At 44.5% G+C, this 142,734-nt stretch overlaps 6 protein-coding genes and 1 pseudogene across 15 annotated transcripts; 6 read left to right on the top strand and 1 right to left on the bottom strand.

Moving 5' to 3' along the window:
• The first annotated feature begins 4,427 nt into the window (after nucleotides 1-4,427).
• Zscan18 (zinc finger and SCAN domain containing 18) lies at nucleotides 4,428-14,197 on the top strand. The gene is made up of 8 exons (XM_035449374.1): nucleotides 4,428-5,011; nucleotides 6,176-6,314; nucleotides 6,384-7,172; nucleotides 7,723-7,872; nucleotides 10,138-10,241; nucleotides 10,507-10,585; nucleotides 11,381-11,479; nucleotides 12,547-14,197. Exons 1-8 carry the CDS (start codon nucleotides 4,514-4,516, stop codon nucleotides 13,080-13,082), a joined length of 2,394 nt encoding a protein of 797 aa, XP_035305265.1. The 5' UTR covers nucleotides 4,428-4,513; the 3' UTR covers nucleotides 13,083-14,197.
• A 9,237-nt stretch (nucleotides 14,198-23,434) lies between these two features.
• On the top strand, nucleotides 23,435-56,321 carry LOC103163658 (vomeronasal type-2 receptor 26). Its single transcript, XM_027431175.1, has 7 exons — nucleotides 23,435-23,498; nucleotides 24,854-25,028; nucleotides 43,367-43,658; nucleotides 45,141-45,938; nucleotides 49,512-49,721; nucleotides 52,666-52,789; nucleotides 55,345-56,321. The coding sequence occupies exons 1-7, from the start codon at nucleotides 23,435-23,437 to the stop codon at nucleotides 56,319-56,321; spliced, it is 2,640 nt and encodes an 879-aa protein (XP_027286976.1).
• Nucleotides 56,322-59,683: 3,362 nt separating this feature from the next.
• On the top strand, nucleotides 59,684-74,478 carry LOC103163660 (extracellular calcium-sensing receptor). The gene is made up of 7 exons (XM_035449186.1): nucleotides 59,684-59,699; nucleotides 60,784-60,958; nucleotides 61,883-62,174; nucleotides 64,835-65,623; nucleotides 67,636-67,845; nucleotides 71,110-71,233; nucleotides 73,508-74,478. Exons 1-7 carry the CDS (start codon nucleotides 59,684-59,686, stop codon nucleotides 74,476-74,478), a joined length of 2,577 nt encoding a protein of 858 aa, XP_035305077.1.
• On the bottom strand, nucleotides 63,004-63,640 carry LOC113837355 (annotated as a pseudogene).
• Nucleotides 74,479-80,012: 5,534 nt separating the features above from the next.
• On the top strand, nucleotides 80,013-101,450 carry LOC103163650 (zinc finger protein 606). Of its 10 annotated transcripts, none has more exons than XM_035449370.1 (7): nucleotides 80,013-80,102; nucleotides 82,232-82,311; nucleotides 83,301-83,357; nucleotides 83,811-83,902; nucleotides 95,862-95,988; nucleotides 96,258-96,353; nucleotides 98,190-101,450. In XM_035449370.1, the coding sequence occupies exons 2-7, from the start codon at nucleotides 82,281-82,283 to the stop codon at nucleotides 100,184-100,186; spliced, it is 2,400 nt and encodes a 799-aa protein (XP_035305261.1). In that variant the 5' UTR covers nucleotides 80,013-80,102; nucleotides 82,232-82,280; the 3' UTR covers nucleotides 100,187-101,450. The 10 variants fall into 10 exon arrangements, with proteins under 10 accessions (XP_035305261.1, XP_027286983.1, XP_035305263.1 ...); XM_027431182.2 differs by having other exon boundaries at nucleotides 80,017-80,437; XM_035449372.1 differs by lacking the exons at nucleotides 96,258-96,353; nucleotides 98,190-101,450 and adding exons at nucleotides 84,008-84,058; nucleotides 84,208-84,323 and having other exon boundaries at nucleotides 80,017-80,437; nucleotides 95,862-95,877.
• A 7,630-nt stretch (nucleotides 101,451-109,080) lies between these two features.
• On the top strand, nucleotides 109,081-128,470 carry CUNH19orf18 (chromosome unknown C19orf18 homolog). The gene is made up of 5 exons (XM_027431173.1): nucleotides 109,081-109,198; nucleotides 109,305-109,382; nucleotides 117,743-117,845; nucleotides 126,909-127,069; nucleotides 128,313-128,470. The coding sequence occupies exons 1-5, from the start codon at nucleotides 109,081-109,083 to the stop codon at nucleotides 128,468-128,470; spliced, it is 618 nt and encodes a 205-aa protein (XP_027286974.1).
• Nucleotides 128,471-139,451: 10,981 nt separating this feature from the next.
• LOC100769026 (vomeronasal type-1 receptor 1-like) lies at nucleotides 139,452-140,432 on the top strand. Its single transcript, XM_027431172.1, has one exon. It carries the CDS (start codon nucleotides 139,452-139,454, stop codon nucleotides 140,430-140,432), a length of 981 nt encoding a protein of 326 aa, XP_027286973.1.
• Nucleotides 140,433-142,734: the final 2,302 nt, after the last annotated feature.

Below are 142,734 nucleotides of genomic sequence, written 5' to 3'. Positions count from 1 at the left end.
GAGAGAGGGTCTGGAGGAGGGATGATGCCTGCCTTGTGCTGGGCTGGGCCGGAACGACCTTGGGGTCCCAGCTTGGGAGTGGGGTCCCAGGGGCTGTGTCCTGGAGGGGATTGAAGCGCCAAGGCCCTTGCGTGGGGGATGTGACCTCGGGCTAGTGTGCTTGAATTTGGGGGCCCGGACGGTGGGACTGGTGGGGGGGGGGAGGAGGAGGAGGCGGAGGAGGAGGAGGAGGCGGAGGAGGAGAGGAGGAGGAGGAGGAGGAGGAGGAGGAGGAGGAGGAGGAGGAGGAGGAGGAGGAGGAGGAGATGGCCTTAAGGCTTTTGGGTGGGGGTGTGGCCCCAGAACGCTGTAGCGTGAGGCTGGCGTGGGATGGAGCAGCATCGGGGGGTGTGGTTCTCATGTGTGGCATTGGGGGTGCCACTTGCGGGAATGCGGCGTGCTAGTGTTGTGTCCGGAAGGGCTTATCCGGGGGACACGTGGGCTGGGCTGGGCTCTTGGGGTGTGATTTTTATGGAGGCGGCGGACAGAGGGCGGAGTGCCACTGATTCTTAGATGTAGATTGGGGTAGAGTCCATGGGACCCTTCAGGATGAGAGACTCCAGCCGAGGAAGAGAGCAGGGCATTAGGAGAGTGGGTGGAGGCCGCCACTAAGCGCAGGTTCTGACGGGGGTGGGAAGTTCACAGGGGGGAAAGATGAGTATGTATAAAGGCCCGGGTAGGGCTTGGGGGACCCCTGTTTTTGTGTCCTCCTGGAGAGGCAGGGTTGAAGGTATCTGTAGGTACATGGGGCAGGAGGAGTAGGGAAAGTGTGTGTGTGTGTGTGTGTGTGTGTGTGTGTGTGTGTGTGTGTGTGTGTAGGGGAAGGTTCTGGGAGAGAGTCTGCAAGACTGAGGGGTAGCTAGGGGCTTTAGAGTGGGGGGGTCCTCTAGGTTACAGGGGCAGAGGATACTTTTGGGCCTCTTCTGTCTAGGGACCCCACTCCCAGCAGAGAGGTGTCTCAGGTGCTGTCTTGACCTGGAGGGTTTCCCGAGGAATAGAAAACATTAGTTTTCCTAGAGCTGCCTATGAAGGGGCAGGTAAGGGGTGCTGAGGGTTGGCTTTTTACACAGAACAGTTCCAAGGTCATAGAAATCCTTCCTACCCCGTGTCCACAGTCTACCTGTTAGTGTTTTGTCGCCTTTCCTTGCCTCTTCCATGCCCAATCCTCTCCTCTTAGACCTGTCTTCCTTAGGTTGGTTTTAATTGCTTTTGGGGGGCCACACTGAATGGTATAAGATCATCCTACCACATTCTAGTAATGTCCCGGGGAAGTTCCCTTTCCTGCTCTGGAACCAGAAGAGGGCCCCGTATTTCAGTGAACCCAGAGGCTTTTTTTTTTTTTTTTTTTTTAACAAAACAACAACAACAACAAAAACCAGGCCAGTTTGCTTAGGACATTTGTTTGATGCTGTGTGACCTTATTTGAACATACAGACTATATTCTTGGCAGGGGTCACAGAAAGCAACTATTTTAATAATGATCTCTTGTGTGCACTGTTGCATTCTTTTAAAGGTACATTTGCACGTTTTGTAATTATGTTAATATGTGTCTGGGTACAGGGGAGGCCTTGTGACTAGTTCCTGCTGTCCCTGTGAGATTAGTGTTCCTGGTTGTCATCACATCTAGTGGTCAGAAAAGATGGTGTTTTGTTGACAGGGCCTGAGAAGGATTTGTTTTCAGCTAAGGCAAGAAGCCGGGTGTTGGTGGCTCACACCTTTAATCCCAGCACTCGGGAGGCAGAGGCAGGCGGATCTCTGTGAGTTGGAGACCAGCCTGGTCTCCAGAGCGAGTGCCAGGATAGGCTCCAAAGCTACACAGAGAAACCCTGTCTCGAAAAATCACAAAAAAAGTGAAGGGTCAGCTAAGGCAAGAGCCTGCAACGAGGATTCCTTAGATGCTTAAAGCCAGCCTTGGGATTCGCCTAGCTCAGCCATCCACCCATCCACTAGTTTCCTTTTTTTTTTTTTTTTTTTCTCAGCTTCAGTATTTCATGCCCAGAATATAACTCTTGACACCTTGCTTGAGCCATACTTCTGTCTTCTTAAGCCTGTGTGCTGGACTCCAGGAAAAGCCCCAAAGCGGCCATAAAGTGCTAGTGTCATGGTATGTCACAATCCCTGACTTATTTGTATTGGGAGTATGGCCTCATTCAGGCCATTTGGTCCCACTGAGTCTTCTGCCTTATAAGTCCTTGTAGCAGTGTAACCAGGTCTAGGGTCAGGTAAAGTATGCTTAGGACTTAGTCTCTCTCTGTCTCTCTCTCTCTCTGTGTGTGTGTGTGTCAGACATTAGTTGTTTTAGCCTTTATCTCCTATCCCCAGGGAGGATATCACAGATTCATGCACAAAAAGTAAAGGTCTAGGATTTTCCACTCTTTTTACACTCCTAGTTATTATCAATATTTCATCCTGAAGTTTAAAATTATGCTAAATTCATGCACTAATCCCTAACGTGGGACTACCATATGCTACCAAGTACTACTGCTTACAAAACTATACACATCTCAAACTGGAAGACATTGGTGATTTTGTTACAAGTTCTTAAGCAACTTGTAACACTTGTCCGCAAGTATTAAAACACACACACACACACACACACACACACACACACACACACACACACACACACATATATTGCACAGATCCCATTTTTGTTTAGTAACTTCAAAAGAAAAACTGCCAGCTCCCATGGAGAAGGGAGGAGACAGGGCCACATGTGGAAGCCCAGCCCTAAAATGGTAGTTTTTGCTGATATTAAGAAGAAAACCAGGGCTGGAGAGATGGCTCAGTGGTTAAGAGTGCTGCCTGCTCTTCCAAAAGTCCTGAGTTCAATTCCCAGCAACCACAAGGTGGCTCACAACCATCTGTAGTGAAATCTGGTGCCCTCTTCTCGCCTGCAGACATACATGCAGGCAGAACACTGTGCATATAATAAATAAATAAATCTTTAAAAAAAAAAAAGAAGAAAACCCAAGCAAGACTATAAAATGAAAATGTACCCTACACCAGGCAACTACAGCTGGAACATCCCCAGGCTATGAAATGCCATCTGGTGCTAACAATGCAGGGCACAGGTGTAGGGAGACACCATAACCACGCCTCCCAAGGGCTGGCTACAGGTGTGCCTGACCAGGCCTGTCAGGGCGTGGTCAAGGTGAGGTCAGGATGACGCGGGATAGGTTTTTAAGGGGCTGCAAGGCACATGGGACCCCTTCTCCCTGGCCTGTCTGCTGTGCTGCCCCTGGCACTCTCTGGCTTGCTTTTGGCTGGTGTTTATTTGAATTAAGATATCTTAACCTTACAGACTACGGATTGGTTTTCAGCTCTATTAATACACAGGAGCATCTTTGACAAAGGGAACTCAACACTCAAGGTTTAAGCTACAAACGTGACGCATTTGGAGCAAAAGGTGACACCTCCTTGGTGGTGACAGCCCTGCCCAAAGTCCTTACCCCATAAAATTGCCCAATGTAAGGTGCAGGAACAGTCACCAGCTGGCTTCCATTGTCTTCTAAATGAAAATATAAGTGGCTGGGGTACTTAAAGAGAAAAATTTGGGTTATATTTTTGTTGCATTTTGAGACAAGTCTGTCATTCAGCCTGGCTTTGATCTTGTGGCCAATGCTCCTGCCTCAGACTCCAAAATGCAGTGGTTTCAGGTGTGGGGTATCAAGCCCAGCAATTTAGGTTAAATTTAACCCTTATTTCTCTAGTGTTGTATCATTATTTGCTCCCATTAAAAGGTTATTTATAATAAGTACTTAAGTAAAAACCTTCAAGTATAAAGTCAGATTTGTTGCCCAATCTGACCAAACCATTAAAATATTCAAATTTCCTAATTTTGATCCTTTCTATGACTCAAATTCACAGCACTGGGAAATGGTTCCAGAAATCAGCTCCAACAGCACCTGTTCCTAACTCATCCAGCAAGCTTAAAATTCCTTCTCTACTGGCAACCATCTCTCTTTTTTAAAATTAAGGTTTATTTATCATGTAGATAGTGTTCTGCTTGCGTATATGCCTACATATGAGAAGAGGGCACCAGATCTCATTATGGATGGCTGTGAGCCACCATGTGGTTGCTGGGAACCGAACTCAGGACCTCTGGAAGAGCAGTCGGTGCTCTTAACCTCTGAGCCATCTCTCCAGCCCCTCCCTTCCTGATTTTTATTTTAGTTTTTATGTCTATAAGTAAAAATCTAGAATTCTATTGACAGTGGTGAGCAGATTGCTTAGAAATAGTTCTGCACGAGACCTGGGTATTGTGGGTACATGGTTGTACTCAGACAGCCTCCTTTATTCTCCTGTGCCTGAGTGCACCATGTCTGGGGTCTCACTATGTGGACATCTGTTTTGTTGATGTCCTCTACTTTTCCTCAGGTATTACTGTCCTCTTCTGGGTACCTTGTTATTCTTGCCGTCTCTGCTGAGTTCTTGGCTAGACACAGTTGCATTTCTGTGAAGGCCTGGGAAGATGCTACCTTTGGAGAGGGCACTGGCCTCCCCTAGAGGCTCTCCACCTCACCCAGAACTACCTACTTTGCGGCTGGAAGATAGATTCCAACAGGAAGAGCCTAGCCAGCAGGAGGAACCCAACCAGGGGGAAATACTCATTAAACAACAAGAACCTAGCCAGCAGGATGAATCCATACAGGAAGAAGAACCCATCCAGCTGCTAGAACCTACTCAGAGGGATGAGCCCAACCAGGGAGAAGAATCCAGTCAGCAGGATAATCTTCCCAACCTGAGGGAAGAACTCAGTGAGCAGCAAGAACCCAGCCAGTGGGAAGGACCTGGCCAGGAGGATGTACCCATGGAGCAGGAAGAATCAATGCAGCAGGATGAGCCTTGCCTGTGGGAAGAACCCATGCAGCAAGATGAACCCATGCAGCAAGATGAACCCATGCAGCAGGAAGAGCCCATGCAGCAGGACAAACCCATCCAACAGGAAGAACTCATCCAGCAGGAGCCAGTTCCGCAGGATAAGCCTACCCAACAAGAAGAACTCATCCAGCAGGAGGAATCCATTCAGCAAGATAAGTCCATCTGCCAGGAAGAATTCATCCAGCAGGAGGAACTCATCCACCAGGAGGAACCTATCCAACAAGAAGAACCCATCCACCATGAGGAATCTATCCAACAGGAAGAACCCATCCACCAGGAGGAACCAATCCAACAAGAAGAACCCATCCACCAGGAGGAACCAATCCAACAAGAAAAACCCATCCACCATGAGGAACCTATCCAACAGGAAGAACCCAGCCACCAGGAGGAACCTATCCAACAAGCAAAACCCATCCACCATGAGGAACCTATCCAACAAGAAAAACCCATCCACCAGGAGGAACCTATCGAACAAGAAGAACCCATCCACCATGAGGAACCTATCCAACAGGAAGAACCCATCCACCAGGAGGAACCAATCCAACAAGAAGAACCCATCCACCAGGAGGAACCAATCCAACAAGAAAAACCCATCCACCAAGAGGAACCTATCCAACAGGAAGAACCCAGCCACCAGGAGGAACCTATCCAACAAGCAAAACCCATCCACCATGAGGAACCTATCCAACAAGCAAAACCCATCCACCATGAGGAACCTATCCAACAGGAAGAACCCAGCCACCAGGAGGAACCTATCCAACAAGCAAAACCCATCCACCAGGAGGAACCTATCCAACAAGAAGAACCCATCTACCAGGAGGAACCTATCCAACAAGAAAAACCCATCCACCATGAGGAACCTATCCAACAAGAAGAACCCATCCACCATGAGGAACCAATTCAACAAGAAGGACCCATCCACCATGAGGAACCTATCCAACAAGAAAAACCCATCCACCATGAGGAACCTATCCAACAAGAAAAACCCATCCACCATGAGGAACCAATTCAACAAGAAGGACCCATCCACCATGAGGAACCAATCCATCAAGAAGAACCCATCCACCAGGAAGAACCAATCCAACAGGAAGAACCCATCCACCAGGAAGAACCAATCCAACAGGAAGAACCCATCCACCAGGAGGAACCAATCCATCAAGAAGAACCCATCCACCATGAGGAACCTATCCAACAAGAAGAACCCATCCACCAGGAGGAACCTATCCAACAAGAAGAACCTATGCAGGAGGAGCCCATTCAGCAGGATGCTTCCATCCAACAGGAACTCATCCAGCCCAAAGAGTCAATTCAGCAAGAGCTGACCCTGCAGGAGGATGCCATTCAGCAGAATAAGTCCATCCAAAAGGAAGAATTTATCCAGCAGGAGGAGCTCATTCATCAGGATTCTTCCATTCACCAGGAACTCATTCAGCAAGAGGAGTCCATTCAGCAGGATATGTCCATCCAAAAGATAGATTTCATTCAGCAAGAGAAGCCCAGCCAGCAGGAGGAAGCCAGCCAGCAGGAGGAAGCCAACCAACAGAAAGATCCTACTCAAAAGGATCAACCCAGCCAACAAGAAGAGCCCAGCTATCAGAAAGAACCTAACCAGCAGGAAGAACCCAGTCAACAGGAAGAGCCTAGCCAACAGGAAGAGCCTAGCCAACAGGAAGAGCCTAGCCAACAAGAATTGCCTAGCCAACAGAAAGAGCCTAGCCAACAGGAAGAACCTAGCCAGCAGGAAGAACCTAGCCAACAGGAAGAGCCTAGCCAGCAGGAGGAACCCAGCCAACAGGAAGAGCCTAGCCAACAGGAAGAACTCAGCCAACAGGAAGAGCCTAGCCAACAGGAAGAACTCAGCCAACAGGAAGAGACTAGCCAAAATGATCAACCCAACCAACAGGACAAATCCAGCCAACAGGAAGAACCTAGCCAGCTGAAGGAAACAGAAACTATCACTGAGAGATCTGCTGCTGACCTTGAGTTTTCCCGCCTGCGCTTTCGGGAGTTTGTCTACCAGGAGACAGCTGGGCCTCACCAGACTCTGGCCAGGCTTCATGAGCTATGCTGCCAGTGGCTGCGGCCTGAGGCTCACTCCAAAGAGCAGATCCTGGAGCTGCTGGTTCTGGAGCAGTTCCTGGGCATCCTGCCAGACAGGGTTCGTCCCTGGGTGGTAGCCCAGTATCCTGAAAACTGCAAGAAGGCTGCCTCCCTGGTGGAGGGTCTCTCTGACATCCTGGAGGAGCCAGGTGAGGCCACCACCCCAGAAGAAAGCATGCCTTAGAGGAGACGGGCAGGAGGTCCTGGAAGGATTGGAATCTGAACATAGAGTTCAGACCCCAGCCGTGGCTTTCCTGAGAGTGTAGTCACCCCATGTGTTAAGGGGCACAGAAAAAAAAAATCCCTGAGCTGGTAAGGGAGCTCCTCAGGCACCAGGGAGCCGAGCCCCCACCTCTCTGCCCAGTGGCATCTCCGTCAGGCTTATCTCATGGACTAGGACCGCTGCCTTGGGTTCCTGCCCTCACATTTGCTTTCCAGATCTTAGGAAGGAGGAATGGAGGGTAGTCAAAGGCAGGTACCAGGCTCTTAAAAACTAGGTAACTATTCTGGGTGCATTGGTAGCTGGAGTTTTCCTCCAGGTAAAAGGGTGGGGCCTGAGAGGTGATGGTGTCTGGGAGCTCAGGGGCTTGGGTCATGAACCTTGGGTTCATACCTGGCCCATTGCGGATTTGCTGTGTGGTGAGGCTGTTAGCGTGTGTCTCAACCTATTGGAGACACTGTTGCCTCGATTGTACACAGGGATTATGCTGTGTTCCCTGGGTGGATCATCGTCTTCATTCAGCGAGGGCGACAATGAGAGGTGTCCTGAGCCCCTGCTGCTACCAAGTGGGTTGTTGAGTCCCAGCAGAAACCTAAGACCTAGGGACACCCTTGTACGCCATGATACTTGTAAGTAGCAGCAGTCCTGTAGCCTTGGCTGGCCTCCACTGAGCAGACGGACAGAGTCTGTGGTTGGGAAAGGGAGGGTCTGGTAGAGGCAGGTGGAGAGCCACAGGAGGCCAGGTAGCAAGGCAATGATGTCTACTGTACTTGGGACTTACTTCTGTAGATCATTGTGTATGCTAGACGTGTTATCATTTTTTTTTTTTTTTGTGCTCAATTTGTCTTGCAAATGAGAAATACTTTCATTGTAGATATAATTCAGTGCCGGTATAGGACGGTGCCCATTAGCAGCCTGAGGCTCGGAGTTAAAATCTTAGTACTGCCCCCAATTTTTTTTTCTCCTTACCCCATCCTGGAGGGTGTCTTTTCTTGTCTTTTTCTCCATCACATCTGTAAGACTATGGTGTACTTGTGCCCTCTCATTTTCTTTTTTTTTTTTTTACTTAAATGGGGCAGCTGTGGTGAAAAGTTTTGGCTCCTCAGCTGCTCAGCATTCCCTATCTCAGCCTTTCCATTTTGCTTTTTCAAAATGGGCTACAGTGCATTGGTGGCGCACGCCTTTAATCTCAGCACTCGGGAGGCAGAGGCAGGTGGATGTCTGTGAGTTCCAGGCCAGCCTGGTCTCCAGAGCAAGTGCCAGGATAGGCTCCAAAGCTACACAGAGAAACCCTGTCTCGAAAAATCAAAAAAAAAAAAAAAGGGCTATGTTATGATAAATCTTTCTGCCAAAAGCCGCCTGAGCCCCACCGCCATGTGTGAGCTTTACGCCAGCCGCCAGCCCGAGTTAGGCCCAAATGAATACACAGAGACTTGTATTAGGTTCAAAGCTGCTTGGCCAATGACTAGGATTCCTCATCTGTTAGCTCAGTCTTAATTATCATAAATCTATATATTTTATAAGACTTATCTTATCGGACGCCTTATTGGCGTCCCTCCTTGCCGGTGGCTCACATCCTGCCGCTGGAGGAGGAAGAGGAAAAAGGGACACTTCCTGTTTCTCCTTCGCTTAAATATGAGTCTCCTTGCTATGTCACTTCCTGCCTGGATCAGCACTTCTCTACTACATTTCCCAGAATCCTCTTTGATTCCTAGTTCCATCTAACTTGCTGTCTCATTGGCCAAACAGTATTTTATTTAACAATCAATAAGATAAACATACACAGTACATTCCCCATCAGGGCTACAGTATCATGGCCTTATTGCGGTTACTCTAGCGTGCATGGCATGGTTTTCTAACAACCACTGAATGCAGGGCACACACACTTTACATTCATGTAATTGTCCAAAACCTTTGTGATACATTTAAAGCTAGCCTAGTAGGGTGCCTGCTTGCCCTGTTTTTTTTTTTTTAATTTAGAGAATACTTTATTAGTTTTTGTAATCAAACCCACGTAGATAAGACCTTACATATTTAATACAGTGCGTTACCCTGTACAAATGGAAAAAAATTGAGTTCAATATTTCTAGACCAATATGGTTGTTAAGTTCTGTACAATGCCAACTCGACACAGTAAACTGGGATACTTTTTTCCAAAGTTAACAGCTCAGCTAAAATTTCCAAAAATTCAAATTATATATGTGTGTATATATATATATATATGTATATATATATATGTATATATATATATGTATATATACCAATAATGGCAGTATGTTATGCATCAATAGCAGCAACAGCTTTTCCTGGTTCTGCAGTCATTTGAACAAAATTGTAGAGACATCCAGCACTCTCCATTTAAAAAAACAAAAAACAAAAAAAGTAAAAAACAAAACAAAATCCCAGAAAACAGCACAGTTCTGTTACTCGTGTGGTACCTGGCACCCTGTGTGTTGTTTAACATTTCTCCCAGTCTAGTTGGCATAAAAAAGGAGTCCCTCCTTCGTGATCTAAATTGGCATTTCTAGGGTCACTCTTGAGCTTCAGTGTCTTTGTTTGTTTTTTGGTCTTCAAGACAGAGTTTCTCTGTGTAGCCCTGGCCACCCTGGCATTCACTTTGTAGGCAGAGCTGGCCTCAAACTCAAGAGATCTTCCTGCCTTGGCCTCCCAAATGCTGGGATTAAAGGCGTGCACCACCACCCGGCTGTCTTTATGTGTTTTATTGTGTCCTCCTTGCCTTGTCAATTGGGGATGAATGCTGTGTTCATTAAACTTTGGGACCCGTGACATGTACAGGAGGAAGCCTTTCTATATTTGTCCCAGGGTGGAGTGTGGGAGGCAGTGGGAGATGCTTATTTTGGAGATCCACAGCCACTGGAAACTTGTCTCCTCAGCTCCCATCCTTCCAGCCTGGCCTACTCTGGAATCTGTACATCTGGATGAAGAACATCCAGGAGCAAAGATTGAAGAGGCTAACTCTGCCACAGCTGAGCCAGAGGTAGGTAAAGGAGTCACTGCCGGCCCTGGGAGGCTGATCTTGTCCTGCCACTCACATGGTCTTTGCCTTCTGATTGTTGTTCTTCTCTCAGTATTAATACCCTGTCACAGCAAAGTATGTATGAACCCAAACATCTTTAATGCCGTGGCTAAGAATTGCTGCCCTTGTGGAAACTCGAGGGTTGAACCTAAGGAAGGGCATTGCTTCAGTGTCACTTGGGGTAGGGTCAGAGCTGCTGTTTCAGAAACCATTGCTATTTCCACAGGAGCCTCTACAGTCAGAATGGGAACAGCTGGACCCCACAGAAGATAACCTGACCAGTTACAGCAAGCTGCTCCTGGGGGGTGAGGCCCACCTCCCACTGGCTCACGTTCCACCCCGCGTCCTCTTTCAGAACTGTTGGCATGGAAGATTCTGAGCCTGTCCCACGAGCTGTAGTTGGGGCACCAAGGGTGATTTAAGTGTTTGGAGCTGAACACGTTTTAAGAGTCTTCGAACTAGGATTTGTTTGCCAAGGTTACCACTTGTCCCGGTCTACACTTTTGAGTTTGTCTCAGCTCTGGGGCTTTGTTTGCAGCCTTGGCCTGTGAGAACTGGAGTATCTGGATTTGGAAAGGCCTCCTGGCTCCAACCTTCTAACACCCTCACCTTGGTACAGAGCTGGGCCTGGGAATGATCTGGAACTTTGTAGCGAGGCTCATATCTAGCTAGACTCCTGAAGTCTTTTCTGAGTCCTAACCCTGAATTTTAGTTTTGTTGGTACCGGGGATTGATCCAAGATCTCACAAATGCTTGGCGTGTGCCCTGCTACTGAGCCCATTTTAATGCTATGTCTTTATCTTTGCACCCCCCCCCCCCCAACACATTCCCCATTTCCTACCTGCTCATAGCAGCCTCCAGCCTCACATAAGATCGTCCTCTTTGCCTCTGCTGCCTTTGTTAGAAATCTCAGCTTTCTAGGGGCTCTGACTAGAGGGCAGCTTTGGTGGTGGTGACAGGGGGTGGGGGTGGGGGAACAGGAATTGCCTCTGTGCAGAGAAAAAAGGTAGTTGCAATCTGGGTCCCAGAGACCTAACAGGACACAAAGCGTCTAGCTTTCTTTGTGCTTCCTTTGCTTTTTTTTCCTCTCTAAACCTCAGGGTGTCAGTTGTTCCAGGCTGGTTCATCCTCCACGCTGGATACAGAGGAACCAGAGGGACCCTGTGTGGCCGAAGAACGGCCAGGAGGCAGCCTCTCAGGTGAGATTGAGTTAGGTGGTGACCGAAAGGGACCTGGTTGGGGCATAAAGGGAACACAAAACTTGGGATGGCACTCCTCACACTTTCGTTAGCCTCAGCAGAGACTCTAGCTTTGACTTTATTCATTTTGTTACTTCTTGCTGCATAATGAACGCCTCTAAAACATGTCACCCAAAAGGTTACACATTTGTGATCTGTCAACTGACTGAATTCAACTCTGTAGCTCTTCTCCGCCTTTTTTTGTGGTTCTGAGGGCCACACATAAAACCCACCGTCGTCCAGGGGCCTGTCTAGGGCTCAAATGTCCCAGCGGTCCTCCACACACTGCCTGGATGACACTGGCTCTCAGTGGAGCTGAGTTGAAGCAGTGGCCATCAGTTTTTCTTGTCTTTGGCCGGCTTTGGCTTTCTCACAGATGCCGCTGGGTTTCCTGGGGAGAATCCCAGAGGGTTAGCACATACCATACTTCTCCATGTTTCCTGTTCATGCTACTGTTTCATTGGCCACGGTTGATTCCAGGGCCAAGCCAGAGACTAATGATGGTTCACTGAGGGCCGTGGGTAAACTGAATGACTTACCAAGGCTCATTTGGTCCTTACCGGTGACAGACATGTCCCCTGAATCCTCATAGTTCTTTGCACCCTCCACTGCCAAGTTGAAAGACTGATTCATATCCGAATGCATCGAAGCAGGTAGGAGCCTCCTCCTCACCATTGGGATCTCTGCCCAGAGTAGAGTCACATGGTCACCTTAACCTCCAAACACCCTTCCAGTGATGGTCAGCAGTGAGCTCAGCAGACATTCAGGCTTCAAGAAGAGCGTGCACATTGGGAGGGGCCAGGAACAGATACTGGGTCTTGTGAGGCTTGAGATAACTGCACTCAGCTGCTGCTCGATGTCTGAGTTGTAAGGCGGGTTAGGCTGTACGTGTCAGCGTCCTTATCTGACGCCCCTTCCCCTGTGCTCAGCCCTTTGGGCCTCACGCTTTATTTTCTTGAGTTCTGCTCGCCAGGTTCTGTCTCAGCCTGGGAGGTAGGACTGCTCACATCATTTTGGCTTTGTTCCAGGCAGCACCGGGCAGCGGGAAAGCAAAGGAAATGTGTGTGAGGAGGTCTCCATGGGGGACGCACTGATGGAGAGACTTTCGGGGGATGTCCCTGTCGATACTGCCGAGGAGGAGGAGGAGCGGCTACCCCAGAAGGCTCTGGATGCTGAGGATGAGGATTCAAAGCCTGCCGGTCCCCAGAGGCAACCAGTTATCCCGCAATCAGCCCGGGACGAGGATACCACGCATCAAGGCACTGGGACAAAGAGGCCCCATCCGGATGATGAGGATGAAGAGGAGGACCCCGAGTGTCCTTCCAGCGCCAGCAGCTATAAGCTGCCGTTTGAGGCTGGGAAGGTGCTTCGCGTGGATGGGCATGACTCTGGGAAGGACCCGGGAACTTCTGCGGGATGCCCCGCAGCTGATGAGTGTGATACGTCCCAAGGGAAGCCCTACAGGTGTAGCGAATGTGGGGAGACCTTTGCGTGGATCTCGAACCTTATGGAGCATCACGAGAGCCACAGCACTGAGACGTGCCCTGTGAGCCAGGACTGCTAGGAATCCTTTCAGTTCAGCCTGGCTGTGGGTCAAGCCTAAGAGGCATATACAAAAAACAAACAAACAAAACAAAACAAAAAACAAAAAGCCACGCCCAGAGCCCCTCTGCCACAAGCAAAGCTCACAGGCGAGAGGATTGACAGCTCCTAGTGTGTGGGTGGTTTTCCCTGTTCAACCGGAGGGGTAAGGATGAGCAGCTCTGCTGTGAGTATCCCGTGGCGTGACAGTTGTAGCATGAGCGATCCTTGAGGCTCACGTGTGGTGGCAGCTTCCTGTGGTGTCTACGGGCACATCTGGGTTTACTTTCTGGATGCCAATGTGCTGAAAGCAACTGGAAGTGGGCATGGCCCATAGGAAGCCCTCATCTTGGAAACACACCTCCCGTTAACGTCCTGTCCTGTAAGCCATCGGATGGAAGGGAAAACTCCTTTTACGTAGTGTTTTAATACAACACATACTCTGGTCATTTGACATTGTACAAAGTGTGGAGTTGCCTTCAAGCATGCGATCCGTTGGCGCTTTCTTGAGCTTTTCTCGCCTCAGTTGCTTCTCCTGGAGATCCCTGTTCACACATAATTCCCGCCATCTATTTGGCCTTTTTTTTTTGTAAATATGCGATGTCAGGTTTTACTTCTGAGTCCTCAAGAGCAAAAGCTCCTGAGTTCAAGTCCCATGTCTTTTAATGTATGCAGTCGTTTGCAAAGATCACAAGCAATGTTTATTTCAGACTGGGTTTCAACCCATTAGTGTGGATTGTGAAATCCAGACAGCGGATGGCCACTGGCATGACAAAGCAGAATAAAGTAGTAAAGGCAAGTATTGTCTTGTGAAACTTCTCAGCCGTGTATCTAATATGAGAGCTGGCTACCATGTTAAATGTATTTACTAGGGGGTGTGATCAAACCGGCTTTAGAAATACTAACAAAGGTCAAAGAAAAGTTCTGTATCTGAGCTAAGAGAGCCAAACGTGGCCTACATAGGTGATCTCATGGTTTTGCTTTAACTTCGGATTACAGCATTGTTTCTGTTGCCTTACCATACATTTAATTGCCCTGCAGATACAGACAGGTGTCTCTTTCTAAAGTTTTGAAGAGGCAATTTATGTAGCCCCCCAATCAGAGGCTTACCCTAATAAAGGATTTATTTCTTCATTCGTATTATAGCTTATTGTTTTGGGATTGTGCAGCGGCTTCTTGGGGTGTTAGTGACAGGGACATTCTTCTCTCTGCAGTGAGTCTGAGATTCAGATACCATCCCTGCTGTGGCTTTCTTTCCTATGGGACTCGTAGAACATGTGAAGTCTGTTCCCTTTACCTGGGAGACAACTCAAATCTCTCTCCCTCACCAAGCCTTAGAACAGTGGTTCTCAGTCCGTGGGTTATAACCCCTTTGGGGGGTCACATACCAGATACCCTATCCATATATTTATATGACAATTCATCACACTAGGAAAATTACAGCTAGGAACTAGCAACAAAATAATTTTATGGTTGGAGGTCACCACAACCATGGCCTTAAAGGGTCACCTCAGTGTTAGGAAGGTTGAGAACCACGTCCTCAGAGAGAACGATCAGATGGCGTCATCACATATAAGGATCCTGGCGCTGCCTGTTTCACTCTGCTAAGCTGAGCTAAACTTTGCTGTGGTGAAAAAGCCTAAATGTGTTTTCCTAACGCCATTGCAGGTACAGACCTGCTGTCATTGAGAGATTTTCCGGTGCTATATCCTGGTACTCAATCTCTTCCGTTTCTTTTGTGTAAGTGAGCCAGAGGGAGGTCTGTGTTTCTATTCTAAAGTTGAACTTCCAGGAAAAGAACAAAAATAATGACTACAAAGGCTATCTGTGCACATCTTACCCCAGACCTGCTGTGACTAACAGTCTACCCAGTGTGCCCTGCTTTGCGTGTGTACATACTTCCTCCTCTATCTGGAGAGTGTTTAATGCCCGTGTGCCTCCGCTTGTGATAACTGATTTGCTTACCTGTTTAGAGTGTTTAGCAATATGTGATAATGTAAGTATCCTACTCTTTTGTTTTGGTTTTTTTTCGAGACAGGGTCTCTGTGGCTTTGAAGCCTATTCTGGCACTCGCTCTGTAGACCAGTCTGGCCTTGAACTCCCAGAGATCCACCTGCCTCTGCCTCCCGAGTGCTGGGATTAAAGGTGGCGTGCGCCACCAATGCCTGGCAAGTATCCTATTCTTAATCAAAATTCTAGCCCCGTGTTCATCATTGATTGACAACTGCCTAAATCAAGTCCTTACCATGAAATTTGTGAAGTGATTCTCTCTTCATGTTTATCGGGGGTTCCCAGCATTCTATAAGCTCACTCTCTTTTTGTTACCTGGACCATGGATTCCTGAAGCCCTGTGTGTGTGTGTGTGTGTGTGTGTGTGTGTGTGTGTGTGTGTGCATATATATATATATATATATATATATATATATATATATATATTTAAGTAGATTTAGGTCCTAGAGCCCGTTAAGGTACGTAAGCTGATATTTTCTACACAACTATCTGTGGTCACCCAGGGAAGAAGCAGGGGAAGGATGAGTCAGGAAACAAAGGCGGCTGAAGAGTTGGACAAAGGACCAGCAATTGAACTGCTGTGTCTGGTAAGGTGGGTACGTGCATCCAGTCAGTACCTCAAATATAGCTCCAAAGAATTGATGTGCTGCAAGTGACTGGCACATTGGATTTCAAAGACCGCCTACGCGTTAAGTTTTGTATGTCAGAATGGTAATATGGAGCATACAGGGGTCAGTACAGGGGTATATATTAAACTAATTGCACCTGCCAAGTAACTGCAGCTGATCCTCCTGTCTCTGGTCCTGTCTCTTCTGCTCCTCCTGTCTTGGTCTCCCAAGTGCTGGGATTATAGGCCACCCACTAGGCTAGCTGTGACATTTAAGTTAAATTTTATATTTTTTTTGAGGCAGTCTCTTGCTATATATATAGCCCATGCTGGCCTTGAGTGTGTGTTCCTGCCTCTGCTTGCATAGTGCTGGGATTATAGATGTTCATCAAATGTAAGCCCTTGAGACAGTATTACGTGTGTGTGTGTGTGTGTGTGTGTGTGTGTGTGTGTGTGTGTGTGTGTATGTGTAGTTACATTTAGAACAACTTTTAGGCTACCATACATGTATCATACATGTGTAGCTCAGTTTTGTCTTTTCCCATTTGGGGGTCAAATCCTGGGCCATGTGGTACTTGCTAGGCAAGCACCCATGCACACCACTGAGCTCCATTTCCAACTTTTACAGTTTTTGAGACAGGGTTTCACTGTATAACCCAAGCTGGTCTTGAACTTGGCAGTGCTCTAGTCTCAGCTTCCCTAATGCAGATATTTGCCACCACATCCCACATTTAAAACTCTGAATTCCAAAAAGGCATCCCGCAGGTATACCAAAGAACAGCGTCGGAAGACTTAAACATGCCCCATTCTAAGAGAAACTTCAGAATAGTTCATTTATATGTTAGCACTGTGATTATTAAATAAAACTGTCATATGTAAACACTACTGATGAGAAACTTCAGAACAGTTAGAAATTTATACCCTAGCACCATGATTAACAAAATAATATCATTGGATTCAAACACTATTGATAGCTTAGTACCCAAACCAGCCAATATTCTTTCTAATAAATATGACAAGTCACCATTTATAGGTTGTGGTTTTTTAGAAAACTGTGGATTTGGTGTTCAACAAAATATTGTGGACTTTCAAGTTTAATATAAAAACAAAATGTTGAAGCTAAATACTAAAATGAGCTTTCAGCCAGGTGGTGGTGGCACACACCTTTAGATCCAGCACTTGGGAGGCAGAGCAGGTAGAATTCAGTGAGTTCACGAGTGAGTTCCAGGACAGGCTCTAAAGCTACACAGAGAAACCCTGTCTCGAAAAATCAAAACAACAGCAAAAAAGCAAAAGCAAAAACCAAACCAACCAAACAAAAAAACCCAACCCAAACCAAACCCCCCACCCCCTGGGGGAAAAAAAACCAACTCAGGAGCTTTCAAGTTGAATATAAAAGCAAAAGTTTGCCACTTGTAGTGATGTACTCCCAGAAGTTAGGAGACAGAAACGGGCACCAAGAGTTCAAGGCCAACCTAGGCTACACAGCCAAGTTCAAGGCTACTCTGGGCTACCTGAGACCCTGTCTGAAAAATAAATGCCAAACTAGTAACAAAAACAAAAGGTTACTGGACACTGAGATAAACAACCAATGAAAAACTGCTTCAGGAAGGAATTAGTTTGCACATTTTTCAAAAAAGGAAATCTTAAGAGAACACAGGATTCCAACGTGAGGGACTATTGTTCATGAGGTGGTAGCTTAGCAACTGAATAAATCTTCCCCTTTACGTAAAACAGCAATATCTGCATTTCTAATACCACGCTTTTTCTAGTAAAATTTGAGAGCAGAGTGAAGTCACCTAAGAATCTGTGAGGCTCCATTTAAGTAGTTCTATGTCTGAAATTTTCTCAGACAAAGCGTTTAAATCTTATTGCACCTTAGTTAATTTATGGTACTATTACGATACCTGGCTTAGTTTCTGTTTTTAGTAGGCTGATGTTTTGGAATATGGAGCTGAACTCTGTGGCACTGTCTGATGAGGGTATAACTCTTACCAATTTATTTAAAAAAATCAGCTGTGTGCTGGGACAGTGAAGTGTTAGCAGAAATTCTGTGAAGATGCCGTTTATTTTGGAAACACTTTGCGGTTGTATTTTCCTAGGACTATCGGAGTCAACCTGAACTGTTCCTACGCACGACTTCAAGAGTAGGATGTGCTGGAGAGGTGGCTCGGAGGTTAAGAGCACTGACTGCTCTTCCAGAGGTCCTGAGTTCAATTCCCAGCAACCACATGGTGGCTCACAACCATCTGTAATGAGTTCTGGTGTCTCTTCTGGTGTGTAGATATATATGGAAGTAGAATGCTATATACATAATAAATAAATAAATAAAATCTTTAAAAAAAGAGTAGGATTGCAGGAATAAATTCTAACTTCATTTAGTGCAAGTTTCTAATCACTTTGAACAGCTCTGATGAGAAATATAGTGAATCCTTGAACACAAATGAAGACAAAAACCATCAATAGACCTGGACTTGTTCAATTTCTTATTTAGAACATATTAATGAGCATTTTCAAAGTTGATGGACCTCAGTGTTGATGGTGTCCACATTTTTCTTACTGTGTAGATCCAGGGACGACTTTAAGCTTGATGGTCACTGTCATTTCTGAGACCTCTGAGGAGAGTGTGGTACCTGACAGCTTCTGTATATTTGTGTTCTCATAAGGATGACAATGGTGAGTCTAGTACCGGGTGGGCTGGCTTAAGGCTTGCCCATGTGGAGTAGGTATGAGTTCTCTTGGTGTTTGGTAAGAGAAGAGCTGTGTGTGGAGGTTTTGCCACAGTGCCTGCACGCATGTAGTTTCTCTCCCGTGGATCCTCTGGTGCTGACTAAGATCAGAGCTCTGACTGAAGGCCTTGCTACAATGCTGACACTCACAGGGCATTTCCCAAGTGTGAGTCCTTTCCCACTGGCTGAGTGATGAGCTGTGGCTGAAGGGTTTCCTATATTTCCTTGGTTGTGAGTCTTCTGGTGTTCCATAGGAAGGGAACTCGGGCTGAAGGCTCTGCACTCACTACATTCAAGGAGCTTCTCTCCTGTGTGTCTCCTCTGATGGTGAATGAAGGGCGCGAGCTGGCTGAAAGCTCCGCCCCATTCATTGCATTCATGGGTTTTTTCTCCCCCCCCCCCCCCATGAATTTGCTGATGTTTTGTTAGAGCTCAGCTGTGGCTGAAGGCCTTGCCACAGTCACTGCATTCATAGGTTTTCTCCCCTGTGCTATTCTCTGATGCTGAAGTAAAGTGTTCTACCTAAAGGCCTTCCCACATTGGCTACACCGACAGCTTCTCTTCTGTGTCTGTTCATGCTGGCTGAGAGGGGAGCTATGACTGAAAGGTTTTCCACACTTTTGGCATTTGTAGATTTTTCTCTCCACTATGAATCCTCCGGTGCTCAGTCAGGAGGGTGCGCTAACAGAAGGCCTTCCCATGCGCACTGCATTCAGAGGGCCTTCCTTGTGTGTGGGTTCTCCGATGCTGACTCAGTGGTGTGATCTGGGTGAAGACTCTACCTCATTCATAGCATCCATAGGGCTTCTCTCCAGTGTGGATTTGATGGTGTTGGGTCAGGGATGAGCGATGGTTCAAGGCCTTGTCACCTTCCTAATGACAGGGCTTCTCTCCATCGTGGATTCATAGGTGCTGCACCCAGCACCTATGTGGATAATTGCTGAAAAGCCTTCCCACATTCACGACACCCAGGGCTTCTCAGCTGTGTGAGTCTGCTTATGCTGGTTGAAGGGCATCTGAAGGTGAAGGATTTCCTACATTGGCTACATTCATATGGCCGCTCACCTTTGTGAGTTCCCTGGTGCTGGATTGGTGGGGCAATCGGGTTGAAGGTCTTTCCACACTGAGAAGAACGTTTATATATATATGGTTTCGCACCGGTGGGGATTATTTAGTGTTTGGTTAGTGCCGAACTGTTTGGGAAACATTTCACATTCATGACATGAAAGGGGTCTTTTTCCTTCTCCTGTGTGTATTTGGTGTTGTCCAATGAGTGTTAAACCGTGACTAAAGGCCGTTAGACATTTCTAGCGTTTGTAGAGTTTCTTCTTCTTCTCCCACCCGGTCCCCCTCTCCCTCTCCTCCTCCTCCTCTTCCTCCTCCTCCTCCTCCTCCTCCTCCTCCTCCTCCTCTTCTTCTTCTTCTTTCAGTTTCTGATTGATCATTTGAGCCCAGCTTCTCCCTTCCCATGTGTCCCCACACGTAGTTTTGTTTTTCAAAAGTCATTGGTTGAGCCGAGAGATCAGTCCCCAGACTCAAGTTTTCCCCAGCCCCATTCTTTTCTGTTTTCTAAGTGGGTATTTTCTCAGGAATGAAAATCACCTGCCTCACTTACCTCTCTCACCTGCATTGTCAGGGACCCCAGTTTTCCTGACCGAAAAAATACTATTGGATAATTTTCCAGAGATGCTTTGTTTGGGATCTGAAAATCTGTTTTATCTGATTTCTAAATCCGAAAGAAACAAGAAATAGAAATATCCCTTAAAACCCTTTCCAGGGCTGGAGAGATGGCTCAGCAGTTAAGAGCACTGACTGTTCTTCCAGAGGTCCTGAGTTCAGTTCCCAGCAACCACATGGTGGCTCACAACCACCTTGAATGAGATCTGGTGCCCTCTGCTGGCATGTAGGCAGAAGATTGTATACATAATAAATAAATAAAATCTAAAAAATAAAAAACCCTTTCCAAGAGAAATGAGTTTGTGTGAGTTTGTGTATATATGTGTGTGAAACCTGGAATGGCTTGGTGGTTAAAAATACTTATTCTTGCAGAGGACGTAGGTTTAATTTCCATTACCCACTCACGTGATCAGTCCACAACCATGTATAACTACAGTTCCAGGGAATCCAATGCCCTCTTCTGACCTCTGTAGGCACCATGCATGCACATGGGACACATACATACTTGGAAGCACAACACTTATACATAAAATAAAATTGAAATTTACATATTTATATAGATTTTAGCCAGAATGGAGGCACATACTTGTCTTCCTAATATGCAAGGAGCTGAAGCCGTAGGATTGAAAGTATTGAAAGTCTTTGGGTAGTGGCATACCCCTTTAATACCATTGTTCAGGAGGCAGAGGCAGGTGAATCTCTCAGTTTGAGGCTAGCGAGTTCCAGGATGTCCAGGGCTACAACGAGAAACCCTGCCTAAAAAACAAAACAAAACAAAAAACAAAGCAAATATTGAAGTCTGAGGGGCTGGAGAGATGGCTCAGAGGTTAAGAGCACCGACTGCTCTTCCAGAGGTCCTGAGTTCAATTCCCAGCAACCACATGGTGGCTCACAACGATCCGTTATGAGATCTGGTGCCCTCTTCTGGTGTGCAGATAGACATGGAAGCAGAATGTTGTATACATAATAGATAAATAAAATCTTAAAAAAAAGTCTGAGGCCAGCTTAGATTATATAGAATATACTTCAAAATAACAGAAAAATTGAACTGTCTTATGAACTAAGAAAGAAACAGGATCCCTACAGGGTAGAGATTCTGTCCATCTGGGTAGACATACTATATGGACTGATAAAGGATCACTGCTCAACCTATGAAACTACTACTCATTTTCTTAGCACTTGTCAAAGTCTATAATTTTACATCATTCTTTATGTATTGTGTGACCTCCCTGACCAAGCATTAATTCTGCAAAGATGGTAACTCAGCTTCACTCATATCAAGTTCCCAGAAGCCCGAGACACAGTGCAGGCATTTGCTTTTTTTTTGTTGTTTGTTTGTTTGTTTTCGAGACAGGGTTTCTCTGTGGCTTTGGAGGCTGGAACTAGCTCTTGTAGATCAGGCTGGCCTCGAACTCACAGAGATCTGCCTGCCTCTGCCTCCCAGGTGCTGGGACTAAAGGTGTGCGCCACCAATGCCTGGTCTGAAAAATCTTCTCAAAGTTTGCTTTTAATTATGTAGATGTTCGTGAATTGGTGTGTGTGTGTGCTTGTGTGTGTGTGTTCCACCATGGTGGATGGATGAAAGACCCAAGCTAACATGGGGTTAGCTCATTAAACAACTGCAATAAAGCCCCGTGCAGTTTGCATCAAGCTTTCGCCTCTGCCTGGTGATTGGGGTGGCTGCGGTCCTGGACTGAGATCCTGGGGGCCTGAGCCTCCGGGAGTCTTTCAGTGCCCCCCCCCCACGATCGATATTCTCCCCTTAGAGGCGGCTTGGAGCGTTGGCTTTGCTTTCTTATTGGAAGTATTTATTCAGTATAATAAAATCAACATTTGTGTGAGCTTTGTAACGTAATTATTGAAATTGTGCCAATGAACCGGAGCACACTATTCCAAGATAATGTGCTTCCATTCACTGAATTGGTGCTTTCTGAAAATTCATTGTGGACAACAGGCACTGGGCCCACAGTGTAGCAGCAAACACAATAGGTGTGACATTCACTGTCACCAAAGACAGTTCACATCTTGACCAGTGCAGAGTCCTTTGGCTTTTGCTGAAACATACAGCCAAGAAAAAATGTGGACAAAGATTTATTACCTGTAGCAGCTAAGCAGAGAAAGGTTGATGGTGTTTAGAGAGGCAGCAGAGGGTTCATTTTTTTTCTGTCCAAGAAAAGGTGAAACAGTGCGGTGGGACAGCACCTTTAATCCTAGCAATGAGGCAGGTAGGTCTCTGAGTTCCAGGTCAGTCTGGTTTACATAGAGTGTTCAAGGACAGTTCGGGATATGTAGAGAGACTTTATTCACATTCCCCGCCCCTCCCCCCCAAAAGGTGAAAGAATCGTTAACTGGAAATCTTGGGGAGTCTCAGCAGAGCCATCATATGCCTAGGAAATCAGGGTTCCCTCTTGAGGTTCTTAGTTTTGTTGTGCCCAAATTCTGAAACCCCCAAATCACCAAGAGACCCATTTTGATGCAAAAGCCAAGAGTCTTTTATTGTTGTTTGATGAGCTAACCCTATTATCTCCGGCCCTTCAAATCTTCATTGAGGTGGATGCTAATGAAGGGACCAGCTCCCCATTTCCACAGCCATAACAGCCTAACACATGCTTGTCTGACCTTGCCTTGGTCACTAGGTCAGATGCCTGCCCATTTCGGCAGCCATATCAGCCTAACACATGTTTGTCTGACCTTGCCTTGGTCACTAGGAGGTCAGATGCCTGCCTCATGGCAAGGAACCAATCAGAAGTTAGCTGGTGGTGCTATGCTTTAAGGCTCTGGGTGTGCTTTATGGACAAGTGCATAGCAATGACACACTGAGCATAGCAACCACCCTGGGAGGGCCTATGGGCCATAACAACCAGTTGACCAGTCAACACAGGGCAAGCCCTCCAAGCCTGGAGGCACACCAATCCTGAGCCTGTGCGTATCCCTAGACACTCCCCTTACGCTGCCCTATAAGATCTTTATGCTGTGGCTTCGTGGTGTCTTTCCTAGCCATCAGCCATGGTGGATGGATGAAAGGCCCAAGCTAACATGGGGTTAGCTCGTTAAACAACTTCAATAAAGCCTCTTGCTGTTTGCATCAAGTTTTCGCTTCCAACTAGTGATTGGGGGTGGCTTCGGTCCTGGGCTGAGATCGTGGGGGGCTGAGCCTCCGGGGGCCTTTCACTTGGAGAAGGACCCCAAGAAACGAGGCAGGGAATACATTGGGTAGAGCAAGGGGAGTCTCTAGGAGTATGCAACAGTCTAAAGATTGGTGCACTTCTGGGTTTGGTGACCTGCCCTGTGTTGATTGGTAAACTGGTTGCTATGGCCCATAGGCCCACCCAGGGCAGTCGCTATGCTCTGTTTGTCACTGCTGTGCACTTGTGCGGTAAAGCACACTCAGAACCATAAAGCACAGCCCTACCAGTCAACTTCTGATTGGTTCCTTGTCACTAGGAGGGTATCTGACCTCCTAGTGACTGGGGCAGGAGGGGCAAGGTCAGCCAAGCACGAGTTAAGTCTTTCCTGCAGCCTATCAAGGCTGCTAAATCAGGGAGCTGGTCCCTTCAGTTTGATTAATAAGAAAATTTAGGAAGAGACTCAAACAGAAGCTGGAAGATGCTGTGCCCAAGTCTCAAAGATCTTCAAAGACCACCAGGGAGACAGACCCACTGAACTGTAAAAGTAAGGTTTTATTGTTCATCTACCCACAAGCTGATAGGAACAGGAAGCAATGGGTGGGGCAACAGGAAACTCCTCTGTGGTGGTGACTTCAGGTTGAGGAAAGAGCTCAGGGATGCAGTTGTCATGAGCTTTCACCCATGCTAAGGTGGGGTTTTCAGTGATGCAACTGGTCAAGTGTTTCCCATGCTTCTATAAGTGAAGTCAATCAATGCACTGTTTCCAAGCTATACTTGGATGCCTTTGATCTGTCATCAGTGCTCTGTGTTGGGTAAGTAGTTATATATTCTACCTCCCCAGGAAGAATCACCTGGCACTAGAGTCACATGGTTTGAATCTAAATGACCTTGACCTTGCTGACAGGGATGGTTGGACACTTTCCTTCAGTCACAGAGAGCTACTGAACTTTTTCTATGCCAGGGAGCTGCTCACAACTCAGCTTCCCTCTCCTGCATGGACCCATTGCCCTGACCACAGAGATGCACGGCCCCATCAAGCATTGCTCTATGGGGTTGAAGAGGCTCCATCCTGCCTGAGACCCGCTGCTTGGTAGCTAGAAGCAAGAGGACTAGCCCAGGGCCTGGTGAAGCTTTGGGGACACCTATCTCTAGATGCTGCCAGTGAGGCTCAAGAGGGTCATGGGATGTTTGCTTCTTGTACCCACCTGGGGCCTCTCTCTAAAACAGTGCCCTGAGCACCATGGGAACAACTGCTCCTGGGCTGGTAAGTCCCTCAGGAGACAGTCAGACCCATTGGCGCCTTTCCTGTAATCTGCAGATGATGCCCAGAGCTGTGACCTTGGACGCAGAGAGGTTAGGAAGCCTCAAGAGAAGGGGATAAAACTTTTAATGGCTCTGGGATGCATCTTATGATCGATGTTCTCCCCTTAGATTGCTCGCCTAGTTTTCCCAGTGTAGTCTTAGCCTCAGGTTCTTGATCGAGGGTAGTTAGTTGCTAGATAAAAGCCCCCTTCCCTGCAAGCCACTGCCCCATATGGGGCTGTCCTGTCACTGGCTGTGTGTCCAGGCATGTGGCTGTGTCCTCTCCTTCTTGTTCTCTTAGGCTGTCTCTCCGGGTCTGCTTTTTCTGGACCAAGAGCCTGGCTGTTGCCCAGGCAGAGGCCTCGCTTTGACCGTCCTGGCGATATAATGGTGGGTGGCAGCTTCTCCATCTTTGAACTGTCTCATGGTACCCTGCCTGACTTCACTGCCCCACCAGCTGGACTGCAGGCTTCAGAGTAAGTTCCGGATGTGGGATCAGAGTCTCTGAAATCTGAGAGCAGCTTGACCAAGATGTGTGAAGCCTTGAACAAGGGTTGATTCTCAGAATCCCAGCTAGATGGCTATCACTTTCATTGTATACAAGCAGTGTCTCTGTTGCTCTCCGTTTCCATCACCTCTGTCTGTCTGTCTGTCTGTCTGCTTGCCTGTCTTGTTTGTAGGCTGCTCATGTACTGGCTGGAGTGTATGTGTTCAACTGGTCAGGTTGGGATTGTGGGGTCTTTTGTGTATCCTTGGTTCTTAACATCGTATCTAGACAGGTGTGTTTGTTAAACGAATTCATGTGTAAATAATAGATTTTTTTCATCGGTTATCAGCCTCCACGATTCGTCTGTACTGTATTCCTTTTGCTTGTTATTTTTCTGAGACTCGTGGAGCCTCCAATTTACTAGGTAGTCAAAGATGACATTGCGTTTCCTATCCACCTTCTGAGTGCTGAGCTAATCGGACTGGATCACCACACTGAGCTTAGGAAGATGCTGGAGATCAAGCTGAGGAACTGAGGCCCATCCACAATCCCACTTTTGGATATTTTAATTCCTGCTCCTCAACAGGCTGTTGCATGCAGGAGTTCCCCACACAAGCTTTTTGATTACTGTATTTTATTCGAAATGTTTATGGTTAGTTTTTATTGCTTTTTCTTTTTACCTCGTGAAAGAGCTGTTGGTTTTTATTGTTTTTATATGGTCATTGACCTGCTAGCTTTTATTTATTTATTTATTTATATTTTATTTATTACATTCCAATCCCTGTTCCCCCTCCCTCCTTCCCTCCCACTGACTCTACTCCCCCTCCTCCTGTCTGCTCTACAGTGAGGGTGAGGCTTCCCATTGGAAGTCTACTAAGTCTGTCCCATCATCTTGCTGAGACAGGACCGAGGCAACTCTCCACACCCACACCCCTGTGTCTAGGCTGGGCAAGGTATCTCTCCATATAGAATGGGCTCCACTAAGTCAGTTTGTGCATTAGTGTTAGGTCTTGGACCCACTGCCAGTGGCCTCATATATTGTCCCAGTCACACCATTGTCACCTATATTAAGGGAGTCTAGTTCGGCCTTATACAGATTCCCCGTTTGTCAGACTTGAGTCAGTGATCACTTACTAGCTCAGGTCAGCCTGTTCTGTGGGTTTCCCCATCATGGTCTTGACTCATTTTTACTGCCCCCTCACTTCAATTGTCCTCCAGGAGCTTGGCCCATTGGTTAGTGGTGGATTTCTGCATCTGCTTCCATCTGTTTCTGGAAGAGGGTTCTAGCTTCTCTGGGGTTATGGATTGTAGGATAGGTATCTTTTGCTTTATTTCTGGTGTCCAGTTATGAGTGAGAACATACTATATTTGTCTTTCTGGTTTTGGTTTACCTCACTTAGGATGTTTTTTTCTAGTTCTGTCCATTTGCCTGCGAATTTTAGGATGTCATTGTTTTTTTACTACTGAGTAGTACTCCATTTCCTTTGGTTGAGGGGCATGTAGGCTGTTTCCAAGATTTGGCTATTACAAATAATGTGGCTACGAACATAGTTGATCAAATGTCCTTGTGGTGTGAATGTGCCTCCTTCGGGTATATGCCCAACAGTGGTATTGTAGAGTCTTGATGTAGGTTGGTCCCTAATTTTCTGAGAAATAGCCATACTGATTTCCACAGCGGCTGTACAAGTTTGCACTCCCACCAGCAATGGAGGAGTGTTCCCCTTTCTCCACATCTTCTCCAGCATAAGCTGTCATTGGTGTTTTTGATTTTAGCCATTCTGATCAGTGTAAGCTGGAATCTCACAGTGGTTTTGATTCGCATTTCCCTGATGACTGTTGAGCATTTCTTTAAGTGTCTTTCTGCCATTTGAGATTGTTCTGTGGAGAATTCCCTATTTAGATATGTACCCCATTTTTTTTTAAATTGGATTATTTGGTAGTTTGATTTCTAGTTTCTTGAGTTCTTTGTATATTTTGGAGATCAGCCTTCTGTCAGATGTGGGGTTGGTGAAGATCTTTTCCCATTCTATAGGGAGCCATTTTGTCTTGTTGACTGTGTTCTTTGCTTTACAGATGAATCTCAGTTTCAAGAGGTCCCATTTATTAATTGTTGCTCTCAGTGTCTGTGCTACTGATGTTCTATTTAGGGCGTGGTCTTCTGTGCCTATGCATTCAAGGGTACTTCCCACTTTCTCTTCTTTGAGGTTCAGTGTAGGTCCTTGATTATATTGAGGTCCTTGATCCATTTGGATTTGAATTTTGTGATGGTGATAGATATGGATGTATTTGCATTCTTCTACATGTTGACAGCACCATTTGTTGAATATTTTCTTTTTTCCACTTTTTATTCTTAGCTTCTTTGTCAAAAATTGGGTGTTCATAGATGTGTGGGTTGATATTGGGGTCTTCCATTCAATTCCATTGGTCCACCTGTCTGTTTTTATGCCAATACTGAGCTGTTTTCATCACTATTGCTCTATAGTACAGCTTGAAGTCTGGGACAGGGATGCCCCCAGGTGGTCCTTTATTGTACAGGATAGTTTTTACTATCCTGGGTTTTTTGTTTAATCCATATGAAGTTAATTATTGCTCTTTCAAGGTCTGTGAAGAATTGTGCTGGGATTTTGATGGGGATTGCATTGAACCTGTAGATTACTTTTGGTAGGACTGCCATTTTTAGTATGTTGATCCTACCTATCCAAGAGGATGGGAGATCCTTCCATTTTCTGATACCTTCTTTGATTTCTTTCTTTAAAGACTCGAACTTCTTGTCATACAGGTGTTTCGTTTGTTTGGTTAGAGTTACCCCAAGATATTTTGTGTTATTTGTGACTATTGTGAAGGGTGATGTTTCTCTGATTTCCTTCTCAGCCCGTTTGTCATCTGTATAGAGGAGGGCTACTGAATTTTTTGAGTTAATCTTTTTTTTAAAAGTTTTATTTATTTACTTATCATGTTTACAATGCGTGCCAGAAGACATACGATCACATTACAGATGGTTGTGAGCCACCATGTGGTTGCTGGGAATTGAACTCAGAAACTCTGGAAGAACAGTCAGTGCTCTTAATCCCTGATCCATCTCTCCAGCCCCTTGCGTTAATCCTGTATTCTGCTATATTACTGAAGGTGTTTATCAGTTGTAGGAGTTCTTTGGTAGAATTTTTCAGGTCACTTATATATACTATAGTATCATATAATCAATAGCTTAATTGCTTTTTAATTGCTGCAATGACCAAGCATAGGCTATATGGCTATCCTCCTAGCACTCAGGAAGCTGAGGCAGGAGTATTACTAGTTTCAGGCGAGCTTGGGGTACATATGAGATACGAGTCGAAAAGAAAGAGTTGTTAATAGTGTTTTGTAGGGAGACACTAACCACGCCTCCTAAGGGCTGGCTACAGGTGTGCTTGACCACACCTGTCAAGGCGTGGTCAAGGTGAGGTCAGGATGACACGAAAGGGACTCTTAAGGAACTTCGAGCCCATGGAGCGCCCTCTTCCCCTTCGGCTGCCCCTTCTCTCTGGCCTCTCTGCCTTGCTGCCCCTGGGCACACTCTGGCTTGCGTTTGGCTGGTATTTATCTGAATAAAGGTATCTTGAATCTACAAGCATTTTTCTTCAGTGTTTTCTAAAGTAACTACCCTCATTTTGTATTGAGCCACAAGTGCAAGAGATTTTTCCCTCCTCATTTTTCACATTTAGCATCACTTATGTTATGTTTTTGGAGACACTATCCCACTTGGTGTTCAGACTAGTCTAGGACTCTTTGTGTAGTTCAGGCTACACAGGATTACAGGCATGAGACATTACTTTGGCCACACTGGCTTCTCCTTGAGATTTCTTTCTTTTTTTAAGGGATGGTATTACTGTTAGGAATAAAGCACATGGTGAACCTTGGCGGACTCCATGGCAGGGAAGGTTGACCTTGGCAGAGGGACAAACATGCTAGGCAGACAGAGCTTAGTGAGAAGTCTTATTAGAGGTGAAGAGACATGGAGCACAGAGACACAGAGACAGAGAGAGGACAGAAGAGAAGAGGGAGACAGGAAAAGTCCTGTCTGCTTAGGGGAACAGCAGGAAAGAGAGCAGCGAAGACAGAGGGAAAGATATAAGTGGGCAGGGAGTCTGTTTTTTATTTTTGTTTATTTTTATTTTATTTTGGTTTTTCGAGACAGAGTTTCTCTGTGTCTTTGGAGGTTGTCCTGGAACTAGCTCTTGTAGACCAGGCTGGTCTCAAACTCACAGAGATCCACCTGCCTCTGCCTCCCAAGTGCTGGGATTAAAGGTGTGCGCCACCAATGAATGCCCTGCAGGAGTCTGTTTTTTAAAGGGGTCCTTTGCACCTTCTAGCAGACTAGTCATGGAATCCTGGGCTGACCAGGGTACTGCCTGAGTGCATTCTTCCAGGTGACAGGGTCAGGCCAGCATAATGACGGAGTCCTTATAGTTACTGTGTAGATGAGGCTAGCCTAGAAATCAGTATCTTCCTGCTTCCACAACCTGAGTGCTGGAATCACAAGTATGTGCCCCCATATCTGTATCCCATATTATATTGTAAGCCAATGAGTAATAATTGTATGAATGTAATAGGGCCAAAGATGCATTTTACTATACACAGACATTATACAATGACTAATCAAGCTCACCAACAAACCCACCAACCTTTACCCTCCAAGGGAAAACACCCATCATACAAATACAACACCTCCCTCCCCACACCCCTCCCCTGCACACACAAGGATGCTTGAAGACAATACTAGAAGTCAACTTCAGGCTTATCACTGCATGCATACCCACACATTAAAGAAATTCATCATCATTCTAGGGTATAGATGAGTGTGAGGTCGGGCTCAGTAATATGTAGAATCTGCCTCAAAAGAAAACAAACCTATTTTCAACTTTAAACTTTGGAAAAATTTAATGAACATAAACAGCATCAGCCGCATGGGGTAGCACTTTCCTTTAATCCCAGCACTCAAGAAGCACAGGCAGGTGGATCTCTGTGAGTTCCAGGCCAGCCAGGACTACAAAGAGATTCTTTGTCTGAACAGTACCATATGTATGTATGTATGTATGTATGTATGTATGCATGTATGTATGTATGTATGTATGCATGTATGTATTAAAAATTAACAGTCATAAAGGTGAAATACAAGAAGATACAATAATTTGCTATTGCACATCCTAACTATGTCTATTCCAGCTAAGCCCTAAAGTCATCTGAAAGGGTGTCCAACCTGAACACCTCCTTCCAATCCCAACTCTAAACAATAGGAAAGTTATTCCTAACTAGGCTTACACTACCCTAATAGACAATAATGGGGGATAGGGGCGTAGCATCCTTCAAGTTACTTCCTGCTGAAATGGGACGATGGTAGCCTTGTGGGGTCCCGTGGGAAGAAAATGTTAGTATAGTGAAAGTCTCTAACGGATTATATCCAGTCCATGTTAGATGGGATTTGCTTGATTGAAGATCTAGGTTGAAATCCTCAACTTGATTGAAGTCAGTACTCGAAGCCCTGTCTTGAAAAAACAAACAAAAAACCAAAACAGCAACAACAACAAAAAGAGAGCGAGGAATTTCAGTGTTCGATAGGGATGTCTTTGGTAAAATTTCTTATTTTCATTTTCTGTGTAGGAGTGGTTCGTCTAAATGTAAGTATACACTGTATGTTTGTTTAGTAGTGTGGAGGGCACTGGATCCCCTAGGATCTGGGGTTGACAGTTGTGAGCCATCAAGTGGGTGCTGGGAACAGAACTCCATGCTCTATTCACTTATTTATTGAACTTCCTGAGATAGGGTTTCTGTGTGTAGCCTTGGTTTTCCTGGAATCCCTGGAACTCAAGCTCTAGACTAGGCTGGCCTCGAACTCGTAAAGATCCTCCTGCTTCTGCCTTCCAGATGCTGGGATTAAAGGCGTGGGGCACCAATTCTGTGCTCTTAACTGCTGAGCTACCCCTCCAGCGCCTGTTAGGAAGTTTAAAAGCATCGTTAGGTTCCGGCCGGCATCGAAAAGAAAAAGAAACCTATACTTTTTGACGGTGGGTAGACTAAGTTGCAGCTCGTGGTGGCGCAGCTCCTTGGGACTGCACTGGAGGTGGGGATTCTGGAAAGAGAAAGCGGCTATCAAAGAGTGAGCCTCACCTTCCTTGGGGTGGTCCAAGCCAAGTCCTTGACTCGCTCCATTGGATTAACTCTTAAGGGAACAGAGAATATAAAATTTCTGTTCTTTACAAAAGGAGATATTTTCAAACCAATACCTCCCAGAAACAAAGAAAGCATGGGAATTTATTCTGGGCATCGACTTCTATTTGTCAGCATGGATGGGACAAACGCACTCCTCACTGCCACTTTCAGTAGCCTGAGCAGTTTCCATGAATTTTTAGGGATCTCCTCTTAGGCCAAACTAGAATTCATGGCTTCCTTAAAAGATTTCAGGTGTAGCAGATTAATGAAATAGAGTTGGAGATTTTTTTTAAGATTTATTTAGTTATTATCTATACAGTGTTCTGCCTGCATGTATGCCTGCATACCAGAAGAGGGCGCCAGATCTCATTATAAATGGTTGTCAACCACCATGCAGTTGCTGTGACCTGAACTCAGGACCTCTGGAAGAGCAGCCAGTGCTCTTAACCTCTGAGCAATTGCTCCAGCCCCAAGTTGGAGTTGTTTTTTTTTTTTAACATTAATTTTATTTTATGTTCATTAGTGTTTTGCCATGGGTGTCAGGTCCTCAGAACTGGATCCACAGACAGTTGTGAGCTGCCGTGTGGGTGCTGGGAACTGAACCTGGGGCCTTGGGAAGAGCAGTCAGCTCTGTTAACCACGGAGCCATCTCTGTAGCCCTGAAGTTGGAGATTTTTTAGGAAGGATAAATTAAAAAAAAAAAAAGATGTGTGTGAGTGTTTTGCCTGCGTATATACGCGTACACCATCGAGAGTGTGCCTGTTGCCTGTGGAGACCAGTACATGGTCTGAGTTCCCTGGAACTGGAGTTACAGATGGTTTCAAGGTGGTTTTGGGGAACCGAATCTGGATTCTCTGCAAGGTCAACATGTGCTTTTTTATCAATGAGCCAGGTCTCCAGCCCTGAAAGATATGTTAACACAGGCTAAAGTATGGGATTTCAGAGAAAAGGGCAGTCAGAATAAAGACACATTCAATTAGGGGTATATGCTTCTCAAGGCAGAGCATCGAAAAGACGCAAGGGGGAGCAAGCAGCTGACGTGGGTGTTAGTCATGCGTGCCATTTCGGTGGTTCTCATCTTACATCTCAATAGGCAGCTAAGAAATCCCATATCGCTCTTTCTGTTTTAGATGAGAGGAAAGAGAGGCGGCTGCCGAGACGCTGTGCGTGGAATTGTAACCTGAGAAGGTAAAACCAGAAGCTTCTAGGGACCCTACACGAAGTTTGTTCTTTCCCTCTGAATGGGGTTTCTGGTAAAATCCTGAGAAAACTGCAGTTTGAGGAGGACCTTAAACAGTTGCTCATTGTGCTGGAATTCTTGCTTCTCTGTTGACAAGAGGCTCTAGCCAGAATCTGGAGTGAGGGGCTCCCTTCCCATGTCCCCAAGATTTTCTTTGACTTTGGTTCCCACTTGAGTATAGAAGAGCGCACTCTATGCTCATACCTCCTCAGGAATAGTGCCACAAAGCAAAGGGTGTGAGTTTGAGGAAGGCAGTGAGGACTTTTCTCCTGGGGTTGGAGTTGTCACCGTTGGTTAGATGGTTAACAAATGCCTGTGTTCTAGGCACTGAGGCTGGGTGCTTCCTCACAGTGGCTGTGCTTCAAACTACTAGCATCAGACTACCGAGGAATTCTGTTCTCCCAGTCAATGGCTCTCTGTTGCTGCCACCAAAGGCAGCCTTAACAACATCTCTGTTGTTCTAAGAAAACTCGAGATTCATAGGCTGGGGTGAAAAACCTGCAAGCTCAGAGAGTAGCACCTGGCTAACTTCCTCTCTGAGCTGGCGTCCTGGAATCCACTCCCCTTCCACATTGCCCCAATTAAAAGACCCAAGCTAAGCTCCTCCCTGCTACTCCCTGTCAACTGGTTGCTAACCCTGCCTCTCGCAGCCCAGATTAAGTTTATTTAATGAATGCAAAAGCAACACATCTTTACGTAGTTAAACAAATCCAGCATAGGCAAATGTAACCCAGCTTTGCCTAGTTAAACAAACATTACACAACACTGGGAGAACATGTGAGCGGACTGCTGACTTGGCTTTGGCTCATCAGAAGCCCTCAGTTGTGTGGGTGTAAACCAGCAAACAGAGCAGTAGCTCCAGGAAGTGTAAATGCCTAGAAATAGAAGGCCCCTGGAAGATAGGAAGGGCCACTTTAGGAGGACAGTCAGGGCTGTGTCGTGCTGCCTGCTGGTCTCAATGGGAGTGTTGCACGCAAAGTGGCTCAGGAGGGAAAACGAAATGAGAGTGCAGAGGGCTTGTTATTCCCTGTACCGTAAATTAGGGCACAGGCAATGCCCTGGATCATCAGCTTAATTTTCTTGGTAGTTAAAATTGATTTGACCCTGTAGGGCAGGGATGGCTCATTTATGCATTTATGACTACCTGGGAAATGTCGCGTGAGAAAATTGACTTTGTAGAGTCAGGATGATCACCCACACACATTCCAGGACACCGCATATCTAGATCCACTGGGAGGCAGCCTGGAGCCAGGAAGATGTTTCATATATAATATATAATATATTATATATATATATAAATAATATGTGTGTATGTATGCATATATATATGAGACATTTATACACATATAAATATGTATTTATATATTTCAAATAGCTATATCCATATACCTGACAGAATCTCACTATGTAGTCCTGGCTGTCCTGGAACTCTGTGGAGATCATGCTGGCATCAAACTCAGAGATCTGCTTCTCTCTGTGTCCCAAGTGCTGGGATTGAAGATATGCCACCACAACCCTGTCACCCCCAGCTCTGAACTTTTTATAAGCAAAACCTATCCTAAGTGAAATCGAATGTAAAAATCCCCACTTTAAAATCAAGGCATCTGAAATTAGACCTACCGTAGCTAACCAGGATTGAGGATACAGGGAACAGGGTCCTATTGGAAGTCTAGAGAATATTCTGGAACCCGGTTGTAGTGGTGGTTGTGCCATGCTGGACATTTTCTAAAATCTGTGGAACTTCTAAGAGACAGCTGACATTCAATCATTAGCTCATGGATGTCTGATGGGGTCCTACCCCGGGGTACAGGATCTTCTGAATTGCAAGAGAAACCAGTGGTTCAGATTCTCCACTGCACTGGTTCTAGGTTGGGGTGAGTTCTTTCCTTCATCCCCACAGGACATTTGGCAGTGTCTGGATGCTTTCAGTTGGAGTAAGGGGTGTTACGTGTCACCTAGCGGAAAGGTGTTTACCTCATGGTGTACAGAAAGCAGAAAGAGAAAGAAACAGGGAGGAGAAGTTTCCATGGACAAGATACACTTTTCAAAACCACATTACCAGTGGTCTTTTGCCTTCCTTGAGACCCTAGATCCTAAAAGCCCATTGAACTATGTCATCACCATGGATTTAATGATGAAGCTAGTGCTCTCATCACATCTTGATAATACCACTAACCAAGGACCAAGCCTTCAACACCCAAGATAACAATATCCTCACATTCTTCCCTTGGCCTCCAAATGCTCATGCTCATCTTTTTGTTAAGCTCATCTCCAAGAGTCTCAACAATTCCGTGTTTCTCAAAAGTCCAAGTCTAGAGTATCTTCTGAGACTTGAGGCAAACTTTTAGCTGTGAGCCCCTAAAAAAAAAGCAAAGAATAAACTTCATACTTACAAAGTATAATAACACAACAAACATTCCCATTCCAAAAGGAGGAAATGGAGACATAGAAAGGAGAGATGGGGCCTCGATGGTGGGGCACACCTTTAATCCCAGCACTTGGGAGACAGAGGCAGGTGGATGCTTGTGAGTTTTAGCCTAGCTAGGTCTATGTTAGTAGCCAAGGCTACTTAGTTAGACCCTTTTAGGATGGAGGAATAGAGAGAGGAAGAGAGAAAGAGGGGGGAGGAGGGGAAGGAGAGAGAGAGAGAGAGAGAGAGAGAGAGAGAGAGAGAGAGAGAGAGAGAGAGAGACAGACAGACACACACACAGAGACAGACCTAGGGATGACTGAACCTCAGAAGGTCAAACATTAAGTCCTATATCTTTGTCCTACATCTGAATATGTGGTTACATGATGTTATAGTAACCTTGATCAGGCCTCTGTGGTGACATTAGGGAAGCTATTTCTCTGGCATGGGTGGAGAATTTAATATTTCAAGTTATCCCAAACACAGAAGAGTTTATCCTGATGTGTAGTTGTGTTAGTCAATCACCTAGCCACAGGACCAGGCTAGTTCACCTTAAGCCAAGCCAAAAAGACAGTAGGAATACTTATGCCTTTTTTATTTAAATTTTATTTATTTATTTATTTATTATGTATACAACATTCTGCTTCCATGTATATATGCACACCAGAAGAGGGCACCAGATCTCATAACAGATGGTTGTGAGCCACCATCTGGTTGCTGGGAATTGAACTCAGAACCTCTGGAAGATCAGTCAGTGCTCTTAACCCCTAAGCCATCTCTCCAGCCCTACTTATGCCTTTAGTGAGCTAAATGTATAACTTTGCTCCCCACCCCCTCAAATTCCCAACCCATAGGACAGCCAGTACAGAGCCTTCAGAACTCAGAAAAGCATAACTTTCCATTTTCTTATTTCTGTCTCTCTTCTAAGATGCTCTCCCTAACATTCTGGGCTTCTCTTGGTCTCTAAAGCTCCTTTTTCCCATCCTGTGGGGGATTGTTTGTCATTGTGGCTGACCCCGTGCGTAATATAACAAATAGCATGGTGAGGCTCACAGTTGGTCTGCTTTGGAGTTTTTCTTTTAAACTTTCATAATTCCGTTCTCAAGTTTCTTTTTTGAGTCTGTTCTTCAATTATTTTAATAAGAAGACTAAGGAAGAACCCTTAAGAGTAACCCTGACGACTCTGGTAGGATTTCCCCAAATTTACTGGGAACAATGTGAGCTCCAAAAGGGCTTTGACAATTCTGTCTTTATGGCTTTTCTGGCTGCCGCCTACACAGCCTTTTTTCCTGGGCTGGCTCTGCGTGTTGCCTGTGACACTGTAGACATCCATACTCCTGGCATCTTGGACTTTCTGGTGTCTCTAGTGCCTTTAGCGTCATTCCTGTAGATACACACATTGTTGTCTCGGGGAATCCTATCATCATACAAATGGTCTGACTTCCCAAGCTTTCATTTAAAATTAGAGTGGAGGCTGGAGAGGTGGTTCAGAGTACTTGCTATTCTTCTAGAGGACCTGGCTTCGATTTTTAGCACCTGCATGGTGGCTCCCAACCATCTGTAACTCCAGTCCAAGGAGATCTGACACCCATGTTTTGCCCTCTGAGATCACTTTGTTTTTTTTCATCCAGGCCAAAAAAAAAATCCAAAACCCAAAGCAGACAAACAAAGAAACCTCAATTAAACCCATATACATAAAACAAACAAATGAATAAATGTATTGTGGAAACCCTCCGTGACCCACACCTCATGCCTTCTGGATGTCTTGCAAAAATCAGCATTGTGTAAATGATAGTCTGCTTGCTGTTGGAGCAAGCAGAAACCAGACAGGCACTGCAGCAGCTTCTGTGTAGATGGCTGAACATGGGACGATGCTTTCCTAGCCAGCCTGTGCATGCAGGGAGCCCTGGATCTCTCTCTTTGTCATTGGAAAGCAGTCTTACAAATGAGTTTATAACTGTATTACCTTTGGCTCTATAATGGATGAAGTTCCATCATGGTCTAATCACCCTTGTGATACCAGTAGCTGAGGACCAAGCCTGCGACACATGGACCTTCTTGGGGAGGGGGTTATTGCATAGTCACACTAGAATGCATATGTTGTTATGCATTCTACAATGCACGGGACTGCCCCTAACCACAAAGAATCACGTGATACAAAATGCTAGTTGTTCCCAAGTCAGGACATCCTGATCTCATGTAAATAACACCCTTTTGGGTCAAAGAAAGCACCTTGGGTTGTGTTTGCTCAGACATCTGGGTCAGCTGTCTGTGTTCTCATATATTAGTGAAGAAGCAGAGGTTAGCGAGCCTCAGAGTTGCCCCCTTATTGCGATTTCCACTTGAATTAGAATTTCTCCGAAGTGTTATATGGTGATATATTATTTGTGTTTTATTAAAGCTTGCCTGGGGATTCGGAAAGCAAAGTCAACCTCAAGCTATAGAGAACAGGCAGTGGTGGTGCACCCTTTTAATCCCAAGACTCAGGAGACAAAGACAGATGGAGCTCTCTGAGTTCAAGGCAACCCAGGGTTACTTACATAAGACTGAATAAGTCTAAAAGAGGAACAGAGCTCATGTCTTTAATCCCAGCACCAGAGAGAGATAAAAGATAGGAGCAGGGTCTCCAGTAGTCAGTCTCTGGAGTCTCTAGCCACAGTGAGGAGAACATAGCTGTCGGAGTGAATCTGAGGAGCAGTGAAGTCAGGAGCAGTTTGAGGATCACCCCTTTGATCTGAGCTAAAGTAGAGGTGAGAGCTAGTGGCTGGCTGCTTTGCTTTTCTGGTCTTCAGTTTGAAGCTTGAACCCCAACCTCAGTCTCTGGGTCTTTTATTTGTTGTGTTACACTGTTAAGTTCTAGAATGTTTCCCATAAGTGTAAGATAAGTACATATGGGCATTATTGAGATGAAATACACCTGCCATTTAATTATTAAATTATTTTCCTCTTTTATTAAGAAAATTGACATTTATTTATGCACTTAGTGTGTGTGTGTGTGTGTGTGTGTGTGTGTGTGTGTGTGTGTGTGTGTGTATGCAGCTCAGAAGACAACTTTTAGGAATCTGTTCTCTTTCTACCATGTGAGTTCTGGGGATGTACCCAGGTTGTCAGGCTTGGTGGTAAGCACCTTTACCCACTGAACCATCTTGTTGGCCCCAGTAAATGCTTGTGCCAGATACAATTCAGTGTTTAGGTATACAGTTGTCCCTTGAGCAACATGTGTTTGAACAGTGTTTATTAAATATCTCATTGATAATTGTCAGGATGCACCCTGTAGTTCAGGTCCGTAACGGAAAGTAGACATTCCAAGGTAAAATTTTAAGGCCTATGTGACAGCAGGTAAGTCCAGCCTCTCTGATGGACTGAACTGTGACCAGCCATACAAAGATGTATTTATTGATTGTTACATAAAGTATTTCCTCATGCCAAGGTCCCTAATCTAATTTACATGTCTTACTAAAGGAGAGCATCCCATGCCCCCATGATTTCAGTTCTGTCTAATGTACTGTTTGCAACACACAATCATACAAGAGACTCGGGTGCCTGAAACATCTTGTGACCAAAGTCACGGGTTGGCTACAATGCCCCTTCAGTAAAAGAATTCTACAAATCATGGAAAACAATCACTGTTCTCCACAAGGTTTCTTCAAGGTCAAAGTACTTCTAAAAAAAAACAGCTTTCATTTTTATGTCTACCCAGATACAGTGATTCTGCTAAATTCCTACAACAGATAATATCTTTTTGTTTGTTTGTTTTTCAAGACAGGGTTTCTCTGTAGCTTTGGAGCCTGTCCTGGAACTCTCTCGGTAGACCACGATGGCCCCGAACTCACAGAGATCCTCCTGTCTCTGCCTCCTGAGTCCTGGGATTGAAGGTGTGTGCCACCACCTCCCAGCAGATAATGGCTTTAAAAAATCATTTACATACATATAAATCTGTTAGAAAACCAAAATTAGGTGGCCATGGTATCACATGAATGTAATCCTAGTGTTAAGGAGGCTGGGTAGGAGCATCGTGAATTCAGGGCTAGCATGGGCTACACTGTGAGACTCTGTCTCAAGAAAACATTCAAGGGCGAATTTCACCACATCATATTTTGGGGTCTTATGTCCTTTTCATGTATAGGTGTCTGTGGGCGCACATGTGTGTGGGTGTGTGTAGTGGCATCTTGCTTTGCCAGTGAACTTGTGGTGGTAGCCACCTCCTAGGGGCATGGCTTCAGATGTGCAGACCTGACCCCCTTATAAGGAAGAGGAAGGGCTGGCTCACTGTCTTGGGTTGTGATCAGAACATTGGAAGGGTAGAGACTGCATTTTAAGGAGTAGGAAGACCACAGTGGTTCTTTACTATTATTTGTGTAACTGCTTCCTTAATAAATACTTGCTTATCATTTATCTTGGGTCTTGAGGACTCATTTAAATGCTGCCTTCAATCGGCGCCCAAGCTAGATGCCACTACAGGTGTGCCTGCAGGTATGCATGCAGGGGGAACCAAGGTTGATGTCAGGAGTCTTTCTGGGTCTCTCCTTGGATTGCTTGTCCTTCCTATTCATCATGGTGGGCTCTGTCAATCAAACCCAGAGTTCACTGATATGGCAAGTCTTACCTAGCCAGCTTGCTCTGCAGATCTCCTGCCTCCTTCTGAGGCTGGGATTACAGGCGGGCCACCACACCCACCTGGCATTTACTTGGGATCTGAGTGCAGGCCCTCATGCTTGCATCACTCCAACTGTGGTGGCATCTCTTCTTCACATCCTCACTGAGACTCATTTTTAGTTAAAAAAAAGTTTTCCTATTGGGCCTCAACAGGTTTCTCTGTGTTGTGTCGCTATTTCCTGTGCATTACAGCATTCTCTCCTGGAGTACAGTGGGAGGCTCCTAAAACTCAGGAAGCTAACTGAAAAAGTGCAGGAAGTTCTGCACTTGGGATTCAAGAAGTTCAGAAAGTTGTAAGATTCATAAGGCTCCTCCAGCAAGCAATGGGTGGGGCAACAGGAAACTCCTCTGTGGCGGTGACTTCAGGTTGAGGGAAGAGCTCAGGGATGCAGTTGTCATGAGCCCCATGCTTAGGTGGGGTTTTCAGTGATGCAACTGGTCAAGTGTTTCCCATGCTTCTGTAAGTGAAGTCGGTCAATGCACTGTTTCCAAGCTATACTTGGATGTCTTTGACCTGTCATCAGTGCTCTGTGTTGGGTAAGTAGTTATATGCTCTACCTCCCCAGGAAGAGTCACATGAGACTAACTCACAATGATTTGAATCTAAATGACCTTGACCTTGCTGACAGGGATGGTTGGACACCTTCTTTCAGGCACAGAGGGCTGCTGAACTTTTTCCATGCTGGGGAGCTGCTCACAACTCAGCTTCCCTCTCCTGCATGGACCCATTGCCCTGACCACAGAGATGCATGGCCCCATCAAGCATTGCTCTCTGGGGTTGAAGAGGCTCCATCCTGCCTGAGACCCGCTGCTTGGTAGCTAGAAGCAAGAGGACTAGCCCAGGGCCTGGTGAAGCCTTGGGAACACCTATCTCTAGATGCTGCCAGTGAGGCTCAAGAGGGTCATGGGATGTTTGCTTCTTGTACCCACCTGGGGCCTCTCTCTAAAACAGTGCCCTGAGCACCATGGGAACAACTGCTCCTGGGCTGGTTAAGTCCCTCAGGAGACAGTCAGACCCATTGTCGCCCTTCCTGTAGTCTGCAGATGATGCCCAGAGTTGTGATTTTGGACGCAGAGAGGTTAGGAAGCCTCAAGAGAAAGGGATAAAACTTTTAATGGTTCTGGGATGTAGTGGCCACCCCCCACCCACCTCATGATCCATATTCTTCCCTTAGACTCCTCGCCTAGTTTTCCCAGTGCGGTCTTAGCCTCAGGTCCTTGTTTAAGGGTAGTTCCTAGATAAAAGCCCCCTTCACTGCAAGCCACCGCCCCATATGGGGGCTGTCCTGTCACTGGCTGTCTGGTCTCCAGCAGACATGTGGCTGTGTCCCTTCATTCCTCTTCTCTTAGGCTGTCTGTGTGGGTCTGCCCTTTCTCAACCAAGAGCCTGGCTGTTGCCAAGGCAGAGGCCTCACTTTGACCGTCCTGGAGATGTTATGGTGGGTGGCAGCTTCTCCGTCTTTCGATTCTCTAATAGTGCCCCGCCTGACTTCACTGTCCCACCAGCTCCACTGCTGGCTTCAGAGTAAGTGCTGGATGTGGGGTAGGTGTCCAAAATCCTCAAGGAGCTTTACAAGTTTTCTTGTTTGTAGCAAACTGAAATATAGGCTGCTCATGTCCTGGCTGCAATGTATGCATTCCACAGGTCAAGTGGGTATTCTTGACTCTTTTTTGTATCCTTGGTTCTTAAAATAGTGTATAGACAGATGTGTCTATTGAAAGAATTAAGTGTAAATAATAGATTTTTAATCAGTTTTCAGCCCCACAATTCCTCTCTAATGTATTCCTTTTTTTTGGTTTTGTTTTGTTTTTCGAGACAGGGTTTCTCTGCACACCCCTGACTGGCTGTCCTGGTACTCTCTCTTTAGATATGGCTGCCCTCAAACTTAGATAGATCCACCTGCCTCTCCCTCTGGAGCACAGGGAATAAAGGTGTGCACCTCCACAGTCAGCTATTGTATTCCTTTTGCTTGCAATTTTTTCTAAGAGTCTCATGTAGCCTCTAATTCGTTAGGTAGTCAAAGATGACCTTGAGTTTCTGAAAAGCTTCCAACTCCACCTGTCTCTACCTCCTGGGTGCTGGGATTATAGGACAGTAACCACACTCAATTTAGGAGGTGCTGCAGGTGCAACTTAGGAACTGAGCCATAAACACAATCCCTCCTTTGCTCATATTTGTCCAGGCCTTTCCAACTTACTGTTGCACACAGTAGTTCCAACAATGGCCTCTTTGGTTATTACTATTTTTAAATGATTGTATTTAGCTTTATTTTTTAATTTGCTGAGTATAGGGTATATGACTCTGCTTTTAGCCCCCAGGTAGCAGAAACAGGAGTATTAATGGTTTCAAGCCAGATTGGGGTACAGAATGTGACTTGAGTCAAAAACAGTTGTTAGGAGTATTTTCTAAAGTAACTATGATCATTTCGTACTCAAGCAAAAATGCGAGAGATTTTCCCTTCTGCATTTCCATATTTGACATCACTGCAAATGACTAGTTTTTTGAGACAGTATCTCACTTTGTGCTCCGACTACCCTGTAACTCCTTGTGTAATTCATGCTTGTCTTAAACAAACATGAGATTACAGGCATGGGTCGGTATACTGGCTTGAGTTTCTTTCTTTCTTTCTTTCTTTCTTTCTTTCTTTCTTTCTTTCTTTTTTTTTTTTTGAGACAGGGTCTTGCCCTGTAGACATGGCTATCATAAACTCACTATTTTTTCAGATTTTTAAATTTTAATTAGAAACAAGCTTGTTTTACATGTAAATCCCAGTTCCCTCTTCCTCCTCTTCTCCCTTGGCCTTCCCATATCCTATCCCCTTTCTGCTGCCCAGGGAGGGTGAGGTCTTCCTCGGGGATCTTCAAAGTCTGTCATATCATTTGGAGCAGTGCCTAGGCCCTCTTCCATGTGTGTAGGCTGAGACAGTATCCCTCTATGTGTAGAGGGCTCCCAAAGTCCATTCGTATACTAGGGAAAAATACTGCTCCACTGCCAGAGGCCCCATGGATTGCCCAGGCCTCCTAACTGACACCCAGGATCAAGGGGGTCTGGGTTGTTCCTATGCTGGTTTCCCAGCTATCAGTCTGGGGGTCCATGAGCTCCCCCTTGTTCAGGTCAGCTGCATGTGTGGGTTTCTCCAGCCGGGTCTTGACCCCTTTGCTTATCACTGCTCCCTCTCTGCAACTGGATTCCAGGAATTCAGTTCAGTGTTTAGCTGTGGGTGTCTGCTTCTGCTTCCATCAGCTACTGGAGGAAGGCTCTAGGATGGCATATAAGGTAGTCATCAATCTCCTTATCAGGGGAGGTCACTTAAGGTAGCCTCTCCTCTGTTGCTTAGATTGTTAGTTGGTGCCATCCTTGTAGATCTCTGGACATTTCCCTAGTGCCAGATTTCTTTTTAAACCTTTAATGGCTCCCTCTATTACGGTATCTCTTTTCTTGCTCTCCTCTATTCTTCTCCCGACTCAACCTTCCTGCTCCCTCATGCCCTCCTCACCCCTCCTCTTCTCCCCTCTCTTTCTCCTAACCTCCACTCCCCTCCCCCCATGCTTCCAATTTGCTCAGGAGTGCTGGTATTAAACAAGTGCACTACCACAACTAGCTTATTCACTATGTCTTCAGTTATTTCTCCTGCCTTCTGAAACTTTCCCATCTGATTACCGTCTCCGTATTTCCTCTGGCTCCCTTTGGAGTATTCTGAACTGCGCTCCTGTGCACTCTGTGTACCAGCATTTGTGGAGACCATGTTTCTCCTCGTGTCCCTTGAGTCACTGTGTTCATTCTTGTTCCATTTACCCCATCATGAGTAATAATGTGGGCTTGTCTCTCCCTCAGAGTTTCCCAGTGGGGCTACCGGGTGGCCCAGAGTTTCGTCTTTGCCATCGAGGAGATTAATAGGAGTGCTCACTTGCTGCCCAATCTGACCCTGGGCTTCTCCATTCGAAACTCTGGAGATTCAGTGCATGGAGCCGTCTATGAGACTCTGAGTTTTCTCACGAGGCAGGAGGAGCCCGTCCCCAACTACACCTGCCAGCATGGCTCTCCTCAGGCTGCCCTGGTTGGGGATACGCGGTCAGCCCTGTCTGTAGCCATGGCCAGACTTCTGGGGCTGTACAGGTTTCCTCAGGTGAGTTGCTGAAAGCTTTCTTCCTTCATGAATGTAGTGTAGTTCCTTACTGTTGACAGTGAAAATGACGCTGATGGTCACATTAGTTAGAAGCTCAACTGTAGAGCCAGGATCCCTGCAAATAGTCTCCATGTCCAATATTGTTTTCCTGAATGTATGGATAGTGTAGAGAGAAGCATTATCCCTATCCATTGAGGAAGAGACTGAGACTTTTTAAAAATTAAGATGTATTTTTAATGATATTGTTCTTTTGAAAGAAAATGGCTCCCAAACACAATGGCACTATTGGGAGATGTGACTTTGTTGGAGTAGGTTTGATCTTGTTGAAGGAGGTATGTCACCATGAAGGTGGCCTTTGATGTCTTCTATGGTAAGTTACTCCTAGAGTTGATAGTTCTCTTCCCATGGCATGCATTTCAAGATGTAGAATGCTCAGCTCATATTCGAGGAATATGTATACCTATAGTCTGCCATGTCTTGGCACAATGATAATGGGCTAAACCTCTGAATTGTAAGCCATCCCATTAAATATTTTCCTTCATAAGAGTTGCAGTGGTCATGGTTTCTCTTCACAGCAAAAGAAACACTAAGACAAAGAATTGCTTTTTTTTTTCAAAAATGAATGAATATTTTACCTTCTTGAATAAACATGTACCACATGTGTGCCTGTGTTCCAAAGAAGTCAGAAGTGGGCATTGGATTCCCTAGAACTGGAATTGCAGATTGTTTTCAGCTACCATGGTGGTGCTGGGAATTGAACCCAGGTCCTCTAAAATAGTAGCAATACTGTTAATCACTGAGCTATTTCTCCAGCCTATTACTTTTATTATTATTACTATTATTAATTATATTTCTCTCTCTCTCTCTCACATACACACACACACTCACACACACACTCACACACACACACAGACACAGACACACTAGAATTTTCAAAAGAGCAGCACAACAACTGTGTGCAAAGCAGAGAATCACACCAATCCTACCTGAGGTGCAGGGATAGAACATTGGGGGACAGGTGAAGGACAGATGTTGAGAGGAGAACAGGTGAAGCTATGGTTCTGGGCTTCATTCCGGAAGCCACAGGGCTGTGTCTGGGATGATTGGCAGCGACGGGCACAGAGCTGCTTCTAGAACCAGCCCAGTTCTCAAAGTAGGATGCTCACATTCTTTTCTGAAAAATTATTCATGTTTTAAAATTAATACTCATTTAGGTGCATATGTCTGTGTTAGTCTATGCCACACATGCAGGAGGAAGCCAGGGAAGGGTATCTGATTTCCTGGAGCTGCAGTTCCAGCAGATGTGAGCTAGCTGATGTGGGTGCTGGGAATTGAACTTGGGTCCTCCGTAAGACCAACAAGGGCTTTTAACTGCAGAGCCATGTCTCCACTCCCCTCTTTACCACATTTATTCCAGACCTTCAGCCCACTCCTAAGTCCTGATTTCATGCACTCTCTTATTTCCTGGCTCTTCCTTGACAGGTCAGTTACTCATCCTCACTACCCAGTCTCAGTGACAAGATCCAGTTCCCATCTTTCCTGCGGACCCTGACCAGTGACCTCAGATCATCTTTTGCAGTGACCCAGCTGATAATTCATTTTCGGTGGTCCTGGGTGATCATTCTGGCCCATGATGATGACTTTGGACAGCAGGCCAGCTCTCTGGCCAATCAGGAGCTAAGGTCAGCTCACGTGTGTATTGAGGACACTCTCCATGTCCCTTCCCATGAGTCCTCGGGGAAGATTGAAGAAATTGTCCAGAAGATGCAGAAATGCACAGCCAGGGCTGTTCTGGTTTTCCTAAGCAATGCCAATTTCCAAATAATCCTGTATGGCTTACTGGGCACCACTGTGTCGGGCCAGGTCTGGGTCAGCAAGGGAACTCTGCACATGGCGCTCGCCCTGAGCATTCCAGGCATTTCCCAGGTACTGCATGGCACATTTGGCCTTCTGTATCACAGCAGCAGGGCAATTGGCTTCCCTGAGTTCCTTGCTGACCTGCGCCCCAGCCAGACCCCAGAGGACACGTTCATAAAGAAGTTCTGGGAGTCCACCTTTGATTGTACATGGCCCCACCAGAGCGGCACAGTGAGAGAGGGTGTCCAGATGTGCTCAGGCAATGAGAGTCTGAAAAACAAGCGGTACCCTTTCCAGGAAGTGAGTAAGATGGATGCTGCTTACACAGCTGTCTACAGCATTGCCCATGCCCTGCAAGACGTGATAGACCGTGGGCACCAGGATGGGAAAGGTACTGACTCTCAGCACTTCCATCCCTGGCAGGTGAGAGAGGCATGTTTGTAGTGTGTGATTCAGGGACGCTTGGGGAAGAGGACTTTGCATCTTACTAAACTATAGAGGTGAAGCTGACTATATGCTTCAGCATGGATGTCTCATACTTGTAACTGAGAGGCATCTTAGAAGGAAAAATGGACAAGGATTCCAAGGTATGTGTGTGATTACTTAACAAATAGAGGATGCCTAGTAAAAATTATTATTTCAGATGACAGTAAAGACATCTATGAATATTCCAGATTTAAGCTTTGATAAAGAGTTGATGTGTTTTAGTACACTAGTGCTGCAAATCAGGATTTCAAACAGATATCAAATGCCATTTTTAAATTTTTCCTTCTTTTGGTGCAGGGTACACGTGTCTGGGCACAAGTTTGTGTGTGCATGCAGGGACATGAGGTGGGGGTTCACACTTATATAGACATGCATGTGGGAAGGTCTGAGGGTGATGAGGAGTCACCTTTCAATCACCCATCTGTGTTATTATTTGTGGTAGGGTCTCTTACTAAAATCCAGAAACTGTTGACATGTCTAGTTTTGGTAGCCAGCTTGTTCTCGGCATCGCCACTCTCCAGCTGGTTTTCCTCCTCCTCCTCCTCCTCCTCCTCCTCCTCCTCCTCCTCCTCCTTCTCTTAGTATTTTTATTGAGTTATGTATTTTTCCTCACTCTCTACCCTCCTGCCCTCCCCTTTTTGACCCCCCATTCCTGATTTACTCAGAGCATCTTGTCTTTTTCCCCATTCCTAGGTGGTTCCATGTATGTCTCTTAGGGTCCTCTTTGTTACCTAGGTTCTCTGGAGTTGTGGCTTCTAGGCTGGTTGTCCTTTGGTTTATGTCTAATATCCACTTCTGGGTGAGTACATATTATATTTGTCTTTCTGGGTCTGGGTTATCTCACTCAGCATGGCTTTTTCCAGTTGCAACCATTTGCCTCCAGTTTTCAAGATGGCATTTTTTTCAGCTGAGTAGTACTCCATTGTGCAAATGTACCACGTTTTCCTTTATCCATTCTTTGGTTGAGGGGTATGTAGGTTGTTTCAAGGTTCTGGCTATTATGAATAATGCAGTCTTGAACATTGTTGAGCAAATGCTCTTGTAGCATGAATCAACATCCTAGGGAATATGGCCATGAATGGTATTGCTTGGTCTTGAGGTAGATTGATTCCTAATTTTCTTAGAAACTTCTATACAGGTTTCCAAAGTGGTTGTACAAGTTTGCACTCCCACTAGCAATGGAGGAGTGTTCCCTTTTCTCCACATCCTCTCCAGCTTAAGCTTTCAGCAGGTCTTTGTTTTTAGTTATTCTGATCAGTGTAAGATGGTGTCTCAGAAAATTGTTTTGATATGCATTTCTCTGGTGACTAAGGATGTTCAGGTTTTCCTTAATTGTCTTTTGGCCACTTGAGTTCTCTTTTTAGATATGCATCCCAGTTTTTATGGTATTATTTGTTTTTTTAATGTAGTTTTTTTTCAGTTCTTTGTATGTTTTGGAGATCAGCCCTCTGTTAGATGTTGGATGGGTAAGATCTTTTCCCATTCTGTAGGGAATAATTTTGTCTTGTTGATCATATCCTTTGCTTTACTGAAGCTTCTTATTTTCAGGAGATCCCATTTATTCATTGTAGCTCTCAGAGTCTGTGTTACAGGTGTTTTATTTAGGAAGTGGTCCCCTATGCCAACACATTCAAAGCTACTATCCACTTTCTCTTCTATGAGATTGGTGTGTTTGCTTTTATATTGAAGTCTTTGATCTATTTGGACTGGAGTTTTGTGCATGGTGATAGATATGGATCTATTTCCATTCTTCTACATGTCAGCATCCAGTTATGCCAGCACTGTTTGTTGAAGATCCTTTCTTTGTTCCATTGTATAATTTTAGCTTCTTTGTCCAAAATCAGGTGTTCATAGGTGTGTGGATTGATATCAGGGGTGATGCTTCAAAGCCTCTTGCTCACACTGTGTCTCCTAGCTACAGGGTGTCTCACTCAGTTGTTCTCTCTCTCTCTCTCTCTCTCTCTCTCTCTCTCTCTCTCTCTCTCTCTCTCTCCATGCTTCTGGGTCTCTGGCTCAGCTGCTGACACTGTCTCCACCTCCTTGTGTTGGAATTAGAGATGGGCTGCTACATCCCCCTGACATTTAGGTGGGTTCAGAAGTTCGAATTCTCATCATCAAGGTTGTATGGCAAGTGTTTTAATCACAGAGCTATCTCTGAAGCCCTCACCGATTTTTATATTTTAAAAATAGTATCGATAATTAAATGCATGTGCAGAATACATGTTGGTCATTTTGCTCCCTGCCTTTATCTATCTATGTATCTATGTATCTATCTCTCTATCTTCTCTAAGTAACTCAGGAGTAGCATAGGTTCAGGTTTTTAAGAGGACCCCTGGAAGATATGGTGCTCACTGATGAAGTCAACCGTGAGAGTGGTGGACAAGGAGGGGGTATGTTTTCGTTACCATTGTTAGGATGACCTGAATTTCTACTATGTGCCTGGTGAAGATACACATGGTTGTAAAGCTGATGGACAGTGATTGGTGTTGGCGTTTTGACTGATGGTGACAGGTTAAAATTTACAGCACTCTTGGTGGACCATATCTGTCATGTAGCATACTGGATGTTGAGGCCAACCTGGTGTACACAGCAACATCCTGTCACAAAAAAATACGTGGGTGTCGAGATGTCTGTGTGTACTCTATGATGAAGATATAAAGTAGATGGGATGAGGAGTAAGTGAACGGAAGGGACAGGCCAGAGAAGTTATTTCTGGAGGAAATTTGAGTTCCAAGCAAGAGAATGAGAAATCTCATCATGGGAAGAAGTGATATTATTGCAGAAGGCAGGGACAGCGTGTGTCAAGACCCTAAAATGGAGACAAATCGAAGACCCACATGTGTGGCACTGATGAATTGTGGGAGACTGGATAGAGTAATTGGGTGGTGTAGGTGGGCTGGGACCAGTCTATGGAGGTCTTGCTCTGGTTTGGAGTCTACTGAATGCGATGGGAAGGCTGAAGACAGTAGAGGAAGGCCCAAGGCGACCCTGGAGCAGGCACTACATTGTCACATTTGTGGGTTTAATTTAAGGCTGTTGAGAAGTCTCAGTGGGCAAAGACATTTTTTCCCCAAGCCTAAGTTGGATTCCTGAGTACCACTTGACAGCAGAAGGAGAGAACATTTCCTGAGAGTTGTTCTCTGGATTCCACAACATGCATGAGCTGTTCTCTCTCTCTCTCTCTCTCTCTCTCTCTCTCTCTCTCTCTCTCTCTCTCTCTCTCATACACACACACACACACACACACACACACACAGAGAGAGAGAGAGAGAGAGAGAGAATAGGTTTAAAATGACATGGATTAAGTTTTATGAATAATTACTTTCTGAAAGATAACATATGCTCCCGAGTTCCTGAAAATAGCACAGATGCTTGATCTCCCTCATGCCTAACGGGGCCAATCCATGGTTGAAGTGACTCTATCATTGCATAGGTGAATGGCATGTGATATTTTAGACAAGACTCCAGACTGGTCCTGGTTGGTCTATAACGTCTCCCTTCCTTCTTCAGCTTCTTCATGCCCTCAGGAAGGTGCATTTCAAAACTCCTGATGGAAGTGAAATTATGTTTGATGCTAATGGAGATTTGGTGACAATATTTGACATTTTCCAAGGGCAGAAGACCCCCGAGGGTGTATTTCACTTGGCCCATGTAGGAATGATAGACCCTCAAGTCTTTTCGGAGAACAAAATGATGGTCCATTTGAAGGAGGATCTTCAAGTGAGTTGCCTGAGTGCGGAGATGACTATTTTCCTAGTGTGATAAAGTCTTAGGGAAATTCCAATTCTAGGAGTCCTCACTGCTATACGTGCATGAAGATGATGCAGTTCTGGATTGGGTCAGTCAGTTATACCTGGCGATGCTGTTTTCCTCATGAAAGTTCTTTCTCTGAATGATACTGATTCACAAGCCCAAAATTGAAAACATAGAAGCCGGGTATGGGGAAATGGCACAGTGGTTAAAGTATTTGGTCTGCAAATACAAGGAGCAGACTCTGGGTCTCTTGAGTCCTGAGGGGGCAGTGTGGCCCACCTGTGGTTTCATCCTTGGTAGGTGGAGACAAGGAGATGCCCATAGCAAGCTGGCTAGTAAGACTAACCCTATCAGTGACTTTGAGCTTTACTTTGATCCCCCGCCTCAGTGAACACAGTGAACAGCCCATTGTTCGTGATTCTCAACATTATCCTTGGGCCTCAACAGCACTTGTCCATACATCAACACGAGCCCCCAAGCAAATACACAGCCATGTATTTAAACCATTCCCACATACAAAAATGGGCAAAAAGTATACCAGACTCCCAAATCCAATGAGAATCTGCAGCTGTTGCTCCCTTGGGAGTATTTTCAGTATCTGAGTTCAGGACCTGCTTTGAAAAGAGGAAGATAATGACACACTGTGTTAAACACATTTCCAGGGACCACGCGGGGAATGGATGCAACAGACACCCAGTTTATTTGCTAAGTTAGTTTGTTTCAGCACCCGTAACAAGAACGTGAGAAACAGTTTGAAGTGAGGGAAAGTTTTAATTGCCTAATGGTCTGAGAAATCCATGGTCAGATGCATCCATTGTGTGTGTGTGTGTGTTTGATGCAGTATGATATGCATGTATGGGGGAAGAGTTTGCTGGGCTTATGGGACACAGGATGTGTGGAGGTGGGGAGATTGAATGACTAGTTATCTTACCAGTGTATAGTCCCAGCAACTCACTCCCACCAACTAGGTCCATGTTCTGTTTCCTGTATATACATAATTCATCAAATGATACATCCATTGTTGAATTAATGCATTGATTTTATGAGAGTTGTTGTCTCAGTTAGGGTTTCTGTTGCTGTGAAGAGACACCATAGCCATGGCAACTCTTTTTCTAAATTGTTTTTTTTATTTTTTATATATTTGAATTAAAACAAGATTGAATTACAGGACAATTCCAGTTCCCTTCTCCCTCCCTTCCTCCCCTACCACCCCCAACTAAAACCCTACCTATCATATGTCCTTTCTTCTAATCTACACCTGACTCAACCTTTCTCCTCCCTCATGACCTCTGCATCCTTCCTTTTCTTCCCTTCTCATTCTCCTAGCTCCCTCCCCCTCTTCCCATGTTCTCAATTTCATGGCAACTCTTCTTTTTTTTTTTTGAGTGAGTGTAGCTTTATTAATTGATTAATTAAAATTAATTAATTAAAATTCCTTTTCAGAATTTTAAAGGGATGTTTCCATTGTTTTCTGTATTTTATTCCCTTCTTTCTTTTTGTATTTTATTCTTTTATTAGTTCAAATTAGGAACAGGCTTGCATCACATGTCAATCCCTCCTCCCTCTCCCTCCCCTCCCCCCAGCATCCCAGCTGCCCCTGCCCATCCCCCCTCCACTCCCCAGGCAGTGTAAGGCCCTCAAAAGGGGCGCCCCAAAGTCTACCACATCATCCCAGGCCACGCCTAGGCCCTTCCCTCATGGCAACTCTTATAAAGGAAAACAGTTCATTAGGTGGCTTACATTTTCAGACTTTTAGTTAGTTCATTATCATCCTGGTGGGACATTGTGGCATACATGCTAGAGAAGGAGCTTAGACTCCTACAACGTGACCTGTAGGTAACAAGAAGTCAACTGGACCACTGGGCGTGTCTTGAGCATATATGAGACCCCCAAACCCATTTCCACAGTGACACACTTCCACCAACCAGGCCACACCTACTCCAACAAAGCCACATCTCCTAATAGTGCCACTCTCTATGAGCTTATGGAGGCCAGCTACATTCAAACCAATACATTCTATTCCACAGTCCTCTAAGCTTGTAGCAATATCATCATCCTTGCCTGGAGTTAGAGCTATGCTAAGAGAAACTGAGTCATCCTTGGTAGGTCCAAGGTAAATGAGAGGACTGAGTATGCTGTGAAAGTTGTGGGTTTTTTTTTTTTTGTGTGTGTGGTGTCTGTGTCAAGCGAGTTAGTACATACAATTTGTCTCTTACTGAAGCTGGATGCTACTTTATTATTGGAATCAAAATGTAAACCTCAGTAGCTTCATGGAGAGAGACTGAGAAAAGGAATAGCAACAGCCATGTCTTCTGAGTAGACATGAGTCCATTATGTAGCCACCAGGCAGTCGGAAGCTTCAGAGAAGCAGAAATCTAAAGGCATCAGAAAATTATGTCCAGGCTGTGGACTTTTGTAATACCTTCAGATACTTTCAGTTCTTTTTTAAGTTTTATTTTGCATTCATGGTATTTTCCCAGCATGTATACTTTTATAGTATGTGCATGCCTGCTGCCTGTACAGGCCAGCAGAGGGCACTGGATCCCCTGGAACAGGAGTTACAGTGTGAGCTGCTATATGAGTGCCGGGGATTATGAACAACTGAGCCTTCTCTCCTGACTCCATACCTTCCATTGGTGATGCCGCTGCCACAGAGAGACTGGAGAGACAATTCATCAAACTGTTGTTCTATGTTTCTAAATCCCTTTGTCAAGAGAGCCAGATGTAGTTCCCTCCCTCCCTCCTATTACACTCAAAGGTCCCTCTCCTTTCTGCCATCTGCTGGGATAGACATGGTTTCTGTAAGGCCTCTCTCGTCTAGTGGACTGTCAGGAAACTCCTGTTTGGTTCTCAGGGTCAAGCAGACCTCTCCCTGGAGAGTCACTAGTGACCTTATGCTCACTGTTACTAGGTGCCCAGCTCTGTCTGCAGTGAAAGCTGCCTTCCGGGATCCAGCCAAGTGCCTAGGGTGGGAGCCCCCCAGTGCTGTTTTGACTGCAGTCGTTGCCCCGAGGGACACTTTGCAGGCCAAAAAGGTAAGGGCATGTGGATCTGGATCTGAGGTGTCAACAAGACACTGTGAGCATCCTGTATTTGTCCATTGTCTGAGTTACTGTTCTCCTGCTGTGAAGAGACACCATGACCAAGGCAGCTTCTGACAGAAAAGCATGTACCTGGGCCTTCCTTATAGTTCCAGAGGGTGAGTCCCTGACCAATATGGCAGGAAGCCTGTCATCAGGCATGACACTACAGAAGTTCCAGCGATTTTACATTCTGATCCACAGGCAGCAGGCAGGTAGAGAGATGGAGCGTGGGCCTGTGTGGGAGTTTGAACTTTCAAAGGCCAACCCCATTGACACTCCTCATCCAACAATGCTACACCTCCCAATCCATTCCCAGTAATTCACTAACTAGGAACTAAACATTCAAGTAGAGATCCTATTGGGTCAATCTCAGTGAAAGTGCCACACCCACCCATCTACTGATGCTGCCAAGTCTTTGCTTTTCTGTGGAGCACCATCCCAGAATGTTAGTCTTAGAGTAGTTCTTCGGTAGATGGTTTATTGACACAGAAAAAGAATGAACTCTAACTGTGCTGCATAAATAATTCTCCTCTGGCAAACACTGCAATCCTTGACCCCTGGTCAAGAAACCGACATAAGCTATTTCCATATGCTTTAGTGGTCCCTTAATACATCTGTGACTGCTGCTGACACTGATGAATTTCACTTGCACTTAAAACCTCCTATGAGGAGAATTTCTTGGTGCTTGTCCTTTTGTGAAGATCTTCTTCCTATGTATTTCTGGAGTTCATCTAAGATGTTGAATGGCGACACTCCACCACATTCACAGCTGTTTGAGTTACACAACTTATTCCATTATTACTCCTAGAGCTGGAAATGAAAATGATAGTTATCATCTGGGTTGGTTTTGTGTGAGTTCTCCCTCTTGCCCTGGCACAGTCTACTCACTGTATGCTCTCTGTTTGTCATGTGTCTGTCTCTGTTTGTGTGTGTACCTTGTATCTTTTTTGGGCTTGTTGTTTGGTTTTGAGACACTGTCTCATGTAGGGAGACACCATAACCATGCCTCCTAAGGGCTGGCTACAGGTGTGCCTGACCACGCCTGTCAGGGCATGGTCAAGGTGAGGTCAGGATGTCAAGTGATGGGTTTCTAAGGGGCTTCAAGGAACATGGGAGCCCCCTTCTCTCTGTTCTGCCTGCCTTGCGGTCCCTGGCACGCTCTGGCTTGCATTTGGGTGGTGTTTATCTGAATAAAGATATCTTAACCTTACGTTCTATGGATCTGCTCTCATCATAGTCTCACCATAGAGCCTTGGCTGGCTTGTAATTCTTGATGTTGACTGGTCTGCCACAAAACTAATGGAAGTGTATCTGCATTTACCCCTCAAGTGCTGAGATTAAAGTCATGTTCTCCCAGCTCCAACTTCCTCTTTTAATTAGGGTAGCCACCTGTTGGAATTGGTGTTTACACTGGTGATGTTGTTACATCATCTCAAGTTTACTCATGAGAAAATATATCCCATTTCAATGTGCTTAGGACAGGACTTCCACACATGTATTTTGAGGGGGCATGCCATTCTAAAATCTTTGTTAATGTGACCAGTGTCTTATACTACTGGAAAGAAATGAACTGTTACTAACTCACAAATGAGACCGGGCCTAGTGGCATTTTCCTTCAGTCCCAGCACTCAGGAGGCAGAGACAGGAAGATCTGTGGGGATTGTGGTCTGCTAGTGTAATCAATTCAGTGATCTCCAGTTTCAATGAGAGATCCTGTCTCAATAAGTAAGGTGAAAGGGGGCTGGATATGTTGCTGAACAGTTACAAACACACGCATGGTAGCTCCCATCCCAGGGTAACTATAGTGACAGGGGAAATGATGACATCTTCTGATATCACAGGAACCAGGCTTGCACAGGATTTCCATAAAAATGTCCAAAAAAAAACCACTCAGCAAGCAAAATAAAGTAAGTAATTACAAAAGAATAAGCTATGGATTCTGGTTAACGGGACCAAGAGTTAAAGCAGTCACCGAGAACCCTGATAGCACAAGTTCAGCGACGGGGATCCACGTGGTGTTACACACACCATAACATCAAACAAGCTTATTAGAGAAATAAGGTCAGGGAAAAGATTGAGAAATAATATGATATGATAATCTTTGTGTCCACGAGCATGTGCGTCCCCTTTCATGTGTATACAGAAAAGCCCTGCACTCGCAGAAACACGTATTTAGGTATCCTGGTGCAGAGCTATAATCACAGAACTTAGAGTTTGTGGAAGGAGGATGAGGAATTCATGGTTTACGCAGCCTCAGTTGCATGAGACCCTGTTTGAAGACAGAAACAAAAACCTTCACATAAAACAGTGTAGCCTGTGCAGTTTTTCCTTTGTACCTGTGTTGTGTTTCTAAGATCACCCATTCCAGCCCTGGTCACCAAGACTTAATTCATAAATCCATGAACTGTCAGAAAGGCTGTAAGAGCAGTTAGTACCTGGGATGCCTTCTTTCAGAGCTGCTGTAGTTGGTCTACTATTGCAGAAATGTGTCTGTGTGTCTCCCTTAGACATGAAGAGATGTCTTCAGTGCCCCAAGGAGCAGTACTCAAGCCACAGCAGAGACCACTGCCTGCCCAGGACAGAGAGCTTCCTGGCTTTTGAGGAACCTCTGGGATTCATGCTGGCTTTGGTGGCACTCTTCCTGTCTGGTCTTGCTGTCCTGGTTCTGGGAGTGTTTGTGAAGCACAGAGACACCCCTGTGGTCAGGGCCAACAACAGAACCCTCAGCTACTTACTCCTGATGTCTCTTTCCCTCTGTTCCCTGTGTGCCTTGCTATTCCTTGGCCGGCCCAGTGTGGTCACATGCCTCCTCCGTCAGACCACCTTTGCTGTGGTGTTCACGGTGGCCATCTCCTCTGTTCTGGCCAAGACTCTCACAGTGGTCGTGGCCTTCCGGGCCACCCAACCTGGGGGCAAGATCAGGCTTTGCCTGAGCCCCAGAGCTCCTACCTCTGTGGTCCTCATTGCTTCCTTCATGCAGCTTGTTCTTTGTGGGGTCTGGTTGGCCACTTCTCCCCCTTTTCCAGACAGGGATATGGTCTCGGAGCCCCAGCACATCGTCATCCAGTGCCAGGAGGGTTCTGGCACCCTCTTCCTCTGTGTGCTGGGCTACTTGGGGATCCTGGCAGGGGGCACCTTCTCTGTGGCTTTCCTGGCCAGGGGTCTACCAGATGTCTTCAATGAGACTAAGTTCCTGACCTTCAGCATGCTGCTCTTCTGCAGTGTCTGGACAGCCTTCCTGCCCCTGTACCACAGTGCCCGAGGTAAGTCCACTGTGGCTGTGGAGATCTTCTCCATCCTGGCCTCCACTGCTGGGCTTCTGGGTGGCATCTTCATCCCAAAGTGCTACATCATCTTGCTGAAACCAGAGAGGAACACCCCTGCCTGGCTAAGGCAAGGCCACCAGGCACAGCCGGATAGGCAGAGTGAGACGCTGCATAGAAGGTGTCTTCCCAGGTCCACACCACACAAGTTTGTCATATAATCCTAGGAGGGAGTCACCAGGACCAACCATGTGTTTATGCCTCACTGTTTCAGTGTGCATTGATGCCATTTAAAAGACAGATGAAGATAAAAGTGAGATACTTTGAACAATACACTCATGCTTCTCAGTTGATAGTGCACACATAGATGGTTATTTGCTTTTTCTCTGTATTGATAAAGTTCATCACAGTTAAGTAAGTTTGAAAAGGCAATCTACCAAGATGCCTCAATGTGTAGAAACACTCACCACAGAGCTTGGCAAGTTGAGTTTTATTCTGAGGACCAAAGTGTTGGAAGGATCGGACTGATATTTTGTGAGCTTTGTTGGTTAAATGAAGCCCACACTCCCCCATATGTAAACACACAAAATATAAATGCCATAGTGTGAAAAAGTTGACGAGGTGATGATGATGATGATGATGATGATGATGATATCACGGTTTTATAGGGTGTGAAGAATTGACAGGGTGATCATTGATTTTTTATTTTGAGAACACCAGTACTGGAGACAGAACCTGTTACTAACGGTTCCTTCACAGACTCACCATGTAGTTTAGAGGGTCACTCTCATCGATATATATCTTCTCACAAAATAAAGACGCGTGTGCAAGGCTGTAAATGGATCTCCTGAGAACTATTATTTATGTAGGAAAATTCCAAGGACCTCAGTGTTTGTAGTGAATGAATATTTGGTATTGCTTTCTCATCACCAGGATATCATTTGGCAATAAAATAAATACAAAACAACTAATACTGTTTAGTATGTGGGTGAACATTGAGTATGTTACACTGACTTAAGCTAGGTAGAGAAAGAAAATAATATATTTTAAGATTCTGATCTAACCCTGAAACTGAGAAGCTTCTGAAAAGCAAAGGACACAGTCAGTAAGACAAATCAACACCCCACAGAATGGGAAAAGATCTTCACCAACCCTGCATCTGACAGAGGGCTGATCTCCAAAATATACAATCAACTCAAGAAGCTAGCCACCAAAACACCAAACAATCCAATTAAAAGTGGGGTTCAGAATTAAATAGAGAATTCTCAACAGAGGAATCTGAAATGGCTGAAAGACACTTAAGAAAGTGCTCAAAAATCCTTGGCCATCAGAGAAATGCAACTCAAAACAACTCTGAGATACCATCTTACACTGGCCAGAATGGCTAAAATCAAAAGCACCAATGACAATCTATGCTGGAGAGAATGTGGAGAAAAGGGAACACTCCTCCATTGCTGGTGGGAGTGCAAACTTGTAAGACCACTCTGGAAATCAGTATGGCGGTTGCTCAAAAAAATGGGAATCAGTCTATCTCAAGATCCAGCAACTCCTCTCTTGGGCATATAACCAAAGAACGTACATTCACACGACAAGGACACATGTTCAACCATGTTCATAGCAGCATTGTTTGTAATATCCAGAACCTGGAAGCAACCTAGATGTCCCTCAATTGAAGAATGGATAGAGAAAATGTAGTACATTTATACAATGGAGTACTTCTCAGCAGAAAAAGCAATGGAATCTTGAAATTCACAGGCAAATGTATGGAACTAGAAGAAAGCATCCTGAGTGAGGTAACTTAGTCACAAAAAGACAAACATGGTACGTACTCACTCATAAATGAATTTTAGACATAGAGCAAAGGATTACCAGCCTACAATTCTCTTCACCAAAGAAACTAGGAAACAAGAAGGACTCTAAGGGAGAAATGCATGGACCCTTGAGAATGGGAAGGGGCAGAAACTCCTGAGCTAGTTGGGAGCATGAGGGTAGAGGAGAGGGAGCTGCCAGAATGAGAGGAGAAGAGGAGGGGAGAGGGGGAAATGGAGCAGCAGCAATGTTGAGCTGGGGGACGAATAGAGGAGAGGAGGATGAGAGATACCATATCAGAGGGAGCCATTATAGGCCTGAGGAGAGATCTGGCACTAAGGAGATTTCCAGAGACCTACAAGGATGACACGAACTGACAATCCAGGCAATGGCGGAGAGGCTTGCCTAAATACTCTTCCCCTATGATGAGACTGATGACTACTTTTTATGCCATCCTAGAGCCCTCACCCAGTGGCTGAAAAAAGCAGAGGCAGACACCCACAGATATACAGTGAACTGAACTCTGGAACTTAGTTGCAGAGAGGGAGGAATGAAGATCAAAGGGGTTGGTACCAGGCTGGTGAAACCCACAGAAACAGCTGGCCTGAACAAGGGGGAGCACATGGACCCCAGACTGCTGTCTGGGAGGCCAGCCCGGGACTGATCCAGACTCCTGAACATGGATGTCAATGAGGAGGCCTCTGCACTCTAGGGGGCCCCTGGTAGTGGATTAGTATTTTTCCCTGGTGTAAGAAGGGACTTTGGGAGCCCATCCCACGTCTCGGCCTGGATACATGGGGGAGGTCCTAGGCTCAGCCCAGGATGATGTGGTGGACTTTGGGGAGCCCCCATCGAGGGCCCTACCCAGTCTGGGGTGTGGAGGGTGTATGGGGTGGGGCAGGTGGGCGGTTGGGGGGGAGGGGAAGGCAAAGGAGAAGGGATTGATACGCGAAGCAAGCTTGTTCCTAATTTGAACTAATAAAAAAGTTACAAAAAAGATTCTGACCTATGAAGAAGCAAACTCATAAAGACTTATATCAGACTAGAGGTTCCTTAAGGTTTGTGGAGGGGTGATTGGAGGTGGGGCGGGGGAGACTAAGGGCTGCAGCATTTCTTTCTGAGCTGTTGAATTCTAAAATATTTCTAGAGGCTGTAGAGATGGCTCAGTGGTACAGAGCACTCCACCTCCTCCGGGGGATCCAGTCTGATGGACAGAACCCATTTCAGGTGGCTCATAGCCAACTGCCAATCCAGATTCCCAGGATCCCACACCCTGGCCTCTGTGTGCATCTGCACTCATGTACTCCTTCTGCACCCGTGCTTAATTAAACATGATTGGGTGATGGTTGTAAGACTCCAGAAACATGCTACTGACCACTACATTGTCACCTCCTTTTATTTATTCGGGACGAGCTCTTTGCACAGCAACCAGGCTGGCTTCGAACTTGTAGCAATCTTCCTGCTTCAGCCTCTTGAGTGCTGGGATCTTAGTCTTGCCACCACACCTGCAAAGTTGTTTGCTGTAAACGGATGATTTGTACACTATGTGCATATGTCTCAATAAAGGCAGTGTTAAAAAATAGTGATCCATCAATTATGGAGTGTGAACTTCCATTATATTCTGATTTCTAAGAAGAGAGCAAAGTGTTGTCACGACATTTAAATAAGTATTGGCCGAAATATCAGCACACTAGAGTATTGTTGATTTTTACATTATACACTGGTGTGTGCTTGTGTCTGTCCATTTTTATGGATACACAAGTGCCAAAGCACGATGTGGATGTCAGCGGGTACGTTTGAGAAGTCAGTACTGATGAGAGTCATCAGGGTGCATTTACTCTCTAAGGTGCTAAGCCATTCTTTTGACTCTATTTTTGACTTTAATATAGGGACCATGATTGTGTTGGAAAATTATACTCATTTGTTGAAATAACAGACTTGGTTGTTTGTCTTACTTGACTATATTTATTTTATATGTGTTAAGTGTGTGTGTGTGTGTGTGTGTGTGTGTGTGTGTGTGTGTGTGTGTGTGATCTTACATGTGGTATCAGAGGACATCCGTGCAGAGTTAGTTTTTTTCTTCTACCTTTATGTTTGTTCTGGGATCACACACAGGTTATCAGCCTTGTGTCTCAAGGGAATTTACCTGAAAACCTCCTTTGCTTCCCTCGGGATCTCTTTTTAAATGGTAGAAAAAGGCACAGTGGCTTGGAATGATTGCTTATAAATTTACAAAGACATGGGTATTCATTGTTTTCTCTTGTTGGTCATGTGTTTGTTCAAAAACTCCATGATAAATTCTTCTGAATTTCCTGAAGAAGCAGCAAAGAGCAACAAGGACACTGTTAGATGGGTATGACAACACAGTACAAAACATTTAGGTTCCATGATGGGGTTATAGCGTATGAAAGATGTGTTTAGAGTATTTCATTTTAATTAGTGTGCTATTAGCCTCTTGTACTTACCTGGGTTCTCTCAACAAAACAGTGCTATGAGTACAGCTGCTCCTGGGCTTGCAAATCCCTCAGGTGACAATCAGACATAGCGTCACCCTTCCCGTAGTCGGCAGATAATACCTAGAGTTGTGACCTTGGATGCAGAGAGGCTAGAAATCCTCAGGAGAAAGGGATAAAACTTTTAATGGTTCTGGGATGTAGTGGCCACCCCCACCCACCTCATGATCCATATTCTTCCCTTAGACTCCTCGCCTAGTTTTCCCAGTGCGGTCTTAGCCTCAGGTCCTTGTTCAAGGGTAGTTCCTAGATAAAAGCCCCCTTCACTGCAAGCCACCGCCCCATATGGGGGCTGTCCTGTCATTGGCTGTCTGGTCTCCAGCAGACATGTGGCTGTGTCCCTTCATTCCTCTTCTCTTAGGCTGTCTGTGTGGGTCTGCCCTTTCTCAACCAAGAGCCTGTCTGTTGCCAAGGCAGAGGCCTCACTTTGACCGTCCTGGAGATGTTATGGTGGGTGGCAGCTTCTCCATCTTTCGATTCTCTAATAGTGCCCCACCTGACTTCGCTGTCCCACCGGCTCCACTGCTGCCTTCAGAGTAAGTGCTGGATGTGGGGTAGGTGTCCAAAATCCCAGAGGAGCTTTACAAGGTGGCGGGAAGCCTCGGGCAAGGGTTGATTCTCAGAATCCCAGCTAGATGGCCATCACCTTTGTGTGAACATGCTGTGTCTCTCTTGCTGTCCTTCCCCATCACCTCTGTCCGTCTGTCTGTCTTATCTGTAGCAAACTGAAATATAGGCTGCTCATGTACTGGCTGCAATGTATGTGCTCCACAGGTCAAGTGGGTATTCCTGATTCTTTTTTGTGTCCTTGGTTCTTAAAATAGCGTATAGATAAACCAAAAAACCCCCCCAAAAACAAAAAAATCCAGGCGCTGGTGGCACATGCCTTTAATCCCAGCACTCGGGAGGCAGAGGCAGGCGGATCTCTGTCAGTTTGAGGCCAGCCTGGTCTACAGAGCAAGTGCCAGGATAGGCTCCAAAGCTACACAGAGAAACCGTGTCTCGAAAAACCAAAAAAAAAAAAAAAATCTGAAATAGATGTTAGTTACTAAAAAGTGTAAGCAACCAATCTATGGAATATTTCTTTTTCTGTTTCCCTGAGAAAGGGTCTCTCTATCTAGTTCTGGCTGCCTGGGACTGGCTATGTAGACCATGCTGGTCTCCAACTCATGAAGATCTACCTGCCTTTGCTTCCTGAGTGTTAAACAAGAGTGCCACTACACCTCCCTTATTCAATGTATCTTCAGTTATTTCTCCTGTCTTTCGAAAGTGTCTCATTTGATTACTGTCTCCATATTTTCTCTGTGCCCTCTTGGGGTATTCTGAACTGCGCTCCTGTGCACGGTGTGTACCAGCATTTGTGGAGACCATGTTTCTCCTCGTGTCCCTTGAGTCACTGTGTTCATTCTTGTTCCATTTATCCCATCATGAGTAATAATGTGGGCTTGTCTCTCCCTCAGAGTTTCCCAGTGGGGCTACCGGGTGGCCCAGAGTTTCGTCTTTGCCATCGAGGAGATTAATAGGAGCGCTCACTTGCTGCCCAATCTGACCCTGGGCTTCTCCATTCGAAACTCTGGCGATTCAGTGCATGGAGCCGTCTATGAGACTCTGAGTTTTCTCACGAGGCAGGAGGAGCCCGTCCCCAACTACACCTGCCAGCATGGCTCTCCTCAGGCTGCCCTGGTTGGGGATACGCGGTCAGCCCTGTCTGTAGCCATGGCCAGAGTTCTGGGGCTGTACAGGTTTCCTCAGGTGAGTTGCTCAGAGCTGTCTTCCTTCATGAATGGAGTGTGTGTATATATATATATATATATATATATATATATATATATATATATATATATGTGTGTGTGTGTGTGTGTGTGTGTGTGTGTGTGTGTGTGTGTGTGTGCGTGCACGTGCGTGCGTGTGCGTGTGTGTGTGTGTGTGTGTGTGTGTGTGTGTGTGTGTCTATTTGTGTTATTACTTATCACCAGTGCAATGGTGTCCATGTTGACATCAGATGACATCATTGGGTTGTTAGTTCTTTTCTTCCACTATGTTGAATTTAGGGATTTTACTCGTGTTTTTAGGTTTGGTGGCAAACACCTTTACCAGAAGAGACTGTCAGTCAGGAGGGTCAACTCAACTAACACAGCTGTCACAATATAGCAAGAGTCTTAAACAAAAACCTAACAATGTGTACGATTTTGTTGGGGTGGCAATAGCCAGGCTTGTTGGTGGATTACCAAGGTGCTAAATGGAGGGAGGTGCAATGTCTTGGGAACTATCCTTTGGCTCTTTGCGTGAGGGTGTCCTGGGGCTTGTATCACAGCTACCTTTTTTTTTTTTTTTTGGTTTTTCGAGACAGGGTTTCTCTGTGGCTTTGGAGGCTATCCTGGCACTCGCTCTGGAGAGCAGGCTGGACTCGAACTCACAGAGATCCCCCTGCCTCTGCCTCCCGAGTGCTGGGATTAAAGGCGTGCGCCACCAACGCCCGGCTAACAGTTACCTTTTTTAAAACAGCGAAGAAATCCATGAGCAGTCCAACCAATACTCAACAGTTCTGTTTCTTGCAGATTCTTTCGGGGCCTTAATCATCTTACCCGTCATCATCTGTTTCTCTCTCTCTTTTCACCTTTTCCACTGTCTTCCTTCTCTTCATGCTCATCTTCTTCATCTTCTCCATCCTCTTCCTCTTTGTCCACACCATCCACCTTGGCATAAGAGCTGGCGGCTTCCTCTACACCGTCCACCTCCTTATTCCTGTCAGATGCTTCCTGGTCCTCTTAGTCACAGCCATCCAGACAGGACAGCTGGGGCAGCACCTTGAAGACAGTCTCTCGGTACTCATTCACATGCGTGACTTCACAGCCAAACAGATGCAGGCTTTTCAGGCAATCCAACACATTCAAAGGCTTCATGGTGCGGATCTCTTTCAGCTGATTTCCACATAGGTTCAGATGTGTGAGGCTTGGAAGTTCTTCTGCTAGTGTGTCCAGACCTCCAAAGATTCTATTATTGCTGAGCTCAAGTTTTTTCAATTTACGTAGCTTGGGGAGATCTGAGACTGAACATCAGCCTACAGTTATTAAAGCGAGGAACTCTAGGTTCACAAATTCATCTGTTAACCCCTCAACTTTTTCATCATTTGCTTCGCAGTTGTCCAAGACAAGTTCTCCAACAGCTGCCGGGGTCCAGTTCCTCAGCTCCAGGTGGATCGTCTTCTTCATGTCCATGTTCATTTTGTCCCCCTTTTCAAACTTAACTTTGCACGGCGGGGGCGGAGGGTGGAGAGGCGACCCGGCCTGCACAGCTAGGGCCTTTGGAAGGAGGCCACTGGTGGGGGGGCATGGTCCCCAGTAGGATGCTGCATGTGGGCTTGCAGGCAAACTGAGCCCAGGGAGCTGTGTTATTCACAGGAGCCGAGAGAAACCACGGAGGGAGAACGGGGCTGAGACATTTTTACCCTCCTGCAAAAAGATGTTCCCCTGAAGCCCTTTGGTACCACATCCCAGCATTCCTACCTGAAGAAGACATCCAGCAATTTGTCTTCTGGTACACACACGCACACAAGCACACATGCATGCACGCACGCGTACACACACACACACACACACACACACACACACACACACACACACTTTAAAAGTAACAACCTAAGAGCTGTTTGCAAAGCAGATAGTCAGACCAAGTCTAGTGTAGGTGCAGGAATGAAATACTAGGGGGCAGGTGAAGGACATATGTGTGTGGTGTATGTCTATGGGCACATGTGTGTGGACTTGCAGTCACGTGTGTGTGGACTTGCAGTCACGTGTGTGTGGGCTTGCAGTCACGTGCATGTGGACTTGCAGTCATATGTGGTGGGGCGTGCAATAGAGTGTATATATTTGGGAAGGTCTCAGGATTATGGGAGAAATCTTTCTTTTACTCTGCTACCTTCACCTTTGGGGGCAGGGTCTTTCACTCCATCCCAGGTGCTGAGAGGACAGCCGGTAACTATATGGATCTTGGTTTTATTCCAGAAGCCATAGGGCTGTGTCTGGGATGATTGTCCTTGAGGGCCACAGAGTGGCTTACAGAACCAGCACAATCCTAAAGCAGCATGCTCAAAGATTTTCCTGAACATTACTTATGTTTTAAAATTTAGTATACATTTATATATGTTTGTATATGTCTGTTAGTCTATGCCAGAGATGCCAGGAAAAGCCAGGAAAGGGCATCCGATTTCCTGGAGCTGGAGTTACAGGCAGATGTCAACATCAGGGTGTGGGTGTTGTGTTTGGAACTTGGGTCTTCTACAAGACCAAGAAGGGCTTTTTAACTGCAGAGCCATGTCTCCACTCCCCTCCTTCCCACATTTAAACAAACCATCGGCCCACGTCTAAGTCCTGATTTCATCCACTCTTCTATTGCCTGGGTTTCCTTGACAGGTCAGTTATGGATCCTCACTCCCCAGCCTCAGTGACAAGATCCAGTTCCCATCTTTCCTGAGGACCGTGACCAGTGACCTCACGTCCTGCCGTGCAGTGACCCAGCTGATAATTCATTTTCGGTGGTCCTGGGTGATCATTCTGGCCCATGATGATGACTTTGGGCAGCAGGCCAGCTCTCTGGCCAGTCGGGAGCTCAGCCCGGCTGGTGTGTGTATTGAGGACACCCTCCATGTCCCTTCCCATGAGTCCTCGGGGAAGATTGAATTGATTGTCCAGAAGATGCAGAAATGCACAGCCAGGGTTGTTCTGGTTTTCCTAAGCAATGCCAATTTCCAAATAATCCTGCACAGCTTACTGGGTATCCGTCCCTCAGGCCAGGTCTGGGTCAGCATGGACACTATGCACATGGCGCTCGCCCTGAGCATTCCAGGCATTTCCCAGGTACTGCATGGCACATTTGGCCTTCTGTATCACAGCAGCAGGGCAATTGGCTTCCCTGAGTTCCTTGCTGACCTGCGCCCCAGCCAGACCCCAGAGGACATGTTCATAAAGAAGTTCTGGGAGTCCACCTTTGATTGTACATGGCCCCACCAGAGCGGCAGAGTGAGAGACGGTGTCCAGATGTGCTCAGGCAATGAGAGTCTGAAAAACAAGCTGTACCCTTTCCAAGAAGTGAGCAATATTGATGCTACTTACACAGCTGTCTACAGCATTGCCCAGGCCCTGCAAGACGTGATAGACCAGGATGGGAAAGGTATAGACTCTCAGCACTTCCATTCCTGGCAGGTGAGAGAGACGTCTGTGCAAAGCGTGATTCAGGGATGCTTGGGGAAGAGGACTGTCTTTCTGACTAAGCTATAGAGGTGAAGCTGACCATATGCTCCGGCAAGGATGTCTCATATTTGTAACTGGCATGCATCTTAGAACACAAAGTGGACAAGGAGTCCATGGTATGCATGTTTTCACATGAGTCCAGTCCCTGCTCATTGCCTGAGTTGAGAAATAAAGGATGCCTAGTAAAATCGATATTTCACCTAACAGCATATTCATTTATTTTAATGTCCTACAATTGAGAGTTGATAAACAGTGGTTGCTTTTAAACATAGGGATGCTGCATTTTTCCTTTTCTGGGAGTGTGGTGCATATCTACAGGACGGCACATGTGGTGGGGTGTGCACTCATGTGTGTATATATTTGGGAGGGTCTGAGGATGAAGTGAGAAATCTTTCCTTCACAGTTCTACCTTTTCCTTTGGGCCAGGGTCTCTCATCCATCCCAGATCTTGATGATATGGCCAATCTTGCGAGTCAGCCTACTCTGGGCACCTCTTGTTTCCAGCTGTTTAGGCTGTAATTACAGATGTGCTGCAGCATTCACCTAAATTTAGGTGGGGTCAGGGTATTTCATGTCTAATCCTCAAACTCTTATGGCAATCCTTATTTGTACTTTAAAATAGAACAATTCCTGATAAATTCATATACATACCTAATATATTTTGTTCTTCTTTCCAACAGCCTGTCTATCATCAATCAATATCTGTCTGACTATCTATCTATCTATCTATCTATCTATCTATCTATCTATCTATCTATCTGTGTTCTCAGATCTATTCAGGCTAGCATAGTCCCATATACCTAAGGGGACCCTTGTAAGAAATGCTGTTCACTGATGAGGTAACTAGTGAGACTTGTGACCAAGAAAGGGGTTTGTTTTCATCACCTTCACTGAGATGACCTGAGTCTCTACTGTGTGCCTGGTGGATGTACACGTGTTTGTGAACCAGATGCACACTGATGGTTTTTGGCTTTTTTTTGCTGAGAGGGGCAGGTTACAAATTATATGTGCCCTATGTCCCTCATGCTAGCACACAATAAGAGGTTGAGGCCATTGAATCCTGAATTCAAGGCCAACCAGGACTATACAGCACAAAAAGATATGATTGTGGTGATAACTGTGTGTGTGTATTCTATGAAGAAAATAAAAAGTAGATGAGTGATTGAAGGGAAGTGAAGGGCTGTAAAAGCTCTACGTGTGTGGAAATATCTGAGTTCTAGACATGGGGATGATAAATCTCATTATGGGAAGAAGAGATAGCATATTGGATGACAGGGGCAACGTGTGTCCAGACCATAGAATGGAGACAAGTAGAAGAGCCTCAGGGGTGCTCCTGATGAATTGTGGAAGACTGGTTGGAGTCCACGTGGGCTAGGACCAGTCTATGGAAGTCTTGCTAGGGTTTGGAGTCTACAAAGTGTTATGGGAAGACTGAAGACAGTAGTGCAAGGCCAATGTGATCCTGGGGCAGGAATCACACAGTCATGTTTTTGAGTTTAATTTTAAGGCCGTTGAGAAGTCTCAATGGGTAAGGCACTTGTCCCCAAGAAGAAATTGGATTGCTGAGTCCCACATGGCAGCACAATCCTGAGAGTTGAGTTGTTCCCCGGTTTCTACAACATGAATGAGCTGGACACACACACACACACACACACACACACACACACACACACACACACACACACACACAGAGAGAGAGAGAGAGAGAGAGAGAGAGAGAGAGAGAGAGAGAGAGAGAATCAGGTTTAAAACTATCTCAATTAAGTATTATGAATTACTAATTCATCAAAGCCAATTACATTTGTGAGACTCTAACATAACACAGTTCCTTTATTTCTCTTATGCCTTATGGTGCCAGTCCTTGGTTGAAATTTCCACGTATCATTGCATAGTCAAATGGTATGTTTCATTGTAGACCCTGAATTGTTCCTTGCCTATATATAATTTCTCTTTTCCTTTCTCAGCTTCTTCATGCTGTCAGAAATGTACACTTCAAGACTCCTGATGGAATCAAGATTATGTTTGATGCCAATGGAGATGTGGTGTTAAAATTTGATATTTACCAAGGGCATAAGACCCCAGAGGGTATATTCAACTTGGTCCCTGTAGGCATGGTAGACCCGCAAGCCTATGTGGGCAACAAAATGATGGTCCATTTGAAGGAGGATCTTCAAGTGAGCTGCCTGAATGCAGAGATGACTTTTGTCTTAGTGTGTTAAAGTGACAGGAGAATTCCAAATCCAGGGGTCCCCATTGCAACATGTCCATGATGTTGATGCTTTGTGGATTCGGCTAGTCAGTTATAACTTGTGATGCTGTTTACGTAATAAGAGTTCTTTCTCTTAATATTATTGTTTTACCAGAAAAAAATGAAAATCTAAAAGCTGGGTATTAAGAGATGACTCAGTGGTTAAAGTGTTTGGTCTGTAAATAAAAGGTCCAGACTCTGGATCTCCAGAATAGTTGTCTATGCTGTGTGTGCAGTGTGGCCCCCTTGTAATGTCACTCTTTAAGGTGGAGGCGAGATGCCCATAGCAAGCAGGCTAGCAAGACTAGCTGTATTAGTGACTCTGGATTTTACTTTGAGCCCCTGCTTCAATGAACACAATGAAAAAGCTTTTTCTCATGATTCTCAACATTAACCTTAGGCTTCCTCGTGCACTTATCCATACACCAACATGAGCCTACATAGATTTACAAATGCACATACATGTATTTCCTCCATACCCACATACAAAATTGGGGGAAAGTATGTACCAGACTCATCCATAGAATGAGAATCTTCAGCTGATGCTTCTTGGGAGCATTTTCAGTTTCTGTATTCAGGGTACTTCTGAGAAGAAGATAGAGACACTCTTACCCAAACACCTTCCCTCCTTGGAAGCAGACTCAACAGAAACTCAGTTTACTTGCTGTGTCAGTTTATTTTACCCTCCATGACAAATAACCTGAGTACATTTTGAAACGAGGAAAGGTTTTAATTTCCTCATGTTTTGAGAGATGCAAGTCAGATGCATCCATTGCTTTGAGTGGGTGTGGTGGAGGCGGTGTCTCACGCATGGCGTCAGGCTTGTCTGGTGGGAGAGGTTGCTCGGTTCACGGAGCACAGTAAGTGGGGAGGTGTGAAACCAGATTGATTACATAGGTAAACAAGTTACATCACAGCAGGGCTCACCCTCCAGACACACTCCTCATAACTAGGTACCCAGTCCTGTTTCCAGTATCCACAATAATTCATCACATCAGGAGTCCAATGAGGAATCGTTCCATTGATTAGGTCAGAGGCATCAATATCCAATCATTCTTCAAAAACCCTACTGTCTGCTAACTTGTGGTCCCATGCTTGAGACTTTGGGCAACATTTGAGAGTCAAACCCTGAGCTTTATAAACCATGTTATAAGCAATGGTGAGATAGGTATGTCTATGGGTAGAGTCTGGTGCTTAGAAATAGCTCAGCTTCCTGTCCTGTGCGAGTGAAGAAAGTGTTGCCTCCTCTGCCAGTTTGTGTAAGTTTGTTTTTCTGGTGGCATCTCCATCAATAGTGGCCTTAATGTTTCCCACATGAGAATGAGGTTCCCATTCTTGGCTATCTCAATCATAAAGGACACATGCTAAGTGTTTAGAGGGTTTTTGGACAACTTTTCAATGGCTTTGTCTGGGGAGGATTTTCTGCTCTCATCCATTGTGGGAGATATCTCAGCACCCTACACCTCCATCTTCATAATCCTTGCCTAGAAATAGACCAATGAAGTTATCCTTGGCAGTTCCATGCTAAAGCAGAAGACCACTGTGTGTGACATGAAAGTAAGTGTGTGTGTGTGTGTGTGTGTGTGTGTGTGTGTGTGTGAGAGAGAGAGAGAGAGAGAGAGAGAGAGAGAGAGTGTGTGTGTGTGAGAGAGAGAGAGAGAGAGAGTGTGTGTGTGTGTGTGTGTGAGAGAGAGAGAGAGAGAGTGTGTGTGTGTGTGTGAGAGAGAGAGAGAGTGTGTGTGTGTGTGTGAGAGAGAGAGTGTGTGTGTGTGTGAGAGAGAGAGAGAGAGAGAGAGAGAGAGAGAGAGAGAGAGAGAGTGTGTGTGTGTGTGTGTGTGAGAGAGAGAGAGAGAGAGAGAGTGTGTGTGTGTGTGTGTGTGTGTGTGTGTGTGTGTTTAATGAATAATTACCTTTGATTTTTCTCCTAATGAAGCTCAAGTGCAATGGTAAGTCTTTACTCCATCTGCCCCAGTCTCACCGCCACGTGGGCGCCCTGAATAACACTCAGAGTCTTATATTAGTTTACAATGCTGCTGGCCAATTGACTAGGATTTCTTATATGCTAGCTCAGTCTTAATTATCACAAATCTATATATTTTATAAGACTCATCGAAGAAGCCTTCCAAAGGCGTCCTCTTTCTGGGATCACTGGCGGCTCCAGAGCAGAGAGCAGGAGGAAGATGTAGAGCATGAGAACGATTTCCTTCTTGTCCCTGCTTATATTCTGAGTCTGCCTGTTATGTCACTTCCTGCCAGGATCTCTTTACTACATTTCTCAGAATCCTCCTTGACTTAGGAGTCAAGTCCCACATATCTTGCTTTCCTATTGGCTAACAGTACTTTATTAATCAACCAATAAGAGTAACATACACATAAGGACCTCCCTCATCATCTCCCCTTTTATCCCTAAATAAAAAGAAGGGTTTTCATTACCATTATCGTTACACTAAAGGATGCTTTATTATTAGAGTTTAATTGAAAACACCTGGGGAGTTCAATTGTAAATTTCAACATCTTCACGGAGAAAGATGGAGAGAAGGAACAGAGACAGCCATGTCTTCTGAGCCAGGCATGGACGTCAGTAATCATCCACAGGCTGCTGGGAGCTTCTGAGAAAAAGAGAAAGCCAGGAACATGAAGGAAATCTTGCCCAGGCTAGAGACTTGTGTAATGTCTGCCTATACTTATAAGCCCGTTTCCTCTAGTTTGCATATATGGATGTTTCCCTGCATATGTGTTTGTGTACTATGTGAGTGTCTGGTGCTTGTGCAAGCTGGGAGAGGCCATTTGGTTCTCTGGAACTGGAGTTACAGTGTGAGCTGCTATATGGATCTGTGAATTGAACCCTGTTCATGTGGAAGAGCAGCTTGTATTTTTAAACACTGAGCCATCTGTCCCGTCCCCATGAAAATACTTGTTGATGTAGGAGCCCCAGAGAGACTGGAAAGTCAACACGTCAAACTGTTTATTCATGTTTTTGCATCTATTTGTCAAGTAATTCAGATGTATCCCTTCCTGTATTACACTCAAAGTACCTCTCCAGTCTGCCATCTGTTGGGATAGACATGGTTTCTGTAAGGCCTCTCATCTAGGGGGCTGACAGGAAACTGTCCTGTTCTGGTTCTCAGGGGGAGGTCAAGCAACTCTATCCCTGGAGAGGCACTAGTGATACTATGCTCACTGTTACTAGGTGCCCAGCTCTGTCTGCAGTGAAAGCTGCCTTCCAGGATCCAGCCAAGTGCCCAGGGTGGGAGCCCCCCAGTGCTGTTTTGACTGCAGTCGTTGCCCCAAGGGACAGTTTGCAGACAAAAAAGGTAAGGGCATTTGGAGCTGGATCTGAGGTGTCAACAGGACACTGTGAGCATCCTGTATTTGTCCATTGTCTGAGTTACTGTTCTCCTGCTGTGAAGAGACACCATGACCAAGGCGGTTTCCAACAGAAAAGCATGTACCTGGGGCTTCCTTTGAGTTCCAGAGGGTGAGTCAATGACCATTATGTCAAGAAGCATGACGTTCGGTTAGCAGGCATGACACTACAGAAGTTACTGAGATGTTGCATTCTGACCCACAGGCAGTAGGCAGGCAGAGAGGTGGAGAGTTGGCTTATTTGGGAGTGTGAACTTTCCAGGCCACACCTAATGTCAACCCTCATCCAATAATTCTATACATCCCAAGAATTTACCAACTTACAAGTAATCAATCACATGTGTGAGATTATAGGGTCCATTCTCGTCAAACCACCACAACCATCCACTGAGATTTTACTGTCTTTGCTTTCCTGTGGATCTCCAGCCAGAACACTAGTCTCAAGGTTGTTCTTAAATAAATGCTGTGTTGTGACAGATATGTGCAGGAACCTGTCCCTGTCCCTTCTCCTGAGCAATGGGACCTTCTTTCTTCTTCTGTATATGTGCTATTCATCATAGAGAATGAATGGAAACAGACCTCCCCATTCACGGCGTTGAGCTATAGAACTCAGTCCTCTATTATTCTGAAAGGTGAAATTACAAAGCCAAAATTTCATCAGGGTTGGTTTTGTCTGAAGCCTCACTGTTGCACTGGCAGAGTCATTCTGCTTTCCTGGATTCTCATTTTGACCTGAGTGTGTGTGCTTATATGTTTGTTTATGTTATTAATTCAGAGACTGATTGATGGTTCGTTATTTGGCTTTGTAAACGTATCCCACTGTGCAGTGCTGGCTGGCTTGGAACTCACTACATTGAGTAGTCTGACCCTGAATTTATGGAAATCATCTCCCTGCCTCTGCCTCTCTAGTGCTGACATTAAAGTCATGAGCAGCCATACCCAGCTCCAACTTCCTCTTGTTATTAGGGCAGCAGCTCTGTTGGAATTAGTGTCTAGCCTTTATTACATCATCTCCAGTTCACTTATGGCAGAATACAGTTCCATTTAGAGGGACAGGACTTCAGAAAATGAATTTTGGTTTCACAACTCATCTAATACATTCCCTAGTACGATTGGTTCCTGATAGTATTGGGAAGAAATGAAGCATTATAAAGTCACAGAGGAGACCAGGTATGTTACCACATTCCTTTAGTCCAGCACTCAGGAGGCAGGGACTGGAAGATGATTTGGGATTGTGACTGGTCACTGTAGTCACCTCAGTGATCCCCAGTTTCACTGGGAGATCCTGACTTAAAAACTAAGTTTGAGATGGCAGGGACAGGTGACTCCTCAGTGAGGAGCACCTATTTGGTGGCTCACAAGAACCCGACACCCAGTTTTAGGGGATCTGATGGCATATCCTGACCTCTGTGGGCACCTGCCATGCACAGGATGTCCTTGAAAATGTCCAGAAAAACTTCAACAACTAAAGTAAAGTAAACAACAACAACAAGAATCACTTGAACACAAAACAGTAAATTGTTGAGGCTTGCGAAATGGCTCATCAGTTAAAGCCCTCCTTGCCAAGCCTGTGAACCTGAGTTCAACTCCTGACACAACGTGGAAGGTGAGCCCCACATTCTGGACAGTTGTAGTGACTACAACTTGCACACCTGAGACCATCACACACACACACACACACACACACACACACACACACACACACACCAACATATACAAACACCTTTGTTTAGAAAATAAGGTGTGAGAAATGAGTGACAAACCATATGTGATAATCTCTGACTTCTACTACTGGGCATGTATATCCACTTACAAACATGTGTGCACACATAAACCTGCATATACACCAACTCACATAACTTAGGTATTGCTGTGCAGGCATATAATCACAGTACTTAAGAGGTTCGGTATAGAGGCTAAGGCATTCACTGCCAACCCTGTGACTCAGCCTGAGCTATATGAGACACTGTTTCTAGACAGAACTCCCCCACCCTCATCCCCTGGCTCACACACTTAAAACAGCTACCAACTGTTTTTTTTTTTTTTTTGCATTGTTCCTATGCTGCATGTCTCTCTTATCCCAGCACTGGTCACCAAGATTAATTAATAAATACATGAACTGACAGCAAGGTTGTAAGTGCAATCAATTCTTGGAACACCTTCTTTCAGAGCTGCTGTAGTTGGTCTACTATTGCAGAAATGTGTCTGTGTGTCTCCCTTAGACATGAAGAGATGTCTTCAGTGCCCCAAGGAGCAGTACTCAAGCCACAGCAGAGACCGCTGCCTGCCCAGGACAGAGATCTTCCTGGCTTTTGAGGAACCTCTGGGATTCATGCTGGCTTTGGTGGCACTCTTCCTGTCTGGTCTTGCTGTCCTGGTTCTGGGAGTGTTTGTGAAGCACAGAGACACCCCTGTGGTCAGGGCCAACAACAGAACCCTCAGCTACTTACTCCTGATGTCTCTTTCCCTCTGTTCCCTGTGTGCCTTGCTGTTCCTTGGCCGGCCCAGTGTGACCACATGCCTCCTCCGTCAGACCACCTTTGCTGTGGTGTTCACGGTGGCCATCTCCTCTGTTCTGGCCAAGACTCTCACAGTGGTCCTGGCCTTCAGGGCCACCAAGCCTGGGGGCAAGATCAGGCTTTGGCTGAGCCCCAGAGCTTCTACCTCTGTGGTCCTCATTGCTTCCTTCATGCAGCTTGTTCTTTGTGGGGTCTGGTTGGCCATCTCTCCCCCATTCCCAGACAGGGATATGGTCTCGGAGCCCCAGCACATTGTCATCCAGTGCCAGGAGGGTTCTGGCACCCTCTTCCTCTGTGTGCTGGGCTACTTGGGGATCCTGGCAGGGGGTACCTTCTTTGTGGCTTTCCTGGCCAGGGGTCTACCAGATGTCTTCAATGAGACTAAGTTCCTGACCTTCAGCACGCTGCTCTTCTGCAGTGTCTGGACAGCCTTCCTGCCCCTGTACCACAGTGCCCGGGGCAAGTCCACTGTGGCTGTGGAGATCTTCTCCATCCTGGCCTCCACTGCTGGGCTTCTGGGTGGCATCTTCATCCCCAAGTGCTACATCATCTTGCTGAAACCAGAGAGGAACACCCCTGCCTGGCTAAGGCAAGGCCACCAGGCCCTGAGGATAGGCAGTATGAGATGCTCCATAGAAGATGTCTCCTCGGGTCCACAGCACAAACCTTCATGACATAGTTCTGGAAGGGATCAACACAACCAATGACCAACCTCATGATTTTGTTTCACTGTTTCTATGTGGATCCAGACATATCAAGATGGAAGTGAGACATTTTGAACAAGACACTCATTGACTATCAGTTGATAGTAGACGCATAGATGGTTAATGTCAGTATTCTCTGTGTATTACAAAAGTTCATCACAACCATGGTCATTTGAAAAGGGGAGCTGGCAAGATGGCCCCATGGGTTTACCATTAAGCATGGTAACCTGAGTTTGATACTCAAGACCCACTGTTTCCAGGGAGATCATTGATCTATTTTATTTTGAGAGAACCAGTACTGGGGACTGAACCTTTACACTAACAGTTCCACACAGATGTAAACTTGTGATTTAGCAAACCCACTCTTAGATAGATATCTACGAAAAATGAAAACATGTCTGCCAAGAGTGCACATCAATTCTCAGAGAAGCATTATTTATGCACTAAAAGTTGAAACAATTGTAATGTGTAGCATGGATAATGAAAACCAAGAGACAGGTATTGTAGTTCAAGGTGAAACTCAGAAAAGCAAAGCAGCCAAGAGACCAGAGAGCTCTTACCTCTGCCAAGGTTGGGGCAATATTATCCTTAACATGGCTGGAGACTAACTGGGCGGTCTGAGACTCTGCTCCTGTCTTATATACATCTCTAGTGCTGGGATTTTAGGCGTTTTCCACCGCTGCCCAGCTCTATGGCTAACAAACGTGTCGGCTGGGATTAAAGGCATATGCCACCACTGCCTGTTCTCTATGGCTGTGGCTAGCTTTATTATTCTGATCTTCAGGCAAGCTTTATTAGTCATAAATAGTATATCATCACATAAATATTTTTCAGTTGCTGAATATTTGGTATGACTCACTCATCACTAGGAAATTATTTGCCAATAAGAAATAAATATACAGCCAGGTGGTGGTGGTGGTGCATGCCTCTAATCCCAGCACTTGGGAGGCAGAGACAGGTGGCTCTCTGTGAGCTTGAGGCCTACCTCGTCTACTGAGTGAGTTCCAGGACATCCTCCAAAGCTATAGAGGAAACCCTGCTCAAAAACAACAACAACAAAAAGAAATAAATATAAAAAGAAACAGAATACTGTGTGACGTATGTTTAAACACTGAGATTGTTTCACTGGGATAAGAGATACAGACAATAAAAAGAATGGATTTTAATATTCCATTTTATGAAATATCCTGAAGAATTAAGTTTATAAAGACGTATATTAGAGTAATGTTTTTCTTGAGGTTTGTGGAGGGGGGGGACTGGAGCCAAGGAGTGTAGACTAAAGTGTGCAGCATTTCTCTTGGGGGTGATGTAGGTCCACTATGTTTTTTTGTTGAGGCTGCAGAGGTGACTCAATAGTTTGGAGCTCTCACTCCTCCTCCTGAGGACCCAGGTGGTTGTGAGAACCATGTCGGGCAGCCAACTGTCAATCCAGCTCCAAGGTTCCAACACCCTGGCCTCTGTGTGCATCTGCACTTATATGCTTGTACTGCACCCATGGTTAACTGAAAATGGTTTGATCATGCTTGCAAGACCCCACAAATATGCTATCCACCGCTACATTGTCATCTCCTTTTACTTATTTATTTGGGACAGGTTCTTTCCCCATCATCCAGGCTGGCTTTAAATTTGTAGTGGTCCTCCTGCTTCAGCTTCCTGAGTGCTGGGATTTTTGGGTCTTCTCCCTCATCTGGAATTTTGCGTAATGTAAATGGACGAATTGTACTGTATGTGGGTTATGTCTCAATAAAGCTAGCATTAAAAATAGTTATCCATCAATTACAAACTGTCCAACTTTCATTATTTTCTTAATTCCAAGAGAAGATCAAACTTTTTAAAGTGAAAGTTAAGTAACTATAGGCTGCAATAATATTGGAGTCATTGCTGTTTTATTTCTTTTAAATTGTATATATTGATTGACAGATTGGTGTGCATGTGTTTGTCCATATTTTTGGACATGCAATTGCCAAACCAGTATGTGGAGACCAGAGCGTAAGTCTCAGAAGTCATTTTTCTCCTCCTAGCATGTGGGAACTGGAGATTTAATGAGGGTTGTCAGACTGCCTTTACTCGTTAAGGTGCTGAGCCATCATTTTGGCTCTATTTTTTACCTCAATATGGGGATTATGGTCATTTTTGAAAATTATACCTATCTGTTGAAGTAACAGACTTTGGCATATGTCTTCTTTCTTGAATATACCTATTTTGTATACATTAAACTCGTGTGTGTGTGTGTGTGTGTGTGTGTGTGTGTGTGTGTGTGTGTAGGGATGTATACCATGGCTTGCATGTGGAGTCAGAAGACAACTTGTCCAGTTGGTTCTTTCCTTTTACCTTTATGTGTGTTCTTCCGATCACACGCAGGTCATCAGGCTTGTGTATCAAGTGAATTTACTCAAAAACCATCTTCTGAATTGTTTCTCTGATCATTAGAGGTGTGGCTTATGCTTTATCACCCTTACATTGTTGTTTTGTTCAGTTCTGTATTCCTGCCCAAGCTCACATTCCTGTCCACCCAGGGTCTATATCAGTACCTTGGTCCTTTTATTCCACCTAGTAGGCTTCTTAGTTTATCTGCACTTGGTAGGAGGTTTACTCCTTTCTTGCCTTCCCTTTGAGTGCCAATCTTACCCTTACAAACCCAACCACAGACCTTTTTTTTTTTAAATAAATGCTCTCCCATCTTCTTTGGAACTGTCTCTGAGGTTTGCCATGCTCATTGAGGTCCAGAATTCTAAATGACCCCTGAAGGGACCAGCTTCCCATTTCGGCAGCCATAACAGCCGAACACGTGCTTGTCTGACCTTGTCTTAGTCACTAAGAGGTCAGACGCCTGCCTCGTGGCAAGGAACCAATCAGAAGTTAGCTGGTGGCGCTATGCTTTACGGCTCCGGGTGTGCTTTACAGACAAGTGCACAGCAATGACTCGAAGAGCATAGCAACCACCCTGGGAGGGCCTATGGGCCATAACAACCAGTTGACCAATCAACACAGGGCAAACCCTCCAAGCCTGGAGGCACACCAATCCTGAGTCTGTGTGTACCCCTAGACACTCCCCTTATGCTGCCCTATAAGATCTCTATGCAGACTCTTCGAGCTGTCTTTTCTAGCCATCCACCATGGTGGGTAGATGAAAGACCCGAGCTAACATGGGGTTAGCTCGTTAAACTATAATAAAGCCTTGTGCAGTTTACATCAAGTTTCTGCCTCCGAATGGTGATTGGGGTGACCGTGGTCCTGGGCTGAGATCCTGGAGGCTTGAGCTTCTGTGGGTCTTACAACCCCCATACCTTATGCCCTGAACTCCCTTCTCTCTATAGCAACTAACTAATGTGTATTCATTAAATACTCATACTATGTTACCACTTCCCCACCTAAACTTTCCAGTGCTTCCCTCTTAACTCACAACAAAGAAGCTGGATTTCTCAGCTAGAGATACAATTCAGTTGGTATAGTGTTTGCCTAGCACGACTATCTTGAGTTAAGATTCCCCAGTATTGCATAAAACTAGCCATGCCTGTAACCCCTGTACTTTTGAATTGGAGGCAGTGGGATTAGAAGCTCAAGGTCATTTCCTCTTCCTGCCAATCTGTAGTCTCACAACTTCAAGCCATTCATCTTACAACTCGATCTTGAGCTTCTCCACAGTCTCTCCTCTTAACAGAGAGAACCATTCTAAGCACCTTTTGCTGGTTGATGTGTTTTCTGGGACCACCATTGCTTCTCTGCCATCCATAACTTCATGTTGCTAGTGCATGCCTAAACCACTTTTACTTGCATTTCTTGAATGCGATCCTTCCTTCCACATATGCAGTGCACGTGCCATAAACAGGTCTGACTTGGCAGAGGTTTCCTGGACTGTTTTCTGTTCTAACTTCGATCCCTGCTCAATAAATGCCAACTCAGGGAAATACCACAAAGTAATTTGATAATGTAGACTCCCGTAAGGTTTTGCCACCTTGAAAGAGATTCGGGAGACAGCTTCTGATGCTCTGAAAGGGGAAAATTAATAAAAGTCTAAAACCCAGACTCCAAAGCCCAAAGAGAAAACTCTGAGTTCCCAAAAGGCAGCTCAGCAGATCAGGTTAAATAAAGGTCCATAGGACTCAAGCCCTTAGACCAGACATCACACCCTAGAATGGTGTCCACATTCCTCTGCTCCAAAGAGGATCAGATATCAGTTGTAGACATCCCCAGCCCAGGAGACAATTAACAAACTCATTTCCACTGCAGCATCCTGCTTAATTGTACCCTGCCTGAAACATACAATCTTTGTCCTGTCCTGTGTAACCACGCAAGTTTTGTAATCTTGGGGCTTCCAGCCCTACAATTTTCCCTTATAAAAACACCCCTCAGTCGAAAGTGGGGACTCCATTTATTCCTGAACGAATGGGGTCCTGGTTGCAGCTCGTATCCTTGAGTCAATAAAGAAACCTAACATTTCTTCCCACAGGTCCCCACGTCCTCCTCCCAGTTCAGCAGGAAGTAGCACGGAGAATATCACCCCCCCTTTCCCCACTGTTGACACCGAGTTAGGGCTAGTTTCCTATTGTTTAAGGTTGGGTTTGGATGGAGGTGCTCCAGCTTAGACATCTCTTTCAGATGACTTGAGGGTTTAGTTGGAATAGTTAGAGTTAAGATGTGACATTAGTAGATTATTATAACTTCTTGTAATTCGCCCTTATGATTGTTAATGACAGATAATTTACACCGTTAAGTTTCAATCCTCTTTTAGACGAAAAGGGGAATTATAGGGGAAATGCTAGCCAAGCCCACTTGGAGGCTGGCACAGGTGACGCAGACCATGCATACCTGGGTGTGGTCAGAGTGACGTCGTAGCAAGACTTTATATATGAGGGTCGCACGTATGCAGCTCTCTCTGTTCTCTGGTCTGAATGGTTGTACAGGACTGACTGGTTGTGTGAGCACTTTCCTATTAAACATCTGCTCATCAAAAAAAAGAAAAAAGAAAAAAGAAAAAAAGAAACCATTGTCCTTGCGTTCAGAGAGTTGTCTCCTTGTTGGCGGGTTCTTTTGGGGTTCAGAAATCTGGGCACAAGAGTTCTTCATGGGCAAGTGGGACTTCACAGGCAGGGGCCACTCAGATTAGGTTCTACATCTAAAAAAAAAAAAAAGGTATAATAACAACTACGTTCTCAATATCAAGAGAGGAAGAAGTGCTTCCTAGAGATCCTTCACCGTCACCAGGCTCCGACTTGCAAAGTGGCTACCTTGAAATGCCATTTTACTGAGAGGCCAGCCTGAGCTTCCCAGCGGGCCAGCCTGTTGAGGCTCTCAGGGAGGGAGAGAACCACCTCAGGGAGGTTAGATGCCAAGTGAGGGGGAGCCACCACCCTTTTCGGCTGGGCACAGCCGAGGAACCGAAGACACCGGCTGCTGCACAGGCCGGGTTTTGGGAAAAGTGGCCTCGGCGGGCTTCCGTTAGAAGAACGGAGCGCGCCTCCTTGAAACTACAACTCCCAGTAGCCCCCGCGTCGCGCCCCGGTTTGCTTCGGGGGGCGCGGCCGCCATTGTCCGCGCCTGGCGCTCGTTCCCGGACCTCCGTGCTACCGATATAGTCGTCGCCGAGACACTGTGTGTGTGTGGGGGGGTCTTGGGGAACCGTCAAGGAGAAGCGGCGCCCGCGGTCAGGGCTGGCTCGGTGCCGGGGCGGGGTGGGGGGGAGGAAACATCGGGCGCCTTCTCGTTCCCCCGCCGACTCGGTGCCCCCGTTGCCCTCGACCCTCGGGTTCCGGGGTCTGGGTGCCGGGTTCCTGGAGCTGGGCAAGGCCGGCCCGGGCGGGCCGAGGCGGCCAGGCCTGGATCGTTGTCCCTCTCGGTGCAGGACGGACGCCAGACGCCCCGTTAACCGCAGCAGCTCGGCCGCAGAGCAGCGCAGGGCAGCGCCGCGGGGCCGCCGGCTGCGAGCCAGGTAGGGCGGGCAGCTGGCTGAAAGCAGCGCCTGGAGCGAGCCGGTTTGCAGGCAGGGCCAGCAGGCTCTCCTCCCGTCCCTTCCGAGCCGAGATGCACGAAACGGGCGTGCAAGCTGACCCGGGAAGGGCCCGGGCTCCTTTCAACTCGATGCGACACGGAGGTGTGCGTGGGGCGTGCGAGTTGCCCTCAAGGGTTCTTGCAGCTGGCTCGCCCGGAGTTTTCCCGAGTGTGTGTGTGTGTGTGTGTGTGTGTGTGTGTGTGTGTGCATGTATAGGTGTGTGTGTGTGTGTGTGTGTGTGCGTGCGTGCGTGCGTGCGTGTGTGTGTGTGTGTGTGTGTTGTGTGTGTGTGTGTGTGTGTGTGTGTGCATGTATAGGTGTGTGTGTGTGTGTGTGTGCGTGTGTGTGTGTGTGCATGTATAGGTGTGTGTGTGTGTGTGTGTGTGTGTGTGTGTGTGTGTGTGTGTCTGTCAGCGGTGAGAGTCCTGCAACTTGCTGGCCTGGGATATCTGAGCCTCTGTGAGCGTGCAACTGCTTGCTTAGTGCCAAACGTTCAGAGACAGGGACAGGGACAGGGACAGGGACAGGGACAGAGACAGAGAGGATTGATTACCTGTCTCATAGAAAGACCCGGCATCCGTGCATCTGTGGAGTCTGACTCTGGACAGGGTTCTTGCAACTTGCCTGCCTGGAGTTTCCCTAATGTGTGTGGGTCTGTGGTGAGAGTCTTGCAACTTGCTGGCCTGGGATATCTGAGTCTCTGTGAGCGTGCAACTGCTTGCTTAGTGCCAAACGTTCTGAGAGAGACAGAGACACAGAGAGAGACAGAGACAGAGACAGAGACAGAGAGGATTGATTACCTGTCTCACAGAAAGACCCGGCATCCGTGCATCTGTGGGGTCCGACTCTGCACTTTTGTCTCTGATGCGACTCCAGGAGGGGAGTCTGGAAGGCTGGGGTCTGGAAGGCCTTGCAGGTGGTTTTTGTTGTTGCGTGGCTCTAACGTTTGCATAGCGATCGCACTCTATCCTGAAGTGTGGGTGGCATTCAGCGGATTTGCTGTTTATGCAGTGTGCGGCTGTAACCCCTTCCATCCCAGAACTTTTCATTACCCCCCCCCCCCCCACACACACACACCACTACACACACAGCTAAAACCCTTCTGGCACACTGGAGCCTCTCCGTTTGCCCCTTCCTCCAATTTTAAATCATTAATGTATGAGCATTGTATGCAAGTTTTACAACTTTTTTTTTTTTTGGTTACATAAACCGAAGAGTTCCATCTAAGTGGAATGGCTGCCTTGGAAAAGAGTGACATACACATTTTCACCCTTAATCAGGATTGGTCAACCCCACCCCCAGCCCCAACCCCCACTGTATTTATTTTAATCCGGTTTTGTCATTTTTTCTTTTTCTTGTGTGTGTCGGCGTTGACTGTGGGATTGGTGTTGGGTCTCCATCTTGGCTTTTGAGACAGGCTCTCTCCTACTGAACCGCTCCGATTCCACCCTATTGACTGGTCAGAAATCCCCGGGGATCCTCCTGTCTCTGCCTTCCCAGTGTGGGGATTGCTTGCTTCGCCACTCACTGCACCAGACACACAGATAACGTGGAACTCAGATCTTCTTGCTTATGACAAGCTAACTCCACTATCGCGTTTGAAATGCATATTACATTTGTGAAAAATCAGGCTTCTCAGGGGACTTCTGTTACCTTTGTGCATGGGTTCTCTTTGTTCTCAACGGCTCTTTTTCGAGAAAGGGGCAATTTTAGCTTTTTTCACTTTGTCTCTAGGTTGGCACTTGCAGTGCTGCTCAGGACGCTGGCTGATTAACCCTCAGGGATGGCAGCCATCAACCCGTGGCCCTCCTGGGGTGAGTCCAAATCGTGATCTTTCTGCACCATCCCTACAGGACACTTACTGTCACTATAAATCAGGGCTGGGAAGGGACAGCTGGTTTGGGGACATAATAGGAGGCCTAGTTGGCTTAGCACAAAATTAGAACTGATTAGTGGCTAAGGGGAAATTTATTCATACAAGACAACATAAATTTTGTATATATGGTGGTCAGCTTCTGAAAAGGGCCTCTAGGAGATAGTTGAGTAATTTATGGGACTCTTTTATTTCTCCCGTGGTTTTCCACCTTTATTATTGTATCTCACTTATATATTATTGGTGTGTTTTTTTTGTAAAACAATTATTAGCAGTGCTATTTGATCATTTTATCTTTTAAATTTTCACCACTGTAGACATCAAGGCAGTATCTACGCTCATAAAAAATAGGTGATGTTGCATCTTATCAGAAACCTACCCAGCCATTTCAATCGTTCTGTTTTTGATCATCTTCCTGTACAGATCCAGGTTCCGTTGCATTTGTCAGATGCCCTTGGGTTATGGAATAATCTTTTATGTCTTTGCCAAGGCACCTTCTGATTGGTTTAATAAAAAAGGCGGAACTCTGTGAGTTCAAGGCCAGCCTGGTCTACAGAGTGAGTTCCCAGACAGCCAGGGCTACACAGAGAAACTCCATCTTGAAATAAAAAAAAGCTGACTGACTGTTAGCCAGGCATGAGGTATAGGCGGGACAGTCAGACCGGACCCTGGGAGGAAAAAGGGTGGCGTCTCTGGAGTCAGAAGAGACACCCTGAGAGGCAGGATGAGAAGTGTGTACATGAGGTAAATGAACCTCAGGGCAGCACATAGATTGATAGAAATGGGTTAGGTTATAAGAGCCTATGAGGCACAGAGAAACGTCACGGACACCTTTGGACTCCGTGTAGGCCTCTGCCATGCTCCAGTTTTCTTTTGTTACCTTTAGTCACTGGGCTTTTGTCGAAGTCATAACCTGATCCTTCTCTGCAGGTACCCTCATGGAGCAGTCTTGGGGGATGGCAGCCGCTGACCCTTCTGCTTCCTGGGGTGAGTCAACAACCTGCACCCTCAACTGTGCTGTCTGCCGTGTGATACCCTCTTCCTTCAGTGATCTGTCAGAGCCGGTGACCCAGGAGTTCTTTTGAACAGGAGCTTGTAGAGCAGCTCCCACTCTACAGAGTTAGAATAAGGAGGGGTCAGAAAACTGTAGGGGTAAAGGTGATGACGACATCTCTAGGACAGGTAACATGAGAATGAGCGTCTAGATGCTCGGGGCTCAGACCCAGAAAGCCTGTGACCGTGCTTCTCAGAGATGGTGCCTCCCTCCCAGCATGGGTCAGTGAGGAGTCCCATTTCCCTCCTCTGTGGGGTGAAGAAGTAAGCTTTCTTCCTTACCTGGAGGGTAGGAGCAGGGGCAGGGCCTCGCCTTCCTCATGTCCGTAGCATCCATGAACTTGTAGCAGGAAGGGGTGCCTCCGTGACTTCTTTTGTCTTTCCTAGCTCTGTGGTCTCAGGAGCCAGCACGGTACATAGAGGGGAGCCCCGTGGAGGAGGGAAGAAGGGCAGCTGGGCTCCCAGCAGCCCAAGTCCAGGTGAGATGGAACTTCTGCTTTTTCTTGAAAGGTCACTGTGTTCCCAAAGGGTGAGGGTCCAGTTTTCCTTGGCCACCCGAGTTCATGTGGCTCCTTAATTTCCAGCAGCAAGAGCCTAGATCGAGGAGGCCACCAGTTAGCAATTCCTGAATGCAGGTAGGGGATCCAGTCAGTTCTCCATGATACCCAGAGCCTTGCTGTCACTCTGCCTGTGTGTCATCACTTGTTTCGGGAGAGATGACGATACCCATTTTGGCCGGCAGCCCCTGCCCCCTTCCCCCCCCATTCTTAATTCCTGTGTTCAGAACCAGGCTCAGGCTGATGCCGGGTAGTGTACTCCGTGCTTGCTGTGAGAACAAGAACAGATGGGAGCCTTTACCCTGAGGACCTAACAGGCCACTTTCCAACGTGGTTCACTCAGGTAATGACACTACTTCACAGCTCCCATGGGGCCACACACGCTCTGTAGGGTCCAAGGAGCCCGAGACATGGAGGGAATCCCCAAGTCGTGTTGCAGCCCAGTCCACTGATGCCTTGGGCGATGAGACTAGAGAGTGTGTGTAGACGTCAGTAGGGGTACGGAATTGGCGGAGGTGGAGGTTACCTTGAATACACCAAGAGGCAGAAGGAAGGCACCAGATGGGTGCTTTCTGGTAAGCAGGGGACATGTCTGGCCTGCCCTGCTGCGCAGGTGTGTTGGAGAGCTGGGGTGTACTGTAGGACTGGTGTCTGCAGGTAGACGCATTTTAGCTAGGAGAGGCTAGGAAGAACCCAGGTGGGTCTGCGTGCCTGCTGCCGAGCCAGGAGCCTCAGGGTTGTTGGTGGCAGGAGGCACTGGGAGCCAGAATGTGGCTGGAAGGGTGTACACAGTGGAGAGGCTGTGAGAGGCAGGCTGCTCGCAGAGGCGGTCTGAGCAGGGCCTGGAAGCTGGAGAGGAAGGGGGTAAGATCAGAGAGATAGATGCAAGGGATTCCAGCAGGGGCTTTGGGACTATGAGAGCACCTGGGCTAGCTCCTCAGAGGCCAGGAGGACAGTGTTGATGTGGTGTAGCTGGAGTTTTCCCATCTGGGGAGCTGCTTCCAAAGACCGCTTTACCTTGGTGGCTATCTGGCGTCTCCCCAGACGATGCCCTTTTTCTTTCTCCCAGTGTCCTTCGTTTGGTGGCCCATCAGCTTTTATTAGCCGATGAGAGTAAGACATAGTCACAGTGTCCAGAAGGGTTATTCCACACCATTGTGGCAATAGTGTCACTGCGTTCTCTTCTTGTCTAGGCTCTTCATCAGAAGCCCCCTCTTGCCTTTTTTTTTCTTTTAATAATTGAGATAATACCTACAAACTAGAAAGTTGACTAACGTACTTACAACGTTGTACAGTTTTTTTCATTGGTTTTCAATCCAGTCACAGAATGGCATTTCCAATCTCTAATTCTAGAGCCTGTTTATCACCCCAAGAAGAAATCTTGTGTCTGTCAGTAGTCACTCCCTTTCTCCCGACTTGCAGTCCCTGGGAACCACTCATCAGTTTCCCAATTTTATGGATTTGCCCATTCTGCATATTTAACCTAATTTAAACAGAATCCTAACATATGACTTTTTGAATCTGGCTTCCTTCATTTTGCATGTTTTAGGAGTTATTAATTTAAAAAGCTTTTTAAAAATTACATGTATTTTTGTATGTGTGTGGGTGTACTCGTGGAGGTGTGCGTGGGGGTCTGAGGACAGCTTTGAAGAGTTGATGGTCTCCTTCCGTTATAAGGGTCCCCAAGATTGAATTTCGGTTTTCAGGTTGGTCACCAAGGGCCTCTACTCACTGAGCTATCTTGCCCCCATCTCCCCCCCCTAAAAGATTTATTTATTAATAAAAACTGTTTTTTATTTTTGTGTTTGGTTGTATGTCTGTGCACTCTGGTCCACTAGTAGAGTAGACAGTGCTCTTAACTGCTGGGCTATTTCCTCAGCCTTTTAAAAATTATTTTTAGTGCATGCATGTGAATGGTATTTGTGAGCTGCCTGATGTGGGTGCTGGGATCAGAACCTTGGTCCTCATGATAGAACAATTGTGTTTAAACGCTAAGCTGTCTTGCCAGCCTCCATGGGGTAGTTCACATTTCAGAATGCCCTAGAGTTTCTTTTTGTGATTCAGCCAGTTTTTTTTCCCCCAGTTTATTAAATCTTGATGTTTCTAAATGTTAATTTTTAGAAGTTTATTTTTCAAAACTTAAATTTGCAATTAATTCTCTTCACTCCATGATAAGAAAGGTAGGAAAAAGTAGTTTGAATATTTAGACCTTTTATCTATAAGTTACAATAACAAAGCAAGCAAATTTGAGCTACTAAGACAGAAAATGTTGTAAAGTAACATCTCTATTTAGCGTTATGCCTTCCCTCAAGTTAAAAAGAAAATAATAAAACTTCCTACTCAGAGCTGACAGGTGAGCTGCATTGAACGTGTATTGTCACCACGTGGCAGTACCTGTGTCCCCGAGAAGCAGAAGGGCCTGGATGGAGTGATGCAGGGTGACGTGATGCTATCTGGCATCAGAACTTTGGTGGCCAAGGCTCACTGCTGTCACGATGTGCACATCATTTTCAGATCCTGTAACAAAAATCACTATCAGTGAAGATAGGCTAGGAAGACTAGATGGGCCGGAGTCAGTGTCAGGGGAACAGAATTAGCTTAATCAAATGCTCTGAAGAAGCCTGGTTAATCCCTGTGCTGTACTCCATGGTTAACTTATGTGAGAGTTTCTGAAAATGACTAGTTATTGCTGAGAAAAATAAAACAATTAAAATAACGACACCTTGTAATGTCTGAAGAGTTGTGATTTCTGAGAACATGCTCCTGGCCCCCTTCCCAGGTCACTGCTTTGGAATTTTCTCTGTTGGGAACTTGGACTTGAATTTTGAATTGTTTTTGTGTTTTGAGATAGGATCTCACTGTGTAGTCCTGGTTAGCCTGGAACTTACTATTTAGACCAAGCTGACCTTAAACTCAAGTGATCCCCTTCTCTCTGCCTCCTAAGTGCTGGGATTAAGGCATTCATTACCACGGCCACCTATGACTTTTTTGTTTTGTTTTTCAAGACAGACTTTCTCTGTGTAACTTTGGAGCCTGTCCTGGAACTTGCTCTGTAGACCAGTCTAGCCTCGAACTCACACTGTGACTTCTTAATTGAGCAAGGTCTTGAGGAAAGCAAGGTCCCTGTATGGCTTTCTCCATGTTCAATAATTATTGAAATAAAGCCTTCACCTGGTGGAACCATCAAATGTTCATCTCTCAGCTGAATTCATTCTTGGAAATATGTCAGTAAAATTTCATTCAGCTGGACCCTAGATCCTGTTCTTTCAAGGAATAGGGGAAATAATCTTAGTGATAACATCCCAGTTTGCTTAAAAATAACCAGGGAGCCTGTCTAAATATGGAAATGCTGTCTGCAATGATCCACTGAGAATTTCTGCATGACAAATACAATTGGCAAACATGAGTGGTGTGTACTAATCTTTCATTGTGTGTGAAGGCTGACATTATTTTTTTTTTTTCCTGCAAAGAGCTTATAGTAAAATGCTAGTAATAGCCAGGGATGGTAGTGCATGCCTGTAGTCCCAGCCCTTTGGAGGCCAAAGCAGGAGAACTATGAGTTTGAAGCCCTGTTGGTGTTTTGTTTTGTTTTGTTTTTAAAGGTGGGAGCTGGAGAGTTGGCACTACTGCTCTTCAGAGCTACTGAGTTTGGTTCCCAACATCCATGATAGGTGGTTCACAGCTACATGTGACTCCTGCCCTGGGTGTGGCCGGTGCCGGCGCACTGTGGCATACATTCACACAGACACACATGACGTAAATAAAAACAAACAGCGGTCCCTACCAGCAACAGCAAACAAGGCCGGCTGGTGGGATGGCTCAGCAGGTGGAGGGCTTGCCACCCAGTCAGTCATCCTTGGTGACTGGAGAGAACGGACTCTGCAACTGCACATGGCATAAATTACATCACACACACACACACACACACACACACACACACACACACACAGTAATCATAAAAATACAAAATGGCCCCCAAGCAAAATATAAAGTATTAATAATGAAAGGCCATTTAGGAAGCCGTAGCAACGCCACGGGTTCCGTGAAGGAGCAAACTGGAGGTGTTTAGATACTTAGCAGCCTTTCTGGCAGACAGCTAAGACCTAGCCCATCAACCTTAGGCTCATGTTGTAAATATGTGGCGAGTGTGTCAACACCCTAGGAAGGGCTTTAAAATGCCCAGGTAGAGGCACATGGTGCATATGCAAGAATGTTAATGAGAATTTGAGAGAGACATCTCTGCAAGTCATTCCACCACCGTATGCCTGGAAATATAAGCTGGGCCTGTGGGCATTACCTGTGTTCTGCAATCTCACCCCAGTGCCTCAGGGAACGATGAACCCTGGATGAACCCTGCGTTTCCTCCCTGCTCTTGGTGGCCAGGGCTCGGTCTCCATAGAAACTGCTGCCTCCTGCGGTCCAGTATCCCTTTCAGCTGCTGCCCTTTTCATTTGCAGTTTTAGACTAAAGATGCTGGTCTTCTCACCTATCCCTGAGGTGAGCCCCCCTCCCCCTTTGTTTTTGTGATCCCCAACATGGTGTGTTCGCCTGGAAGGCTCACTGTCTTTACAGGCCTAGTTTGCTATTTCTGGATTTTTTTTTTTTTTGACAAGTTCTGCTAAGTACAGAAACTAGTAATTAAAGCACCATCTCTGAATCTTTCAGAGCAACTGAACGTTGATGGATTCCTTCTATACACAGAGCTCATTTTTATACGTAGACTGTGAAGGCCATACAATCTCTTAAACAATTCAACAAGTAGCTTTGAAAGAGTTTAAAAAACTTGATGTGTTCTGCTTACCTGCCCGTCTGCGCACCAATGTGCATGCAATACCTGTGGGGGCCAGAAGAGGGCAGTGCATGCCCTATGATGAGTTCCAGCTGGTTGTGAGAGGCCCCGTGGAGGCCGGGGATTGAAACCAGGTCCTTTGCAACAGTAACCAGCGCTGTTAACCCCTGAGCCATCTCTACAGCCTTCCATGTAATTTTTAAATAGCCTACTTTGAGAAATACTGAGTTCTGTTCTCATTGGTATCATTGGTAGACATAAACAGGTCAGGTTTTTTTTTTTTTTTTTTTTTTTTTTTTTTTTTTTTTTTGTGCCGCTAGGTACCACCCTTCATCGAATTACCGTCTAATCTTTTTATGAATGGGCTTCTAAGCCCTCTCCACCTGTCTTCCTTGCCAATGTACCTGTTATTTCACTTTGTGTACATGTGTAACCGATTGCTTGTGTGTGACCCTAGAAGCAGAATTGTACCGGGCCTTGGGATGCAGGGTCTATTTTTCTGATGCTAGTGTCACCATGCTGGTCTCCAAAGCCTGAAGCTACTGCTCAGTGTCCATTCTGGGAGAAAAATACCCATTTTCTTGAATCTTTGCTAACACTTAGCATCAAGTCTTTTTTTTTTATTATTTTTGTGAAGTCAAAGGTGCATTGCATTACTTTGATTACCGTGAAGCTGGTATTATTTACTGTCTTTTTCCTTTGCTTTACCTCGTCCTCCTTAACTCCCCGGTTTCTAGCAACCACCTATTCCCCATGCATTCTGGTTCCCAAATATATACGGACAATCATATACGTGATAATATGAGTTGTCTTCTGTTTGTCTTAACTTGGGGTATCTTACCAGTTAAAATGATTACGGATGTTTTCTCCAATGTATGACTTTGTCTATGGCTGGTGGCTTTTGCATCCTTTAAGATACCCTGTATTCTTTTAAAAAGTCATTCTATCCTTCATATTCTTTCTGGAGTCTTTTGCTGGATATTGGGTTTCCTAGATAAACTACTGTCCGATTTTCTTCCTAAGGGTCATAGTCTTTGTGGAGTTGAGAGCCCAGGAATCTCTTTCCGCCACCACAGACCTCTTTCCATCTGCTCATTTCAGTTCCATTTTTTCTTCACAGTCTGTGTATGAACATAGACTTCTTTTCCAAAACAGCCTGTCCTGAAGCATTCTCTTCTGTTTTTGTCTCACAACTGCTCTAGGCTGAGAGCCTGAAAGCTGGCCCAATCTGCTATCTGGATTTGGGTCCCCTTGCCCACCTGTATGGCAGATGTTCCTGCCTTCTGTCTGTTGTCACTAAGAGAGGTCTGTGGGACTGCTTGAGAGTCTTGCTAGGCTGCCGGCCCATAGTTTTGCCTCCTGATTGCTGCTTCCAGCTTTCCTGCCAATCTCGCTGGTTCCATGGGCCTGTGGGCTAGCGTCAGTTACTCAGTTCTGCCTTCAGTTTCCTCAGTGCAGAGCGACAGGTCTTGCCACCTTCTGTCAGCCTTGCCACCTTCTGTCAGACTGAAGATGTTTCAGCTCACTGGTCAGTCTGAGAACCTCCCTCCCACACTCAGGAGCCTAGAGGGCCTGTGGGGATTCTGCTCATGTGTCAGTGCACTGCTGTTGGGAGCACTACCCACAGGGTGGAGCAACTGGGCAAGCTGTCCTGAGCACAAGCCTTTGCCCCAGCTCTTCCCAGGCCGACTTCTCTCCTGCCTTTGCTGTCAGTTAAGCTGACAGAAGGCTCACTTCTGCGGTCCTGCTGCTGGTGGCTCCTGCCCTACTGCAGTCCTGTCTACTGTGTGGGGTGGGAGTGTGGGACAAGGAGGCGTGTACTACCCTTTGGTTGGTTAGCACTGTGGCAGGAATGTTGGGAGTTCAAGGTGCTCCTGGTCCATTCTTTTTCATCGGATGGGCTATTTCCTTTAATTAAGAAAATACTTTATGTGTTACAGGTGTTTGGCCTGCATATATGTGGGTGCCACACACGTGTGCCTAATGTCCTCAGGGCAGAAGCGGGCATTGGATTCTCTAGAACTGGAGTAAAAACCAGTTGTAAGCCTCTGGTTGTGTGCTGAGAATTGAACCAGAGTCCCCTGGAAGAGCAGCAAGTGCTCTCTCTCTCTTTTTTTTCATTGCTTGTTCATATTTTATTTATTTATTTATTTATTTATTTATTTTAGTCTTCTCTCATAGATTACATTCTGACGGCAATTTCTCCTCCCTTACCTTTTCCCCCCCTCACCTTGACCACCCAGATCCACCTGCCCCTCTCTTCTCTGAGAAGAGCAGGCCTCCCAGGCACATCCACCAGATACAGTATAACAAGCTACCAGAAGCCAAGGTGCATACCATCACATCAAGGCTGGATGAGGTAATCCAGTGGGAGACGACAGGGGTCACACAGATAGACAAAAGAGTGAGAGACAGCCTCTGCTCCCAATGTTAGGCATGCCACAAGAACACCAAGCCACCGCCTCATAGGGGTTAGGAAATATGAGACAGACGAGGAGGGCTGGAAGCCCTAGGTGGTAAGCATGGCCTCTCAGCTTGCCTCTTTCCTGACGGCCTTAGATTTCTACGCTTCTCTCTCAATTTGTAGAAACAACAGAAAATCTGAAGGAAACAGATCCTCAGCAAGAAAAGTAGGGAATTGGCCTTGTCACCAAGCTTGGGGAGGGTTTCTGAGAAGGGGGTCTGGTATGTTCAGCCCTTTGAGTTGCTTCATGTTGGAAAGGTGGAGGTGGAAATCCACATCCAGGCCTAGGAGTCTCAAAGTAGCAGGGGTCTTGGTGAGAGCTCGCTGAAAAGAAGATTCTTCAGCGTATGTTCCTCAGTATAGATCAGCAGCAGTGACGGGCTACATACAGCAAGACTGAGCGTGTCAGCGTGTGTGCAGGAGTTGAGGTTTGGGGTTGTAAGGAGACCTTTGCAGCAGACTCAGACAGGAGTTGAGTTTTAAGGGCTAAGGTAGCCTTTACAGCAGAATCAGTTTTTGTTTTAAGCCAATCATTTTAGGAAGGTATAACGCATATAGAGTTCTGTTGGGCAGAGTTAAAAAACAAAGTCAGTATATTGAAGAGAAGGCAGCACGGGCTAGCTCAGACCAGAGGTGACAAGTTGTTTCTAAGATGCACTAAACAGACACAAAGGAGGGCGAGGGGAAAAGCTGTTTCTAGGAAACAGAAGCTAGAGGCTGTAGAGGGATGGGGGTGCGTCAGAGGACCCTGGGAGTGGATCTGATGCTTTAAAGACAAACCCATCCCCCCAGTGGGCTTGTCTCAGGCTTGATTCTGTATCGATGGTAGAGGTACCCAGGGAGCCACATTCTAGGCAGAGATTTGGCTCTGGTGTGTAGATGGGTTGTTGGGGCAGAGAAGTGAGTGGAGGGTATACAGTTTGTGGTCTACCACTCACACTCTCTGCCCTGCGAAGGAAGCACCCCATGTTCCTCTCTGAGGGTGCCCAGGAAGGAAGCACCCCATGTTCCACTCTGAGGGTGTCCAGGCACTGGAGTCTCACACTGATTTTTGGGGGGTGGGGTGGGGACAGGGTTTCTCTGTGTAGCCCTAGCTGCACTGGTCTCTTGTAGACCAGGCTGGCCTCGAACCCACAGAGATCCTCCTGCCTCTCTGCCTTACGAGTGCTGGGATTAAAGGCGTGCGCCACCATCGCCTGGCCATCACATTGATTTCTTAGGAGTATAAAAGGTATAATTGCAAAAGTCAGACTTAGGTTAGCATCTTCTCTAGTTTTCTAGGCTCTGCTTTCCTTTTCCCCTTTGGAGTTTGTTTTTGTTTGCTTAGAAACAAATTCTTACAGGCTAACATAGGCAGGCTTCCAACTCTGATCCCTTTGCCTTGGTATTGTGAGTTCCTGGATTACAGACCTGTTCTATGCCTGTTTCTTTTCTTTTTTTTTCTAAAATAATTTAACTCTTTTTATTTTAGAAGCACTCTTATTTACATATCAGTTCCCCCATTCCCTCACCCTCCTATCCTCCCAAGCTCCCCACTGACCCCCCAACCCACCCTCACCCACTCCCCAAGGATAGTGAGGCCCTCCACGGGGGACCATCAAGGTTGGTCACATCCTTTAGGAGAGTGCCTAGGCTGTCTTTTGTGTATCTGGGCTGCAATAGTACACTTCCATAGAGAAGGGGCTCCCAAAGTCCATTTGTGCTCTAGGGATAAAGACTGGCTCCACTGTTAGAGGTCCCGTAGACTGTCTTGGCCTCCTAGCTGGCTCCCACATTCAGAGGGCTTGGTTCAGTCCAATGCTGTTTCCCCAGCTTTATGACTAGGGTCTCCATGCACTCAGTAGGTCAGGCCAACTGTCTGCGGGTTTCTCCAGCACCGTCTTGGGTCCTTTGCTCATCCCTCTTCCCTCTCTGCAACTGGATTCCAGGAGTATGGCTCAATGTTTGGCTGTGGGTGCCTGTTTCTGCTTCCATCAGCTACTGGATGAAGACTCTAGGAATGGCAGCCAAGATAGACATCAATCTCATTATAGGGAAGGCATCTTCTCCAGCACTGCCTAGATTCTTAGTTGGGGTCATCCCTGTGGATCCCCTAACTTTTCCCCTGTGCTAGACTCTCTCCAAACCCATACTGCCTCCCTCTATCAAGGCATCTCCTTTCCTGCCCTCCTCTATTCCTCCTGTTCTCGCCTGTTCTTCTCACCCCACCCCTTCCCACCTCCCTGCTCCCCCATGCTCCCAATTTTCTCAGGGATTCTTGTCCCCCTCCCCTTCTTTGGTGGGCCATGTGTTCTTCTCTTGTTTCCTAGATTCTCTGGTGGTGTGGATTCTAGGCTGGTAATCCTTTGCTCTATGTCTAATATCCATATCTGAGTGAGTACATACCATGTTTGTCTTTTTGTGATTGGGTTACCTCACTCAGGATGGTTTCTTCCAGTTCCATCCATTTGCCTGCGAATTTCAAGGTTCCATTGTTTTTTTTTCTGCTGAGTAGTACTCCATTGTGTAAATGTACCACATTTTCTCTATCCATTCTTCAGTTGAGGGGCATCTAGGTTGCTTCCAGGTTCTGGCTATTACAAATAGTGCTGCTATGAACATAGTTGAACAGATGTCCTTATTGTATGACTGTGCATTCTTTGGGTATATGCCTAAGAGAGGAATTGCTGGATCTTGAGGTAGACTCATTCCCATTTTCCTGAGAAACTGCCATACTGATTTCCAAAGTTGGCCACACAAGTTGGCACTGCCACCAGCAATGGAGGAGTGTTCCCCTTTCTCCAAATCCTCTCCAGCACAGACTGTCATTGGTGTTTTTGATTTTAGCCATTCTGGCAGGTGTAAGATGGTATCTCAGAGTTGTTTTGATTTGCATTTCCCTGATGTCTAAGGATGTTGAGCATTTTCTTAAGTGTCTTTCAGCCATTTTAGATTCCTCTATTGAGAATTCTCTATTTAGTTCTGCATTCCACATTTTAATTGCATTGTTTGGTGTTTTGGAGACTAGCTTCTTGAGTTCATTGTATATTTTGGTGGTCAGCCCTCTGTCAGATGTGGGGTTGGTGAAGATCATTTCCCATTCTGTGGGCTGTCATTTTGTCTTGCTGAATGTGTCCTTTGCCTTACAGAAGCTTCTCAGTTTCAGGAGGTTCCATTTGTTAATTGTCTATCTCAGTATCTCTGCTACTGGTGTTATGTTCAGGCAGTGGTCTCCTGTACCAATCCATTCAAGGGTACCTCCCACTTTCTCTTTTAATAGGTTCAGTAGATGCTACTTTGTCAGCCAGTTTGGCTGTTTTTTCTAGGTCAGTTTTTTTTTTTTTTGCTATCCCTGTAACCAATTCCCTCTGCCCAGGTAGTCCTGGGCCATCTTGCTACCCTTAGTTTCATCCCTTTGATGGAAGTGACCAGTGAATGGAAACTTTCTCCTGTGATAAGGATGGTAGATTCCACCTTCCAGGTACCACAGATTGGAACAAAGACTCTTCCAACCCAAGGTATCAGGACCTCAGACAGCCTCTTCCTACTCTGGTCCAGGATGCATTCAAGTATTGAGATAACAGGGCATTGTTAAGATGGGATTCCTGTTCATACTGGCCATTGTTGTTATCAGAATTGGTTTCTAACAAGAAATAAACTGTGGTGATTTTTTGTTTATGACCTAACAAATAAAGCTAGCCACACTAGTTATCCATAGATGCCAGGCAGTGGTGGCCCACACCTTTAATTCCAGCTCTCAGGAGACAGAGGAAGACAGATCTCAGTGCTACCCCGAGCTACAGGAAATTGATCCAGTCTAAAAGAGAAACAGCACTTACACTCTGCACTTGGCATCTGACGCCTGTTAATCCTAACACTAGAGAGGAATATAAGGCGGGAGGAGACAGGAGCTCAGTGCAGTCTGAGGTTTGGTGGAGACAGATGCAGTCTGGAAATGCAATCTGAAGACAGGATCTGCCTTTCAGTCAGAGCATTAGTAGAAGTGAGAACTCTCTAGTGGTTGGCTGCTTTGCTTTTCTGATCTTCAGTTTTAAACCCAATGTCTGTCTCTGGGTTTTTATTATTAATAACAGTTAGAATTCATGCTGAAATAAACTAGGAACTATATTGAAGATTCTCTATGTGTCTTTCACTGCCTCCAGGTTTTTCTTTTGACTCTTGACAGTTTAATTAACTATGTGTGTGCATGTTCCCTTCTAGGTTGGAGCTCTTAGAAGTCTTTGATGAGCATATTTTTTGCTGTGGTTTCTGTAGGCTCGGTATCTCATTCTTTCCAAGAATATCCCAAATATAGGGCCCTGGGTAGTACTCAGTTAAATTTGACATATCAACTAGACTCTTCTATTTTTTTTTTCTTTTTGGAGATAGGCTCTCCTTACATAGCTCAGACTGTCCTATAACTCACTGTGTGGACCAGGCTGGCCTCAGACTCTCAAAGAGATCCTCTTGCCTCTGTCCCCTGAGCGTGGGGATGAAAGTGAGTCACCACACCTGGTTAGAAGCTTGATAACATCTAGTAGGTCCTTTATATCTAGTTTCCTGTCCTCAAAGACTTCAGCCTCATTCCATCCTTAGAACATTTGGCAAGGTTTGCCACAGGCTGAGAAGGATCGTGTATGCTCTTTCAGGAACCAGTGACTTTCAAGGATGTAGCTGTGGCCTTCACCCAAGAAGAATGGGGGCAGCTAGATATTGTTCAGAGGACCCTGTACCGTGACGTGATGCTGGAGACCTATGGACATCTACTCTCTGTGGGTAAGGCAGAAACTTCCAGATAAATAAAAAAAACTATTTCCTCCACAGTGTCTTCAACTATTCCCTGAAGGTCGTACGTTGTCTCTCTGAAGGACTGAGATGATCTTGAACTTTGAGATTCAGAGATGAATTCCTCACACAAAATATAAGGGAGAAGGTTGTACATAGTCTGCTTAAGTGAGGGGTCACAGGAGGAAGAGGCAAGGGGAGATTTCTTTGGCAACTCCAAAGCTTTGTCACCAAAAGTATGCGTCTTTCCTCCCCTGCAGGGAACCACATTTCTAAGCCTGAAGTCATCTCCCTGTTGGAACAAGGAGAAGAGCCATGGTCAGTGAAGCAAGCATATCCTCCAAGCACTTGTCCAGGTGAGGTGAAGCCTGGGCATCGAATGAGGAACTTTTTCTCAGAGCTCCTCTTTTTGCGAAATGGTCTAAGGGTAGAGGAGTTGTCTTCTGAGCACCCAAATCTCCTCTAGGGAGCTTTCCTTCTCCTTCTTTGTCTTCCGTCTCCTCCCCCTTCTCACCTCACTTCCTCTTCCCTTTTTCCTTCCCCTCTCCCCTCCTGGCCCCTCCCTTCCCATCGTTTTCCTCTTTCTAGCTACCGCTGATTCAGGGCAGAGCTTCTCTCCTAAGGCTGCAGTCTCTGTCTGCTTTACGCTTGCTGTTCACATTTGCTGTTCCTTCTCTAAGAAAAGTTTTCATTTATTTACCTACTTAAAAATTTGCTTCTTAAATTTCCAAATTGTAGTCTATGGCTTCAAACACAAAAACAACAAACAAAAATAGTTTTTGAGTATAGGCAGTGAGTGTATCTACATGATTTGAAAAAGTTAAAGCTAAATAAAATATATAAGTTCAAATTTCATATATATATATATTCATTGTTCTTTACCCACATACTATTACTTCCCAATACACAGATAATCTTATACTCTTTTTTTTCCCCTCTTTTACTATGGTTTTTGTTGTTGTTGTTTTTGTCTTAGTGGGTTGTGCTGGGGATTATAATTAACATGTCTATAATCTTGTCTGCATTAACGCCTTCAGTCTTGCTAGTATTAAACACTTTGCTTTTATATAGCTTGGCCTCTTTTGCACATTTATGGATTGTATGTTATCAGCAAACATTTGTAGTTAATGATGTTTAACATTTTTTCATTTTAGGTTGTTAGAATTCTTAAAATATTCAATGGTATTGATTTTTGTGGAGGTGGGGTGGGGTGGGGTGGGAGTAGGAATAGGTGGGTACCCATGTGGAGGTCAGATGATGATTTGCAAGATGGGAAGCAAGAAGTCGTTATGGTACAGAAGTAAATTATAGTGCTACTTAATGAATTAAACATTACTTGCCAAAGGCCTGCATGCTTATTTGTTAATCCATCCATCCCCTTCCCTCCTTCCCTCCTTTCCTCCCTCCCTCCCTCCCCCTCCCTCCCTCCCTCCTTCCCTCCCTCTCCCTCTCTCCCTCCCTGTCTTTTTGTCAGTGGTATCCAGGACTTCCATTGATTCACTAAGATGACTTACAGGATTTGAAATTTGTTACCATTAAGGCTATGGTTTATTACAGTATAAAGAATAGAAAGCAATATCATATAGTCCAGAGGAAGCCAAATATAAGTTCCTGCTGGTATTTTCACAATGGAGTTGTATATTTTAAGCGAGAAATTGTGACGATCTGTGAAGTTGTCTACTAGGAACCGTGGGTGATCTTAAGCCAGTATCCACCGTGCTTATTCAAAGTTGGTCATATAGGCAGCAGTACCATATGACTGAGATTTCTCATCATCACTAGAAATGACATTAGTTACAAGCTATCTAGAGAAATTGGTACAGTTTGCTTTAAGGCCATGAGCATGAAAAGGTGTAATAGCATTTAAAACATTTTATATTCTCGATTCTCAGCAGTTGGCTAAGACTGAACCAACTAAGCAAGCCAGTTGGTAATGTACATGGCTTGAGTATCTCAGTCCTGCATAGTTAATTTTTCCTGTAAATGTTCTTTTTCATGTGAAAGTACTCCTCAGTGGTTTTTATTAGTGTGATTATATACTTTCTTTTGTAGTTAGCAAATGTTTACAATTCACCAGTCTCTATTACTGTATTTCTCTGGCTTTCATGTCTGTACTTGAAACTGAAATATACTGTAGCCTTTTCTATAGTAAGAATAATGAATCTCACCAGTGAATCCTTATGCACTCACAGCTCTCCCTGCTTCTGTTTCAGAGTGGATGAGAAATGTTGAAAGCAAAGCATTGGTTCCAGCACAGAGTATTTTTGAGGAAGAACAATCCAATGGAATGGCATTGGAAAGATATATATGGGATGATCCTTGGCTCTCCAGGCTAGGAGTTTTGGGATGTAAAGACCAATTACAAATGTATCACATGAACCCGAGTACAGGTCTGAGGCAAATGGTCTTCATGCAAAAACAAGTACTTTCTCAGCGAGCTTCTGAATTCTGTGAACTTGGCACAGAGTACAGCCAGAGCTTAAACTTGGTTCCTTCTCAGAGAGTTTCTCAGTTAGAACATTTCTATAAACCTGATGCACATCTTGAAAGTTGGAGATGTAATTCAGCCATAATGTATGCAGATAAGGTTACCTGTGAAAATAATGATTATGACAAAAGCTTCTGCCAGTCTCTTCAGCCTGTTTACCCTGTAGGAATGCAAACTGGAGGTAATCTGTTCAAATGTACAGATGCTGTGAAGTCTTTCAATCATATTATACATTTTGGTGATCATAAAGGAGTACACACAGGAGAAAAACTCTATGAATATAAGGAATGCCATCAAATCTTTAACCAGAGCCCATCACTTAATGAACACCCAGGGCTTCAATTTGGAGGAAACCAGTACAACTATAAAGAATATGAGAATATCTTTTACTTCTCATCCTTTATGGAACATCAAAAGATTGGTAGTGTAGAAAAAGCATATAAATACAACGAATGGGAGAAAGTCTTTGGGTATGACTCATTACTTGCTCAACATACAAGTACTTACACTGCAGAGAAGCCCTATGAATATAATAAATGTGGAGCATCTTTTATTTGGAGTTCTTACCTTATTCAGCATAAGAAAACTCCCACTGGAGAGAAACCTTATGAATGTGATAAATGTGGAAAAGTTTTTAGGAATCGTTCAGCCCTTACTAAGCATGAACGGACTCACACTGGAATAAAACCCTATGAATGTAACAAATGTGGGAAAGCCTTCAGTTGGAATTCTCATCTTATTGTACACACAAGAATCCACACAGGAGAAAAACCTTATGTATGTAATGAATGTGGGAAATCTTTCAACTGGAACTCCCATCTTATTGGGCATCAGAGAACTCATACTGGAGAGAAACCTTTTGAGTGTACTGAATGTGGGAAATCCTTTAGCTGGAGTTCCCATCTTATTGCCCATATGCGAATGCATACTGGAGAGAAACCCTTTAAATGTGATGAATGTGAAAAGGCTTTTCGGGATTATTCCGCCCTTAGTAAACATGAAAGAACTCACTCTGGAGCAAAACCATATAAATGTACTGAGTGTGGGAAGTCCTTCAGTTGGAGTTCACACCTTATTGCTCACCAGAGAACTCACACGGGAGAGAAACCCTATAACTGTCAAGAATGTGGCAAAGCTTTCAGAGAACGCTCAGCCCTTACTAAACATGAAATTATTCATTCTGGAATTAAGCCCTATGAATGTAATAAATGTGGGAAGTCCTGTAGCCAGATGGCTCACCTTGTTAGGCATCAAAGGACTCATACTGGAGAAAAGCCCTATGAATGCAATAAATGTGGAAAATCCTTCAGCCAGAGCTGCCACCTTGTTGCCCATCGGAGAATTCACACTGGTGAGAAACCCTACAAATGTAATCAGTGTGAAAGGTCCTTTAATTGCAGCTCTCACCTCATTGCACATCGGAGAACTCATACTGGAGAGAAACCATACAGGTGTAACGAATGTGGGAAGGCATTCAACGAGAGTTCTTCACTTATTGTGCACCTGAGAAACCATACTGGAGAAAAGCCCTACAAATGTAATCACTGTGAAAAGGCCTTCTGTAAGAATTCGTCCCTGATCATCCATCAGAGAATGCACAGTGGAGAGAAACGCTTTATATGTAATCAGTGTGGAAGAGCCTTTAGTGGTCATTCGGCCTTACTTCAACATCAGAGAAATCATAGTGAAGAGAAACTGTAACTGAATTGATCAGAGACTTTTCTTTTATTGTGTTTTACAACATGCAATAAAAAATACAACATTGGGAGGAAAAAAAAAAGGCTGTAAGTATTACCACGAGGGAAGTTTTTCACTAAGAATTCATTAAGACTGTCTTTATTATACAACAGGAAATCTCTTTTTAGAAGAAACCTTATGAGTGATATGAGTCAAAAGGCTAGGGGAAAACCTTTCGGCAGTTATGTATCCCTTATTCCATTGTTAGGAAATTGTAGAAAAAAGCTTTTAAGCTTCGCCTATGGTCTACAAAGAATCCATATTTGAGGAACATGACTGGGGAATGGGGCATTCTAGCAAGAGCTGTTATTTGTAGATCAGTGTACATTATTAAGGGGAAAGTCTTGTGACAACAGTAGTGTTTTGGCTGGAAAGACACTGCCTGGAATATTAGATGGAAAGCTTTACATTAGCATTTTGTGCATAATTATAGGAACAAATTTTGCTATTACAAGGGGAGGGTCTAGGTGCTCTTTAAGTGACAGAATGTGGAATACTGAATCTGAATTTTAGAAAAAAACTAGTTCAGTATTGAGTGGGGGTATTTACTGTTGATCAAGGTTAACCTCTTTGGAACAGCTTAGTAAAGGAGATCACTAATGATAGAACATAGAAAGGCTGTTGCCTAGAAATATGAGACTGAGTTTTGAAACAGAAAGTGATAGTTTATAATCTAGTGTGTCAGTGTCCATTGGTACTTATCAATGAATTATTGGGCAGTTAGTTTATAATTCTTTTAGGCAATCACCATAAATTATAATTGTGGACATTGGCAATATACAAAACAGAATGAATAACCACAAAAGTACATAATTGTATATAAACATTTATTGCAACATTTAAAAATGTGTGTTTGGATAAAGACATCTTAGATCCATGGAGAAATTAACCTAGTTAATTTGTTTATTTTATTATTTTTAGTCTAGATTTTGTTTTACAAATCCATATGCACTCACTATGTGCTAGGCTTCCTTTTAAATGATTTTTAAAATATTAACTTATTCAATTCCCTTAACTCTATATAAAGTAGGCATTGTTGCTATCCCAGTTTTACAAATGATAAGTAGAAGCAGAGATATTACGTAACTTACCCAGTGGACACATCTAGTAAGGAGAACAGTTGAGACTGTTTGGCTCCAGAGTTTGTGTTTTTAACCACTCTGTTTTCTCACTTTTGTTCAGTGTTTTTATAATAAAGATTTGATAATAAAATTCAAGAAAATCCTAAGTAATGAAAAGTGAAGTTTCCTCGTTCCTGTGTCTTGAAGGATTTCCACTAACCTGTGAACCAAGATTTCTTTGGAATGTGAACAACTCTGAGAAGGACCTGGGAAACCACTGGATCCTGGGTTCCATAGAATTCCACTGCTCACAGCTTTGAGGGTTACAGATAGCAGGGTAGTGTGAACTTGAGCAAGTGTAAGGACTTTCCCATGTAGATTCAGAAATCCTCCTGATAAAGCAGAGACAAGGCTATTTGTTCTTTGACATGTTGGAAATTAGTGCCCATTGGCACACCAGTTGTCAAGGTACCCTCTGAGTTCATTGTTAGCCTTTTTCTCATCTTTCTCTGCATGAAAAGATTGCTTGATAGGAGGGAGGATTCGGGAAAAGTTCTGCCTGAGTCCATCAGCTGTAGTGAGGAAGTTCCCTTAAAGGAGAAAAGAAGCAAAGGGAATTAAAAGACTCAGGCAAGGATCATTTCTGGATATGCTTCAAGTGTATTGGGTAGAAATTTGGGGCATATAAGGTTCATCTAGCACGCAAGGGTCCAGGACTTCCAGTGGTTCTTATAGGTAAGAACAGAAGAAATGCATGCACATGCATGTATATTTGTATGTGTGAATGTGTGTATGTGTGTGTGCGTGCACGTGCTTGTGCAAGGAACTTAGATACTGACAAAACTGTAAAGAAGACTATTAGTTATAGCACACTGAGTAAATACTGTGTTTAAGGCACTATATTGGGCATGGGTTTTTGCAGCATTATCTGATCTGCTTCTTAAGTACAGTAACCACCAGGCAAGCACTATGTTGACTCCTTTTATAGATGGAAAACTTGATGTTTCAAATGAGAACCTGTTGAAGGTCGACAACAAGGAAGTGACAAAGCCAAGATTCAAACTGGTTTTTCTGGCTGTGGAACTTGAGCTTTTCCCAACATTGCTCTGTTACTCCACACACACACACACACACACACACACTCTCACACACAGATGCACGCCACACACACACACACAGATGCACGCCACACACACACACACACACACACTCACTCTCACACACTCTCACACACACACACTCTCTCACACAGATACACACCACACACACACACACTCTCTCTCTCACACACACACACACACACTCTCACACACAGATGCACACCACACACACACACACACACACACACACGCACACACACTCACTAACACACTCACTCACACACACAGAGATGCACACCACACACACTCACACACAGATGCACACCACACACTCACACACAGATGCACACCACACACACACACACTCACACACAGATGCACACCACACACACACACACTCACACAGATGCACACCACACACACACACACACACACACACACACTCACACACAGATGCACACCACACACACACACAGATGCACACCACACACACACACTCACTCACACACTCACTCTCACACACAGATGCACACCACACACACTCACACACAGATGCACACCACACACACACTCACACACAGATGCACACCACACACACACACACACTCACACAGATGCACACCACACACACACACACACACACACTCACACACAGATGCACACCACACACACACAGATGCACACCACACACACACACTCACTCACACACTCACTCTCACACACAGATGCACACCACACACACTCACACACAGATGTATACCACACACTCACACACAGATGCACACCACACACACACACACACACACACTCACACACACACACACACACACACTCACTCTCACACCACACAGATGCACACCACACACACTCACACACACACACAGATGCACACCACACACACTCACACACAGATGCACACACACACACACACACACACACACACACACACACACACACACACCACATACCATATACATATATTACTAGTGTTAAAATGCTGTGTTCACTTCTGACTCTTACAGCTTCAGGTAACTTGGGATGTAGCATTCAGCACCCTCCTTTGCAGGGTTTGATAGTCTCTTAATAAATGTTATGGGAAAAAAGGTAATTAAAGACTTCATTGTGATTTTTGCAATGACTCTTTGATAAAATAGTAATAGGGCCTCTTTAAGAGAGTGAAAAATGTATTTACAGTAATACTGCCAAAATGATACAGATCTTGCAGATCTTTCTCAGATTTATAGAATTGCAAGGAATTCTGTATATTGTATGCAACAGTCCATAAGCGTCTTATTTTATAACCTTAGCAAGCAGTACTATCTCTTAAGTTTTTTTTTTTTTTTTGGTTTTTCGAGACAGGGTTTCTCTGTGTAGCTTTGGAGCCTATCCTGGCACTCGCTCTGGAGACCAGGCTGGCCTCAAACTCACAGAGATCCGCCTGCCTCTGCCTCCCCAGTGCTGGGATTAAAGGCATGAGCCACCAATGCCCGGCTCTTAAAAGTGTTTTTAAATGGGCCTTCCATGGTGAATCTACACTAGGAGTCAAAAGAAAGTTCCGCGCTAAGAGTGTAGTACAGGATGGAGTGCTTGCTTAGCTGGAGCAGGTGCAAAGTCTGGGTTCTAATCTCCAGCACCTCCAGAGTTGTCAGACTACTGCTCCACCCCCTGAAAGGATTCTCTATCACTTCTTATGTATGCCGACATGGCACTGGGGTGTCAAGACTATTGGTAGTATTATGCCCAGCACTCTCGGGATCCCTTTTATTATTTTGATTCCAGATTATTTATATATGGTTCAGATCATTGCCCTTTCAACTTGTCTTCCATACCTCCCCAACTGAAACCTGCCCAGTTTGCTTCCATTCAGACATGTGAATTGCTGCTTCAATTTCCTACCTACTGTCCATTGAGTCCTGTCCAAAGTGACTGCTTTTGTGTTTTCTTCTAATTTTCCCTCATCTAGACTTCTCTGACCCCTCCCTCTAAAACACAGGTTTGACTCTGGATGCCCATTGTTTCCAGCTGTAATTCCACACTTTGGGCTTATCATTTACAAATCTTCACAGATTTTTTCTTCCTCTGCATCTAAATTAATCTATTTAACAATTATTTCTGTTTCTAGCACATTTTCGTAAATCTTATGTCCTGATCTTTAAATTCCCATGGCTGCCACTGGCATTTATGCTCTCCATCTCCCTTTATTGATGCTCTGGGAACCCACTACTTTTCTTTTGAAACATCTCTTCTCATTGATTGTTGTGTTAGCTTCCCATTGCTGTGACAAAAATACCCAAGGGAAGCCGGGCATTGGTGGCACACGCCTTTAATCCCAGCACTTGGGAGGCAGAGGCAGAGGCAGGCGGATCTCTGTGAGTTCAAGACCATCCTGGTCTCCAGAGCGAGTGCCAGGATAGGCTCCAAAGCCACACAGAGAAACCTTTTCTCAAAAAAAAATACCCAAGGGAAAGGAAGGTAAGTTTATTTTGGCAGATGGTTTGATTCCATGGTCACTTGAGATAAAACAAAATAAAACAAAACAAACTAAATATTTGACTTTTATTGGATGGTGTGCTGTAGAGACATTAGAAGTGAGGTGAGCCTAAGGAGAAGAATGGGAAAGCTGGGGACAGAGAATGAGATGAAAGGCTTGGAGCAAAAGAGAAGGAGGAACACATGGACAGGGAAGGCTGAGTTTTGTCCCAGGCTTGGGGGCTTCACCATCTTTGAGCACATTTCAGCCTGGAGATGGTCCCTTCACAAGTTTCATCCTGGCATCACCTTGGCCTCCTTCCCCACTGTACTCTATTGGTCACTGTTGTGATTTAAGAAAAGTGGCACATTTGAGAAAGATGCAGTGTGACAAGGTTCAAGCAGAGTTTTTTTTTTTTTTTTGTATTAAAGAAGGGATCATAAAAAGGGGAAAGGAAACGGGGTGGGGAGAGATGGACCTCCAGAGATAGGAGCAGCAGGAGAGAGGAGAAAGGAAAGAGGGGGAGAGAGAGGAAAGGGAAGAGAAAGGGAGACAGAGGGAGAGAAAAAGAGAAGGATGGGAACCTATGCACAGGTGGTGCTCTTAGTGGCTGCAGCTGAGGGCGGATCCTGTCAGAACCCTAAGGACAGGCTAGCACAGATGCCTGAATACTAAGTCACTGCTTTCCCTCCATAGTCACTCCTACTAGACTGACGTATTTTAGCAGGGACACTTCACAAGAAGGGTGTAGTTTTTTTTTTTGTCAGTGTTGGGACAGATAAGACTCGTTCCTCTCCTCTGTTCAGTTGAGCCAGAGCACCCGATAGGTGCGGATATTGTGAGCCATGGATCATAATTAATACTCCTCATCAAACAGCATCCTTGCCATTGAAAACTTGGTAAAGAGAATATTAAATGTGAAAAGTTGAATGATGGTCTAGTGGGATGACTCTGCCGGTAAAGGTGCCTGCCACCATGCCTGACGACTTGAGTTCAATATCTGGGATCGGTACGGCGAAAGGAGAGAAGTGACTCACACAGGTTGTTCTCTGACCTTTACATATGTGCAGGCATAACAATTAAAAGTAAGCAATGAGCTCTTTGAAGGGAAATACAGTGTGCAGTGTATATTAAAGATACAGCACTAAGGACAGGAGAGAAGAGCTTGCATGGAGAAAGATGAGATTCTATGGGATGGCTGGCCAAGAAAGAAAGGAGTTGGTAGAGCTGGTGAAACAGAAGCTGGTAGTCTTCCACAATGAACAAAAGGCTGGCATCATTTATGGGGACAGAATATTAGGAAGGAGAGTGTTTTGTGTTGTTGGGATCAAGAATTATGTGAAAGCAATGATAGTGACTTTGAGGTGAGGTTGAGCCCTGAGCAGGTTTGACTTGTCCTCAAAACAAAGTGGCTCTGAAGAAAACACTTAAAACTGAATATATAAAGAGGTATCCCTTGCCATTCCATGATGAATGCCCCACAACATTTGATGGAAATGCCTTCAAGCTGGAGAAGGACTGTAAGTTAACTATAGAGAGCAATGATGTAAAAATTAAAACATAGGCAGCTGCAAAGAACCATAGCAATTAAATGACCTATGCAAACAGACAACGCAAAACAGATTCAAGTGACAATGATGTGACTAGCAGGTGATTCCGGGAGGAAGGATGACAGTCAGAAGGCAATGGAATGTTAAAAGTGATGACAGGCCTGTAATCTCAGCTATTTGGGGTGGGGGATGAGGCAGGAGGATTGCAAAGTTCCCGGACTACCTAGACTACTGAGTGAGTTCACAGGCAGTGTGGGTAACCTGGTGAGACTGTCTCAAAAAAAAGAAGGGGATCATTTGGAGATGGCTCTTGGAGAGTGCCTGCTGCACAAGCATAAGGACCTGAGTTTAGATCAGCAGAACCCAGGTGAAAGTCTGAAGGCAATGGCGGGTGGCCGTAATCCCAGAACTGGGAATGGAAACAGGAGGTTCCTTGGGGTCTTCTGGCTAGTCAGTGTAGTCCCATTGTCAGCTTCCAGGTTCAGTGAGAGACCCTGTCTTGTATAATAAGATGGCACTTGCAGGTGATACTATAGTTACTGTCCAGTCAGCTGCACTGTTGCAATGTACTCAATAAACCTTTCTATTAAAAACATACAGTGGAAAATTACTGAAGGAGACACCGAGTTACTTCTACACACATGTGCATATGTGTACACAGAATTAACCATGCAAACACACCTGAAAATACACACCAAAACAAACTACACAAAGTTAAATGGCCATATGCTTACTAGCTTGCATAAGGCCCTTGGGTTCAATTCCCAGTGAGTACCTCCTGAAGAAACCCTCCAAAGTATAGAAAGTAAAGAGCTTTTAAGGATACATGCAATTTAAGAATAATGTTTTAAGAGATTCTTTTATTTTGTCTTTGTATGTGCATCACATACTTGCCTGAGGAAGTCAAAAGAAAATGCCAGGTCCCCTGGTACTCAGGATCTGGAGTTACGGATGGTTGTAAGCCACCATGTGGCATCTGGGGACCAAACTCAGGTTCTCTGGAAGGGCAGACAATGTCCTTAATTTCTGAGCCACCACTCCAGTCCCATTCTTTACTCATTAGGAATGTCCTTCAGAGTTTCCAGGTCTGTCTCATAATCCCTACTCTCCTGGAAGGTTGAGGCACGAGAATCTCAAATGGAAAATTCTGCCTTGAAAAAAAATCATCTTTCTGAAAATGAAGATGAAATATCCGGGTCAATCAAAGGGGATCTGCACGGAAATAAATCTGAGATGGTTCTTTAGGAAGAAGGAAAATCAAGACAGAAACATGAAAATGCAGGAGGTTGTGAAGGGCAAATATGTACACTGTGGGGAAAAAGTGGCCCTGACAGAAACCCAACAACCCCCCAATGCCGTTGCAGAACATGTTTACTGGAGCAGAATGTTGTTTCTCTCCGAGAGCTCTGTGACTGTGCCCTGAACCCAGGCTTGACACTAACCGCCTCTTCCTGAGCTCCCCTTCCCTCTTCTGGTGCTAGGGTATAAAACCAGCCCAGGAAAAATATAAAGAGTCTTTTTACCACCAAGCCAGCTCTCTGGGTTGTTAATCCCGACACCCTCCGCATATTCTTGGTCCCAGGCCGTGCAGGCGCAGCATGACACTTTTACGCTGAGAGTTCAAACACTTGATAGGGCGGTCCCTTTCCCCTTATCATTTGGGCCCCAGCTCCTAAGTTATTCGGGAACCCTCTCTGATCTTCCAGCCTGTTCAATTTCATCTCATTGCCGTGCTCAAAAATTGTGTCATAGCACAAGGCACCATATAACCTACTTCTGTGGAATAATCCTTCTGTGAATATGTATTGCTCACAACGGTTAATAATGAAGTCGACTTTCCAGTGGCTGAACAGGATAAAGTTAGGTGGGAGAGCCAACCTGAGAATGATGGGAAGAAGCAGGGCTGAGTGAGAGGAGCTGTCAGCCGTGAGCCACATGGGCAAAGCATAGAAAAGAAATATAGGTTAATTGAAATGTAAGAGATAGTAAGAAGCCTGAGCTATTGGCCGAGCTTAATATTAAGTTTCTGAATAATTATTTGGCAGTTTCTATGGCACAGGAAAACTCCACTTACAGCATACCCTTTAATTTTGGTCTTTTTTGTTGGCTGTCTTCCCCAATACCATACAAGGTTGTGAACGCCAGTAGAGTTGGGACTATTGTCTGCTGCTTTCTGTATAGCCTTCTATGTTTTCTTGTTGTGAGTTGTTTGTTTTGAGGCAAAGTTTCGTGGAGCTCAGGCAAGGCTTGAACATTCTAACTTGATATAGAGCTAAGGATGACCTCAAACCGCTGAACCTTCCACCTCTGTCCCCTAAATGCTGGGATTACACATGTGCGACATAGCAGCCAGCAGCTGTCACTTTCTTCTGATTTATCACACTGACTGAAGATTCTTTCTCACCTTCTCCCTAATCTGCATTCCCCATGATGGCAGGGACCTGATTTCATTCCTGTCTGCCTTACTATAGGACACCTGGCTCATTTAGTCAGTCTCCTTGGCTGCTGTGCTTCCGGGAGGGAATTCCAGGGCAGCAAGGTAAGTTGACCTCACACTGGGAGTTCTAAATCAGAACCCAAACATTCCATGGGAGACGGGAGCATCTCACTACTCTGCTGGGCTGTTAGCTTAGTATTTCTTTCTCATGTATGAAAAAGAACTGGTAATTTTAGAATGATGGACAAGGTTCAGAGTTCTACATTTTTATTTTGGTTTTTATTGGAATGCCTACCTCATGTCTGCTTGCCTTATCCAGACAATATTCGTCTTACTTGGAAAACAGCAAACTTGCCAGGTAGCTTCAGCAATGACCTTTCTTATTTCAGGGGGACTAAAGACTGGTTTCCAGGGAAATAAAGAGAAGTTAATTACATTTCACTGCTACAAGTTTTCTTTTCAAGGAAGTAGACAGTTTGATACAACACAAGCTCCTATGGAACAATCCAGAGGCCTCCTTTCAGTAACCTCACAACAGTCAAGTAAGTCATTGCATTGCTTATTGAGGTGAGGGTCAGAACTGGGTGTAGGGTGTGTCTGTGGTGTGTGGTATGGTGTGGTGTGTATCTGTGGTGGATTGTGTGTGTGTGGTATGTGTGGTGTATGTGTGTGTATGGTATGTGGTGTGTGTGTGTGTGTGTGTGTGTGTGTGTGTGTGTATGTGTATGTATGGTATATGTGTGTGTGGTGTATATTAGTATATTTTGTGTGTGTGCAGTGTGTGTGTGTGTATGTGTGTGGTGTGTATGTGTGTGTGTGTGTGGTATATGTGTGTGTGGTGTATATTAGTATATTTTGTGTGTGTGCAGTGTGTGTGTGTGTGTGTGTGTGTGTGTGTGTGTGCATGTGGTATATGTGTGTGTGGTATATATGTGTGCTGTGCTTATACTTTGTGCCTCAGTGTGCTTTGTGCTTCTCATTAAAGGCTAAGCTTTTCTTCCACTGCCTTTCACTTTGATTAGCGTGCATCGCAACCTCGAGTCTCTCCAGATTCTATGAATGACTTCGGTTGTAATCTGCTGTACTTACTTTGGCAGCTTATCGAGCTCACAGGTCCAGACACAGATGCTTTGCAAAAATGCTGCATTACTTACAACCACCTGAACTTTCTGGGTTTACCTTTAAAGGTATTCACTATACACCCCAGGCTGACCTGCAACTCACAACCCTTTCATGTCAGCCTTCCAAGTGCTAGAACTACAGGCATGCGCCATTTGTCTCCTAGGCTGTGGTTTTTAATTTAAGAACAAAAAATATGGCCCTGGGTTTGGTCCTCCACTCTAGAAAAGAAGAAAAACTATCCATCTTTGTAGATTTAAATTTGTGTTTATTTTCTGAAAGTTTCACACATGTATATAATGTGTCTTGATCATACTCATCCCTCTGTCTGTTGCTCCTCCTCTGTACAGTACCCACATTGCATCGGCCCCCAAGATTCATGTTTTCCTATTATAATTTTAATTCACTTTTCCGGCCTCCTGAGTCCAGTTAGTGCCCATTGGTGTGGGGTCATCTATCATGGTATTGGGAACCTAACATGGGCCACAATCGTAAAGAGATTATCTACCCCACCCCTTAACAAACATCACCTTCCAGTAAAGTCCTCAGTTGGGCTGGGGCCTTGGAAGCCCTTCTTCCTCCATACTGGAGGCTTTAACTGACTTGATTGTGTGCAGATAATCACAGCTGCTGTGAGCTTATTTGTGCAACAGCCAGAGGATACCCAGCATGCCTTTCCTCTCCCCAGTATTCTCTAAGCTTGTGTGTGTGTGTGTGTGTGTGTGTGTGTGTCTGTGTCTGTGTGTCTGTGTGTTAATAATAGGCACCCCATCTAGAGCTGAGCCCCCACAGGCGTTATTCCTATCAGTTTGAACCGTAATGCATCTCTGTGTTAACCACTCCTCACTGCAACAAGAAACGGGTTTGACCTAGGTTTCGAGCAACACAAATATATGAATATAATATAAAGTCGGGACTGGAAAGATGGGTCAGTGGTTAAGAGTGCAAGCTGCTCCTTAGAGGAGCCAGGTTCGATTCCCAGCACCCACATGATGGCTCATAACTGTCACTCTTTCTAAAAATCAGAAACAAAGACAAACAACAACTATGACAAAAAAAGATAAGAAATGATTTATCTTAAACAGGTCATCTTTGAAGGCATGTATATCTCCTCTTAAGAGGAAAATGAAATTTCACTTCTATACAAGGGAAAGGCATTGCCAATGATCTAGTCACTTCTCATCTGTGTCCAAAGAAAGGCGATTATTGATGGCTTCAGTGGTCCTGGCTTTCTGTCTTTGTGATAAAGTACAACAGCTTTCATCTCTGTCTTTTCAAGCCCTTATTCTGGGAGGCAGGTTCTCAGGTCCCATGACTGCATAACTAAGGTGCTATGTTTTGAAATCCCACAGTCACAAAATAAAGCAGTGGATACAAACAGGACGCCGATGCTGTGATTTGGCAATCTAGCTTGTCTGTCTGCTAGATACTTGGAATGATTTATTGTCATTTATATTTTTAGCTATCTGGAAACCCGGTGTTTCCTTTGGCTATTACCAAAAGATCTCTCCATTTTCCTAAATCTGTCTTAAAGCAGTGTCTTCTCTTGGGTCCCCTTCAATGGCTTTCTTGCTAGACCAACTCCGAAGCTCCCAGAATCCTGGGTAAGCAAAGGGGAGTCGAGGGAACCAGAGTACAGGTGGGTACGATGTGGGGCTCTGGAGGGTACCGGTGTGTGTGATCACTAGGCTAGTCAGTACCTTGGTGCAAAGTAGATGAAAGCCACACTCTCTTTGAATAGTCATGTTTGTGATGGCGCCATCTGGTGTTCACGAGAGATTTGCAGAGAGGCTGTAGACCCCAGAGCACAGAGCTGGTGCACCCCAGAGTACCAGCTCCCTTTGGGTGACACAGAATATACAATCAGCCTTCACAGCCCCCTTGCAGACATTCCGAAAGCTTTGCTCTAGGCTTTTCTGCTTAGAGCCTTCCCAAGACCACTTGCCGCAGAGTCCTCTTTAGACTTGCCTTGCCGTTCTTCCCACCTTAGAGGTTCCTTCCCGGTCTTTTCACATCTGTTAAATAATTGCCCTGCTGGGAGCCTATTCCTCACTCAGCATTCTTGTTTCGTATTTTATTTTATTTTATTTTATTTTATTTTATTTTATTTTATTTTATTTTATTTTATTTATTAGTTCTAGTTAGGGAACAAGCTTATTTCAAGTCCCTTCTCCCTCTCCCTCCCCTCACCCCCAACCCTCCTCCCTCACTCCCAGCCCACCCCCACCCCATCCACCCTCCACTCCCAGGCAGGGTAGGGCCCTCAACAGGGGCTCTGCAAAGTCCACCAATTCTTCCTATGCTGGTCCTGGGCCCTTCCCCATGTGTTCAGGGCCAGAGAGTAACCCTTCACGTGGGATGGGCTCTCAAAGTCCCTTCTTGCACCAGGGAAAAATACTAATCCACCACCAGAGCCTCCCTGGAGTGCAGAGGCCTCCTCATTGACATCCATGTTCAGGGGTCTGGATCAGTCTTGTACTGGCCTCCCCGACAGCATCTGGGGTCGATGTGCTCTCCCTTGTTCAGGTCAACTGTTCCTATGGGTTTCTCCAACCTGGTACAGACCTCTTCGTTCTTCATTCCTCCCTCTCTTCAACTAAATTCCCGATTTCGGCTCAGTGTATATCTGTGGATTTCTGTCTCTGCTTCCTTCAGCCACTGGGTGAGGGCTCTAGTTCCTGGGAGAGTTTTGACAACAGTCATATGTAGGGTTTTGGTAGCATTGGAAATTGCTATCTTATCACTGGGTGATTTCTGAGGGAGACCTGACAGGATTACCATTGAGAAGGTAAGACCCAAGGTCACAGGGATACAGGAAGGTAGGAAATCTTTGCTGTAAAGCAAGTTTTCCAGTGTCTAGGGAAGGAATGAGGCCCCTTCCAAAGGTCATATGCATCCAGTCTGTAAGCCTAGGTCATTGCTATTTTAACACAAAATATGTATACATGAAAGAAATGTTGATGCTTGGTTGGCAGCCTTCACATTAATTGTACTGGAGTGCTTACTTCTCAGCTGGCCATGGGCTTTACTCGACTCCAGAGTGAGGGCCCCCTTTCCCTTTCATGCCCCCATAATTTTCCTGTCTTTCTATCCTGCCTCAATAGGGTTTCACTCACTAAGTTGCCCAGGCTGGTCTTGAACTGAATTCCATGATCCAATGCTTGCCTTGACTTGCCACCCCTTTGTCTCAGCCTCCTGAATTGTGCTACCAGGCCTGGCAGTATTGTCAAAAATCTTGTTTATAAGCTGGTAACGACGATAACTTCTAGAGAGGTCGATTCTTAGATATCTAAACACGGCTTGTGGGGTGGCTCTGTGGAACAAGATGCCTGCTGCCCAGTTTGACTCTTTGAGTTTGGTCCCCTGGACCCACATGGTGGAAGGGAAGGATGGGCCCCCTGGAGCTGACCTCTGACGTCCACACGCATGACGTCATGACGTCAAAAATTTGTAAAGTATAGAAACGATGTCGATAGATTTTGAGGTGGAAAAAATGAGGAGACAGGTTCACGAGAAAGGATCTGAGACAAACTGCCCTTCAGGGTATGAGGTGTATTAGGTGAGTATCTTAGTTACTGTCCTATTGCTTTGAGGCAACACAATGACCAAGGCAACTTATAAGAGCATTTAGTCGTGGAGCTTGCTTACACTTTCAGAGAATTAGTCCATTGGCATCATGGCTTGGAGTGTGGCTGCAGGAAGGCAGGCATGGCGATGGAGCTCACATCTAATCTACAAATTGTAGGCAGAGAGAGAGAGAGAGAGAGAGAGAGAGAGAGAGAGAGAGAGAGAGAGAGAGAGAGAGGGAGACTGGGCCTTGTGGGCCTTTTGAAACCTCAAAATTCCCCCTTCCCCACCAGTGACATATATACTCTAACAAGTCCACACTTTCAAATCTGTCCCCAACACTCCATCAATTAGGGACCAAGAGCCTATGGGGGACCATTCACATTAAGACTTCCACAGTGAGTTATTAGTGCCACACAGAGTATGATGCAGTTCTGAAAAATTTCCATTCCAGCAGATAAAGCATGATCCTCCCTCTTAAAAGTTTCCACGGTATACTACTTGCACGTGATCAGGCTGCCTGAAATCCTTTGTGCAGCGGAGGGAATGACGAGAGACTAAAGGCTCACAGTTGATGTGCCAGCTGTCATAACAAGAGGAGAGACACTTCAGTGGGATGCTACTGAGGGTCTTACTCTAAAAAGTACTTTAACTTTTTTACCCAGAGTGTTGAAATACAAAGAGTGTTTACTTTTTTAAAAAATTTATTTTAGGGATTTTTTTTTCCTGAGGCAAAACTGGAACTCACTATGTTCACCAGGCTGACCTGTTTGTACTTGCCTTTGCTTCTCTAGTGCTGGGATTATAAAGACATGCACCACCACACATGGTTGGGATTTATTTTAATGGTGGAGGGGAAGGCGGGATGAAAACCTGGTACCTCTACCTCCATTGTGTTTTTCTCTTTTACTTGGGTCAGATTCCTATACATGATAATCTCTAACGGGCATCTGTCAATCTAACCTGCATCATCTACCTTCTCAGACCAGAGTCGAGAAAATTCTTGGAGGACCACCTCTACTAGGACTGCTTAGTTGCACATACCCCTTGCTACGAATTTGCCTTGATTTAAACCCATTGCACCTATTACTACTCCAAGGATGAACTTGGGAGAGCACTGGACCCCTTATTTGTTCTACTTTCTAATGCATTGATTGACTCTCTGCTTTCCTTCTTGACTTGTGTCTTTGACATGAATTTTAAATAACATATTTAGATGATCAAGGCTAATTTGTTGGGGCTGCAGGAGGTGGGGCTTCTGCGGTCACAAAGCTGTGCCTGTTTCTCATCCCCTATTTGTACCAAACATCACATAAGAATTTCCTCAACTCGGTATCTCAAGCTGTTGCTTTTCGTTTCTCAACTCTGCCTCTCCACAAAACTACTAATGCCCCCTTTGCCCAGGCTAATGACCTGTTATTAATAACATATTAATAACTGTTTTCAGTTATTATTATAACTAAACTATCAGGAGCCCATGTTCTTTCCCCCCTGCAGTGTTTCAAGGTGAACAGTTGAAGGCAAACATGAAGTTTGGTGGGACAATAGAGTGGACCCCATACACCTCACGTCCCATATGTGTAGTTAGTTACTTTCTTTACATTCCTGTTATTTTCATAGGCTTGGTTGACTCTTTCTGCTGAGGTCTAAACATCAGGGCACTGTTCAGTTCTACTAGGAAAACTCCCTTCTCTGTTCCAGTGGAGCAACAGGAAGAGAGAAAAGACCAAGTGTGGCACAAAGGGTAGTCACCTCAAGTGCTCAGGCTTAACAGGTGGCTGTACATGCTTTACCAATTGCTTTTTAAAAACCTGTACAAACATAATTCTTCTTTATTTTTAAATTCCAGTAACACCAGAGGATAGCGATACACCTGAGCCTTTGGAGGCCACTCATGAGATTGTGGCACATTCTTCAGTTCCCAGGTTCAAATCATGGAAAGGAGGTATCTGGGTTCCACCATTAATTGCCCTGTTGTTTCCTTTTATTACAACATCTTACCCCTTGAGACCATAAGCCAGGGTGAAACATAGTAGGTTATTGGTAACAGGAGTTACTATCAAGGGTTAGTATATCTATGGGCAAGAAGTCAATTTATCTACAGATTACAGTTTGCTATGGGTCAGTAAATCTATAGGTGATAGGTGTTGTTATAGTGACAAAATCTTGGGTTTGGAGAAGTAAAATTGAAAACAAACTAAAGTTATTGCATTATTAATGAATTAAAATATGTCTATGTGTCTCTGTGTATGGTGCCCGTAGACAGATGGACGTCAGAGGAGACTTGATTCTCTCCTCCACTCTGTAGGGGATCAAACTCAGGTTTTTAGGTGTGGGGGCAGCTGCTTTTTTTTTTTTACCTGCTGAGCCATCATTTCAGCCTCAAAATTGTTTCTATACATATGGGCTCTGCAGTCTCATGTTAACATTTTCCTTTGAGACAGGATCTCATTATGTAGCCTTAACTGGCTTGGAACTCACAGAGATCTCCTCAACTCTTCCTACTTAGCTCTGAGATCAGAGGCATGTGCTAGAATGCCTGACAGTATTTTTTCTCCTTTGAAAAAATGATGTTTATTCAAAGAATAAGAAGGAGGAAAAGGAGGTGCAGGAGAAGGAGGAAGAAGAAATGTTCGTTCCTTGGGTCTCTTCTCTTCCTTTTTCGGATTCTTAGAATTTCAAGATTGAATCCTAACTAGGGCTACGTAGCAAGACAGACTCTCAAGTGAGGTCAGTAACATTGAGCGTCATCTCCGCAATGGGGGTGTTATAGAGAGTATTGGTGTTTTGAAGAGTCCTCTTGTCTTCTTTTATCATGTATATCACTCTTTTGTTGCTATGATACAATATTTTGACCAAAATCAATTCATTGGGGGAAGAGTTTATTTTCGCTTAAAGCTCCAAAGCAGACTCTGTAATGTCAGGGGAGGCATAATGGTTGACATCCAGGACAGGAAGCTGGGACAGAGAGAGAGAGAGAGAGAGAGAGAGAGAGAGAGAGAGAGAGAGAGAGAGAGAGAGAGGGAGGGAGGGAGGGAGGGAGGGAGAGAGAGAGAGAAAGAGAGAGAGAGAATCACATCCTTCACTGCAAAAGTGATACAGAGAGGTAGCCTCAGAATTTGTTAAAAATCCATTTTTACCTAAAAATATTTACACACTATGCTTTGATCATATTCTTTCCCCAACTCCTCCCAGATCCATCCCATCTCCTTACCCACACAATTCACCTTCTCTCTCTTTATCTACGCTTCCCTCTCTTTCTCTCACCCCCAAGTTCCCAAAAACTAAAACTGAAAACCAAATTATCAACAACAACCAAACCAAATCAGACAAGACAAAAAAATTTAGCCAAACCAAACAAAAAGCACATTAACAAAAACATGAAGCATGTCTTGCGTTGGCCAGCTTCTCCTCGGCATGGGGCCTGTCTTGGAGTGTGGTTGATACACACAGTGTCACTTCATTGGAGAGAACTGATTTTCCCTTTCCCAACAGGTATCGATTTCAAATAAGCTTCTTGGATGGGGTGGGACTTTTGTGTCCACTTCCTCTTCTCATTTCACCCGGTTTAAACTTAGGCAGGTCTTGTGCATGCTGTCTCAGTCTCTTGTGAATTCATATGTGTCAACTCTATTGGGTCTTGAAGAGTTGTTTCCATGGGTCATCTGCCACCGCTGGCTTTTACAATCTTTCTGCCTCCTCTCCTGCACAGTCATCAGTATCACTAGCTATGATAACTACTTATGTAACAGTGACACACTTGCAAGATATATGATGCAATAGAGGCACAAATGTTATGAGAGTAACCAACTACTTTTTGATTGGGTTTAAGTCCCATTTCATGAGATGGAGCCCATCCTTGACACTGTTAATGTGGCTAAGGACCAGATGATACTTAGGTCGTTTTTTCTTAGTGGAAAACCTACTACTATTAATCTGCTGAAGGAACAGAAATAAAATGACATACTACTATGCCTATAGATCAGAGCATCACTCAAACCTTATCAGAGAATCTTCTTACAATAAATTAGAATTAATATGGAGACCTACAACTGGACAATGTACAGAGACTGAGAGACTTTGGACCGCTGAGCCCTAAATGGGATGTCAATAACACCAGTATTGTTCAAAATTAGGAATGTTATTTATAAAATTATTTCCAATTTAGTGCTTGTTTCCTTTTTTTGTAACAAACTTCATTTCTTTCCACTTCTAGCAGCAATTCCACGTAGACCGGGTCTTGTGCATGTAATTTCAGTTGCGAGCATAAGCTTTGTCATTGCCCTGATAAGTGGACTCACACTCTCCTATGTGATATAGTAAGTATATGCTAGATGACCCCTCCTATTACTAACAAATAAGGCAGGAAATACACATGGAAATTATTTAGTGTCAGAAGGAAGATGGTGACATTTCTTCTAATTACTAAATCACTATGGTCATAATATATTTCCAGACTGGTGTATTCTAAAATGTGGAGTGTTGGTTATGCTAGCAAAGGAAGAGGAGGAAGAGGAAGAGAAGAAGAAAAACAGGCCAGATTAAAATTTAGTGGATAGAAATATCAGAACACCCCAATGTTGGTGTTACAAGTGTGTACCAATACACCTGGGAGTGTGATCCTTTAATGTGGGTCCTTTGGACTTAATTCAGGTCCTCAGGTTTGGGGGACCTTCACTTTGTTGACTGACTGGTTTTTAGAATTGGGATACTAGGGTGAAAATCTTATCTTTTAAAATATCTAAAATGGCTATTACAAATAATGCTGCTATGAACATAGTTGAACAGATGTCTGTGTGGTATGAATGCGCATCCTTTGGGTATATGCCTAAGTGGAATTACTAGCTCTTGAGGTAGACTGATTCCCAATTTCCTGAGAAAGTGCCATACTGATTTCCAAAGTAGCTGTAGGAGTTTGCACTCCCACTAGCAATAGAGGAGTGTTCCCCTTTCTCCACATCCTCTCCAGTATAAACTGTCCTTGGTGCTTATGACTTTAGTCATTCTGACATGTGTAAGATGGTATCTCAGAGTTGTTTTGATTTGCATTTCCCTGATGGCTATGGATGTTGAGCTATTTCTTTTTATTATTATTATTTTTATTTTATTAGTTCAAATTAGGAACAAGCTTGCTTCACATGTCAATCCCTTCTCCCTCTCCCTCCCCTCCCCCCAACATCCCACCTGCCCCTAGCCATCCCCTCTCCACTCCCCAGGCAAGGTAAGGCCCTCAAAAGGGGCTCCCCAATGTCTACATCATCATCCTGGGCCAGGCCTAGGCCCTTCCCCATGTGACCAGGGTTGAGCAATTTCTTCAATGATTTCAGCCACTTTAGATTCCTCTACTGAGAATTCTCTATTTAGATCTGTACCCCATTTTTAATTTAAATTAGAAACAATCTTGTTTTACATGTCAATCCCAGTTCTCTCTTCCTCCTCTTCTCCCCGGGCCCCTATCCCATCCCCTTTATGATCCCCAGGGAGGTTGAGGCCTTCCATGGATGATCTTCAAAGTCTGACATATCATTTGGAACAGGGCCTAGACCCCCAATGTTTCTAGGCTGAGATAGCATCCCTCTATTTGGAGTGGGATCCCAAAGTACCTTCATGTACTAGGGATAAATACTCATCCATTACCAGAGGCCCCATAGATTGCCCAGACCTCCAAACTGACATTCACGTTCAGGGGGTCTGGAACAGTCCTATGCTGGTTTCCCAGCTATCAGTCTGGAGTCCATGAGCTCCTCCTTGTTCAAGTCAACTATTTCTGTGGGTTTCTCCAGCCTTGTCTTGACCCCTTTGCTCATCACTCCTCCCTCTCTGCAACTGGATTCCAGGAGTTCAGCTCAGTGTTTAGCTGTGGGTGTCTGCTTCTTCTTCCGCCAGCTGCTGGATGAAGGCTATAGGATGGCATAAGAATTAGTCATTAATCTCATTATCAGGGGAGGACATTTAAGGTAGTCTCTCCTCTCCTCTCCTCTCCTCTCCTCTGTTGCTTAGATTGTTAGTTGGTGTCATCTTTTGTAGCTCTGCAGATATTTCCCTAGTGCCTGGTTTCTCTTTAAACATATAATGTCTCCCTCTATTATATTATCTCTTATCTTGCTCTCTTGTATTCTTCCCCCAACTCAACCTCCCTGCCCCATTATGTCCTCCTCACCCCTCCTCTTCTCCCCTTCTCATTCTTCTAGTTCCCTCTCCCCTCCCCCAAGCTCCCAATTTGCTCCTCAGGAGATCTTGGCCCTTTCCCCTTCTCCAGGGGATCATGTATGTCTCTCTTAGGATCCTCCTTGTTTACGAGCGTCTCTGGCAGTGTGGATTGTAGGCTGGCTATCCTTTGCTCTAGTCTAAAATCCATATATGAGTGAATACATACCATGTTTGTCTTTTTTTTGTGATTGGATTACCTCACTCAGAATGGTTTCTTCTAGTTCCATCCATTTGCCTTCAAATTTCAAGATTCCATTGTTTTTGTTTCCACTGAGTACTACTCCATTGTGTAAATGTACCACATTTTCTCTATCCATTCTTCAGTTGGGGGCATCTAGGTTGCTTGCAGGTTCTGGCTGTTACACATAGTGCTGCTATGAACATCATTGAACAGATGTCCTTGTTGTATGAACGTGCATTATTTGGGTATATGACTAAGAGTGGAATTGCTGGATCTTGTGGCAGACTGATTCCCATTTACCTGAGGAATTGCCATACCGATTTCCAAAGTGGCTGTACAAATTGGCACTCCCACTGGCAGTGGAGGAGTTTCTCCACATCCTTTCTAACATAAACTGTCATTGGTGATATTGACTTTAGCCATTCTGACAGGAGTAAGATGGTATCTCAGAGTTGTTTTGATTTGCATTTCCCTGATGGCTAAGGATGTTGAACACTTTCTTATGTGCCTTTCAGCCATTTTAAATTCCTCTATTACGAATTGTCTATTTAGTTCTGTACCCCACTTTTTAATTGGATTGTTTGTTGTTTTGGTGACTAGCTTCTTGAGTTCTTTGTAAATTTTAGAGATCAGCCCTCTGTCGGGCGTAGGGTTGGTGAATATCTTTTCCCAATCTGTGTTCTGTCATTTTGTCTTGTTGACTGTGTCCTTTGCCTTACAGAAGCTTCTCAGTTTCAGGAGGTCCCATTTATTAATTGTCTATCTCAGTGTCTGTGCTACTGGTGTAATGTTCAGGAAGCTGTCTTCTGTATCAATTCGTTCCAGGGTATTTCCTACTTTCTCTTCTAATAAGTTCATTGTGGCTGGATTTATGTTGAGGTCTTTGATCCATTTGGACTTAAGTTTTGTGCAGGGTGAAAGACATGGATCTATCTGCAGTCCTCTACATGCCAGCATCCAAGTATGCCAGCACCATTTGTTGAAGACGCTTTCTTTATTCCATTGTATAGCTTTAGCTTCTTTGTAAAAAATAAGGTGTTCATAGGTGTTCAGGTTAATATCAGGGTTTTCAACTCGATTCCATTGGTCTACCTGTCTATTTTTGTGCCAATACCAATCTGTTTTCAGGACCAAAAATCTATAATAGAGCTTGAAATCAGGGATGGCGATGCCTCAGAAAGTTCTTTTATTGTACAGGGTTGTTTTGGCTATCCTGGGGCTTTTGTTTTTCCATATAAATTTGAGAATTGTTTTTTCAAGGTCTGTGAAGAATTGTGCTGGGATTTTGATGGGGATTGCATTGAAACTGTAGATTGCTTTTGGCAAGATTGCCATTTTTACTATGTTGATCCTACCTATCCAAGATCATGGGAGATCTTTCCATTTTCTGGTATCTTCTTTAATTTCTTTCTTTAAAGACTCAAAATTCTTATGATACAGGTCTTTCACTTTTTTGGTTAGCATTACCCCAAGGTATTTTATGTTGTTTGTGGCAATTGTAAAAGGTGATGTTTCTCTGATTTCTTTCTCAGCACATTTATCATCCATATATAGTAGGACTACAGATTTTTTTAGTTAATCTTGTATCCTGGACCTTTGTTGAAGGTGTTTATCAGCTGTAGGAGTTCCCTGGTAGAGTTTTTTGGGTCACTTATGTTGACTGTTATGTCATCTGAAAACAGTGAAAGCTTGACTTCTTCCTTTCCAATTTGTATCCCCTTGATCTCCTTTTGTTGTCTTATTGCTCTGGCTAGAACTTCAAGGACAATATTGAAGAGATAGCGAGAGAGTGGACACCCTTGTCTTGTTCCTGATTTTAAAGGAAACGCTTTGAGTTTCTCTCCATTTAGTTTGATGTTGGCTGTTGGCTTACTGTATATTGCTTTTATTATGTTCAGGTATGTTCCTCTTACCTCTGATCTCTCCAGGACCTTTATCAAGAAGGGGTGTTAGATTTTGTCAAAGACTTTTTCAGCATCTAGTGAGATGATCATGTGATTTTTCTTCTTCAGTTGGTTTATTCGGTGGATTACATTGCTAGATTTTTGAATGTTGAACCAACCCTGCATTCTTGAAGCCTACTTGATCATGGTGGATGATTCTTCTGATATGTTCTTGGATTTGGTTTGCCAGTATTTTATTCCCCCGATTTTCCTTCATTACTGCTCTGCAGAATACAATTAAGCTAATCCACAAAGTATTTTTTACTACCCGAGACACATAGAGCTAGGCAGATAAGTATGTTAGGAGAAAGTAAAACACTGCCATCCATTTCTACTTTCAGAACTGGACTGACAGTGGCAAGAGGTTGGGAAACAATACTTCAGCTATAAGTTTTAAGGGAGTGGTTAAAAATTCACTCATCACTCAAACAAAACAAATTAGTGAAAATGTACCACTAACTGTAAGCACCGACCTTTTTATTTTTACTAGACCCCAGGCATTTTAGTTAAAAGACAGAGAGATCACAATATACTTAAAAATCCTGAACAATACTGTATTGAGAAATAACCTTTAAATATAAACATGCTCGTAGGCTCAAAGGGAACTGGTAGGAAAAGGAATGCTGTAGAAACGGTATAAGACGTGTAGAGTGCCTTGCTAAATATCAGACAATGGAAACTCTAGGACAAATGGATTATCAGAGAGAAGGTATTTTGTAATAACAACCGGGTTATTGGATTAAGAAGACATAACAGTTATCAGTGAATATGTACCTAATAAAATTCCAAGTGAAATCTGTTTGTGTTTTTCTAAGTGTGGGTTTCTTGGAGGACTCAACTGCAGTCAAAAGACATATGTGGCTCATCAGTTAAGGACTAACCAGACTAATTAAAGTCAGCACAGGTGCAGAAAGCAAAGCCATTGGAGGGTATACTGACCTCAGGGTAACCAACAGCTTATATCGTTCTTCACAATATTTTCCATAGCTGTTTGCTTCATGCAATGCATCATGGGTTTGACCATGTTCTACAACCTAGGGTCAAGATGGATACCACAGTGCTCCTATTTAAATAAATTAAATGTTAGGTCCATTCCAGCTGGTGCCCCTACTATATTCCTTGTTTAAATATTTTGGAGCAGCCCTGCTGACAATAGCTCTGTAATTTCTCTGTATTTCCCCCATTACAGTGGAGGACTTTGTGGCTCAGAGAGGCTCAGTGTATTGCCCAAAGTCACGAAACTGATGGGAATCAATGTTCATGTCTATATTTGCTTGCAAAGCTTCCCCCACTGCGTCACATCCTCCTTCTATGATTGTTTTTACCAGAGTACAAACACGTAGAACTAAAGTACCCTTCAACAGACTCTCCAGAAGACAGAGAAACATCTTAGTGGCATCTTTGGCCATACTCTAGCTGGGGCCAATGGCTAGGAAACACGAGGAAGCTTGCTATTTCATAAAGAGATAGACCTGTGGCAATGGCCCAGGTCTAGATGAACTGAACACTGAGATATGAGCCTGAAAATCACATACACATTTTGATGCATCTATGTATCTCCACATGTTTAGAATAACAATGAAATACTGTGGGAATATTTCCTAGATTTCCCTCCCCTGTGACAAGACGGAAAGCTAACTGGGGTGGGTCCCTGTCCAGCCAGGGAGCTTTGGTGGGGTACAAGTTTCAAAGTGATATGTGAAATCTCTCCACTGGGTTTTACTTCTGGCAAGCTGTGCTGCACTTGTATCTGAAGCTGTGAGCATGCAGAATTTTCTGTGAGGCTAAGCACAAGATGCTACCCTGATTGACTTGGGAAATATTCTCATAGAACCATCACAACAATCTAAGGATAATTTTATTGTTCTATATTTCCAATAAAGACATTGACACTCCCAGATGTGATTCTTTTAAATAAAAGATGCACTTTTCTATAGTTGGAAATTACCAATACGGAGTCAGGTAGAAATATAAGGGTATTTAATAGGGAAAAGCCTTACTTACAGAGTGACCTAGCCAGCCGACGTGGTAGCGGTCTGTACCGCAAGAAGCAAAGTGAAACTGAAAGTACAAACGAAGTCACACTACGTCTCTCTGACCACGCCCTCACAAGCGTGGTCAGGCGTACCTGTAGCCAGCCCCTAAGTAGGCATGGCTACAGCTTCCCCTACACTTTTCTTCTACACTGTGTATGACCTAAGCAATAAATCATAATTCCACAGGCTATAAGAGATGGTTCTATATAATTTTCAGATTCTGTTTGAAGAGCCCTTGCCTGGACCCAAGTGAGACAGATTTTTGCCATAGCTCCCTTACCATATAAGTGACAAGTTTGCTCTATGTATAGTGTATAGCCAACTTTCAATAAAGTTACTAATGTACTTCTAGTAAAGCCGGAAACATATCTCCTATTACAAAGTCATTGAGGTTGCAAACTGAACCTGAGAATTCACTAAGTTTTCTGGAAGGCAGATCAAAGGCATGAATAGCAAGTTTCAAATTCTTACTATCAAAAAGCTTAAAACTTGTCAGGAGTTTATTATGGGATCATTAAAATCACTTCTGGTTGCAGACATATAAATGATAACTGGGATCTGTGGTACATACTTGAGCTCCAGTGAGCTGATAGAATTTCACCAAGGCTGTGTGTGAATGTCTGCCATACAAAATGTGCATATTTCCAGCATACTAACTTACTCCTAAAATAGTGACTAATGTCACCAATAATGTGCACAATTTCCAAGAATAATTCACTTTCATAGTCATCATGAAGAACCTACATATCCCGGGTCGAAATTCTTTCACTGTGAAATCACTGATGGAATTGGTATCGAAACATGCCACATAACCCCGACAACTGAGCGCCTTCAACGTCTATATTTTGTGTTTGTTCTATGGCTTTAAAAAGGAATTTCATCATACAGACTTGAAGACTTGGAGAGTGACAGAAAGTTAAGGTCACCAGGGACCTTCAGTGACAGCTTTGCCAATACAGTTTGTTGTTCCTCAACTGTAAAGCTTTTTTAATGAAGAGAGACCCCCAAACCTTTCTGTTAATGTGCAGTGACCTCTTGTCACTTTGCAATGAGTGAACTGTCAGCCTGCCGATTACCAGGCACACAGTATACACTCATTAAATCATGCACTGTGGGTTTCTTTGGATCGTCAAACTGCTTAATTGAAAAACTGTGTAGTGTCATTCTTATGGGAAAGAGGCAAGAATCAAAGGACTGGAGAGCTGACTCTTAACATTTTAGAGTTTGCTTTTAACTGCAGCCAGAAACTGTTCTGTTTTACAGTTTTGATTAAAGGACTTTCCCTTCTGAAAAAAAATTCACTCATCAGGATTGTCTTAGGGCTTCCATTGCTGTGAAGAGACACCATGGCCATGACGACTCTTATAAAGGAAAGTATTTAATTGGGGTTGGCTTACAGTTCAGAGGTTTAGTCCATTATTGTTATGGTTGGGAATCATGGCAGCATGTAGGCAGAAATGGTGCTGGAGAGGTAGCTGAGCATTCAAAATCTGGATCCTGCAGGCAACAGTAATAGAGAGCAACACTGGGCCTGGCATGAGTACTTGAAACCTCAAAGCCCCACTGGAAGTGACACACTTTTTCCAACAAGGCCACACCTCCTAATAGTGCCACTCCCTATGTTTTGTTTTGCATCCAAACGACCACATTCCACTCCCTGAAAACTCTTGAGTTGGCCCCTGAAGTTCAAATAAACTTTAGCATCACTGTCTATCATGTTTTTTACTACTATGGCCCAATAAGCCATGCTTAAAGCATTCCTAAGCCAAAGTCCCCAAACCCACATTTCTCCAAACAAAAACATGGTGTGGCCTATCACAGCAATACTCCAGTCACTGATACCCACTTCTATCTTAGTGTTTCTGTTGCTCAAAGCTCAAAGCCCCCTTACCGCCCCCCGCCCCTATATACTTCCTCTAACAAGGACACACCTCCTAATAGTGCCACTCCCTATGAGACTGTGGGGACGATTTCTCATTGAAACCACAAGGATGAATGCTATTTTAATGTAGTATGATAAAATGTCAATACCACAATAGCCCCAATTTACAAAATGACATCTTTCTGTGTGAGTGAGTTGTTGCTGTGCATAGCTGGAGGCCAGGGTCTACTTTGGGTGTCATTCCTCAGGTGCCATCCATCTTGTTCTTTTGAGATCTCTGGGAACTAGAGCTCACCCATTAGGTTAGATGGGTTAGATGGGTGGCCAATGAGCTGCATTAATATGCCTGTCTATGCCTGCCTAGTGTTGGGTTACAAGTGTGCACCATTGCACTTGACTTTGTGGTTACCGGGGATTGAAACAGCTTGTGTGACAAGCTGTTTGCTCCCCAACCTGTGTCCTCAGCTCCAGTTAAGTACAGGATCTGTGCATGGCAAAGCTAGGATATTAGAGGCTCTGTAAAAGGAACTCTTAGTAATAGCCTAAATGTATTTAAAATCTTGATATTTTGTTTATTGTGGTTTTCTTGGCATTAATTTTCCTTTGTATCATATCGCATCAATATTGGTTTCTGTCATAAATTCCCTGAATTTTATATCTAGTCTAAGTATGTCACTCCCATCCAATCCCACTTTAGTTAAGAAGTTTGGGATGCACAACTATTTGTTGTCACAAGTCAGCTGGGTCAGATCAGAAATCTGAAGTCTCATGTAATGTATATGCTGCCTCTGTTCTCCGTCTACCATCATGAATAAGCAATTCCTCTAGAGTCAAAAAAAATTCTATGATCTTGGCGGGAGTCATGACTCAGGGTTAAGAACATTCTAGGCCCTTGCAGAGGACTGGAGTTTAGTTTCCAGCATCCAGGTTGGGTGGCTCACAACTTCTTGTGACTCCAGATCCAGGGACTCTGACGTTGTTCTCCCAGGTCTTCACAGGCACCTGCCACCGCATTCCCCCACCATATACACATATATTTAAATAAAACTCAAAAACCCAAAGTATAAAACAGGATGATTCACTGTTAAAAAAAAAAAACTGCCCTCACATTCGTCTCTATCCTTTTCCAGTAGGCTGGTGAAAGCAGAGGAAAAACAGCAGCTTGCACTGTTGTATGAGAATGTGGAGATTCCAATTTTACAGGAAAAGGAGGCCTCTGAAGAGGAAGGCCAGGATGAGTCTTCTGAACCACACTCAGAGAATGAGGACCTGGGCAAGTTCATTGGCTCAGGTGCTTTGCCCTGTCAGATCTAAGGCTGGGAATGGTGTCTTGGTTTTCCCCTCCTCCCAAAATGTAACTGGGATCAAATAATCTGAGCTAAGAAAGATGGATGCTTTTGTGGAAATGAACCATTCTCATGGAACCCCAGGGATCAGTGGGTAGTTGTCCAGTTGCTTGATTTTCTTTTCTTTTCTTTGGTAGCCAGGCCACTTTTTTTTTTTTTTAGATTTTATTTATTTATTATGTATACAGTATTCTGCTTCCATGTATATCTGCACAACAGAAGAGGGCACCAGATCTCATAAGGGATGGTTGTGAGCCACCATGTGGTTGCTGGGAATTGAACTCAGGACCTCTGGAAGAGTAGTCAGTGCTCTTAACCTCTGAGCCATCTCCCCAGCCCACCAGTTGCTTGATTTTCAATGTGGCCCAAATCCAAGATTCCAAGTCAGAGTTCAGGAAAAAAAAACTTTGTTGTGAATGTAAATTTCCCCTTGTACATACTTATTATTGGGGCATTAATCCTGAATTTATAACATCTACATTCGGACACTCCATTTGCCTCAGGCTGGTATAGAAATGGGTTCCAGGTCCATACTACAGAAGTCACTTCTCTCATTGGAAGGACCCTACTGAGAGACAGGCATATGATAGGTTCCTATGTGTCTTTGTGAAGACAGGATGACATAAATACTTCATAAGCTTGATTTTGTAAAAGCTTTCAGGTTCAACATGTAAAGTTTGGTGTCTGGTCCAAATGCAAGAACATCTTCCATTTCATTTTTAAATAATGCTAGATGTACCCAACCGGAAAGAGACAGAGTCTAAGAGCGGAAGGGATGATTGATGACTACTGAGGCTGACAGCCTTTGTAACCCACAGGAAATATTTTCCAATGTCCTTTTGTTTCATTGGGTTATTATTGCGTATTTGAAAGGCTTGAACACAGAATGTAATAATTTTAAAATTCAAATTTCAGCCGAGGGTGGTGGAGCTCACACCTGGAATTCCAGCACTTGGGAAATCACAGTAGGATGGTGAATTCAATGCCAGCCTGGGATGCATTGCAAGATCTTGTTTCCCAAAAAAAAAACCCAAACTAAAATAAAATTTAAGAACTGTCTATTAGATAAGTAACATCTTTAGTCTCTGAAAATGCCTTTATTTTTCCCATGATTCCCCCCTCGCCCCTTTGTCTTCACTTCTATCCTCCAATTACTCCAACCTCAAGAATACAATTTCTGTATTTCAGTTATTAGAACAAAAAGAAGGGAAAACATTTTGAAGAAGAAGAAGAATGAAGAGCAAAATATACTGGAAAATACACCAGAGAGTTCCGATTACACTGAACAAGTGGAGAGCCATGACAAAATGGAGGATGAAAATGGGGAGACCAAATTGCATGAATAACAGATGACTGATAATATGAACAGGACTTACTTCCAGAGAACCTTGCAGAAGAATATACTAGAGAAAGAAATGTGAGAGGTACATACCAGAAAATAAATTCATATGATACAGAAACTTTTCTTAGCCGTGATAGTCCTTGAATAATTATAACTTAACTGGGATATAGAAAACAGTCCAAGTTCACTAACAATGAAGACAAATTGTTTTGTCCATTGGCTCCAGACCAGAAAGAAAACTTAGTCCTTTGGGGGAACTCCCCATGACTGTGATAGCAAAATATTTTCATTAAAAAAACTTACTAAGTAACATTCCTATCAGGTCAGTCATTTATCTCAATTTTACATATGAAGACATTGAAGATATCTTAATAAATATACCATTAGATTTAGACATGACCATCTCTGTTGGTTCTCAGCTCCAATGAGGGAACTTGGCCTGCAGGAGAGGAGCCATATAGCCAGTTAACATATGGAGCAAGCTGTGTGTAGCCAAGAGCTGTGGGAAGACAGAAGAAGCAAACCTCATATAGGTCCAATCTTTTGACCTTCCAACACATTATTGTCATGTACAAAGTTGATGCTGAAGAATCAATTAACAAATAAAACATCACCAAGTATCTTAGTGTTTAAGTACATTTATTTGTACATTGTCCATTTTAGTTAGTACATTTTAAGTACATTGTTAAGTACAATGCAGCAGTTTGGTTCCCATTGTTTGCCATCCTGAGTGCAATTGTTTTGGAAAACAATCTAGGCATTCCTATAAACGCCAAATTGCTACATGACCAAGCATATCTATAACAGCATTATATAGCCAGGCATGAGAGCATATGCCTGGAGTTCCAGCACTTGGGAGGTGGTCACAGTAACTGAGTTTGATGTCAGCCCGGGCTATAGAGTAAAATGTTGTTTCATTAACTGATAAATAGATGAACAAACTGCAATGTATCCATATGATTGAATATTTCCCCAGCAATTAAAGGAGTGAAGTCTGGTGTATACTCCATGTATGTGTGTTCATAATGAAAACATTGTACTGAGGGTAAGAAACCAGATACCTATCGTGTGATTTTGTTTACATAAAAACAGATAAATGACAAAGTCTATAGTTAATAGCGGATTTCTGGTAATTGGGAGCTGTGGATGAGGGATGTAGAGGATTCTGTTTGTAATTTCCGGTCAATGCGGAGTCTTGAAGACTTCCAGAAGTAGCAGCATGGTTTCTCACAGCTCCCAATTCTGTAGGCAGTCTCTTTCCTGTGACTTTTGTTTCCTTTGCTCTCTACAAACACAGCCCCTAAAGGGCAGCTGTTCTGTTGTTAAATTTTCTTGGGCCCAGAATATGTCAGTAGAAGACAATATCCAGACGACAATTGTTCCAGTACAAACTATAGACCCCATTCCTGTTTTTGTATTCCATGGCTCTATTTTTAAAGAAATCAAAAATTTCCAAGCAACTCCATCCTGAATCAGAACCTAGATCCCCGATTCTGTAAATAGCTCCATGTACTCAGTTCTTGAGTTTATCAGTCATACATTTTACTGTGGGTTAAATCCCCACAAAATTCACGGGGCACTTAACTATCATTTCCTTTTATGTTGTTGGCACGGAACAGAGGTGGAAGATACCAATTTTTATTTTTATTTTTTTGGGGAAACAATATTTCTGCCCAGAGTGTCATAGTTTTAACCTCTCAAGGGCTGTTCTTCCTATGAGGCCGTCCTCGTGTGACATGTAGCTCAGTCTCAAGAGAAATTTTGTACTTGGCCTAAAACCAGCATCATGGGCTGGAACTACACATTGCTGGAACATTCGGGAGACAGTGCAGTGCATATCTCCATCAACACCAAAGGCAGCACATTTGAGAAAAGCACTTCAGAAGCAAGGCGAACAAGGGCTCATCGCTGAACAGCTGCAGATTCCAGGTGTCTGACAAGTCATCTGCTAGCAGAGAGGCTGGGAAGGACTTCCCCCTCAGCTCAGAACTTTTCTGGCAACAGTTTACTCTCACAGGGAAGAAGTACAACAACACATCTGAGAGTGTGCTGGCCTTTTCAACTGTGAAAGAGTCATTACAACTGAGGAGAGTATGTAAACGTTCAGCGGCCAATATGTTGCTGTCATTAACAGGGAGAGATGCAGTCTATGTAGGAAACCTTACAGTAAATCTCTAGCCTCAGTGGTTAATCAAGAGTTTCTACACCAGAAATGCCACATGAATATGGAGAATGCAACAAATCCCCTAGGCAAAGGCCTAGCTTTATTACCCACAAAGAAGTTCACATGGGAGTAAGACCTCATTAATGTGACGAATATGGAAAATTACTTAGTTGGAAGTGTGACCTCTTTAAGAGAGAATTCACATGGGTGAAAGGTCTTACAAATGTAGTAAGAATGTGGGAAATCCTTTGTACAAAACTGTTACTTTTTTGATTTTTATTTCTTCTTTTCTCTCATATATTATACTCCACTACAAATTTCTCCTCTCTCCTCTCCTCCTGATCCCTCCAACAATCTCTCCTCACCCCCGGATCCATTCTTCCTCCATTTCCCAGGAATGCAGGTTTCTCAGAAATATCAACCCAACATGTCATAACAAGTTACAATAAGATTAGGGAATACTCTTATATCAAGACCAAGATGAAAAGGCTCCCCAAACATATCAGAGATATTCCCCACAGTCCTACTGTTAGAAGTCCCATAAAATCCCCAAACTAATAACCATAACATATTTACAAAGGACCAAGGTCAGACCCACACAGGTTTCCTGATTGTCGCTTCAGTCTCTGTGAGCCCCTATGAGCACTGGTCTATATTCTATAGGCCATGTTCTTATGGTGTCTTTGATCTTTCTAGCTCCTTCCTCTCTTTCTTCCATAGAATTCCCTGGGCTCCACTTAATGTTTGGAAAAATGGTCACTTATTACACACCAGATAGTTCCTATTAAAAAATGACCTTATGAATGTAACGGATGTGGGAAATTCTTCACATAGAGGTCTCATCTTTTCTCACACCATTCACAATGGTGTAAGATCTCATGAGTGTGATAAATGTGAAAACTTATTTAACAACAAATCCGTTCTTATTACCAATGAAAGGATCCACACTCAAGATAGGCCTTATGAGTGTACCGAATGTGGGAAGTCTTTGCAGAAGTCACATGGGAGAAAGGCCTTGTGAATACAGTGAATGTAAGATACTCTTTAGCTACCACTCTAGTTTATTAAACATGAAAGAGTTCACACTGGAGGAAGGCCTTTCTGTGAAGTGAGTGTAGGAACTCAACGACATTCACAGAAGACACTAGAGTGCACACAGAGGTCTAAAGGTTGTTCAGTGATAAAGATAGGGTTGCTGTGACTAAATTGTGTACTCACTCATATATGGATTTTAGACATAGAGTAAAGGAATACCAGCCTACAATCCACACTGCCGAGAAGCTAGTAAAGAAGGAGGACCCTAAGAGAGACATACATTGTACCCTGGAGAAGGGGAAAGGGACAAGATCTCCTGAACAAACTGGGAGCATGGGAAGAGGGGGGAGAGGGGAGGGAGCTAGGAGAATGAGAAGGGGAGAAGAGGTGGAGTGAGGAGGACATGAGGGAGCAGAAAGTTGAGTCGGGGGAAGAATAGAAGAAAACAAGAATGGAGATATCATAATAGAGGGAGACATTTTAGGTTTACAGAGAAATCAGGCACTAGGGAAATGTCAGGAGATCTACAAAGATGACACCAGCTAACAATCTAAGAAACAGAGGAGAGGCTGTCTTAAATGCCCTCCCCTGATAATGAGATTGATGACTGACTTATATGCCTTTGTATAGCCTTCATCCAGCAGCTGGTAGAAGTAGAAGCAGACAACCATAACTAATCACTGAACTCAACTGGAATCCAGTTGCAGAGAAGGACGAGTGATACACACAGGGGTCCAGACAAGGCTAGTAAAACCCACAGAAACAGCTGACCTGAACATTGGGGAGCTCTTGCTCTCCAGACTGATTGCTGGGATACCAGCATGGGACTGATCCAGACCCCAGGAATGTGGGTTTCAGTGAGGAGACCCCGGAAATCTACAGGACCTCCTGTAGTAGTTCAGTATTTGTCCCTAGCATAGGTGTGGACTTTGGGAGCCCATTTCACATAGAGGGAGACTCCCTGAGCCAAGACACATGGGGGTTGGCCTAGGCCCTATCCCGAAGGATATGATAGACTCTGATGACCCCCTATGGAAGGCTTTAGCCTCCCTGGGAGCAGAAAGGATATGTGATAGGTAGGGTATTAGTTGAGGGGGTAGTAGGTCAGGAGGGAAGGGGAGTGGGAACTGGGATTGACATGTAAAACAATCTTGTTTCTAATTCAAATCAAAAAATAAAGTATTAAAAAATGTTCCCCTTCTAAATACATGTTACTATCAGAGGTGAGGCTAGTGATAGTGTTCCATAATATGAATGAAGTCCTAAGTTTGATAGCCAGCACCAGAAAAAAGTTAAATCCCTAATCCCCCATGGATTTATTTATATCAAGGGCCTTTAATAAGGTAAGTAACATGTCTCAACAGTTGAGAGCAAGTATAGCTCTTGCAGAAGACCAGGTTTTGTTCCTAGCACCTTCATCAACTGCTTCAAATGTTAGCTGCAGGGGATCTGATACTGTCTTCAGGACACTCCGGGTACCTTAACTCACCTCAACTCATTGGAGAAAGGCCTTATGAATACAGTTAATAGACACATGCATACACACATAAAAATAAAAGTAGAAAAAGGTAATTGAGATTTTATGAAGTCATGATGGTGGGTTCTAATCCAATAGTCAGATGTCTTTTTTCCCTTTTTTAAAAGTAAATTTTTGTTTGAATTCAATCTTATTTTACATACCAATCCCAGTACCCTCTCCCTCCTATACCCCCAAATAACTCCCCCATCCTACCCCACAGTCACACAGAGGTGAGGCCATCCATGAAGGATCATCAATATCTGACAATCATTTGAGGCAGGACCTAGGCCCTCCCCCCGTGTATCTAGGCTGAGAGAGTATCCCTCCTTAGGGAATGGGCTCCCAAAGCCCATTCATACACTAGGGATAAATATTAGTTCCACTACTAGAGGTTCCAAAGACTTCCCAGGCCTCTTTACTGAATGATAAACTGAGAAGTTGAGAAACAGGGCACAATTTAAAAAATATGAGTTACTATAATATTTTCATCTATAGATAACATTTCTTTTTACTCCATTTAAGATTGTTTTACATGTCAATCCCAGTTCCCTCTCCCTCCCCTCCTCCCCTGTCCCCCACTAACATCCTACCTATCCCATAACCTTTCTGCTCCCCAGGAAGAGTGAGGCCTTCCATAGGCGGTCTTCAGGGTCTGTCATATTCTTTGGGATGCAGCCTAGGCCCACCTCCATGTGTCTTGGCTCAGGGAGTATCCCTCTATGTGAAATGGGCTCCCAAAGTCCACACCTATGTTAGGTACTGATCTACTACAAAAGGCTCCATGGATTTCTGAGGTCTCCTCACTGAAACCCACATTCCTGGGGTTTGGATCAGTCCCATGCTGGTTTCCGAGCTATCACTCTGGGGACCAAGAGTTCTCCCTTGTTCAGGTCAGCTGTTTCTGTGGGTTTCACCAGCCTGGTGTGGACACCTTTGCTCTCCATTCGTCCTTCTCTGCGTCTGGATTCCAGTTCAGTTCAGTGATTAGTTGTGGGTGTCTGCTTCTACTTCTACCAGCTGCTGGATGAAGGCTATACAAAGGCATATAAAACATTCATCAATCTCATTATCAGGGGAGGGCATTTAAGACAGCCTCTCCTCTGTTGCTTAGATTGTTAGGTGGTGTCATCTTTGTACATCTCCTGACATTTTCCTAGTGCCTGATTTCTCTGTAAACCTAAAATGTCTCCCTCTATTATGGTATCTCCATTCTTGTTATATTCTATTCTTCCCCTGACTCAACCTTTCTGCTCCCTCAGGTCCTCTGCATCCCTCTTCTTCTTCCCTTCTCATTCTCCTAGCTCTCTCCCCCTCTTCCCATGCTCCCAGTTTGCTCAGGGGATCTTGTCCCTTTCCCCTTCTCCGGGGACCATGTATGTCTCTCTTAGGGTTCTCCTTGTTTCCTAGCTTCTCTGGCAGTGTGGATTGTAGGCTCCTTTACTCTATGTCTGAAATCCACATATGAGTGAGTACATACCATGTTTGTCTTTTTGTGATTGGGTTACCTCGCTCAGAATGATTTCTTCTAGTTCCATCCATTTTCCTGCAAATTTCAAGATTCCCTTGTTTTTTTCTGCTGAGTAGTACTCCATTGTGTAAATGTACCATATTTTCTCTATCCATTCTTCAGTTGAGGGGCATCTAGCCTGCTTCCAGTTTCTGGCTATTACAAATAGTGCTGCAATGAAGATCATTGAACAGATGTCCTTGTTGTATGAATGTGCTTCTTTTGGGTATATAACTAGGAGTGGAATTGCTCGATCTTTTGGTAGACTGATTCCCATTTTCTTGAGGAGTCGCCATACTGAGTTCCAAAGTGGCTGAACAAGTTGGCACTCCCACCAGCAGTGGAGGAGTGTTCCCCTTTCTCCACATCCTCTCCAGCATAAACTGTCATTGGGTGTTTTCGATTTTTCACCAGTCTTTTTCTTGATATGTCTTGTAAACCTGAAAGCAACAAGGAGACACATGCTAGGAGTCTCATCATGCCCATAGATGCTGTAAATAAAAGTTTTTCCAAACTCATTTCTTTATGGCTAAGACCAATTGCTATATCCAGCAGCTGACTTCTACCCACCAGTTCTCCTCTTCCCTCTTCTAGGTATTTCCCATGACTGAAAAATAGTCACACAAGAAGTTATAACCTCAAGTTGTCAAGATACACAGCCAAACTTATTCTCACTTCCTAGACCCCAGTGCCCTCTCTCCCTTGTCATTTCCACCTGGTGTTTTCAGCCATCTCAGATGGTGTTTTCCTATGTAATCCCCTTGCCACACCCTGATCTGTCCCTAATAACTCTAGTCCCTTTCAGGGATTTGAACACAGTGCAGGTGTTTGGTTTTTTTTCTGAGATGACTCTAATCTCACTGCACTAAGGGTGAAATGATTATCACCTCCCAGAAGGATGACCTCACTTTGTGCCAAGCCTTTATCTCAGCGATAAAACACCCTCCTCTGCACATACCCTGAGTGTGACTGTGGTGGCTATTGCTTCAGAGAAAGTACTTGAACATACTTGGTAAGTTGCCCCCTTGTTTTCTGATAGAATTTTTCCTCTGGAAATGTCTTAAGAAATATGGCCTGGAACCACAAAAGTTTTGAGTCATGTTCTTTGAAACTTTTCCAGAACTGACCAGGAACTCATGGGGTCATATGTTATTTTTCATTTATTTTAGCCTGCATGTGTGCATGGCAGCTAGAACAGCTAAAATGTTTGTGGTAGCATGCTGTCCTCAGTTGCATCTGTGAACATGCATCTGAGCGTTTTTTTGTAACACTCATGCAACTATATACTCTCCTTTCTTCCTGGCCTTCAGTAGTAGGATGAATCTTATTATTAATTAATTTCATTTTATGTTCCCTTTCAAAAATGTGATTAAGATGCCATTAAAAATTAATGAAGACATTTCCAGGATTCTGGGTCAGATAGAATTACAGTCCTTAGCTAAATTACCTGTGACTCTAACATATCACCAGTGTGACAGGGCTTTACTAGGTCTCCATCCTTGGTACCCCTCTCCTCTCCAGTGGGTTTCCAAGGCTGTGACCCAATCCAGTATCCAGGGAGTAGAAATAGAGTCTGTTCCCAACCAGTAGACCTGAGAAGGAACATTTTCCTGTTCTTATTCTAGAACTAAGATGTGTCCAGCTTATTCCTTGCTTCTGTCTCCACAGGGAACATTTTCCACACAGAAAAGGAGGAAGATGTTTGTGAGTGCCTGCAGTTGTTAAATGACACAGTGATCTGGGATCTTAGCAGGTCAGGGATTGAGCTAGTGTCTTGTTTTGGTTTGTTACGTTAGTGTCCACACTTCATTCCTCAGGACACCATGACAAAACTTTTGTGCACACTCTTGAGTGTTCTTTTCTTCCTCACCCTCCTCTTTGTCCCCATTGTCTGTAACACTGGAAATAATCTTTTGTTTCAATTATGCAAAATGGTGGGTTTTTTGCAATACCAGGAGTTGATCTTGGAGACTCGTGCATGCTGGATAAGCGTTCTATCATCGAGCTACATGCCTAGCCCTTTAAGAAATTCTGTTACAAGCGTATTTTATTGTAAGCATTTCCTACTTTGTCTCCTCTATCCCTTTTCCAGATTGTAGTATTTTCCAAAGCCTAATGACTGTTATGGAAATCATTAGTATAATAGCAGTAACTTTTTTTCCATACAGGGTCTCTCTGTAGCTTTGGAGCCTATCCTGGAATTCACTTTGTAGAGCAGGCTGGCCTCGAACTCACAGAGATCCGCCTGTCTCTGCCTCCCCAGGGCTGGGATTAAAGGTGCATGCTACCACTGCCCAGGTAATAGTAGTAATTATTTAAACACATGAAAATTTCTTACAAAAATACTGTTTGAAAAGTTATTTGGAATTATTTATTCATATTTTATGTTTGTTAGTGTTTTGACTGTATGCATATCTGTGTGCCATGTATGTTCTGGGTGCCCATGGACGTTAGAAGAGGTCATTGGAGACTCTCAAACTAGAGTTCTGGATGACTGTGACCTACTGGTTGATTGCAGGGATCTGAAGTCGGACCTCTGAAGGGACAACAGTGCTCTTAACTGTTGTCCAACCACCTTGGTCTCTAACTACAGTTCTTTCTTTTAAAAAATATTTTTGTGATTGTAATGGAATCACAACATTTCTCCTAAGGTTTTTCTCCCTCCCAACCCTCCCATGTCTCCTTCAAATTCATGGCCTCTTCCAGTCTTCTTTTGAAGAAGTTGAATTTGAGGAAAACACTACATTTTAGGTGATTTTTTTTCTATCTTTGGTGGGGAGTGCATGTTGCTTTGCTTGTCCATGGGTTTTGAGTCAGGGACTCACTGTATAATCTTGGATAGCCACAAGGTGCTGTGTAGCCCAGGCTAGTCTTTATCTCAGAGATTCACCAGCCTCTGCCTTCTGAGTGGCAGGATTAAAGGTGCTCTCCACTATGGCTGGCTGGCTATTTTTTAAGGTTAACCTTTCGGTTTATGAGCGATATGTCATATGAATTTTGGTATTATATATGTTTAAGAAAAATCTATTTTTTGCATTTTAATATACTTTATTTCTTAACATTTTTGTTTGGGTACATTCATGTGTATTGATCTATGGATTTGGAGACGTAAGTGCAATGCCTATGAAATCCAGAGGAGTGAATTGGATTCCCTGGGAGCTGCAGGTTGTGGACTGCCTAAGGTGGGTGATGGAAATTGCAGCTGTACCTGCATCCTCTGGCTGAGCATGAAGTGCTCTTAACCACTGAGCAATCACCCCAGCCCCACTTTTACATTTTAATTTATTTGTGTTCATGTGTATATGTGTGCACACGCCGTGTTTTGAATGTGGCAGTCAGAGGAAAGCTTAATTTGTTCTCTTTTTCCACTGCATGGGTCCCATAGAATCAACCGAGTCCATCAGGCTTGACAGTAAGAACACGGCCTGCCAAGCCATCTCACCAGTCCCCCAAATGCACTGCTAATCTAAGCAAGAAGTAAGATAGACTGCAGTGCCCCAGGTTTGTGTTGTCTCCTTCAAATTGCTTACGGGATCACACATGGGATACTTCGATTTTAAATTATTATTTATTTTTATTTGTGTGATACATGTTTACCTGTGTGAGTTTAAGTGCACCACGTGCATTCAGGAGCCCAGGGAGGTTGAGGACATTGGATCTCCTGGAACTGGAGTTTTGCAGGCAGTTTTGAGCCACCATGTGAATTCTGGAAATCAAATCAGATTCTCTGCAAGATGATTTTTTAGGTGACTGCAAGGGCAGTCATTTCCCTTAACCTCCTAGCCACCTCTATAGCACCTTGCAATAACTGATTTTGAGACTATGACTTATTCCGACCTTTTAAAGATACACGCGTAGAGGTGCATACTTGCAATCTATAATTTCTTTGTTTTGCAAATAATGGTGTTTCCTCAAAGGGAAACAGCAAACAGGACTTCCTTATCAGGACAATCCAGGTCATTCAATCTTTCAGGGACTGAGTTGGAGAGCTTCCAGTTTCTGTGGCTATCAATAATGCTGTAAAAATTCCCTGTGCATTTACAAATGATGCATGTTTTTTAAAACCAGAGGTTTATTTATTATGTATATAGTATTCTGCCTGCATGTATATTCTGCACACCAGAAGAAGGCACCAGATCTCATTATAGATGGTTGTGAGCTACCGTGTGGCTGCTGGAAATTGAACTCAGAACCTCAGAAAGAATAATCAGTGGTCTTCTGAGCTATCTCTACAGCCCCCCAAAGTATGTGTTCTTAATTCACATCTAGAATGTGTATTGTTAAATATCTATAAAAGGTATTTATAGTTGTCTTAAGACAACATATCAGCTACTTTTCTGTTGCTGTGATAAAATATTAGGACTAGATACAATTCAGAGGAGAAAAGTGTTTGTCTTTTAGGTGCAGAGGAATAGAGTCTGTCAAGGGAGGAGGGCGGAGTCAGGGTAACAGCTGGGGAAAGTATGGAGGGAGAAGAAGGAAAATGGTTGATCACATGTTCAGGCAAACAGGAAGAAGAAAGACAACAGCAAGTGGGGACAAGCTATCCACCGTCAAAGTTGGCTCCCTCCTCCTAGTTATGGAGTAAGGCTGCACCTCCCAAAGGTTCCATAAACTTCCCAAACAGCACCACCAATAAGGAGGAACTGTACAGATGCCATATTCTTTGGAGGGCATTTCTCATTCAAACAACAAGAAGTAACAGTCTGTTTCCAAATTTCGCTGACTCCAATAAAGAAAACGCCCAGCACCTCCTAGAAATGGATGCATGGGTTTCCATTAGCTTAAACTGGGGAATGGCGTTCCTCGTTGAGACCACTGCTGGAATCCTAGCCAATTGCTTCCTTTTTCATCTGTATAACTTTCCACTGTTCACTGCACAAGCGGTGAGACCCACAAACTTGATTCTCAATCAGCTGGTCCTATCGAACCATCTGGTTCTTTTCTCCAAAGGGATCCCCCAGACAGTGGCCACTTTTGGGTTGACAAGTTTCCTGGGGGAGTCTGGATGCAAACTTATCCTCTACTTAAACAGAGTGGCCAGAGGGGTCTCCCTCAGCACCACCTCCCTCCTCAGTGGCTTTCAGGCGATTAAGCTTCGCCCAAATACTTCTGCGTGGCTCAGCCTTCGAATTATATCCTCAAAATATATTGGCACCTGCTGTTTCCTTTGCTGGACGCTACAGCTCCTGCTCAACCTCCATGTTACTATGAAGGCAGGTAGTCCAAAATATAGCAAAAACCTGAGTGCTAAAGGAATCTACAGATACTGTTCCTCAACCATGTCTGACAGATTGACTTTCTTACTAAAAGCATTGATTTTATCCCTAAGTGATATTGTGTGTCTGGTCATCATGGCCTGGGCCAGTGGCTCCATGGTCCTTGTCCTGCATAAACACAAGCGTCGAGTCCAGCACATCCACAGCCACAGCCTCTCCTCCAGGCCTTCCCACGAGGATAGAGCCACACGAACCATCCTGATCCTGGTGAGCCTGTTTCTCTCCTTTTACTCTCTAGCTTCCCTCTTATCGTTTTGGATAACCCAGACTGTGAGCCCAAGCCCTTGGCTGTTCAACACCACTGTGCTGTTGTCACTGGGCTTCCCAGCACTCAGCCCCTTTGTGTTCAGTTTCAACATTATTCGTGTCCCTCGGTTCTGCTCTGCACTTTGGACAAAGAAAGCAAACCCTCCAACTTTGGTCTCTGTGGTTGGTGTTTCCTCCAGGTCATGTCAACTTTAATACAATTACCTTTTCTCAATATTTGTGAGGCACAAATGCTTGTTACCATGCTTGTTTCTCTGAAAAGAAAACCCTTGGAATTTGATTAATAAAAATGATAATTATTGCTTCATACTTCACGTTAGACTGTCAAAAAGGGAACATGGTGTAAAACCTAAAGAAATGACTTTTCCATTTTTAAAATATTCCTTGTATTTACACATCAAATTTCTACATAAGTTTTAGTATCTATATAATCTATTTCAATAATATAGAATCCCATATAACTTTAAGGATTCAGGCATTATGCCGACCCCACCCCCTGACAATGGTCAGGGTGTGCACACCGGCATTCTGGTAGATATTTAGACAGCTCAAAGGGCTCTGTGTTGCTTGGCTACATCATGCATTACGTGGCTGCATAAGGACTCTGTACGCATGTGCAAGCTAACCCCTTTAATAGAGCACCTACCACCTCTTTGTCCCTTCTTTTTCCCTTCCTTTTCCATCCCTGTTCCCAGTTACCCAACACCTATCTCTCCCTTTGCTCCCTTTCTCCAATAAACTGCACTTGGGTTTTGTTGAGTTTTGTGTTTCATTTTTCATCACCCGAAGCTGCAGCAAAACAAGAACGGTAATTACTCTCTACATATAAAATCTATATAATATTTCTATAAATATATGATCCCATATAATTACCCTATAAATCTCTAAAGTTTGCACTCTAAAGACTAAGGCCATTGAACTTGGAGTTCAAGTACACCCTCAGGTACTTAACCGGTTAGATCTCAGCTTAGGCTACATGAAACACTGTCTTTAAAAGCATTAACATTCAATTCAGTAATTCCTTGCTGTGATGGCTTGTATCTGTACTTCCAGCTCTCCAAAGAGAGAAACACAAGCATCAGGAATTCAGGGTCATTCTGAGTTATACAATGAATTCAAGACCAACTTAATCTACAAGAAACACTGTCTCAAGATACAAGCAAGCAAACATACAAAAACAATACTGAAATTCACCAATCCCACTCTAATCCAGAGAATTGAAAGAAAGGACCCAAGCAGAGTTCATAGGGTTATCCCAGTAGCCAGGAGCTGGAAACAACTGAAATGCCAAAGGATGGAAGAAAAGAATAACAAATGGGTATTCATGTAGAATATATGAACTGACATTGATCTAAATGTAACAAACCCAGCAAAAACTAACTACATAACTCTGGATAGATGGTACCTAAAATGAAGCCATAGACTCATCAGTGGGTTCACCAGAACTGAGAAGAACAGGGATTCTAGCATCAGTGTTTAGTGGACACAGTACCTTTCCTGCACGATGTAAAAATTTCAGGGTATGAGGGCTGTGATGACCCTACAGTAAAAAGACTCTACTTACATCAACTCAATTTGAATGAAACTGGCCAAGTATTGCATTTCATTTGATATATATTTTACCACAGTTCAAATACCACCAATGAGGATTAATTAATCAAAAGGTGAATGTAATCATCTGTTGGAGAGGGATTTGTCTCCTATTCATAGAATGCAGAGTGAAATTCTTAGGAAGACCTTTCAGTGCAAGTGAAACTATTGTCCTAACTCCATTAATTAGTTCAGAGATTGTTGCCAGTTTTTGATCACTCATTGATTGTTGATACCGGAGAAGAGACAGAAGTCTCATTCTTTCCTTTGGCTTCAACATTCCTCAAAGGTTGGTGTGAGTGCAGCCCGTGGTGATGCTAACCTGCCATTCTGCATCCCTCTTTGCTCAGTTTTCAATTTTCCCTCTTGTTTGGGTCTTCTGTCTGTTCCACTGATGTACATGTCTGCTTTTGTGCCAGTACCGTGCTGTCCTTTTCTCTTTTAAAGAACTTTGAAAGCTTGATATCTTTAACAGTAATCCTTCCAACACTGTTCTTTTTGCTAGGGATTCCTTTGGTAACTCAGGAACTTCTGTGCTTCTGTTTGAATTTTAATTATTTTTTCTTGTTTCTGTAAAGAGTGTTGTGGTGGTCCTTTTTTTCTTTTTTTCTCCATTTTTAATTAAAATTAGAAACAATATTGTTTTACATGTCAATCCCAGTTCCCTCTCCCTCCTCTCCTCCCCTGCCCCCACCAACTAACACCCTACCTATCCAATACCATTTCTGCTCTCCAGGGAGAGTGAGGCCTTCCATGCGGGGTCTTCAGAGTCTGCCATATCCTTTGGGATAGGTCCTAGGCCCTTCCCATGTGTCTAGGCTCAGGGAGTATCCCTCCATGTGGGATGGGCTCCCAAAGTCCATTCCTATGCTAGGGATAAGTACTGATCCACTGCAAGAGGCCCCAT

Source organism: Cricetulus griseus, chromosome 9 (genome assembly GCF_003668045.3).
Source record: "Cricetulus griseus strain 17A/GY chromosome 9, alternate assembly CriGri-PICRH-1.0, whole genome shotgun sequence".
Lineage (NCBI taxonomy): Eukaryota > Metazoa > Chordata > Mammalia > Rodentia > Cricetidae > Cricetulus > Cricetulus griseus.
This window is presented reverse-complemented; position numbering and strand designations above follow the sequence as displayed.

Bases quoted from the DNA above. Each gene is read 5' to 3' on its own strand.
- LOC103163650 (XM_035449370.1), top strand. From the start codon at position 82,281: ATGGCAGCCATCAACCCGTGGCCCTCCTGGG. The intron at 95,989-96,257 runs GTAAGGCAGAAA...CCTCCCCTGCAG, and splicing joins TGGACATCTACTCTCTGTGG to GGAACCACATTTCTAAGCCT. The intron at 96,354-98,189 runs GTGAGGTGAAGC...ATGCACTCACAG, and splicing joins TCCTCCAAGCACTTGTCCAG to CTCTCCCTGCTTCTGTTTCA.
- LOC103163658 (XM_027431175.1), top strand. From the start codon at position 23,435: ATGGCCCATAGGCCCACCCAGGGCAGTCGCTATGCTCTGTTTGTCACT. The intron at 49,722-52,665 runs GTGAGTTGCCTG...CACTGTTACTAG, and splicing joins ATTTGAAGGAGGATCTTCAA to GTGCCCAGCTCTGTCTGCAG. The intron at 52,790-55,344 runs GTAAGGGCATGT...TGTCTCCCTTAG, and splicing joins ACACTTTGCAGGCCAAAAAG to ACATGAAGAGATGTCTTCAG.
- LOC100769026 (XM_027431172.1), top strand. From the start codon at position 139,452: ATGGATGCATGGGTTTCCATTAGCTTAAACTGGGGAATGGCGTTCCTC.
- CUNH19orf18 (XM_027431173.1), top strand. From the start codon at position 109,081: ATGGACAAGGTTCAGAGTTCTACATTTTTATTTTGGTTTTTATTGGAA. The intron at 109,199-109,304 runs GTAGCTTCAGCA...TTTCTTTTCAAG, and splicing joins GAAAACAGCAAACTTGCCAG to GAAGTAGACAGTTTGATACA. The intron at 117,846-126,908 runs GTAAGTATATGC...ATCCTTTTCCAG, and splicing joins ACACTCTCCTATGTGATATA to TAGGCTGGTGAAAGCAGAGG.
- Zscan18 (XM_035449374.1), top strand. From the start codon at position 4,514: ATGCTACCTTTGGAGAGGGCACTGGCCTCCCCTAGAGGCTCTCCACCT. The intron at 6,315-6,383 runs TCATTCATCAGG...AGCAGGATATGT, and splicing joins ATTTATCCAGCAGGAGGAGC to CCATCCAAAAGATAGATTTC. The intron at 7,173-7,722 runs GTGAGGCCACCA...GATTGTACACAG, and splicing joins TGACATCCTGGAGGAGCCAG to GGATTATGCTGTGTTCCCTG.
- LOC103163660 (XM_035449186.1), top strand. The intron at 60,959-61,882 runs GTAAGTGCTGGA...TCTCTCCCTCAG, and splicing joins GCTCCACTGCTGCCTTCAGA to AGTTTCCCAGTGGGGCTACC. The intron at 65,624-67,635 runs GTGAGAGAGACG...TTCCTTTCTCAG, and splicing joins AGCACTTCCATTCCTGGCAG to CTTCTTCATGCTGTCAGAAA.